This window comes from Bombina bombina, chromosome 3 (assembly GCF_027579735.1).
Source record: "Bombina bombina isolate aBomBom1 chromosome 3, aBomBom1.pri, whole genome shotgun sequence".
Lineage (NCBI taxonomy): Eukaryota > Metazoa > Chordata > Amphibia > Anura > Bombinatoridae > Bombina > Bombina bombina.
In genome coordinates, this window is record NC_069501.1 from 495114420 (window position 1) to 495258598 (window position 144179).

Consider the following 144179-nt stretch of genomic DNA (forward strand, 5'->3'; position numbering starts at 1 on the left):
GGAAAGTCTGCCCCCTACCGGATCGGGGGCCTGCCCTTTATGCTGTCTTGGATTCAACAGCAGGCTTCTTGGACTGCTTTCCCTTAGTCCAAGACTGGTTAGGTCTCCATGCAGGTTTAGATTGTTCCTGCTTAGGAGGAAGAATTTCCTTTGAAGTTTCGAAAGGAACTAAAATTACTCTGTCAACCTTTGTTTCTCTTATCTTGAGGAAGATGACCCTTACCTCCCGTGATATCAGAGATAATATCCGTTAGCCCAGGTGCAAACAAGGTCTTCCAAGTCTAAGCTTCTGGCTATTCCTTACAAGGGGAAGAAACATCCGCATGAATAGAGAAACCTGAAATCTTAGCTCCCAGTTTAATAATTTGAAGGGAAGCATCTGTAATAAAGGCATTGGCAAGCTTCAGAGCCTTTATCCTGTCCTGGATCTCTTCCAAGGAAGTCTCAGTCCTGAGAGACTCAGAGCATGAAACCAATAGGCCACTGCGCTAGTAATGCACGTAGCTGGTTGCCATTGCAGACCCTGGTGAACAAATCTTCTTAAGTAGACCTAACTTATCCATAGGGTCCTCAAAAGCACAACTATCCTCTATGGGAATAGTAGTTCTCTTGGCTAAGGTGGAAACAGCCCCTTCCACCTTAGGAACGGTTTGCCAAGCCTCCTTAAAAGTCAGCTATGGGAAATATCTTCTTGAAAATAGGAGCGGGAGAAAAGGGAATGCCTGGTCTCTCCCATTCCTTAGTAATAATCTCCGAAGCTCTCTTTGGAACTGGAAATACGTCTGAGTAAGAAGGAACCTCAAAGTATCGGTCAAATTTACTAGACTTCTCAGGGATAACCACAACTGTGGAATCAGTCATCCAAAGTAACCAAAACCTCCTTAAGCAATAGGCGGTGTTCTAGTTTAAACCTAAAAGTTATAACCTCTGAATCCGTCAGAAGCAAAACACTTTCTGAATCTGAGATCTCCCTCTCAGATGCTACAGCAGTACCCTCCTCTTCGTGTCCTTGGGAGGGTACCTCCGAAATTGCAACACGTGCATCAGAACTTACTGAATGCCTGATTTTCCTCTTACATTTGCCTTGCAACATTGGAAGAGCAGACAATGCATCAGAAATAGTAGAAGACATGAGGGAAGCTATGTCTTTTAAAGTAACTCCAGCAGCCGCTAGAGCAGAAGTGCAGGGCACTGCTTGAGCGGGCGGTAAATCTTGGGACGCTTGGGGAGAAAGCTGCGGTATTCCCTGAACCACGTCTTTAGACTCTTGGACAGCATCCGCCTTTGAAAAGTTTTGCTCAGAATTTTTTTTTATCTAAATAACTTAAAGTCCTCAATACATGAGGGACAGAAAAGGATTGTGGTTCCACATTTACATCAAAACATAAACAAGTAACACACTGCAAGTCTGCTTGGTCCATAATGAATCAGAATTACATGATTATGCAATAACTAATTAGAGACAAAAAAGTTTAACTGCAAAAAAAACTTTACTGGCCCTTTAAATTTAAAAGTTCAACTTTTTACTGCATGTGTAAAAAAAGTACCCAAAAGCCTTGAACTAAATAAAGACACCTACACCTCAGCAGCTTTGCTGAGGTGCCTACCTGACTGCAAGACCGGAGACCTCTTCCTCTCTCCTGGCAAACAACCCGGACTCGACAGGGGAAAGCCTTGGTTGCCCTCCAGGCCTAGAAACGCCTGATCAGTAAGAAAAAAATGCGTTTCTAGGCAGAGTGAAACATCCAGTCTGCACTGAGTATCCAGATAGAAGCGCAGTGAGAAAAAAGCATGCAATCCCTAAGATCCGCCCATTGTGGGCGTGGCCAATGGTAAATAGTCTTCCGGTCGTTATTTCATGTAAGAAATAATGCCATGATAGAACCACCAGAGCCCTAAAAAAGAAAATGTATGCTTACCTGATAAATGTATTTCTTTTTGGATACGATGAGTCCACGATTTCATCCTTACTTGTGGAATATCGCCTCCTAGTCAGCAGGAGGCGGCAAAGAGCACCACAGCAGAGCTGTATATAGCTCCTCCCTTCCCTCCCACTCCAGTCATTCGACCGAAGTTAGGAAGAGAAAGGAAAAGCCAAGGTGCAGAGGTAACTGAAGTTTTACAAAAATAGACCTTTCTCATCGTATCCAAAAAGAAATAAATTTATCAGGTAAGCATACATTTTCTTTTTTAAGATACAAGTCCACGGATTTCATCCTTGTGGGATACAATACCAAAGCTATAGTACACGGATGAAAAGGGAGGGACAAGACAGGGAACCTAAACGGAAGGCACCACTGCTTGAAGAACTTTCCTCCCAAATTTGGAAAAAGTGTGAAGAGACTACCAAGTTGCAGCTTTGTAAATCTGTTCAACAGAAGCATCATTTTTGAATGCCCATGAGGAAGCCACAGCCCTAGTGGAATGAGCCGTAATTCGTTCAGGAGGCTGCTGTCCAGCAGTCCATATGCAAAACGGATGATACTCCTCAGCCAAAAAGAAAGGTAGCCGTAGCTTTCTGACCCCTACGTTTCCCCGAAAAAACAGACGATTGTCGAAAATCCTTAGTCGCTTGTAAGTAAAACCTTAAAGCACGGACTACGTCCAGATTATGTAACAGACGTTCCTTCTTAGAAGGATTAGGACACAAAGAAGGAACAACAATCTCCTGATTAATATTTCTGTTTGAAACAACCTTAGGAAGATAAAGGAAATTTATGCTTATCTGATAAATTTATTTTTCGATACGATGAGTCCACGGATTTCATCCTTACTTGTGGGATTACGCCTCCTGGTCAGCAGGAGGCGGCAAAGAGCACCACAGCAGAGCTGTATAAATAGCTCCTCCCTCCCAACCCAGTCATTCGACAGAAGTTAGGAAGAGAAAGGAAAAGCCATGGTGCAGAGGTGTCTGAAGTTTAACAAAAATAAAGACCTGTCTCATGAAACAGGACAGACCGTGGACTCATCGTATCCAAAAAGAAATACATTTATCAGGTAAGCATACATTTCCTTTTCTTTTTCAAGATAAGAGTCCACGGATTTCATCCTTACTTGTGGGATACAATACCAAAGCTATAGTACACGGATGAAACAGGAGGGACAAGACAGGGAACCTAAACGGAAAGCAACACTGCTTGAAGAACCTTACTTCCAAGAACAGCCAAAGTAAAGATATCAAATTCGAAAAATTTAGAAAAAGTGTGAAGAGAAGACCAAGTCGTAGTCTCGCAAATCAGCTCAACTGAAGCATCATGGTAGAATGTCCAAGAGGAAAGAGCCCAGGTGGAAGAAACCGAAACCCTTTCAGGAGACTGCTATCAAGTAATCTCAAAAATGGATGATACTCGTCAACCAAATAATGGCAAAATGGATGATACTTGTCAACCAAAAGGAAAGAAGGAGCCGTAGCTTTCTGACCCGTACATACTCTAGAAAATATGTCAAACAGAAAAGACTATTGAGAAAAGTCCGTAGTCGTGGTAAAGAAAATATATATAATTTTATTTATTTTTTAATACACGGAAAACGTCCAAATGTGCAAAAGACTTTCCCTTTCGAGAGAAAGATTAGGACACAAGGAACGAACAACAATATCCTAAGTAATGTTCTCGGTTGAAACAACCTTAGGAAGAACCAAGAATAGCACATATCACCTTACCCAAATGAAAAACAAGGCAAGGCGAACTATATGGAAATGCCAAAAGCCTTGAAACGGTCTTCGAGCAGAAGAAATGGCAACTGAATATCTATGGAAAGCAGGAGGTTCAACAGAACCCCTTGAAGAACCATTAAAATCTAAAATTTAATGCCATGGAGAAAACCCTGGCCTGACTAATCAGATCCTGACAAAAGAATTGAACATCTGGGACATCTGCCAGACAATGTAGTAACAAAATCTTGGAAATCCAAACTCTACTCCATGAGTAACCCTGGGATTCACCCCAATAAGACATTTATGCTTTATCTTAAGGTAAATCATCCCAATTACAGGCTTACAAGCCTGAAATAATGCTTCTAATACCAAATCTAAGACACCTCGCTTGTATAGGATCAAGCGTTCCATCCCCAAGCAATCAGCCTCAGAGAAACTAGACTTGGGTGGAAGAAGGGACCCTGAATAAAAAGGTCCTTCCGCAACAGAAGTGTCCCAGATAGCAGAGATGACAGGATCACCAGATCGGCATACCAAATCCTGCGAAGCCACGCAGAAGCGAGGAGGAGCACTGATGCCTTCTATTTGACTGAACAATCACCCGGCAAGAAGCGCAAGCAGGGGAAATAGACCTGCTAGACTGAAGGACCAAAGAACCGCCAAGGCAGTTATCAGCTCGGACTGGGGGCCCTGAACCTGGACCAGTATCTTAAAAGCCAGGAAGTCTGCAAAATGCCATGAGATCCAACACCGGCCGACCCTTTTAGAAAATCAGGTTGTAGAATACTCCCGGATGGAGTTACCACTCTCCCAGATGAAAAATCTGACTACTCAGAAAATCCGCTTCCCAAGAGACCACCCCTGGGATATGGAACACTGACAGATAGGGAGAAAGAAACTGGGCCAAAGCTAACTAAGGCCAGCCCAGAAGAGTCTCGAAGCTTGCCCTCAGTTGCAGGAAGTCTATAAAAAGAACAGACGCCGCTTGAGTCCACACAGCAAAATCACGTTCCGAGATAGGGGAACCAGAGACAGCCATTAAGAAAAAGTCCCTTGTCTGAGCCAGACATTCAAGGAGACAAGGTTGCAAAATCGCCATTCCAGTGCCTGAGTATGCTTAACCGCATAGTTCTGAGGTGGAACGAACAAACAAATTGAAGTGACACAAGGTGCAGCTCAGATTATCGACCTTATAAGGATGAAAGATTGAGTGGACCTCACCGGGGACTGAACCCGCAGGTTGTTACAGAGCTTAGCCACAGTGCCTTAGCATGCTGAGCCAACTGTCCGGATAATGTCCATTGCAGACACCATCAGCCCGAATACCTCTATGTACTGAGCCACTGAAGGCTAAGAAGTGGACTGAAGGACTAGACCAAAATTGCTTTGATTTTTCTGACTTCAGTCAGAAAAATCTTCAGTGATATGGAATCCAACAAGATTCCCAAAAAGCTACCCTTGTGCATTGGGCTAAGGGACACTTATCCAAAGTCCCCTTCCACCAGTGAGCTCACGGGAAGTATAACACCATATTAGTGTAAATCTTACTTGTTGTAAGGATGACGCTCGGACTAGAGATTAACCAAATGGGGCGCCATTGCAAGGTCCCGTAACTGAAGCACCACCAACAGCGAACCCAGAGTCTCCGAAAGAACTCTGAACTGTGGCAAGACCAAAAGGAAGGACAATGAACAGGAAGTGTATGTCCAAAAAGGCAAACCCCAGAACTCGAGAAAATTCTCGTGAACGGCACATGAAGGCACTTGACCTTCAATCCACCGTTGACATATGTTGACCCCCTAAGATCAAGGGAGAAATGAAACAAATAGTGTCCATCCCGAAGGACAGTACCCTTCATACAAAATTGTCTTAAGATTCCCATCTTTTAGGAACCACAACCTGACCAATAACCCCAGATACAGTACCAGTATTAGAACTGGAACAACCACTCCTGGGTCTGAGAGGACTCCTACGCAGTGTAAGGACTTTTCTCCCTTTGTCTGATCCCCAGACAATCTAGAGAGTAGAAACAACCTCAGAGAGGAAATATTTGAGATAGAAACCAAACCTGAGCGCAAACAGAAAGTCAGTCTCCTACGAGATCCGATCCCGGACCGGAGCATGTTCCCCATGCAATCTCTGATCCAACAACAAGCTGTGTGTTCATCCAAATCTCAACATATCCAAAAAAATAAGGCTCTAAGAGCTGGAACAGAGCTACCTATGCCCCCAGTTTTATTTCTTTATTTCAATTTCTTCCTTTCAAGTTATCAGCCAATTGAAGGCTGTATCCAATCCTGGACTGTATCCAAGGGAACTACCGATTAATAACCTCAGACAACACATCGCACTAATATGCCATCACGCTAGTAACTGAAGCAAAGTACACAGATGGTTGCCATTGTAAACCCTGGTGTGCGTCCCATGACTAAATATTGTCCACCGGACCTTCCACTAAGGGTATAGAAGTTCTCGTGGAGGTTGTTGAAACTACTCCTTCCCCCCCCTAATGAATAACATCCAGCCTCTTAGCTGATATGGCTATGGGAACCAGTCTTGGAAATATAGGAAATGCCCAAGGCATCAACGCCATCAGAAACTGAAATTCTCAGTAACATGGAAGAACCTTAGAAAATAGCAAGTCCTCTAGTAATGTTTTTACCTATGTAAAAACCATAGAATGCACCATAGCCCCGAGTGGAGTGTGAAGGAAACGCAGGGCACTGCATGTGGACCATAAAATTTTGACGGAGACTATAGGAGAAATTTTTGGCCATTGTTAACAGACCCCCTAAACAGCAATCGCTATACAGGGAGTAGGTTCAAAAAGAAAATAAATCTTCACATAGGAAGCGATACTGTTCCTTTAATGAAATACATATGTATGTATGTATTGGGTACTTGTAAAGTGCGGCTAATCACCAGTAAGGGTCTCAAGGTGCTGCTCATGTTATCTCTGAAAAGCATCTATTCTTGAGTGTTTGTGTCATCCTCAAAGGATGAATTAAATAAGCAGTTGAAATAGTTAATAAACTGAACGCAGAACAAAAAGTTACTGTCTTTAAATCTTAAAGTAACTCATAGCGTGTTGTATCATCCTATGTCACAATGGATGAAGAAACAAACGGTCGTAAGTCCTTTAATAAAAGGGTACACAGAAAAAAAAATCTCTTGATTTGTACTGTCACTTTAAATTGACAAAGTAAGACTTATTTCTGTTGTGCAGAAAAAAGTAACTTTATGCTTACCTGATAAATTAATTTCTTCTATGGTTTGATGAGTCCACTGATTCATCCTTTACTTGTGGGATATTATCCTCCTGCTAACAGGAAGTGGCAAAGAGCACCACAGCAGAGCTGTCTATATAGCTCCTCCCTTAGCTCCACCCCCCAGTCATTCGACCGAAGGTATAGGAAGAAAAAGGAGAAACTACAAGGTGCAGAGGTGACTGAAGTTTAAAATAAAAAATATAATCTGTCTTAAAATGACAGGGCGGGCCGTGGACTTGTCGTACCATAGAAGAAATTAATTTCAGGTAAGCATAAATTTACTTTTCTTCTATAAGGTACGACGAGTCCACGGATTCATCCTTTACTTGTGGGATACAATACCAAAGCTACAGGACACGGATTAACTGGAGGGACAAGACAGATGGCTAAACAGAAGGCAGCACTGCTTAAAGAACTTTTCTCCTAAAAATAGCCTCAGAAGAAGCAAAAGTATCAAATTTGTAAAAGGTATGAAGCGAAGACCAAGTCGCAGCCTTACAAATCTGTTCAACAGAAGGATAATTTTTAAAAGCCCATGTGGAAGCCACCGCTCTAGTAGAATGAGCTGCAATTCTTTTAGGAGGCTGCTGTCCAGCAGTCTCGTATGCCAAACGGATGATTCTTTTCAGCCAAAAAGAAAGAGGTAGCATTAGCTTTTTGACCTCTACGTTTTCCAGAATAGACAACAAAGATGCTTGACGGAAATATTTTGTCGCTTGCAAGTAAAACTTCAAAGCACGAACCACGTCCAAGTTGTGCAACAGACGCTCCTTCTTAGAGGAAGGATTAGGACACAGAGAAGGAACAACAATTTCCTGATTAATATTCCTATTAGTAACAATACTAGGAAAGAATCCATGTTTGGTACGCAAAACCACCTTATCAGCATGGAAAACAAGATAAGGGGAGTTGCATTGCAATGCAGATAGTTCAGAAACTCTTCGAGCCGAAGAGATAGCAACTAAAAACAAAACTTTCCAAGATAGAAGCTTAATATCTATGGAATGCATAGGTTCAAACAGAACCCCTTGAAGAACACAGGCTTGATTCTAACTAAAGCCTGACAGAACGACTGAATGTCTGGAACATCTGCCAGACGCTTGTGCAATAAAATTGATAAAGCAGGTATCTGTCCCTTTAAGGAACTAGCCGATAGCCCCTTCTCCAATCCTTCTTGGAGAAAGGTCAAAATCCTAGGAATCCTGATCTTACTCCATGAGTAGCCTTTGGATTCGCACCAATAAAGATATTTACGCCATATCTTATAAATTTTCCTAGTGACAGGCTTTCGAGCCTGAATCAAAGGTATCTATGACCGACTCAGAATTCCCGCTTGGATAAAATCAAGCGTTCAATCTCCAGGCAGTCAGCCGCAGAGAAACTAGATTTGGATGCTGGAACGGACCTTGAATTAGAAGGTCCTGTCTCAGTGGCAGAATCCATGGTGGAAGAGATGACAACATGTCCACCAGGTCTGCATACCAAGTCCTGCATGGCCACGCAGGTGCTATCAAAATCACTGAAGCTCTCTCCGGTTTGATTCTGGCAAGCAAATGAGGAAGGAGGGAATGGTGGAAACACATAAGCCAGGTTGGACGACCAGGGTACTGCTAGAGCATCTATCAGTACTGCCTGAGGATCCCTTGACCTGGACCCGTAACAAGGAAGTTTGGCGTTCTGACGAGACGCCATCAGATTCAATTCTGGTGTGCCCCATTGCTGAATCAATTGTGCAAACACCTCCGGATGGAGTTCCCACTCCCTGGATGAAAAGTCTGACGACTTAGAAAATCCGCTTCCCAGTTCTCCACTCCTGGGATATATATTGCTGATAGACGACAAGAGTGAGTCTCTGCCCATCAAATTATTTTGGTAACCTCTATCATCGCTAGAGAACTCTGTTCCCCCCTGATTGATATATGCTACAGTCGTGATATTGTCCGACTGGAATCTTATGAATCTGGTCGAAGCCAGCTGAGGCCACGCCTGAAGCACGTTGAATATCGCTCAGTTTTAGAATATTTATCGGGAGGAGAGCCTCCTCCTGAGTCCACAAATCCTGTGCTTTCAGGGAATTCCAGACTGCACCCCAGCCCAAAAGGCTGGCGTCAGTCGTCACTATGACCCACGCTGGCCTGCGGAAACACATTCCCTGGGACAGATGATCCTGTGACAACCACCAAAGAAGAGAGTCTCTGGTATCTTTATCCAGATTTATCTGAAGAGATAAATCTGCATAATCCCCATTCCACTGTTTGAGCATGCATAGTTGCAGTGGTCTGAGATGCAAGAGAGCAAACTGAACTACGTCCATTGCCGCTACCATTAGTCAGATTACCTCCATACACTGAGCCACTGACTGCAGAGGAATGGAATGAAGAGCTCGGCATGTGGTTAAAATCTTTGATTTCCTGACCTCTGTCAAAAATTCTCATGTCCACCGACTGAGTTCCCAGGAATGGAACTCTTGTGAGGGATAAGTTAACTCTTTATTTTCACCTTCCACCCATGAGATCTTAGAAAAGCCAACACGATGTCCGTGTGAGACTTTGCTAGTTGGTAAGTTGACGCCTGGATTAAGATATTGTCCAGATAAGGCGCCACTGCTATGCCCCGCGGCCTTAGAACCGCCAGAAGGGACCCTAGCACCTTTGTGAAAATTCTGGGAGCTGTGGCCAACCCGAAGGGAAGAGCCACAAACTGGGAATGCTTGTCCAGAAAGGCAAGCCTCAGGAACTGGTGATCTTTGTGGATAGGGATGTGTAGATACGCATCCTTTAAGTCCACGGTGGTCATATTGACCCTCCTGGATCATTGGTAAAATAGTCTGAATGGTCTCCATCTTGAAGGATGGGACTAAGGAATTTGTTTAGGATCTTGAGATCTAAAATTGGTCTGAAGGTGCACTGCTTTCTGGGAACCACAAACAGATTGGAGTAAACCCCTGCCCTGTTTTCAGAACTGGGCAGATCACTCCCATGGTATATAGGTCTTCTATACAGTGTAAGAACGCCTCTTTGTCTGGTTTACAGACAATTGAGAAAGATGTAATCTCCCCCTTGAGGAGAATCTTTGAAATCTAGAAGATACCCCTGGGTTACGATTTCTAAAGCCCAGGAGTCCTGAACGTCTCTTGCCTGAGCAAAGAGAAAATCTGCCCCCTACTAGATCCGGTCCCGGATCGGGAGCTACCCCTTCATGCCGTCTTGGTAGCAGCGGGCTTCTTGGCCTGTTTACTTTTGTTCCAAGTCTGGTTAGGTCTCCAGACTGACTTGGATTGAGCAAGATTCCCCTCTTGTTTTGCAGCAGGGGAAGAGGTAGAGGGACCACCTTTGAAGTTTCGAAAGGAACGAAAATTATTATTTTTGGTTCTCATCTTATTTGTCTTATCCTGAGGAAGGGCATGGCCTTTTCCTCCAGTGATGTCTGAAATGATCTTTCAGTTCAGGCCCGAATAGGGTCTTACCTTTGAAAGGGATGGCTAAAAGCTTAGATTTTGATGACACATCAGCAGACCAGGACTTAACCCATAACGCGCTAAAATGACAAAACCTGAATTTTGCAGCTAAGTTAGCTAGTTGAAAAGCGGCATCTGTAATGAAAGAATTAGCTAGCTTGAGAGCCCTAATTCTATCCAGAATATCATCTAATGGGGTCTCAACCTGAAGAGCCTCCTCCAGAGCCTCAAACCAAAAAGCAGCTGCAGTAGTTACAGGAACAATGCACGCTATAGGTTGCAGAAGAAAACCCTGATGAACTAATATTTTCTTTAGGAGACCCTCTAATTTTTTATCCATAGGATCTTTGAAAGCACAACTGTCCTCAATAGGTATAGTTGTACGCTTAGCCAGGGTAGAAATAGCTCCCTCCACCTTAGGGACCGTCTGCCATGAATCCCGCATGGTGTCTGATATGGGAAACATTTTCTTAAAAGTAGGAGGGGGAGCGAACGGAATACCTGGTCTATCCCAGTGCAATAATATTCACAATCCTCTTAGAGACTGGAAAAAAACAGTGTAAACAGGAACCTCTAAGTATTTATCCATCTTACACAATTTCTCTGGGACCACTATAGGGTCACAATGATCTAGAGCCGCTAATACCTCCGAGCAATAAGCGGAGGTGTAAAGCTTAAATTTAAAGGCCGTCATATCAGAATCTGTCTGAGGAAGAGTCTTTCCTGAATCAGAAATTTCTCCCTCAGATAACAAATCCCTCACCCCTACCTCAGAGCATTGTGAGGGCATATCAGATACGGCTACTAAAGCGTCAGACTGCTCAGCATTTTTCCTTAACCCAGAGCTGTCCCGCTTTCCTTGTAAACCAGGCAGTCAGGGTAAAACCTCTGTGAGGGTTGTATTCATAACTGTGGCCATGTCTTGTAAAATAAATGAATTTGACGCACTAGAGGTACTTGGCATCACTTGTGCGGGCGTTACTGTTGTGACACTTGGGGAGAGCTAGATGGCAAACCCTCATTTACTTCTGACTGAGAATCATCTATTGCTCTATTTTTAAGTGCTAATATATGTTCTTTATAGTTTATAGACATATCAGTACAATTGGGACACATTCTAAGAGGGGGTACCACAATGGCTTCCAAAGATATTGAACAAGGATTTTCCTTGGTGTCAGACATGTTAAACAGGCTAGTAGTGTAACAAGCAAGCTTGGAAAACACTGTAATCAAAGTAAATAACACTTAGAAATAAAACAGTACTGTGCCTTTAAGAGAAAAAAGCTGCACAAATTCTGCAAAACAGTGTAAAAAAGCAGTAAACATAACGAAATATTTACAGTAGTATATAGCCTTAGTAACTTTGCACAGCTATGCAATTAACCCCTTAATGGCAAAACCAGATTGAAAAAACATCAAAACTGGTAAAAAAGACTTTCAGCACTTTGCCACAGCTCTGCTGTGGCTCCTACCTGCCCTTCAGAACAATTCGTGGGGAAAAAACCTTTAACAGCCCTCAAACACGGCAGGAACCTCTGGAGAAGCAGTTAGAAGTCTCAGAGGAAAAGAAACTGCACAACTGAGGTGTGAAAATAGGCCCCTCCCACCTCACTCAATGTTTTGAGGCCTAACAGACAAACACTAGAGTGTCTCTAAATTAACCATGTGGGTTAGAAAACTCAAACACAAGCCACAATGACCCCTTTAGTCCCTTCAAAAAAACGTTAATTGCATCATTCACTGAATAAACAAACGTTTTTACCAAACAGTGTCACCAGTAACTAATGAGCCCTTCATGCAAGCTGAAATTCCTAGCCAAGTCTCTGAATACAGCTTACCCTTCCCTCATGGGGATATTGCCAGCCTTTTCTAGAAATGACAGTCTAGAAAAAAAATAGACTGAACATACCTTAATGCAGTTTAGCCTGCAAACTGTTCCCCCAACTGAAGTTTCAGCCCTTGTGAGAACAGCAGTGGATCTTAGTTACAAAATGCTAAGATCATCCTCCTTGCAGAAATCTTCATCCCTTTTCTGCCAGAGAGTAAATAGTACACACCGGTACCATTTAAAAACAACAAACTTTTGCTTGAGAAAATAAAAACCTAACATTTGTCACCACACTCCTCTTTGCCCTTCCTAGCAGTTAAGCAGGCAGATAGAATGACTGGGCGTGGAGCTAAGGGGGGAGCTATATAGGCAGCTCTGCTGTGGGTGCTCTCTGCCACTTCCTGTAGAGGAGGAGAATATCCCACAAGTAAGGATGAATCCGTGGACTCTATACATCTTACAAGAGAAAGAGGCAAGACCTTATACAGTAAGCGTACTTAAGACAGGGGATTTTGGTTAGACTAAAGGCATGGGAGACATCGCATCATTCAGTGTTATCTAATCCTCTAATACTCTATGGAGTATTGGTTTATATTATTCCTAATTTTACACAAGCTAATCCATGATAGCCAATTCTTTAGAGAGTACTTCTGACTACCCCTACCCCAGTAGTTCTTTGCCTCGTATCATGGAGGAAGTGGGAGGCATATTTATAGTCTTGTTTGGAGCGTCTTTGCCTCCTTCTGGTAGCCAGGTAGAGTAAATTCCCATAGGTTAAGAAAGTTTACGTGGACTCCAATAGAAGGAAATCAATGTAACACGGTTTGACCAAGAAGGGAGGATAAGTATACTGGAAGGAGACATGGGAACTCTGTTACTAACACCGCTCAGTACATCAGACATGGATGGCTTTGCAAGTGTTCCAGAGACTTCAGTAGTCTAGTTAGATAGGACTAGAAATCAAGACCTGGACTGCTTTCCTCAACACCAGATCACCTCCCTAAAGACATCTGCTTCTAACATGTCTGGGGAAACTGATGTCAACAGTCCATTTGCCAAGAAGAAATTTTTTGTGGAATTGTAAAATAGATTATTCTATTCAGAAATGGTTATGACTGTATGGATCCTGCCTAATTTGGAATACGGCATGTTAATGTGAGAACTAGAGAACAATTAAGGCCCATAAATTCCCTCCCCTTTTGGACATGACCATGTTTTGTAGAGATTCTGGACTTGGAACCTCCATATTGCATCAAGGTTAAATGAATCATTCCAATCTGGAAAATCTACCGTTGGCAACAGTTACTAAGTGGATTAGACTAACTAGTCAATAGTCCTGATGTCATGGAGACAGTTAGAAGCCAGGAAACAAACCACAAAATGATGTGTCTGATTTGGAACATTTCTAATAGAAAAAGCTATAGTTTTACTACAATATTTTATAATCTAGATTTTTGCATGGTAGCTATTTAACAAATTCAGGTATGTGCCCCAAGGGTGATTGGATTATGCTTTAGTTCTCCATTTTATAGTGTTAAAGACAGAGCACATCCAAAGTTAATTGGTTAACTGCTTTTGCTCTGCAACAGTAATGCCCTATTAAAGTTTGGACTACTGAAGTACGATGGGTCTATCATGAATCAAATAGCTGTTAAAGGATGCCCTTTATCTTACTTTAACCAACTTCCACAATTCCTACACAGTTATGCATAATCTTAGTGATTTTACAGATCATACTTCAGAAACTGGAATATCTACTTAGACTTCTATTAAAAAACTGGAATATCTACTTAGACTTCTATTAAAAAATTGTTGTAACATGTAGCTATTAACTTGTATGGAGGCAACTGTAAAGAGATGCATTATTTCAGGACTCACTTTTGTTCTTTATTCCATTTTGAAGAAATTTCAGTTCAGAAAAGTACTATACAATAATTACATGACTACAAGAAAACTGTTTATTGTAAATAGAAATAAGTGAATACACAAAAACAAAAATTGTTGCGCAAACCAATTTGTTCTAAGACAATTCTGGTCCAAGTAAACAGTACACCAGGACTTGAAAAATCATTTAACTTTTGTCAAAGGATATAGTGGGTTGATTTGTTTTACCAGTGACCAATAGGCAGTCAGGATGAACTGCAATTATAACCAGCCATTTCACTATAACTATTTAACTGAGCCCCTCCCCCCACTAAAACAGCAGCTACCATTGCTCTGGCCTCTGCTCCCTCCAAAAAGAAGCTAATTGAAGGAAGTATTGAGACTAGTCACAAAATGTGTAGAGGCACAGGGGTGCAGTGGTCACTGTTCTTCTGAAGAATCTTGAGAACCTGCTTCTTCCTCTTCCTCCTCTTCCTAGGGAAATAAAAAAAATTGGTATTATGCATCTACAAATTTATAAATGTCATGAAATATTAATTTATCAGTTAAGCAAAAACTGTTAGTCCACGGCCATCACATGCAGGAATAATCTTACACTAGGAGGTGGCAAAAAAAAGAAGAAGCTTTAAATGCCTCCCACTTTCCCATAATCCCTCAGCCACACATGGCCAGGAAAGAACAGGGTATGTGAAGTGCAAACCAGTACTGCTGTCAACTGGACTTTTACCATTATGAAAAAAAAAAATCAAAAAAAATCAGGTAATCAAATTCTATCATAAGATGGTGAGCCTACATGCCACCACTTGTGGGGTCCCATATCTAAGCAGTGAAGTTCCCATGTCCACCATGAAATAGGGTACTAAACAGTCAGTGGCCTGCAGATATTTGCTGCCAAAAGCAGCTTCAGACTAGGCAAACTTGTCAAAATATGATTTAGCTTATCCAAAGATACTGCTTTAGAAAGGAAAGTGTTCTCCATGCAGTCTTCTCCGGATTAAAAAACAAAAAACCCAGAAAGCACAGGATAGGACAGAAAGTTTAGAAACTCCTGGCCGAGGAAATAAAGGGAAAAACCTTCCAAGATAACATTTGAATATCAACATGCATAGGATCAAAAAGTTGAGCCTGAAGAACTAAAGACTAGCTACTTCATGGAACCTTAACCTGGTTTTGATAAGCCATCCTGACCAAGGACTACACTGAGTGCTGTTGCCAGACAAAAAGGGAAGCACCAGAAACAAATGCCTGTTTTGAGACTGAAAACAGGCCTGAAAGTCCCTTTATTTGGAGATATGAAAAGTTTGGAATAAAAACCTTGATTCTGTTCTTCTAAAGCAGTGTTTCCCAAACCCAGTCCAAAGGTCCCTTAAAGTTAGAGCCTACACCAGAATTTTTATTGCATAAAAAAATCCCCTTTATTAACCAATTCCAGAGTTTTGCAAAACCAAGTTATATTAATACACTTTTTACCTCTGATTATATTTTATCTAAGCCTCTGCAGACTGCCCCCTTATTTTCAGTTCTGAACGACTTGGATTTTAGCCAATCAGTGCTGACTCCACGGCATGAGCACAATGTTATCTATATGGCACACATGAACCAACACTGAAAATTTTTAAAAAGCATTCGGATGAGAGGTGGCCTTTAAGGGCTAAGAGCCTACCTATGTTTAGCTTTCAACCAATATCAAGAGAACAAAGCAAAATTTATAAAAGTATCTGAATTATGAAAGTTTGTTTTTGACTAGACTGTCCCTTAACAGGCCAGATATTCATTATATAATCAGCTCACCCATCAGCTGATTTTCACCTGTGCTCTTTATAACAGGCTAGATATTCATTATATCTTAAGTGTCCTGAGGACTCGTTTAGGAAACACTGTTCTTAAGCGAGTGAAGTAATCATGTCCATAGCTTCTAGCGCTAGTGATCTTTAGAACCATGAGACAGTAATCCTTGAGGGCGAGACTGAGCTTATTTCCCAGGGGTGCAGCATAATATTTTAATCTGCCCCCTCAGAACTTTGCAGAAACGTGTGACCCCTAAACCAGGCAGATTTGGAGTGGCAGGCTTTTTGGCCTTCGACCAGGAGGAACCAAGCTTCCCCATTGACGTGTGACTTTAAACACAGGTGAATGGAGAATGTTATGAGTGTTCACTCATCTATCAAGACTCATAACAGGCTGCTGCTGAGGACCAGAGCACTTGAATTACAAGCTATGCCAGTATTGTGCACACAAGTGAGAGCTCATGAGGTCTGTCTGGCCTTCCCCAACTATTTACAATCTGGTTGAATTGTCTTTAATTTAAGGACCTTTTGCTGGAGTGAAGGTACTGATGAATGAGAAGCAGACTTGCTCAATCAATGGTGATTCTGCCAACAAGCTAGATGTCATGTCTAAAGAGCTCTTCTCAGATTGTTGTAATCTCCATTCCACTATTGAAGCTGCAAAGAACATAAGTGGAATCTGGCAAAAGGTACAACACCTGAAGCTGCTACCATGAGATCAACTACTTTCATGCATTTAAGCAGTGTAGAAATTAGTTTGAAGAGCAGAGATGCCACAATTTAAGTACAACAATGAGACTCTCAGATGCTCAAAAGTATGATTAAGCCCAGAAAGTCAACTCATGTGGTAGAGAGCTTTTAGGGAGAAAAAAGTTTTCAAACCATGGTACTGAACTGTATTGAGGGATCAAGGTAGCTTAGGAACATACAGACAAGGGCTCAGAATCTAAGAAGATTCTTGGTGCTGCTGTTAGACCAAATGAGTGCAGCACACATTGGTAATGCCTGTATAGAAAAGCAAATCTAAGGAATTTGTATGATCCCTAGGCATGAAAAACAAAAATTTATGCTCAACTGATACATTTCTTTCCGGACAGAAAGTCAACGTCATTCCAGTTACTAGTGGGATATTTAACTCCTGGCCAGCAGGAGGCGGCAAAGAGCACCCCAGCAAAGCTGTTAAATGTAACTTCCCTTACCCATAATAATCCAAACGTGAAATCGGCTACAGGGCTACAAACCTACTGCTCCTTGATAGTAGTCATAAAAAAGGGGTCAGAGCGGTTAAATAAAACGTATACTTTATTGTGTGTCACTAAAAACAAGTGAGCCTAAGCTCTAGACACGGACAAAAAGGGGTAACAGTGCAGCAACAGCAGACATGTTGTGTGGCTCTACCACACTTGTTCACTGCTACTGTCCGTGTCTAGAGCTTAGGCTCACTTTTTTTTAGTGACACACAATAAATTATACGTTTTATTTAACCGCTCTGACCCCTTTTTTATGACTACTATCAAGGAGCAGTAGGTTTGTAGCCCTGTAGCCGATTTCACGTTTGGATTGATTTCTGCTGCGCCCTGGACGGAGGCGCATCGGCTGGGCTCCCTACTTCCGGATTATACACATCAGCTGTTCAGGAGCACGGAGTATACGTCACCCATGCTGAAGCGAAGCTGCTCAGAACACACTGAATGCGGATCCCAGAGGATTGGCAAGCGCCACTCCTGTGTTTTCTTCTTTTCTTACCCATAATACCCAGTCATTCAGCCGAAGTAAAATGGAAAAAGAAACAAGGGTGAAAAAGGTGCCTGAAGTTTACTAAAAAACAGTTATTCTTTATGGGTTGTAGGCTCATGTCGTTTTGTTTTTTCATTTGTTCTTAATTATTGTTCTGTAACAAAATTAGTTATCGTGATAATATGTCTTATAGAATAGATAGTTTAAGAATGCTTTGAAATTCGTAAAGTGCCAAGGATAAATTGGAACTTTTTTGTTTGTGGATAATTTCTTTGGTACTTTGACATGCTATACACAATGCCCTGTGAGGCGCAATGGAATACTGTATGTGTTATGATTTAATATGTTAAAATGTTGGATATTGAATAAAAATAAATGTAAAAAAAATAAACCACCAAAGTATAATGCAAAAGAGGGCGGGGTCATGAACTCTCCATGTCCGGAAAGAAATTAATCAAGTAAGCATACATTTTGTTTTATTTCCTATGGAGAGTCCACAATGTCATGCCAATTACTAGTGGGAACCAATACCCAAGCCAGAGTACACGGAATGAACAGGGAGTGAGAACAAGACATGATGACCTAAACCCGACCTCCTTGCTGCCAGAACCAAAGTCAGAAAATGATCCGGACCCCCATACAGCCGCACCAGAGAAAAAACGCAGAACCACTTCTGAGGAGCTATGCAACATAGCTGCACATCCAGGAACAGGAAACTGCTAAAATGGTGCCAAAAACGTCCTTCCTATCTCAGCTAAGCCTGCCCATTGTGGGCATGGCCTAACAAACCTCCCGGTAGCCATTAATACAAACTGTACACCAAAAGTGAAAACCTAATAAACAGCCAAACATCCCCAGTGCCTGCAAAACTGCCATACAATAAACAGTTAACCTAGAAGGCGGATTGTATATTTAGACAGAATTAAAGGGACATAAAACCCATATTTTTTCTTTCATGGTTTGGAACGTTTAAAATTGCATGCTCTTTCTAATTTCTATTATCTAATTTGCTTAATTCTCTTGATAACCTTTGCTGAAAAGCATATCTAGATAGGCTTGGTAGCTGCCGATTGGCTGATGCAGAGATGTCTTGTGTGATTGGCTCACCCATGTGCATTGCTATTTCTTCAGCAAAGGATATCTAAAGAATGAAGCAAATTAAATAGAAGTAAATTGGAATGTTTAAAATTGCATCCTCTATCTGAATCATGAAAGAAAGTGTATGAGTTTAATGTCCCTTTAACTGTCAAAGTGCCAAATTCTCCCATATCAAAACAGGGAAAGGAATAGGCACTTAACTCAAAAATCTGTCCTGCAGCAGGACAGATCACTTGGTATGTGGGACTTCCTACCTCACATGGACCTGTGGAAAAAAGAAAAGGCTGAGTAAACTTACTCAAACTTTCAACCAAGGGCATGAAATTACTTGGGAGGCCCAGTGGGGATTATACCCCACAAGTTCCCAAATGCTTAAAAGCCACCAATTGCTCTACTGAAGAGACTGACATGACTACGGCTAAAACCCAAAAAAAACCAGCGCAAACTTGCTCACTGCTTAAAAAATAAACTCTTGATTTAATTATCAGACAACTATTTTTACCCCTCCTTGCAACTGATACAAGCAAAGAGAATGACTGGGGATTGTGGGTAGGGGTAGTGGTATTTAACAGCTTTGCCTCTTCCTGCTGGTCAGACATGATATACCCAACAGTAATTAAGACGATCCATGGACTCACCGTGTTAGACAGAAAACAATTTTATAGTATACTGTCCCTTTAAGGGTGCTTACACCACTAAGGAGAAATTAGTGTAATTAAAAATGGCCATTTGTGAGGGAAAGGAGATAGAGCAGATTGGTGGGAAAAAGTTAACCCGAGGTCTGCACAGAAGGAAGTTCAGAAACTTCTGAAAAGGAGCTTTCCAGCTTCAGAAATATTCCTGATAGGAGAGCCTGCTTAGAATGAACCAGAGCGGTTATGTGCTAAAACCTACACCGTATAGTACTTCAGTTTTACTGTAAATGTGTTAAAGTGCCCAAAACTACAAAAAAAACCCAAAAAACTATGGTGTTCTGTTGTATGCAACTAGGTCCCAAAACTATGAATCATGTTTGTTCATACTAGTAGCCAGTGGGCTATGCAAGTACCTACTTGTCAGCACTTTTAACAAGCTGCAATAGACCAGCTTCCAGTAGAAGTATGTACTAACAGGATCTGGAGTAGGCATACAGACAAGGACAGAGGAAGCTGTAGGATAAATCCCAGCAACACTCAAGGCAGGCTAAAGAAACTACCAGAAGGGGATCTACACAGCCAGTTGTACCTCCTGTAACTGTCCTATGCCCAGCTCTGAGGGGGATAATGGGTCTTGCCCTTCTGCTTTTCTTCCCCTTTTAATTGGTGTAGATCAGCACTTCAAGTTTAACCATTACTCCTTCCTCGAGGCCAAAAATTGGCTAAGGAATCATGTGAAAGTGGGATGGTTTAAAGCCATTGTGATGGGTGTTTGGCCTCCTTGTAGGACTGACTTTAAGCACACGTGATTATCCTAGCTTAGTGGGTCCTAAGGAAACTAGATTTTCACAAGATGGTCTAAGAAAGCTTCACATTACATTGAGGTATGTGTCAAAGCAGTTAATCCCATACAAGTCTGGGTGCAAATTTTAGAAAAATATAAAAAAAATTTAACATGTTTGCAAGAGACAAATTGGTTCTGTTCTAAAAACCTTACCTGTTTTTTTGAAGCTCGTCCCCGACTACTTCCTCCAGTTGTTCCTTCAGGTTTCTGAAGACAAAAGAAATAGACATTTGGATCACAACTCAGAACACACAAAAGTTACGCTCAATTGTACTAGCAGATACAGTACATGAAAAACATGGACATCCCATACTCAGCTTGCACTTTCACATCTGTGCAACTGTATTGTCTAGAATTGGGCTTTGTAAAAATCAGATTTGTCTGCCACAGAAATATGTTCTGTCATTTAACAGCCAGATTGAGAATTTGGAAAATATTTGTGCACCACTTGCCACCATTTTGGCGCTAACCCTTCCGAGCACTGCATTGAACAGTACTGAAATATAAAGGTGCTCTATGTTCATGATAAATTGTTCCCCCATTTATGCTACAAAGCAATGGGCCAGATTTATTATTTATGAACTAGCACATGTGAATTCAGATCAGTAGCCATGACTGCTAACCTGCCCTCACCAGTCAACCGATTTCACCTGTGCATATGTTCAGATAATAAAATATGTCTGCACTAGGGACTGAAGATAAACATTGGCCTAGAAAGCATTTTTTTTAAAAAGCAAGAAATGTATGCTTACCTTTCTTTCATAGTGGCAAGAGCCCACAATCCATTACTCCTGGGAATTATTCCTCCTGGCCACTAGAAGGCAAAGATTTCAAACTAGCCTTAGTTATAGCCAAGCAAGAGTGGCAGGGGAAAAAAAAAAACTAAAGCAAGGGGGGAGAAATGCCACCATCAGTCCAATCACCTCCATGCATTGGGCCACAGATGAGCTTAAGACAAACTGGAGAGAAAGGCAAGAATCTTGTCTTTTCTGACATCTGTCAGAAAAATCTTCATAGACAGGGTATCTATTATAGTACCTAGGAAACCCACTTTAGTAGATGAACAAACTTTTTCCCCCAAATTCACCTTTCACCCATGGGAACGTAGAAAAGACAACAGCATCTCTGTATGAGATGACTCCTGAACCTAGATGTCCTCTAGATAAGACGCTACAGCAATACCCTGGGATCTGATCACAGCCAATAGCTCCCCCAGAACCTTTGAATATTCTGGGACCCAAGGCCATACCAAATAGAAGTGCAACAAATTGGAAGTGTTGTCCAGAAAGACAAACCTCAGATACTGACGGTGTTCCGTGTATAAGAATGTGAAGGTATGCATCCTTTAGGTCTATGGTTGTCATAAACTGACCTTCCTGTATTAACCCCTTAAGGACCAGCGACGTACCCTGTATGTCACTGGCCTTTTTTCGGACTTGATTGTTTTATAGTGTGGTCTTGCCACCAGTGTTGAGACTGCTCTATTCCACAAAGCCTGCTGGAGGGAGTGCATTAATAGCGTGTTCTTTCTAGACTTGTGCTATTATGTCCTGAAAAAAAACCTTAATGACCAGTGACATACAGGGTACATTGTGGTCATTAAGGGGCTAAAGGAAGAATAGAACGAATAGTTTCCATCTTAAAGGACCGAACCCTGAGGAATTTGTTTACACACTTGGTCTAAAAATGAGCTGAAAAGTTCCCTCCTTTTTGGGAACTACAAATGATTGTGAGTAGAATCCTAGACCCTGTTCTGCTAGAGGAAAAGGAACAATAACTCCCAGAGAGTATAGCTCTTTTACAGTTTAAGAAGGTTTCCTTCTTTATCTGGTTTGAGGATAGTCTTGACAGGAGAAATCTGCCCCTTGAAGGGCAAGACTTTAATCCCATTCTGTAACCCTGAGATACTATGTCCACCGCCCAAGGTTCTGGGACATCACGTATCCAGGCTTGATGGAAAAGAAAGCCTGCCCCCTACAGGAATCGGGGGCAGTTCTAGGTCAGTTCTTGTCCTGGAGGTAGGAAAGATCTTTCCACCTGTAATATCTGAAATTATCTGCTAGACCAGGTCAAAAAAAAAAAAAAAAAAAAAGTCTCCCTTGTAAGGGAAAGCCAAAAGCTTGGCCTTAGACATCAGCCGACCAAGATTTTAAACCAGAGCCCTGCAAGCTAGAACAGTGAAGCTAGACATCTTAGCTCCCAGACTAATTATCTGCATATTGGCATCAGATAAAAGTATTGGCCAACTTAAGAGCTTTGATCCTATCTTGGATCTCCTCTACAATAAGATCGGATAACACATTGCACCAAAAAAAAAAAAATTATGCTTACCTGAATTTAATTTCCATGGAAAGAGTCCACAGCTGCATTCCTTACTTGTGGGAAATACTGAACCTGGCCACCAGGAGGCAGCAAAGACTCCCCAGCCAAAGGCTTAAATACCTCCCCCCCATAACCCCAGTCATTCTGTCGAGGGAACAAGGAACAGTAGGAGAAATATCAGGGTGAAAGGTGCCAGAAGAACAAATATCAAATTTAAGGCCGTCCATCAGTGAACACGGGCAGGAGCTGTGGACTCTTCCCATACAGATAGAAATGAAATCAGATAAGCATAATTTAATGTTTTCCATCTTAATATGGGAAATCCACAGCTACATTCCTTACTTGTGGGAAACCTACCCAAGCTTTAGCGTACAGAGAATGCTAAAGGGTGGGAGGCAGACCCTAATCTGAGGGCACCAGTGTCTCAAAACTTCTCTCGAAGGCTGCTTCAACAGAAGCAAAAACATCAAACTTGTAAAATTTGGGAAAAAGTATGTAAGGAGAACCAGATAGCTGCCTTACAAATGTGATCCAGGCCTTATTTTTGAAGGCCCAAGAGGAAACCACTGCTCATAGAATGAGCCGTAATCTTCAGAGGAGGCTTATGTCCCGCCGTTTCTATGCTAAACGGATGACACTCCTCAGAAAAAAAAAAGATAAGTTGAAGAGGCCCTCTGACCCCTACCCTACCCAGAAAACAACAAAGAGGTTTGTCTAAATTCCTTCGTGGCTCAAAGATAGAACTTCAAGGCACAAACCACATCCAGAAACAAACATTCCTTCAATGAAAAAGGATTAGGACATAAGGAACCACAATCTCTTGATTGATGTTGCGAATTGACAATCTTAGGAAGAAACCCTAACTTGGTTCATAGAACAGCCTTATTGGCATGTAAAGCCAGATAAGGAGGGACACATTGCAAGGCAGCAATCACAAATACTCTGCGCGCAGAAGCAATAGTAAGTAGAAAAGGAACCTTCCAAGACAATTTAATGTCTACTACATGCATAGGCTCCAACGGAGCCTGTTGCAAAGCCTTAAGGTAAACTGAGGACAAATAAAGAGAAGTGCTCAACCGAGTAACGAATAGCATAATAGCTTGTTCCATGGCCAGTCACCACCCCAGAAGGAGCCTTTCACAGAGAAGAACTTTCCTGTAGCATATCAGTCCAGTACTGAAATACCAGGCAATCCCTCTCTGAACGAGAGAAACAGGTTGAGCGCTTCTCTTTATTTATGCAAATTATGACACTTGGGTTAGTGTCCCTAAGTGTGATGCGGGAATCCAGACGGACCCACTGCTCAGTGTGCCTAGAGGGATATGGATGCACCTCACTAACGAGGCCCACAATAGGCCGAAAAGTACATCTGGGGTTTTGTAGTTTCTCTCGTTCAGAGAGGGATTGCCTAGTATTTTGGGGCTGGACTATACTGTGAAGTCAGGATCAGACTGATATGCTTCAGGAATGTTCTTCTCTGTGAAATACACATATTGAGCAAAAAGAGGCTGCTTCTTGGGTGGTAACTAGCCATTGAACAAGCTATTATGTTATTGTTGGTTCCCAGGTTGAACGTTTCTCTTTATTTAAACTCCAAGGAGCCTTAGGGCTCTGCTGGGATAAGACCTGTGTTTAGATCTAACAAATGGCTGCACATCTGGAAGCACTGCAAACCTCTTGTGTAGTAACAGATGGGGCCGAAAACTTTCAGGGGACTTGCAGAAAAGCCATTCTCCAGTGCATCCAGGAGAAAATAAGTAGGTCCTCTGCACCTTATGATAGATGCGACGAGCAACCAGTTTATGAGCTTGAATGAGTACAAAATAACTCAGAAAACCCTTTTGGCTAGGACTAAGCAAGCATTCAATCTTTACAGTCAGCCTCAGACAGACAATCTAGACATTAATGAACAAAGACCTTGGTCAGCAGATCCCTGCGACAAGGTAACCACAGAGGAGATTAGATTCCCACGAACCATATCCTTTGCAGCCAAGACTGAGCAGTCAGTATCACTGATGCCTGCTTGACTCGAGCCACTACACTAGGAAGTAGTGGTAACAGTCTGAAAAGATAAATTCGATTGAACCTCCAAGGCACTTCTAATGCATCCGTTAGCTCTGCCTGAGGATCCCTGTACCTCGACTCATAACGTCGCAATACCAAGCTACTAAGATAGAAGATCTTACTCTTGCAAATCTCTGCAAACACACTGGATTGAGAGACCATTCTCCCGGATGAAAGGTTTGTCTGCCGAGGAATCTGCTTCCCAGTTGTCCACACCCGGAATGTGGATCGCTAACAGAATCTGAGATCCGTCCCTCAAAACTAGGGAGCTTCTTGTCCCCCCCCCGCCCCCCCCCCGATAGTTGTAAGCCACCAAGGATATATTGCCCGATTGCTGGGTTCATCCCAGAGGCGAAGCCTTCAGAGCATTGTATATTGCCTGAAGATCCAAAATGAGAACAGGAAGGAGCTTTACCTCCCGAGACCAGATGCCCTGTTTCTTCCTGGCACCCCAAAAGGCTCCCCATCCTGACAGACTCCTGACAGACTCGCAACTGTAGTCACAATTAAAGATGCGCAGATACGGATATAAAAATCCAGTATAAAATGGTTTAAAAACTTACTTCGCTTTCAGTTTAGCTCTGTTGAAAAGGTAATTGAAAAGCCCACTGCAAGTGTAAAATAAGACTTCCCCCCTTAGTCACAATTAGAGATGCGCAGATACTGATATAACAATCCAGTATAAAACTATTTAAAAACTTACATAGAAGCTCTGTTGAAAAGGTAGCTGGAAATTCCACTGCAAGTGTGATATGACACCCCCTCCCCCTCTTGCATATGAAAAGACCATTTACACAAACGGGAACAAGCTGGAGAAGGTAGCTGACTGTATTCAAATAAAACTTTGGGGCTTGGTTAGGAGTCTGAAAATCTGAACAGTTAATTAAAAATAAGTAAAATTATACATTTAAAAACAAAATAAAAAAATTTATGGGCTTTATAAATAGATCTACAAAACCTTTATGCAAAGAAAAAGTGTATAATGGCCCTTTAAGGAGATCTGGAGGGCAAGACATTTTGAAGCTAGCTTGCAACGTCTCTGGTCTGGTCTGAAATATTCTCATGTCTATGGAGACTATTATAGTACCCGAGAATTCTACCCTGGTACTTGATACAAGAGAACTCTAGATTTTCTGCCATCCATGGGATCGAAGAAGACTGGGGATATTCTGAATGGTCCATTCTTCGAAAAAAATTTTTAGCTAGACCAAACGGAAAGGCAATAAACTGGAAGTGCTGGTCCAGGAATGCAAACCTTGGGAACTGTAAGTGGTCCATGAGGATTGGTACACAAAGGGAGCATCCTTCAGATCTATCATGGTCATGAACTACCCCTCTTAAACGAGGGGAAGAATGGACCTCGTCTCCATCTTAAACGAGGGGACATTTAAAAACCTGCTTAAGCACCTTAGGTCCAGAATCTGACAGAAAGTTCCCTCCTTAGGGACCACGAAAAAGTTTGAATAGTATCCCAAACCTCACTGCGATAGGCACCAGGACAATAACTCCTAGAGGACAGATCCCGTATACACCCCAGAAAGGCTTCCATCCTTTGTCAGGAAGACAGGAGGAATCTGCCCTTGGGTGGCTGAGACTTAAAACCCATCTTGTAACCCTGAGCTTTTGACCTCCAGGACCCATGGATCCTGCACGTCCCTGAACCAAGAGACATACTGCCCCCTACACGAACCAGAAGAGGACCAGGGACCGCCCATACATGCTGACGTAAACTCGTCAGGCTTCTTGCTCTGCTTTATTCCAGGACTGAGCCAGCTTCCAAGAGCTCTTGGTTTGCTCTGGCTTAGCGGAGGACTGCTGACATGGGCTTTACCAGAACAAAATCACCCGAGATTAGGTCATATACTCTTGCCCCCTGTGACTGTGGAGATAATAGAGTCCAGGTCCAGACAAAATCATTCCCTTAAAGGGAGGAAGAAGTCTAGACTTAGAAGTCATATACGCAGACCATGACTTCAGCCAGAGCCCAACAGGCTTGAACAGAAAAAGCTAAAGCATTAAAGCGAATAAACTGCCTAATAGCAGCACAGATAAATCAACAAACCTCAAGGCCGTAACTCTTTCTGAGTAACGTCGAGGGGATCCTCCACCCCGATCAAATCCTATAAGGAGGAACACCAGAAGGTAGTTTCTCCAGTAACCGTGGCAACAGCCGCCGCCGGTTGAAACAAATATCCTGTATGTTGAAACATCCTTAACAGAGTTTCCATCTTTTATCCATGGGCTCTTCAAACAAAGAACTATCCTCAAGCGGGATAGTAGTAAGTTTAGCAAGGGTGAAGATAACTGAACCTCAACGCCATAGAGTCCAGGACCGGGGACAATTTAAGAATGAATGGGACAAGATTGGATACCCCCCCCTTTAACAATGTTCCCATCTAACAGGAGCAGGGAAGGATAAGGTAACACCCTGTCCTCAAACTATCCAATTTAGAAATTAAAGGTTCAGGCAATTTAGCCTCTGGAACCTCTGAATTCGCCAAAAACTTCCTTTAGGAATGGTTGACCTTAGAGTCAGTGTTCTGTAAAGGTGAACTAGGACAATGTTGGGCATTAGAAGTACGTGAACGTGCAAAATCCCCTAGGCTCCTCAGTCCAGGAAACATTTACAATTTGGGACAAGATCCTAAAGTCACAAATCAATTTCTACTTTACAATCTCCCTTGATACCTCTCCTAAATAATCCCAAATCCCCTCTACAGCTCAAACCAATCGCTCAGAGCAAACAAATACACCAATCCAAACCTTATGTCTTACTACAAAATGGTAAACTCAAAACTAAACAAGAAGTCTCAACTATCTTAGGTCCCCCCTAACAGCTGGCTTCTACATCACCAACTTTCCCATTACCTTTTGACACATCCAGACAAACCTTTCCAGAACACTAATGCCATTTGAATCGATGTGCTATATGCCTCCCTCATATGGGTACCCTCTCTTACAAGTTACTCATTTTACACCAGGCCAGAAACCAGCCAACATATGTTGCGTGATGGGAATCAGAACTAGATGACCATCAACCAGCTAAGGTTTGTGGGCATAATATACCTGCTCTCCCGGTCGCCATTACTATATTAAAGATAGACTGCCGGGAGATGATACACTGAACCTGAGGGCTAACAAACGGCATATACAACTGAAGTGAGCCAGTTGATACAAATACAAAATTAACATCCTAAACGGTTTAGCCCTCACTGCTAAAGGGCATTATCCAAAGGTATCCACTCTGATTAAAAAAACCTCAAGCCACTCTAAGCCCCAGTGCCTCTGCAAACAAGCTGTAAGAAAATCCTCCCATAACTGTAAATAGGAGATCTGTCTCCCATTAAAGTGCTATACTTTCTCTGGGTCTGAAGCACAGAGGATTCAGGACAGAGTAAAAAAAGTTAGCACTTACCTTGAATGCTGTGCGACAGCATGGCAGTCCAGCAGGTTTTCAGAGGTCCTCTCCCTCCCATAGCCCTGTGGAATAAGATAAGCCTGAGTTAAAAGTCCTTAGGCTATCTGGATTAGGGCAGCAACATGTATAGGAGGCGCAGTGAGAATTATGTCCCACCAGTTTCTATTGCTTTAAAGCCACCAATGGCCCTACTGTAGAGACTGATCTGGTCTAGGCTACACCCCAGAACAAAGTAGCACTCACTGGCACTACTCTAAAAATAAACTCTTGATTGAAGAATCTATAACTAACACCTCACTTTGCCTCTTCCTATCACTAACACAGGCAAAGAATGACTAGGGTGGGAGGGAAGGGAGGAGCTATATATATACAGCTCTGCTGTGGTGCTCTTTCCCTCCTCCTGTTGACCAGGAGGCGATATCCCACAAGGATGAAATCCGTGGACTTATCGTATCTTGTAAAAGAAAATATAAATCCACTAAAGTGGAGCACTATAACATTGTATATATTGCAATGTACCATTTGTACTATTTGAACAACGGTTTATGTATATAATGAAGAATTATGCTGACAATTAGGAACAGTTGAGTTGAACTGGGCCTTATTTTTATGTGTTTTCTTATGATAACAAGATCAGAGATGCTAGGACCGCCTCAGCAAGTGCAGGTCCCTAGGCAGAATTACAGTGCGGGCCTCTACCCAGAACAAAAAAAAAAAAATTACAAAAGAAATGGGGCAATGCACTGTATCACACAGACACTTATATACACATACATCCACACAGATAACCCAAACACAGCCCCCCCTCCCAACACACATGTATTTAGCACTGCTATGTCACCATCTGCTGCACAATACTCTCCAGTGTGATGCTCACCACATTTAGCACTGCTATGTCACTATTTAATGCACATTTTACAATACTCTCTCCAGTGTGATGCTCACAACATTTATTTAGTTCTCCCAATATATACAGATCCCAAGGTCCCCTCTCATATAACACGAGAGCTCTCAATGCTAATTCTTCCCATTCACGCCTCTGCTTGATGTTGTGTATATAGAAGTGTATGTAAAAGGCAGCACAGCATCTAGCCAAATCTCCCCAAAAAGTCACTAACACAAGCCCCAGGCACCCCCAAAACTCCCCAAATCTAACAGAATTCAGCTTTTCTGGGTCCCCAGTGGCTTTGGGAGCAGAGATCCTGGGCTTATTAGGAAGTGCGGAGGCAGATTTGGGTAAAGGGGCACAAAATGGTGATTTAATAAAGAGCTGAGCTTGGGGGGGCACTGCTCACATGACCCGATATTAGCCGACACCCTCACTTACAAGTTTATGGCCTTTGTTTCCCCATAAGATCAGTCTTTGTGAAGCCTTTGAATATTCAAATTGAAAGTATTGCACTATCATTGATAGTCAAATCATTGGTTTCTTGGGTTTTTAAATAGATGGCACCAGGGGGAATGCTCCTTCACAGGAGTGCAGCTTTATTAAATGTCCCTCTACACTAAATGGTCCTGTACAGCACTTATGCTGTTAATATATTTATATATCTGTATAAAGTGAATTTATAGCATTGTGTTAATTTGTGATTAGAGGGGGACCTGTGTGCACCATTAAGGGTTAAGTCACTAGATCACTGCTCATGTCAATACAAAACACAGATTTACTGACAAATACATAATGGGACTTTGCACAAAAAGAAAAAAACATTAGAAATGATGATTTAAGTCCCCCTGACCAGTAAAACTGGGCGTATCCGAGTATCCAGTGCAGAGAATAAGCGACCCCTCAACGCTCGTCTGACTCTACAGGCCTCTGAGCCCTGCCTTTGCTCTGACTGACTGTTCTGATTCATCCAGGCTCTGCTGACTGCTCCTCGGTTCCACTCCCCAGAGTCCCAGTCCTCTAGGCTCACAGTCTGAACACTGTCACTCCGTCTCCCAGGCTCCCACACAGGGACCCCACTGATCCACAACAACACAAGTCACAAGAAGTCATAGTCAAGTGTCAGTCCCAGACACCACCACTTACTGACAGACAACTTACTTGTACAGTACAACTCCAAAAATCCGGACCCCAGAAATCCGGACAACCTGAGAATCCGGACTCTGGAGTGATTACAACTTCCGGGTGTTGGTTTGTCACTGCGCATGTGCAAATTGCCATTCAGAGCTGCAACAAGTGACAGCACACGAAGGCAGTGAGAAATCTGAGCTCCACAACTGCGCACTACAGTTTGCCATACATGACCGGTACCTGTGCAGGTATTTACCATCTTTACACTGCACAGGTACCGTTATAGTAGTGTACTGTAACAATGTTTCCTAAAGTGGATAAGGGTTCTAAACAGAAGCAGAGGATAAACACTCTGAAATCACTGGGCACAGCAGAAGCTCCATCCACAAGCGGTTCACCAGGCGCAGCAGATGCTAGTGCTCTGTGAACAAGCAGTTCAGCATGTGCCAAATACCTGTAACGGAAAGGAATGTTCATATGCAGGTGCAGTACTCTATTTTAATAAACAAGGTGATCTGTACAGTATTTATAATAAAAAACATTAGAACGTCTTATTTACAGGTATTTTATCAGCAATGTCCGAGAATCCGGAAAATCCGAAAATACGGACCAGCAAAATCACCAAGCAGTCCGGATTTTCGGAGTTGTACTGTATATAGTAGTAAAGGGCCAAGGCACACTCAGTCTCTCCCTCCGTGACTGACTGTGCACACTGCTACAAGTTGGCTGATGTCTCAAGTGCGACCGAGTCTGCTGTCTGGCTCCACCCTCTGGTGCTCCGCCTCCTCCCCTGACCCTCTCAGCAACGGTCGCCACCGTGCAGCTACTGAATGATTGAATAAAAGTTTATATCCTCCAATCATTCAGATGCCGTCACCTGTGTGCGGCCTCCCCTGCCTGCCTCCTAAAAATGACGCCCAAAAAGTCACATTTTTCTTTTGTTTTAACAGCTGCGGGGGGCCCCCTAACCGCTGTGCCCAAGGTGGCCGCCTTGCCTAAAGGCCAGCCCTGGGTAAATGCGCAATGGTTGATCAAAAAGCTTGAGGGCCTCTTACTGTAGCTAACTTTGTATATAAAAAAAAACCTACAGCCGATTGTGCTCAAGGGCAGGGCACTCTTGTCTATGTCTGTAAATGCAGCATTGTACAAACTCATTTTAAGTTATTATATTGTACCGTGCAGCGTAAAATGTTGGTGCTTGGAAAAACTCTAAAAAAAAAATTGCAAAAGTTTAACAGCCTATATCAATATCAACTAGGATGTTTACCCGATACACTTGTTGAAACCCCTCAAGTAATTTGACTAATAGATAATGTTGTATGGGATACTTAAAGGGACATGAAACCCAATTTTTTTGAATCATGATTCAGATAGAGAATACAATTTTAAACAACTTTCTAATTTACTTCTACTTAATTTGCTTCATTCTCTTGGTATAATTTGCTGAAGGAGCAGCGATGTACTAATGGTTTCTAACTGAACACATGGGTGAGTCAATCAAAAATCCATATATATGCAGCCACCAATCAACAGCTAGAACCTAGGTTCTCTGCTGCAAGTGAGCTGGCCTAGATAAACCTTTCAGCAAATTTTGAGAAGAAAATTAATAGAAGTAAATTGGAAAGTAGTTTAAAATGGTATGTTCAGTCGGAATCATGAAGGAAATTTTGGGTTTCATGTCCCTTTAAGTTATGCAAAGTAGATCTTTCTAGATTCAGAATCTTGATGTTACTCACCTTGCTGTTAGTGGCAGCCTTTGTGCTTTTTTTTGGACGTCCACGGGCACGTTTTGTGGTGGGAGATCCAGTAGAATCCTGTCAGCAAGGATAATTGTGTCACCCATAAATGCTCATTTATCACATATATAGATACATATAGATATATAGAAACCCCTAGATCAGCACTCATTTCTAATGAGCTTTAGATATTTACAGTATTATATATGGAAATGTAAAGCAAGTATGTACTTGTGGATATCACCCAATCTTCTGTCTTACTACTGAAACATTTATCAAATATACTTTCAGGTTGCTAACCGCACCCCCCCCCCAAAAAAAAAAAAAAAAACAACTACAATTCCCAAGTCCTTGGTTGCAACCAATGTTTGCGTTTAAAGCACCACTAAAGTCAAAATTAAACTCATGATTCAGAGAGCACAATTTTAAAATTTTACAGTTTAAGTCCATTATCAAAATAAGAACAATTTTTGCATGTGCAAAATTCAGAATATATGCACATGATGCAGTGGGAAGAAAAATAAACTTAAATTTGTCAGAAAATTATCTAATGTAAAATTCAAAGTATTTGCATAGTAATTTAATTATGCAAATCTGCTGTGTTTAGTGGTCCTTTAAAAAGGACATTAAACACTCTTTTCTTTGCATAAAGGTTTTGTAGATTATATAGCCCATAAAGTAGTTTTTTTTTTTAAATGGATAGTTTTGCTTATTTTTAAACATTGCTCTGATTTTCAGACTCCTAACCAATCCCCAGAGTTTTAGGAGAATACTGATGTATACCTATTCCAGCTTGTTTCTGTTTGTGTAAAGGGTCTTTTCATATGCAAGAGGGGGAGGGGGTGTCATATCCCACTTGCAGTGGAATTTCCAGCTACCTTTTCAACAGCTTCTATGTAAGTTTTTAAATAGTTTTATACTGGATTTTTATATCAGTATCTGTGCACCTTATTTATAGTAGTGTATTACATGAAGTTATATGAAAATTGGTGTATACTGTTCCGTTTAAACACAGCATCACTATTGTTAAAATGAGGTTCTCTGTTTGAGCATGTCATTTGAACACAGTAATGGTCCTTTAATCAACCCTCAGTTTAGCTGTAGTTGCACACCAGCCCATTACAGAATCAACTGATACAATTATTTTTTGCAAGGGCTCAACAGCACATTTTAGATATCTGCTCATTTAAAATGCAGATCCAACTAAGCACCAATAAGTGTCCTGCCTATCATTTTTATTTCAGAAATGCCAGTATCCACAATGCTAAGTATTCATTATTTTCACTCAATTATGAATTTGCCCACATTCTGAAATGTAATTTAGCTAAAACTTTTAAAAGCCACAATATGACCATATTAATACAATCGGATTGTATGCCTCCCCCAATAACATAAAAAGCTTGATGAAAAACATTGCTGCATGACAGTCTAGTGAAGAACATGCATTACCCCATGACTGATCTTTTACCCTTTCTAACTGCAACCCCCACAGTTTATTCACATCTTTGCAGTGGCCTTCATGTATCTGACCAGTATGTGAGATTGTGCAAGGATATGGAATTTCTCATATTGCTAGCCAGTACTTACACTTTTTGGATCAGATGGAGTTTCCTTGTCTGTATTATCTTGGGACAGAGTCTTCTGTAAAAAAAATAAAATATATCAAAACAGTCTATGAAGACGACTACACTGTATGACAGCAAATTCTAAATAATGCAAACACGTTACATAAAGGGTATTAGTGTTTGGTCGAGTAAACTCTGATAATTACGACTGTCAATCACAACATACCTCCGAACTTTTGTGGCTGAGAATGAGGGACACAGGGGGTTAGTAGGAGCCAATCAACATTTTGTGAATGGAGCTGTGTTGGGAGGGGAGGAATCATGGGTGGTGTGGGTTTTCCATAGGTGGGACTAAGGGAAATTCTGTAAAGGACACATGGCCAAGAGACAACTCAGAATTAGGAACCAACATGGGAGGTCTCCATTATAGACAATACACACTTCATGCATATACCATTCATACTACACATACACTCAATACATGCATGTTCTATACACACTTACTACATGCAAAACACATGGATTAAACATAACACGTACTACACACAAACTATTCATACTAGAAACACCAACACATGCTATACAAACATTCACAATACACATAATTACTTGCATATACTAGAAGCATGCACACTATAGACTCACTGTAGATATACTAGAAATGTACACTAAACATTCACTACACAAACTTCATATACCAGAAGTACACAGTATGCTACATGGGATATGGTGACAAATGTCACAGCAACTTTCATATATTCTGTTTTTATAGTAAATACTTTGTGTGAGATCCCACACTTCATTATGCATAGCATTTTCTACAAATTTCTATATTGTATATAGTATGTTAACCCTCTACTGCTGTAAGAAAAGACTGTATATTCATCTTGCTAGTACAGTCAGTAAGTGCAGTGATACACAAGTATCAACTACAATATGTGATCTACATTACTACATATTGCCTGCAACCTACCCATCGTGTAGTGTAATAACTACAGTTAGAGGGCGACGTGAAAAAAACAGAATTTATGTTTACCTGATAAATTTCTTTCTCCAACGGTGTGTCCGGTCCACGGCGTCATCCTTACTTGTGGGATATTCTCTTCCCCAACAGGAAATGGCAAAGAGCCCAGCAAAGCTGGTCACATGATCCCTCCTAGGCTCCGCCTACCCCAGTCATTCGACCGACGTTAAGGAGGAATATTTGCATAGGAGAAACCATATGGTACCGTGGTGACTGTAGTTAAAGAAAATAAAATATCAGACCTGATTAAAAAAACCAGGGCGGGCCGTGGACCGGACACACCGTTGGAGAAAGAAATTTATCAGGTAAACATAAATTCTGTTTTCTCCAACATAGGTGTGTCCGGTCCACGGCGTCATCCTTACTTGTGGGAACCAATACCAAAGCTTTAGGACACGGATGAAGGGAGGGAGCAAATCAGGTCACCTAAATGGAAGGCACCACGGCTTGCAAAACCTTTCTCCCAAAAATAGCCTCAGAAGAAGCAAAAGTATCAAACTTGTAAAATTTGGTAAAAGTGTGCAGTGAAGACCAAGTCGCTGCCCTACATATCTGATCAACAGAAGCCTCGTTCTTGAAGGCCCATGTGGAAGCCACAGCCCTAGTGGAATGAGCTGTGATTCTTTCGGGAGGCTGCCGTCCGGCAGTCTCGTAAGCCAATCTGATGATGCTTTTAATCCAAAAAGAGAGAGAGGTAGAAGTTGCTTTTTGACCTCTCCTTTTACCTGAATAAACAACAAACAAGGAAGATGTTTGTCTAAAATCCTTTGTAGCATCTAAATAGAATTTTAGAGCGCGAACAACATCCAAATTGTGCAACAAACGTTCCTTCTTTGAAACTGGTTTTGGACACAGAGAAGGTACGATAATCTCCTGGTTAATGTTTTTGTTAGAAACAACTTTTGGAAGAAAACCAGGTTTAGTACGTAAAACCACCTTATCTGCATGGAACACCAGATAAGGAGGAGAACACTGCAGAGCAGATAATTCTGAGACTCTTCTAGCAGAAGAAATCGCAACTAAAAACAAAACTTTCCAAGATAATAACTTAATATCAACGGAATGTAAGGGTTCAAACGGAACCCCCTGAAGAACTGAAAGAACTAAATTGAGACTCCAAGGAGGAGTCAAAGGTTTGTAAACAGGCTTGATTCTAACCAGAGCCTGAACAAAGGCTTGAACATCTGGCACAGCTGCCAGCTTTTTGTGAAGTAATACCGACAAGGCAGAAATCTGTCCCTTCAGGGAACTTGCCGATAATCCTTTTTCCAATCCTTCTTGAAGGAAGGATAGAATCCTAGGAATCTTAACCTTGTCCCAAGGGAATCCTTTAGATTCACACCAACAGATATATTTTTTCCAAATTTTGTGGTAAATCTTTCTAGTCACAGGCTTTCTGGCCTGAACAAGAGTATCGATCACAGAATCTGAGAACCCTCGCTTCGATAAAATCAAGCGTTCAATCTCCACGCAGTCAGCTGGAGTGAAACCAGATTCGGATGTTCGAATGGACCCTGAACAAGAAGGTCTCGTCTCAAAGGTAGCTTCCAAGGTGGAGCCGATGACATATTCACCAGATCTGCATACCAAGTCCTGCGTGGCCACGCAGGAGCTATCAAAATCACCGACGCCCTCTCCTGCTTGATCCTGGCTATCAGCCTGGGGATGAGAGGAAATGGCGGGAACACATAAGCTAGTTTGAAGGTCCAAGGTGCTACTAGTGCATCCACTAGAGCCGCCTTGGGATCCCTGGATCTGGCCCCGTAGCAAGGAACTTTGAAGTTCTGACGAGAGGCCATCAGATCCATGTCTGGAATGCCCCACAGGTGAGTGACTTGGGCAAAGATTTCCGGATGGAGTTCCCACTCCCCCGGATGCAATGTCTGACGACTCAGAAAATCCGCTTCCCAATTTTCCACTCCTGGGATGTGGATAGCAGACAGGTGGCAGGAGTGAGACTCCGCCCAAAGAATAATTTTGGTTACTTCTTCCATCGCTAGGGAACTCCTTGTTCCCCCCTGATGGTTGATGTACGCAACAGTCGTCATGTTGTCTGATTGAAACCGAATGAACCTGGTCCTCGCAAGCTGGGGCCAGGCCTGGAGCGCATTGAATATCGCTCTCAGTTCCAGAATATTTATCGGTAGAAGAGATTCTTCCCGAGACCAAAGACCCTGAGCTTTCAGGGATCCCCAGACCGCGCCCCAGCCTATCAGACTGGCGTCGGTCGTGACAATGACCCACTCTGGTCTGTGGAACATCATCCCTTGAGACAGATTGTCCAGGGACAGCCACCAACGGAGTGAGTCTCTGGTCCTCTGATTTACTTGTATCTTCGGAGACAAGTCTGTATAGTCCCCATTCCACTGACTGAGCATGCACAGTTGTAATGGTCTTAGATGAATGCGCGCAAAAGGAACTATGTCCATCGCCGCCACCATCAACCCGATCACTTCCATGCACTGAGCTATGGAAGGAAGAGGAACGGAATGAAGTATCCGACAAGAGTCCAGAAGCTTTGTTTTTCTGGCCTCTGTTAGAAAGATCCTCATTTCTAAGGAGTCTATAATTGTTCCCAAGAAGGGAACCCTTGTTGACGGGGATAGAGAACTCTTTTCCACGTTCACTTTCCAGCCGTGAGATCTGAGAAAGGCCAGGACAATGTCCGTGTGAGCCTTTGCTTGAGGAAGGGACGACGCTTGAATCAGAATGTCGTCCAGGTAAGGTACTACTGCAATGCCCCTTGGTCTTAGCACCGCTAGAAGGGACCCTAGTACCTTTGTGAAAATCCTTGGAGCAGTGGCTAATCCGAAAGGAAGCGCCACGAACTGGTAATGTTTGTCCAGGAATGCAAACCTTAGGAACCGATGATGTTCCTTGTGGATAGGAATATGTAGATACGCATCCTTTAAATCCACCGTGGTCATGAATTGACCTACCTGGATGGAAGGAAGGATAGTTCGAATGGTTTCCATCTTGAACGATGGGACCTTGAGAAATTTGTTTAAGATCTTGAGATCTAGGATTGGTCTGAACGTTCCCTCTTTTTTGGGAACTATGAACAGATTGGAGTAGAACCCCATCCCTTGTTCTCTTAATGGAACAGGATGAATCACTCCCATTTTTAACAGGTCTTCTACACAATGTAAGAACGCCTGTCTTTTTATGTGGTCTGAAGACAACTGCGACCTGTGGAACCTCCCCCTTGGGGGAAGTCCCTTGAATTCCAGAAGATAACCCTGGGAGACTATTTCTAGCGCCCAAGGATCCAGAACATCTCTTGCCCAAGCCTGAGCGAAGAGAGAGAGTCTGCCCCCCACCAGATCCGGTCCCGGATCGGGGGCCAATATTTCATGCTGTCTTGGTAGCAGTGGCAGGTTTCTTGGCCTGCTTTCCCTTGTTCCAGCCTTGCATTGGTCTCCAAGCTGGCTTGGCCTGAGAAGAATTACCCTCTTGCTTAGAGGACGTAGCACCTTGGGCTGGTCCGTTTTTACGAAAGGGACGAAAATTAGGTTTGCTGAGACCCAACCAAACCCAAAGGGGAATACGATACCAAATGACGCCTTCAGAAGTCCTTTATAAGTATCAGAGCTCCTCTCACATGCGACTGCATGCCATGCCTCTCAAAAACAAGTGCGCAACACCGGCGCGAAAATGAGACTCTGCCTATGCTTTGGGAAAGCCCCTAAAGAATAAGGTGTCTAAAACAGTGCCTGCCGATATTATTATATCAAAATACCCAGATAAAATGATTCCTCAAGGCTAAATATGTGTTAATAATCAATCGATTTAGCCCAGAAAAAGTCTACAGTTTAAATAAGCCCTTGTGAAGCCCTTATTTACAATCGTAATAAACATGGCTTACCGGATCCCATAGGGAAAATGACAGCTTCCAGCATTACATCGTCTTGTTAGAATGTGTCATACCTCAAGCAGTAAGAGACTGCACTCTGTTCCCCCAACTGAAGTTAATTGCTCTCAACAGTCCTGTGTGGAACAGCCATGGATTTTAGTTACGGTTGCTAAAATCATTTTCCTCATACAAACAGAATTCTTCATCTCTTTTCTGTTTCTGAGTAAATAGTACGTACCAGCACTATTTGAAAATAACAAACTCTTGATTGAATAATGAAAAACTACAGTTAAACACTAAAAAACTCTAAGCCATCTCCGTGGAGATGTTGCCTGTACAACGGCAAAGAGAATGACTGGGGTAGGCGGAGCCTAGGAGGGATCATGTGACCAGCTTTGCTGGGCTCTTTGCCATTTCCTGTTGGGGAAGAGAATATCCCACAAGTAAGGATGACGCCGTGGACCGGACACACCTATGTTGGAGAAAAAGTCATTACTATGCACTGACAATTACCAACATCCTGTGAGTTCGTGTCAAGCATCAGCAAAGGAGTTTTTGGCCATTTCCCCTTAAGGCTCAGTGACTACTGCACTGTGACACTTGTTTTGTCTTTATTAAATGGCTTTACATGAATTATTAAAGCTCGAAAAGGAAACTTTGTTTATTTACAATATCCCAGCAGATTACAGGGCTGTGGCAGCAGTAAACATCTGCACACACTGATGTGTAACAAGTTACAATTATATTAGCTCATAAGCAAAATGGAAATACATGAATGCACAGATAAAGTATAAAAGCGGTAATTAGAGACCTAAACTGCTGTACTAGAAGCTATTGCATTTTAGACATCACAACTGAGGAAAAGTAGCTAAACTACCTGGGTGTGAGAATAGGAACTTCGTACTGAGATACTGCTTCCTGATTGCCAGCAGTGGCCAGATCCATTAATGAACAGAACTTCTAAGTTCTTAGTGACTGACAGTCAGTTGTCAGGGCGTGACCAGTTGTCCACACCCAGGATGTGGATTGCAGAGAGCGAACAGCTGTGGGTCTCTGCCCACTCCAGGATCCGAGACACCTCCCTCTTTGCCAGGGATCTGGCTACTGCTAGAAGGGCCCCCAGGATCTTTGTTTGACATTTCCAAGGAATCTTCAGTCTCTGGAAAAACCTCCAGTCTTAGAAATGTCCTTGTCCTTAAGGGCCACAGTCAACTGCTGAGAAAAACTTGCCAAAAAGACCAGGGAATTTAGCTTGTAAGGTTACCCTCCCACCCACTGATCCGTACCCGATCCCTCCCAGAAAGCTCCTCTCTACCGCCCCCCCTCCATCTTAGGTAAAGGCAGCCCGTCTTGGCAGTATAGTAGTAGAAAATGTCTTTTAAAACAAAATCTGGTGTAGACTGTCCATTTAAGTTAAATTGCTCCCTTGTCTATTCTAAGCTATACATTTTAAGTCATTAAGCCTCTATTTGTCCTTTTTAAAATAACATTTTATGTCTTTCATGTCTCAGCTGCCAAATCTTACTCTACATACTAAAATTTGCTGTAGTAAACAGCATTTCAAGTTTGCCTGTAATGTAATGGCTAAAGGAAGACAAGCAATTATCTTTAGATGAACAGCAATGTCAAACTTATTAGAGTACAGTCAGTGGCTAATCAATTAGCATGATATTAAAAACTTAAGGGACAATACTCGTATGCGAAAAAAACAAAAAACACACTGAATAGGGAAATAAGACTTGTGCACGAAGGCTCGATCCTTCTGCTGTCCCGGGACAGACATACTGATTTGTAGCTTAGAAGTCCTTTACAATGAGATTGTGGGTACTAAGAAACTTGAGGTAAAATCTTTTTGCATAGATGCTCAGGTGATATTTTCTAGTCAGCTTTTTACAGCTATACTGCATCACTTTCAAGTGTTTAAACTAGGGTTGCACCGATACCATTTTTTATGACTGAGTACAAGTACCGATACTTGTTTTCAAATACTCGCCGATACCAATTACCGATACTTTTTTTTTTAATGTCATGTGACAGTTTACCAAGCACAATACAGACTAATTATTTAAGATTCCTTCTTTATAATTATAAAGGGCTGTAATTCAAAAGACATGAAATAAAAAAGTTCACTGAACATGTTTATAAATAAAAAAATTACAATAAAATATTCCATTTAAAGGGGTGATGCAATTGGGTTGTAGGGCTGTTATATAACATCAATCTGACATTTGTATGGAGGTTCGACTAAGTTGAATAGTCTTTCACTTTCCACACTACTGCATGGGGCAGAAAGATATTTTTGGGCCATTTTAGCCAGAGCTGGAAATCGGTTTATTAACTGCCCAGTACTTCAGGGGTTTGTCTGAACGAGGTACAGTGATCTCTCCTACAATAATACAAATAACAGCAATTTGTATTGGCAGAACAGTAGTAAACAATTTTTAGTTCAGTCTCCACTCAAGTTTAAAATGAAATGGGAACATGCAGTTTGAAAAAACACCACAAGATAGCATATGGGTAGGAAGTGGAAGTATCGGTTTAAGTATCGGTACATTTGCACGAGTACAAGTACTCATGCAAATACTTGGTATCGGTACCGATACCAGTATCTGTGCATCCCTAGTTTAAACATTTGGGTATTATGGCCCTTTAAGGAATCACAAGGTGGATTTGATTTAAAGCAAGTTTATTTACATCACTAGTCAGTAAGACATTTAATTCATGGTTTTCTACAGAAAAGTTTAGAATAACTCAGATTTTCCAGTTAGTGATCTAGTTATATACCATTAGAAATAGAGAGAATTAGGATATTGGGAGGTGAACTATCCAGTTTATTAGGATAATCATATTTAGTCAACTTTTCAGCTGTAGTTTACTGGGTGGAAACTAGTCATTACCTTATTTTAATTGTTTTATTTAAAAAGAAAAAACATAATTTATGTAAGAACTTACCTGATAAATTCATTTCTTTCATATTAGCAAGAGTCCATGAGCTAGTGACATATGGGATATACATGCCTACCAGAAGGGGCAAAGTTTCCCAAACCTCAAAATGCCTACAAATACACCTCTCACCACACCCACAAATCAGTTTAACGAATAGCCAAGAAGTGGGGTGATAAGAAAAAAGTGCGAAGCATAAAAAATAAGGAATTTGAATAATTGTGCTTTATACAAAAAAATCATAACCACCACAAAAAAGGGGTGGGCCTCATGGACTCTTGCTAATATGAAAGAAATGAATTTATCAGGTAAGTTCTTACATAAATTATGTTTTCTTTCATGTAATTAGCAAGAGTCCATGAGCTAGTGACGTATGGGATAATGACTACCCAAGATGTGGATCTTCCACGCAAGAGTCACTAGAGAGGGAGGGATAAAATAAAGACAGCCAATTCCGCTGGAAAAAAAAAAAATCCACACCCAAAAATAAAGTTTAAATCTCATAAAGAAAAAAACTGAAAATATAAGCAGAAGATTCAAACTGGTAGAAAAGTACTTCAGGCAGCTGTTTCAAAGACAGCTTCAGAAGAAGAAAACACATCAAAATGGTAGAATTTAGTAAAAGTATGCAAAGACCAAGTTGCTGCTTTGCAAATCTGATCAACCGAAGCATCATTCCTAAACGCCCAGGAAGTAGAAACTGACCTAGTAGAATGAGCTGTAATCCTTTGAGGCAGAGTTTTACCCGACTCGACATAAGCATGATGAATTAAAGATTTCAACCAAGATGCCAAAGAAATGGCAGAGGCTTCTGACCTTTCCTAGAACCGGAAAAGATAATAGACTAGAAGTCTTTCGGAAATTCTTAGTAGCTTCAACATAATATTTCAAAGCTCTAACTACATCCAAAGAATGCAATGATTTCTCCTTAGAATTCTTAGGATTAGGACATAATGAAGGAACCACAATTTCTCTACTAATGTTAGAATTCACAACCTTAGGTAAAAATTGAAAAGAAGTTCGCAACACTGCCTTATCCTGGTGAAAAATCAGAAAAGGAGACTCACAAGAAAGAGCAGATAATTCAGAAACTTTTCTGGCAGAAGAGATGGCCAAAAGAAACAAAACTTTCCAAGAAAGTAATTTAATGTCCAATGAATGCATAGGTTCAAACGGAGGAGCTTAAAGAGCCCCTAGAACCAAATTCAAACTCCAAGGAGGAGAAATTGACTTAATGACAGGTTTAATACGAACCAAAGCTTGTACAAAACAATGAATATCAGGAAGAATAGCAATGTTTGTGAAAAAGAACAGAAAGCAGAGATTTGTCTTTTCAAGGAACTTGCAGACAAACCTTTATCCAAACCATCCTGAAGAAACTGTAAAATTCTCGGAATTCTAAAAGAATGCCAGGAAAAATGATGAGAAAGACACCAAGAAATGTAAGTCTTCCAGACTCGATAATATATCTCCCTAGATACAGATTTACAAGCCTGTAACATAGTATTAATCACAGAGTCAGAGAAACCTCTTTGACTAAGAATCAAGCGTTCAATCTCCATACCTTTAAATTTAAGGATTTGAGATCCTGATGGAAAAAAGGACCTTGCGACAGAAGGTCTGGTCTTAACGGAAGAGTCCATGGTTGGCAAGAGGCCATCCGGACAAGATCCGCATACCAAAACCTGTGAGGCCATGCTGGAGCTACCAGCAGAACAAACTAGCATTCCTTCAGAATCTTGGAGATTACTCTTGGAAGAAGAACTAGAGGCGGTAAGATATAGGCAGGATGATACTTCCAAGGAAGTGACAATGCATCCACTGCTTCCGCTTGAGGATCCCTTGATCTGGACAGATACCTGGGAAGTTTCTTGTTTAGATGAGAGGCCATCAGATCTATTTCTGGAAGACCCCACATTTGAACAACCTGAAGAAATATCTCTGGGTGAAGAGACCATTCGCCCGGATGTAACGTTTGGCGACTGAGATAATCAGCTTTCCAATAGTCTATACCTGGGATATGAACCGCAGAAACTAGACAGGAGCTGGATTCCGCCCAAACCAGAATTCGAGATACTTCTTTCATGGCCAGAGGACTGAGTCCCTCCTTGATGATTGATGTATGCCACAGTTGTGACATTGTCTGTCTGAAAACAAATGAACAATTCTCTCTTTAGAAGAGGCCAAGACTGAAGAGCTCTGAAAATTGCACTGAGTTCCAAAATATTGATTGGTAATCTCACCTCCTGAGATTCCCAAACCCCTTGTGCTGTCAGAGACCCCCACACAGCTCCCCAACCCGTAAGACTTGCATCTGTTGAAATTACAGTCCAGGTCGGAAGAACAAAAGAAGCCCCCTGAACTAAACAATGGTGATCTGTCCACCACGTCAGAGAGTGTCGTACAATCGGTTTTAAAGATATTAATTGAGATATCTTTGCGTAATCCCTGCACCACTGGTTCAGCATACAGGGCTGAAGAGGTCGCATGTGAAAACGAGCAAAGGGGATCGCGTCCGATGCAGCAGTCATAAGACCTAGAATTTCAATGCATAAGGCTACCGAAGGGAATGATTGTGACTGAAGATTTCGACAAGCTAATATCAATTTTAGACGTCTCTTGTCTGTCAAAGATAGAGTCATGGACACTGAATCTATCTGGAAACCTAAAAAGGTTACCCTTGTCTGAGGAATCAATGAACTTTTTGGTAAATTGATCCTCCAACCATGATCTTGAAGAAACACCACAAGTAGATTCGTATGAGATTCTGCTAAATGTAAAGACTGAGCAAGTACCAAGATATCGTCCAAATAAGGAAATACCACCACAATACCCTGTTCTCTGATTACAGACAGAAGGGCACCGAGAACCTTTGTAAAAATTCTTGGAGCTGTTGCTAGGCCAAACGGCAGAGCCACAAACTGGTAATGCTTGTCTAGGAAAGAGAATCTTAGAAACTGATATTGATCTGGATGAATCGGAATATGCAGATATGCATCCTGTAAATCTATTGTGGACATATAATGCCCTTGCTGAACAAAAGGCAGGATAGTCCTTATAGTTACCATTTTGAATGTTGGTATCCTTACATAACGATTCAATATTTTTAGATCCAAAACTGGTCTGAAGGAATTCTTCTTTGGTACAATGGAGATTTGAATAAAACCCCCGCCCCTGTTCCAGAACTGGAACTGGCATAATTACTCCAGCCAACTCTAGATCTGAAACACATTTCAGAAATGCTTGAGCCTTCGCTGGGTTTACTGGGACACTGGAAAGAAAAAATCTTTGCAGGAGGCCTTATCTTGAAGCCAATTCTGTACCCTTCTGAAACAATGTTCTGAATCCAAAGATTGTGAACGGAATTGATCCAAATTTCTTTGAAAAAACGTAATCTGCCCCCTACCAGCTGAGCTGGAATGAGGGCCGCACCTTCATGTGGACTTAGGAGCTGGCTTTGGTTTTCTAAAAGGCTTGGATTTATTCCAGACTGGAGATGGTTTCCAAACTGCTACCGCTCCTGAGGATGAAGGATCAGGCTTTTGTTCCTTGTGACGAAAGGAACGAAGACGATTAGACCTAAATTTACCTTTAGATTTTTTATCCTGTGGTAAAAAAAAGTTCCTTTCCCTCCAGTAACAGTTGAGATAATAGAATCCAACTGAGAACCAAATAATTTATTACCCTGGAAAGAAAGGGAAAGCAAAGTTGACTTAGAAGACATATCAGCATTCCAAGTTTTAAGCCATAAAGCTCTTCTAGCTAAAAAAAGCTAGAGACATATACCTGACATCAACTCTAATGATATCAAAGATGGCATCACAAATAAAATTATTAGCATGTTGTAGAAGAATAATAATGCTATGAGAATTATGATCTGTTACTTGTTGCGCTAAAGCTTCTAACCAAAAAGTTGAAGCTGCAGCAACATCTGCTAAAGATATAGCAGGTCTAAGAAGATTATCTGAACACAAGTAAGCTTTTCTTAGAAAGGATTCAATTTTCCTATCTAAAGGATCCTTAAAGGAAGTACCATCTGCCGTAGGATTAGTAGTACGCTTAGCAAGAGTAGAGACAGCCCCATCAATCTTAGGGATTTTGTCCCAAAACTCTAATCTGTCAGCTGGCACAGGATATAATTGCTTAAAACGTTTAGAAGGAGTAAATGAATTACCCAAATTATTCCATTCCCTGGAAATTACTTCAGAAATAGCACCAGGGACAGGAAAAACTTCTGGAATAACTACAGGAGATTTAAAAACCTTATCTAAACGTTTAGATTTAGTATCAAGAGGATTAGAATCCTCAATTTCTAATGCAATTAGGACTTCTTTAAGTAAAGAACGAATAAATTCCATTTTAAATAAATATGAAGATTTATCAGCATCAACCTCTGAGACAGAATCCTCTGAACCAGAAGAACCATTATCAGAATGATGATGTTCATTTAAAAATTCATCTGAAAAATGAGAAGTTTTAAAAGACTTTTTACGTTTACTAGAAGGAGGAATAACAGACATAGCCTTCTTAATGGATTTAGAAACAAAATCTCTTAGGTTATCAGGAACACTCTGAGTATTAGATGTTGACGGAACAGCAACAGGTAATGTAACAGTACTAAAGGAAATATTATCTGCATTAACAAGTTTGTCATGACAATCAGTACAAACAGCTGGAGGAACAGATACCATAAGTTTACAGCAGATACACTTAGCTTTGTTAGCTCCAGCACCAGGCAGCGATTTTCCAGAAGTATCTTCTGACTCAGTTTCAACGTGGGACATCTTGCAATATGTAATAGAAAAAACAAAGCAAAATTGATCAAATTCCTTAAATGACAGTTTCAGGAATGGGAAAAAAAATGCCAGCGAACAAACTTCTAGCAACCAGAAGCAATAAATAATGAGACTTAAATAATGTGGAGACAATAGTGACGCCCATATTTTTTTAGCGCCAAAAAAAAAAAAAAAAAAGACGCCCACATTATTTGGCGACTAAATGCTTTTGGCGCCAAAAATGACGCCACATACGGAACGCCGACACTTTTGGCGCAAAAAAAGGTCAAAAAATGACGCAACTTCCGGCGACACGTATGACGCCGGAAACAGAAAAAAAATTTTGCGCCAAAAAAGTCTGCGCCAAGAATGACGCAATAAAATGAAGCATTTTCAGCCCCCGCGAGCCTAACAGCCCACAGGGAAAAAGTCAAATTTTAAGGTAAGAAAAAATGATTGATTCATATGCATTATCCCAAATATGAAACTGACTGTCTGAAATAAGGAATGTTGAACATCCTGAGTCAAGGCAAATAAATGTTTGAATACATATATTTAGAACTTTATAAAAAAGTGCCCAACCATAGCTTAGAGTGTCACAGAAAATAAGACTTACTTACCCCAGGACACTCATCTACATGTTGTAGAAAGCCAAACCAGTACTGAAACGAAAATCAGTAGAGGTAATGGTATATAGGTATAGATAGATTTTTATTTATATATATATATATATATATATATATATATATATATATATATATATATATATATATATATATATATATATATATATATATATATATATATATATATATATATATATATATATATATATATATATATATATAAATAAATAAAAGAGTATAGCGTCGATCTGAAAAGGGAGGTAAGAGATGAATCTCTACAACCGATAACAGAGAACCTATGAAATAGAGTGATGTGAGGAGAGTATTGCCTATTTGAATTCAATTATCTCCTTCTACGGGGTCTGACATTCACTGCACGCTGAGAGGAAAACTGGGCTCCAACCTGCTGCGGAGCGCATATCAACGTAGAATCTAGCACAAATTTACTTCACCACCTCCATAGGAGGAAAAGTTTGTAAAAACTGATTTGTGGGTGTGGTGAGGGGTGTATTTGTAGGCATTTTGAGGTTTGGGAAACTTTGCCCCTCCTGGTAGGAATGTATATCCCATACGTCACTAGCTCATGGACTCTTGCTAATTACATGAAAGAAATTGATCTTTCATGATTCAGATAGAACATGCAATTTTAAATAACCGTCCAATGTAATTCTAACTAGTTTCCTTCATTCTCTTGGGCACCACACATTAATGTACTGATCTACATTTGATACCATCTAAGCTCCATGGACCTTGCACAAAGTATACCAAACACCGTGTGTGGCAGCCACCAAACAGCAGGTCTGAAAGGCTTTATAGTTAAAGCATTTTCTACGGATAAGTGGGTGACAAAGTTTGAATAATTTACTAGTCTAACATTACAAAGACAGGAAAACTACCAATTAATGGTTGCAGGTTCTCTTTGTGGTTTAAGTTGATTGAAAGAAAACTTGATCTTGGGACTACAAATTTTCATGAGCACTAAGGACTCTAATTGTTTAAGCTTAAAGTGATGGTAAGCTCTCCCCTTTACCACTTCAAAAAAATATTTATTTCTGCAAACTAGATGTTTGAACGGTTCTCCAATCAGTGCTATCCCTTTTGCTGTAGCTAGAGTGCCGATTGCACAATTCAATTGAAGTGGGCGGCAAAGCGCAGGGTGCCAAGTCGGACTTACCGCACAACTATAGGCTAAGGTGAAAAGTCACCTCTTAGCAAAACCGCAATCTGCTGTAAGCTGCCTTAGCAACTCAGAGGGGCAATCGCTTGAAACAAAAAGGAAACATTCTTACCTGATAAATTTGTTTTTTACGATACGATGAGTCCACGGATTTCATCCTTACTTGTGGGATATCGCCTCCTGGTCAGCAGGAGGCAAAGAGCACCACAGCAGAGCTGCATATATAGCTCCTCCCTTCCCTCTTCAGTCATTTGACCGAAGTTAGGAAGAGAAAGGAAAAGCCAAGGTGCAGAGGTGACTGAAGTTTAACAAAAATAAGACTGTTACAAAAACCACCTGGTTATGCAAAATAGCCCCAAGCATAGCTCAGTACCAAAATAAAATCACCATGTGGGGAAGTCCCTTACTATTACTGAGACTTAGTCCCCAATACCAACACGGCCGTGGACTCATCGTATCTTGTAAAAGAAAACATACCAAAAAAAAAAAAACACTTTCTGCATGAAGTATGTTATTCTTTATGATAAAAAGTCCCCTTTATTAGTCAATCCTAGTGTTTCACAATGCTAGGGTTGACTTTCACTTTAATATTAAGGCAGATCTGTAGCACTGTGTGGTGGTTGACAGGCAATTTATAAGAGAAGCCCTGGTTTGTGGAAACATTGTCCAATAGCAAAAACAGAAAGGGTCCTTAGATTAGCCTTTATTTAGGTGGACCGTAAAACTTAGCCAAGCTGAAGTTCCCTATTAGCAATGTGCAAGTAAAAGTATTCAGCTTCTAAATAACTAGTTACTTACTGCTGCATTTAAAATCATCTGTCTAGATTTAAACTGCTTGCTAAGTTGCCTTTTTCGGCTTATGTAATAGCTGCTATTTTAAACCATTGCCTAAGGCTCAACATATGTTCAGCAACATTGTAAAATAAAAAAATTATACACATCTATATTTTTAAATATAGAATTCATGCAACTTTAACCCGATGGTGGCTTCTGCACAACTAAAATTAATTTTATAGAACCTTGTTTAGGGCTGTGACAAACACCAACTTAATTTAAAAAGGGCATAATCCTTATTTGCTAAATCACTTCAAAGTGATGCAGCATAACTAAAAAGCTGACGGGAAAATATCACCTGAACCTCCTGAAAAAAAAAAAAAAAAAAAAAAAAAAGTATTTTACCTCAATTTCCTCAGCTCAACAGAATAAGTGCGCTGTAAAAAAAAATGTTACTGCTCAGTTGAAGGTTAAAAAAGAAATAGCAGCCAATCAGCAGTGCTGAGGTCATGAACTATTTTACTGTGATGTGATTTCATAGTAAACTTCCTTAAACTGAAAATGGAAAAAAATGTGCATGAGGCATGCTCCCTTGCAAGCCCTGGGACAGGCATACTGATTTGCAGCTTAAAGTATTTTACAATGGGGTGCAAATACCAAGGACATTTTGAAGTAAAATCTTTTTACATAGAGATGTTCAGGTTATATTTTTTAGTCTTTACAGCTATGCGTCACTTTCAAGCGTTCCAACATTTGGGTATCATGTCCATTTAAGAGGAGTAGGGTTATATGCCTTGGACTTACCCTTCAGCCTCAGACATCTAGGATGTCGCTGTTCTAAATCAATGAATAAGACTCCACCCAGCCTGTTTATACACTCACTTTAAAGATGTGTAAGAAAACAGAATTTATTTTTACCTGATGAATTTCTCTTTCTCCAACGGTGTGTCCGGTCCACGGCGTCATCCTTACTTGTGGGAATATTCTCTTCCCTAACAGGAAATGGCAAAGAGCACAGCAAAAGCTGCCCATATAGCCCCCCCCCCTCTGGCTCCGCCCCCCAGGTCATTCAACCGACTGTTAGGAGAAAAAGGAGAAACTATAGGGTGCCGTGGTGACTGTAGAGTATAAAGAAAGAAATTTTTCAAACCTGATTAAAAACCAGGGCGGAACCTGCTTCCATTGCGGCAGGACGCGTCTTAGTGAAGCTCTGGGTGCTTGACTTAGATTTGATATTTATAGCTGATAAAAGCCTGCTAACTTCTTCTAACCCACATTCCTGATAGCAATTTTCTAGGCAGAATATTTAAAGATCCCTGGAGTGGAGAAACGGACTGCGATCTCGCCTATGCTCTTTGGAACAGCTACGCGGTAACTACCACACAGATCTAGAAGCCATCTTGTGCTCAGCTGTGATCTAACTACATTGCGGCTTTGAAAAGTGGACCCTGTGTGTAATGTTCAGCGTAGGTTTGGGGCTGCTGCACAATAACCCCCCCCAGTTCATGGGGTTATGCAATCCTGTTTTCGGATTGATTTACTCTACAGATGACAAAAAGATGGCAATAAATGGCCACGTGCTGCTGCACGCAATAGAGAACATGCTTCATGATTGTTATGAACGGATCTGTATACACCTAGAAACAGAATGGAGAGGAGTACTCAATATCAGCTCATCCCAAGGTGAACCTCAACAATCTACGGAAAGAGCCCCTGCTCAACTGGCTTCCAATAATGAGGAGAATACTGATGAGACCAGTTTGCTTATGCAGGCCCTTACGGAGGACGCTAGTCAAAATAGGGTGCTAGCAATGCCTAATATATTTGGTCAACCAGAATTTTCTGTTCCGGAGAAGGAGGTAGTTTGCCATGGAGAGATATTTGGTGGAGGAAGGAGTGCTTTAGTTTCAACTAGCCCTATACAGGCAATACATAACCTACAAGTCTGCAGGGAAAATACAATGTGTGGGCTTAGCAGTGATCCGAGAATTGCAGCACATAGGGACGCTGCACGAAATCACATGACTTGGTTACCCAGGGTGTCAATGAATCAGGAGGCTCTAAAGTCGGCAGATTTGGTGATCGCAGCTAGCTCTCCTTTGCCGGATGTAGAGGATAACCTACAGTCAGTGCGATCCTTGATGAGCCATGGGACCGCTCCTCCCAGTCAGTGTCCAGTCATCTGGTTTGTGTCTACCTCACAGCCGCTATCTGCAGCAATCAATAGGACTGCTTACCGACAACCACTTCTGTACCCTGCTCATCCCTGCTATGCCTCTACTTCTCCACAGCATAAGAAAGTGGGAGTCGGTTGAACGGACTGAGTACTCACCTACCCCTTGAACACGGGCCTGCTGCAGGCTGGTGTTTCTAGATGTCTATGTTTACTGTTCTCTCCAGTTTTACATAACAGTGACCCTAGTTGTAGGCATTGCAGGTTTCAACATGGGTCTCCTTATTAACACATTGCATAGTAGCATATCTAGTCCATTGTAATACACCTGGTTTTAACCTTCATAAAAAAACAAAAAACCAGGGCGGGCCATGGACCGGACACAGCGTTGGAGAAAGAAATTTATCAGGTAAACATAAATTCTGTTTTCTCCAACATTGGTGTGTCCGGTCCACGGCGTCATCCTTACTTGTGGGAACCAATACCAAAGCTTTAGGACATGGATGAAGGGAGGGAGCAAATCAGGTTACTTAAACGGAAGGAACCACGGCTTGCAAAACCTCTCTCCCAAAAATAGCCTCCGAAGAAGCAAAAGTATCGAATTTGTAAAATTTGGCAAAGTGTGCAGAAGACCAAGTCGCTGCCTTACATATCTGATCAACAGAAGCCTCGTTCTTGAAGGCCCATGTGGAAGCCACAGCTCTAGTAGATTGAGCTGTAATTCGTTCAGGAGGCTGCCGTCCGGCAGTCTCATAAGCCAATCGGATGATGCTTTTTAGCCAAAAAGAAAGATGTAGCAGTAGCTTTCTGTCCTCTCCTCTTACCAGAATAAACGACAAACAAAGATGAAGTCTGTCTGAAATCCTTTGTTGCGTCCAAATAGAATTTTAAAGCACAGACCACATCTAAATTGTGTAACAAACGTTCCTTTGAAACTGGATTCGGACACAAAGAAGGAACCACTATTTCCTGGTTAATATTCTTGTTGGAAACCACTTTTGGAAGAAAACCAGGTTTGGTACGCAAAACAACCTTATCTGCATGGAATACCAGATAGGGTGGATCACACTGCAAAGCAGACAATTCAGAAACTCTTCTAGCAGAAGAAATAGCAACCAAAAACAGAACTTTCCAAGATAGTAACTTAATATCTATGGAATGTAAAGGTTCAAACTGAACCCCTTGAAGAACTGAAAGAACTAAATTTAGACTCCAAGGAGGAGTCAAGGGTCTGTAAACAGGCTTGATTCTGACTAAGGCCTGTACAAAAGCTTGTACATCTGGCACTGCTGCTAGGCGTCTAACAAAAACAGACAAAGCAGATATCTCCTTTTAGAGAACTCTGATAACCCTTTATCCAAACCCTCTTGAAGGAAAGTATCTTAAGAATTTTAATTTTACTCCAGGAGAATCCCTTGGAGTCACACCAACAGATATTTTTTCCATATTTTATGGTAAATCTTTCTAGTCACAGGTTTTCTGGCTTGGACCAGAGTATCTATAACTGAATCTGAAAACCCACGCTTAGATAAAATCAAGCGTTCAATTTCCAAGCAGTCAGCTGTAGAGAGACTAGATTTGGATGTTCGAATGAACCTTGTACTAGAAGATCCTGTCTCAAAGGTAGCTTCCATGGTGGAGCCGATGACATATTCACCAGGTCTGCATACCAAGTCCTGCGTGGCCACGCGGGAGCTATCAGAATCACAGAGGCCTTCTCCTGTTTGATCCTGGCTACAAGCCTGGGAAGGAGAGGAAATGGTGGAAACACATAAGCTAGGTTGAACGACCAAGGCGCCACTAATGCATCAACTAGAGTCGCCTTGGGATCCCTGGATCTGGACCCGTAGCAAGGAACCTTGAAGTTCTGACGAGACGCCATCAGATCCATGTCTGGAATGCCCCATAATTGAGTTAACTGGGCATAGACCTCCAGGTGGAGTTCCCACTCCCCCGGATGGAAAGTCTGACGACTCAAATAATCCGCCTCCCAGTTGTCTACTCCTGGGATGTGAATTGCAGATAGATGGCAGGAGTGATCCTCCGCCCATTTGATGATCTTGGATACCTCTCTCATCGCCAAGGAACTCTTTGTTCCTCCCTGATGGTTGATGTAAGCTACAGTCGTCATGTTGTCCGACTGAAATCTTATGAATCCGGCCTTCGCTAGTTGAGGCCAAGCCCGGAGCGCATTGAATATCGCTCTCAGTTCCAGGATGTTTATCGGGAGAAGAGACTCTTCCCGAGACCATAGACCCTGAGCTTTCAGGGAGTCCCAGACCGCGCCCCAGCCTAAGAGACTGGCATCGGTCGTGACAATGACCCACTCTGGTCTGCGGAAACTCATTCCCTGAGACAGGTGATCCTGAGTCAACCACCAACAGAGTGAGTCTGGTTAACTGGTCTACTTGAATCTGGGGAGACAAGTCTGCATAATCCCCATTCCACTGTCTGAGCATGCACAGTTGCAATGGTCTTAGATGAATTCGAGCAAAAGGAACCACGTCCATTGCTGCAACCATTAGACCTATTACTTCCATGCATTGAGCTATGGAAGGTTGAGGAATAGATTGAACTTGACAAGCCTTTAGAAGCTGTAATTTTCTGACCTCTGTCAGAAAAATCTTCATTTCTACAGAATCTATTGTTCCCAGAAAGGGAACTCTTGTAGACGGGGACAGGGAACTCTTTTCCACGTTCACCTTCCACCCGTGAGACCTGAGAAAAGCTAATACAATGTCTGTATGAGCCCTTGATCTGGAAAGGGACGACGCTTGGATTAGGATGTCTAGGTAAGGTGCCACTGCAATGCCCCTCGGCCTTAGAACCGCTAGAAGGGACCCTAGCACCTTTGTGAAAATTCTGGGAGCAGTGGCTAGACCGAACGGAAGAGCCACGAACTGGTAATGTTTGTCCAGAAAGGCAAACCTTAGGAACTGATGATGATCTTTGTGGATAGGAATATGTAGGTACACATCCTTTAAATCCACGGTAGTCATATTGACCCTCCTGGATTGTTGGTAAAATCGTTCGAATGGTTTCCATTTTTAACGATGGAACTCTGAGGAATTTGTTTAGAATTTTTAAATCCAGAATTGGTCTGAAAGTTCCTTCTTTTTTGGGAACTACAAACAGGTTTGAGTAAAACCCCTGACCTTGTTCCACTGTTGGAACTGGGTGTATCACTCCCATCTTTAACAGATCTCCTACGCAATGTAAGAATGCCTGTCTCTATCTGGTCTGAAGATAAGCGAGACATGTGGAACCTTCCCCTTGGAGGGAGTTCCTTGAATTCTAGAAGATAACCCCGAGAGACTATTTCTAGTGCCCAGGGATCCTGAACATCTCTTGCCCAAGCCTGAGCAAAGAGAGAAAGTCTGCCCCCTACTAGATCCGGTCCCGGATCGGGGGCTACCCCTTCATACTGTCTTGGTAGCAGCAGCAGGCTTCTTGGCCTGTTTACCCTTGTTCCAGCCTTGCATTGGTTACCATGCTGGCTTGGCCTGGGAAGCGTTACCCTCTTGTCTAGAGGCCGCAGAGTTAGGAGACTGTCTGTTCCTGAAGTTGCGAAAGGAACGAAAATTAGATTTATTCTTAGCCTTAAAAGGCCTATCCTGTGGGAGGGCATGGCCCTTTCCCCCAGTGATGTCTGAAATAATTTCTTTCAATTCTGGCCCAAAAAGGGTCTTACCTTTGAAAGGAATATTAAGCAATTTTGTCTTGGAAGACACATCCGCCGACCAAGACTTCAGCCAAGAGCGCTCTGCGCGCCACAATTGCAAAACCTGAATTTTTCGCCGCTAACTTCGCCAATTGCAAAGCGGCATCTAAAATAAAGGAATTAGCTAACTTAAGTGCATGAATTCTGTCCATGACCTCCTCATATGGAGTCTCCTTATTGAGCGAATTTTCTAGTTCTTCAAACCAAAAACACGCAGCCGTTGTGACAGGAATAATGCACGAAATTGGTTGGAGGAGGAAACCTTGCTGAACAAATATCTTTTTAAGCAAACCCTCCAATTTTTTATCCATAGGATCTTTGAAAGCACAACTGTCCTCAATGGGAATAGTCGTGCGTTTGGCCAATGTAGAAACTGCCCCCTCAACCTTAGGGACTGTTTGCCATGCATCCCTCCTTGGGTCTACAATGGGGAACATTTTCTTAAATATAGGAGGTGGGACAAAAGGTATGCCTGGTTTCTCCCACTCCTTGGTCACTATGTCCGCCACCCTTTTGGGTATCGGAAAGGCATCAGGGTGCACAGGGACCTCTAGGAATTTGTCCATTTTGCACAATTTTTCTGGAATGACCAAAGAGTCACAATCATCCAGAGTAGTTAGTACCTCCTTAAGCAGGGCGCGGAGATGTTCTAACTTAAATTCTAACGTCACAACATCAGGTTCTGCCTGTTGAGAAACTTTTCCTGAATCAGAAATTTCTCCCTCCGACAGACCCTCCCTCACTGCCAATTCTGACTGGTGTGAGGGTATGACAGATAAATTATCGTCAGCGCACTCTTGCTCATCCGCTGTATTTAAAACTGAGCAATCACGCTTTCTTTGATATGCTGGCATTTTGGATAAAATATTAGCTATAGAATTATCCATTACTGCCGTTAATTCTTGCATAGTAACAAGCATTGGCGCGCTATATGTACTAGGTGTCGCCTGCGCAGGCATAACTGGTGTTGACACAGAAGGAGAGGATGATGAACTATCCCCACTACCTTCACTTGAGGAATCATCTTGGGCAACCTTATTAAATGTGACAGTACTGTCCTTACTCTGTTTGGACGCCATGGCACAATTATCACATACATTTAAAGGGGGGACCACCTTGGCCTCCATACATACAGAACATGTTCTATCTGAAGGTACAGACATATTAGACAGGCTATTAATGCAATAAAACAGTTTTTAAACAAAACCGTTACTGTCTCTTTAAATGTTAAACAGAGCACACTTTATTTCTGAATGTGTGAAAAACTATGAAGGAAATATCCGATCCTTACCAAATTTGCACCCTAGTGTATTAATGCTTTGAAAGTATTGCACACCGAATTTCAAGTTTGTAACCCCTTAACCGGAGCAGTTTGATCAATTTACCAGCTTAAACCCACTACAGTCCCAGCCACAGCCTTTGCTGCGGCCTCACTTTTCCTTAGGGGATATTCGCCACAGAAATAAGCCCTCCAGAAATGTTTTTTATGGCCACCTGACCTCACATGAAGCTGCATGCACTGCTTCCAGAAGTAACTGCGCAATCAAGGCGCGAAAATTAGGCCTCCTCCCTCTGCATACTAGAGTGAAAGGCCCTTCCTGACTAGAAAAGGTGTCCAAACGACTGCCAGGCGATTAAAAAACATTCCCCAAAGTGTTTTCAAGTTCCAAAACACTCCAAAAGACATAAATATTGAATAAAATCAATTTAGCCCACAATAGTGTCAACCAGTATATAGCCCATTAATAAGCCTTCATTCTGTTATGAGTCTAAGAAAATGGCTTACCGATCCCAAAAAGGGAAAATGACAGTCTTCTAGCATTACTATGTCTTGTTAGAAAAAGGACTAGTCATACCTTGAGCAGAAAAGTCTGCAAACTGTTCCCCCCAACTGAAGTTCTCTGGGCTCAACAGTCCTGTGTGGGAACAGCAATTGATTTTAGTTACTGCTGCTAAAATCATCCTCTTTAAACAGAACTCTTCATCTTTTTTCTGTTTTAGAGTAAATAGTACAAACCGGCACTATTTTAAAATAACAAACTCTTGATAGAAGATTAAAAAACTACAACTAACACCACATACTCTTTACCATCCCTGTGGAGATGCTACTTGTTCAGAGCGGCAAAGAGAATGACTGGGGGGCGGAGCCAGAGGGGGTCTATATGGGCAGCTTTTGCTGTGCTCTTTGCCATTTCCTGTTAGGGAAGAGAATATTTCCACAAGTAAGGATGACGCCGTGGACCGGACACCAATGTTGGAGAAATCAGGTATTTGTCCAGCACTCTTCCATTACGCATATATAGCAAAACAGCAACACAGGTGGCAAATTACAATAAGATTGCACATTTAATATCCCCCTATACAACATAACCAGAGGGTTACAATATCTACTAAGCAGTACATTTCTGTTCCCGTTGGTATTTAATTCAAGGATGAATTATTATGGAGAAACAAATGTCCCTTTGTGACATGTACACAAGAACTTACCTGATAAATTAATATCATTGTGGCAAGAGTCCACAAGCTCGTTACTGATGAGATATACATTCCTACCAGGAGGCAGCAAAGTTTCCCAAACTTCAAAAGCCTATAAATACCCCACTCACTCATACAAGTTTAATGTATAGCCAAGATGTGAGGTGTTTGAGTAAAAGCAGAAAAAAAAAAGTGCTTTTTAAAAATGTAACCCAAAAATAAAGGAAAAATTGTGTGGATCTCAAGGACTCGTCACTATGAAATTAATCAGTTAAGTTCTAGGTTTTTATATAGATGGCGAGAGTCAACAAGCTTGTTACTGATGGCATATAATACCCAAGATGTGGAAGTCCACGAGTAACAAAAAAATTAAAAAATTTATGCTTACCTGATAAATTTCTTTCCGGATATGAAGTCCACGTTGTCAATTACTAGAGGGAATATCACTCCTGACCAGCAGGAGGCGGCAAAAAGAGCACCACAGCAAAGCTGTTAGTCATTTGACTGAAGGGAAATGGGGAAAAAGGAATAAGGTGTAGAGGGTGCCTGAGGTTTAGTCAAAAATAACTTAAATTTAAGAGTGGGGTCGTGGACTCTCCATATCCGGAAAGAAGAAATTTATCAGTTAAGCATACATTTTTTTTCTTTCCTAGGAGAGTCAGATGACTAGGGAAGGAAGAAAAAAAACAAAAAAAAACAGGCAGACCTAAACAGAAGGCACCACCGCTTGAAGAACTTTTCTCCCAAAAGAAACTCAGCCGAGGCAAAAGTATCAAATTTGGAAAAAGAATGCAGAGACGACCAAGTTGCAGCACTGCAAATCTGTTCCACAGAAGCTTCCCTTTTGAAAACCCAAAAAAAGGAGACAGCCCTCGTGGAATGAGCTGTAATTCTCTCAAGAGGCTGCTGACCAGCAGTCTCAAAACAAATACTTCTCAACCAGAGAGAAAGTAGCTATAGCGTTCTGACCTTTGTTTTCCAGAGAAAAAGGGCAGAAGACTGGTGAAAACCCTTAGTCGCCTGTAGATAATTTTAAAGCACGCACAACATCCAAGTTGTGCAACAAACGTTCCTTATGAGGAAAAACAATTTCCTGATAAACATTTTTATCTGAAACCACTTTAGGAAGAAAACTCAACTTAGTACGAAGAATCGCCTTATGCGAATAACACTGCAAAGCAAAGAGTTACAAGACACTGAGCAGAAGAGATAGCAATAAGAAAAAACCTTCCAAGATAATAGCCTATATATGCAATGGCTCAAACAGAGCCTGCTGCAAAACCTAAGGTTAAGGCTCCAAGGAGGACCAACAGGTTTAAAACAGGCCTGATTCTGACCAGGGCCCGACAAAGATTGCACATCTGGCACATCTGCCAGACGCTTGAACAACAAACTAAATAATGCAGAAATCTGACCCTTCAGAGTACTAACTGACAATCCCTTCTACATACCTTCCTGGAGAAAAGAAAATCCTAGAAATCATGACCCTACTCCAAGAGTAGCAATTGGATTCTTATCAATAAAGGTATTTACGCTATACCTAAATCCTCCTAGTAAGTAGTAACAGGCTTGCGTGCCTGAATCATGGTCTTAATGACAGTCTCAGAAAAACCATGTTTGGACAGAACTAAACGTTCAATCTCCAAAAACAGTCAGCTTCAGAGAAACTAGATTTGGATGAAGGAATGGACCCAGAGTTAGAAGGTCCTTCCTCAGAGGCAACCTCCAAGGTGGAAGAAAACACATCTTCATTAGATCTGCATCCTTAGAGGCTGCGCAGGAGCTTTTAGAATAACCGATTCTCCTTTTTGATACGACCAATGACTCGTGGAAGGAGAGCAAACATGCCAGATTGAAATCCCAAGGGACTGCCAGATCAATCGGGGCAGCCTGCTGATCTTTCGACCTCTAATCGTACCTTGGAAGCTTGGTGTTCTGCTGAGACGCCATCAGATTCAACTCCAGCATCCCCCATTTGAGGGTTAACCTAGAGAAAACCTCAGGATGGAGAGCCCACTCCCTGGGATGAAAATGTCTGCCTGCTCAGGAAGTCTGCTTCTCAGTTGTCCACTCCTGGAATGTGGATAGCAGATACAGTAATTGTGATCTTCTGCGCACTGAACAATCCAGGCCACCTTCATGGCTAAGGAACTCAGTGTTCCTCCCTGGTGGTTGATGTAAGCCACTGAGAAATTGTCCAACTGAAACCTGAAAAACCAGGCTAAGAACTGAGGCCAAGCCATCAGAGCATTGTAAATTGCTCAATTCCAAGATGTTTATGGGGAGAGCAGACTACTCCCGAGTCCATAGTCCCTGCGCCTATAACGAGTCCCAGACTGCTCCCCAGTCATAATCACCCAGGAATGTCTCCTGAAGCATGTGCCCTGAGAAAGCCACCACAGGAGAGAGTCACTTGTCGACTGAACTAGATCTTTCCTCTGAGACCAATCCGATCTCTGTTCCATTGCCTGAGCATGCAAAACTGCAGAGCTCAATGGAAACTAGTATAAAGAATGATGTCTAAGGAAACTACCATCTGACCAATTACCTTCAAACAGAGCCACTGATGGCCGAACAGACTGTAGAGAGGCAAGAGGATAGAATCTTGGATTTTCTGACCACTTATCAGAAATAAGTACATAGCTAGGGAATCTATTATGGTCCCTAAGACAACTTCCCTTGTAGACAGAACAAAGGAACTCTTCCCAGATCACTGCCAAGAGAGCCCCCAGAACCACAAACTAAAAGTTTTTATCCATAAGGGCAAATCACAGGCACATGATATGTATCCCTCAAGTGCATGGTCGACATGAACTGACCCTCTTAGATAAAAAAAAAATGTAACTAATGATTTCCATTTAGAGCAACTAGTGCGTCACTTAATCTAGACTGATTCTAAAAAATGCCCTCTTTTGGAAACACAAGGCCCTGTTCCCTTATCGGAATCGCAACTAGCACTCTGAAAAGAAGTCCTGAACATTGTTCAAGAAGGTCTCTTATTCAGACTGCAAATCAACATGAGGTGGAATCTGTGCCATGGAGGGAAAAAATAAAACAAAAAACAAGATTCAATTCAGAAACCCTAAGATACCAAGTCCACACAGACCAATGATCTGGGACACAGAGTATCCAAAATTGAAATGAGTTCCAAGAAGACTGCCTGTTGAAGATAAGAAAGGAACTAAAAATACTCAGATGTCCTGGAGGTCTGGTCTCCTTGTCTAGTAGTAGAAATTACCCTTTTCCACCCTAAAAGCAGATTTTCTGCCAGACCAGGCCCAAACAAGGTCTTACCTTCGTAAGGAAGCACCAGAAGCTTGGACTAGGAACTAACATCCGCTGACCAAGATTTTAGCCACAATGCCCTTGAAGCCAGATATCTTTGCTCCCAGTTTAATAACTTGCATGGTAGCATCAGAAATAAGGAATTGGCTACTTTGAGAGCCTTAATCTCCCCTAAAAAGAAGTCTGTACCAAAATTAAGACCGACAAGGCGTCACACCCATAAGATACCGCACTTTATACAGTGGCAATACAAACTGCAGGATTGTCATGGACCTTGATGAACATACATCCTATACAAATAAACCTCCAGCTTTTTGACCATGGTATCCTTAAATGTGCAGTAATCTTCTATAGGAATCTTAGTTCTTAGCCAGAATAGAAAAGGCCCCTTCTACCTTAGGCACCGGGCGCCATGAAACCTGAATGAAGTCAGCGACAGGAAACATCTTTAAAAAGACAGGAGACAGAAAGGTATACCTGACTTCTCCCATTCCTGTGAAATAACCTACATTGCACGGTCTGGAAGAGGATACACAGCTACAGAGGGAGGAACATCATATTTTTTAAGTTTCATAGTTTCATTAGAATTGACAGGAATATCGAAGTCGTCCAAAGTAGCCAAAACCTTATTTAACAATACACAAGGTATTGTATCTTAAAAATGAAGGACTTCAGCATCAGATGAAGGAATTAAACGGTCGAAATCTGAGATTTTACCCTCAGAGGTTACCGATGTATCCTCAGACTAGGGCAACCTGTGTAGTAGCATGTGGAACAGAAACTTTACTATCTGAATTTCAAAATTTCCTTAAACACAGGAAAAGCAGATAAAGCCGCAGAAGCCATCTGCAGTAAATCTACAGGCAACTATACGCATCCAGGAGGCTGAGAGGAACCGTAGGGAACTGTATGGGATGCCAATTAGGCTTTGGACGTTTGAGGAGAAAGCTGTGGCATTGCCTGGACAGCATCATCTTGAGACATTGGGCTCAGTGTCTCAGGGCATAAGAGTCCTATGTCATAGAACATACTTTCAATAACATCCTTATTTAAAAAGTAAACAATTTAATATATGAAAATTAATTTGTACTGTCACTTTAAAAATCCGTGCAGCAGGAATACCTGAAAAAGTTTAGCGCTACAATCATGGAAAACTTTCCAGCTTAAGAAAATATTACACAAAACCCCAGTTTAGAGTGAAAACGTAACTGCCTTTTAATAAAAACAAACGGCAGAGAGCTTCCCTGAGAGAAGAAAGGGGGTTACATGACTAGCCAAAGAAACTGCGCTGCACAGACTCTGGAAATCTTGCATTGTCCTCACTGCCATTAAAAACTAAGATGGCGGACGACAGTTAAACCCCATAAAATATATTCTCCTAGTGGGCATGGTGGTTGAAAAAAACAGAATTTATGTTTACCTGATAAATTACTTTCTCCAACGGTGTGTCCGGTCCACGGCGTCATCCTTACTTGTGGGATATTCTCTTCCCCAACAGGAAATGGCAAAGAGCCCAGCAAAGCTGGTCACATGATCCCTCCTAGGCTCCGCCTACCCCAGTCATTCGACCGACGTTAAGGAGGAATATTTGCATAGGAGAAACCATATGTTACCGTGGTGACTGTAGTTAAAGAAAATAAAATATCAGACCTGATTAAAAAAACCAGGGCGGGCCGTGGACCGGACACACCGTTGGAGAAAGTAATTTATCAGGTAAACATAAATTCTGTTTTCTCCAACATAGGTGTGTCCGGTCCACGGCGTCATCCTTACTTGTGGGAACCAATACCAAAGCTTTAGGACACGGATGAAGGGAGGGAGCAAATCAGGTCACCTAAATGGAAGGCACCACGGCTTGCAAAACCTTTCTCCCAAAAATAGCCTCAGAAGAAGCAAAAGTATCAAAATTGTAAAATTTAGAAAAAGTGTGCAGTGAAGACCAAGTCGCTGCCTTACATATCTGATCAACAGAAGCCTCGTTCTTGAAGGCCCATGTGGAAGCCACAGCCCTAGTGGAGTGAGCTGTGATTCTTTCAGGAGGCTGCCGTCCGGCAGTCTCATAAGCCAATCGGATAATGCTTTTAATCCAGAAGGAGAGAGAGGTAGAAGTTGCTTTTTGACCTCTCCGTTTACCAGAATAAACAACAAACAAAGACAAAGTTTGTCTGAAATCCGTAGTAGCTGCTAAGTAAAATTTGAGAGCACGAACTACATCCAAGTTGTGCAACAAACGTTCCTTCTTTGAAACTGGATTAGGACACAAAGAAGGCACAACTATCTCCTGATTAATGTTTTTGTTAGAAACAACTTTTGGAAGAAAACCAGGTTTAGTACGCAAAACCACCTTATCTGCATGGAACTCCAGATAAGGAGAAGAACACTGCAGAGCAGATAATTCTGAAACTCTTCTAGCAGAAGAAATTGCAACCAAAAACAAAACTTTCCAAGATAATAACTTAATATCAACGGAATGTAAGGGTTCAAACGGAACCCCCTGAAGAACTGAAAGAACTAGGTTGAGACTCCAAGGAGGAGTCAAAATTTTGTAAACAGGCTTGATTCTAACCAGAGCCTGAACAAAGGCTAGAACATCTGGCACAGCTGCCAGCTTTTTGTGAAGTAACACAGACAAGGCAGAAATCTGTCCCATCAAGGAACTTGCAGATAATCCTTTTTCCAATCCTTCTCGAAGGAAGGATAGACTCTTAGGAATCTTAACCTTGTCCCAAGGGAATCCTGCAGATTCACATCAACAGATATACCAAATTATGTGGTAATTTTTCTGAGACCTGTGGAACCTCCCCCTTGGAGGAAGCCCCTTGAACTCCAGAGAATAACCTTGGGAGACTATTTCTAGCGCCCAAGGATCCAGAACATCTCTTGCCCCAGCCTGAGCGAAGAGAGAGAGTCTGCCCCCCACCAGATCCGGTCCCGGATCGGGGGCCCGCATTTCATGCTGTCTTGGTAGCAGTGGCAGGTTTCCTGGCCTGCTTTCCTTTGTTCCAGCCTTGCATAGGTCTCCAGGCTGGATTGGCTTGAGAAGTATTACCTTCCTGCTTAGAGGACGTAGCCCTTGGGGCTGATCCGTTTCTGCGAAAGGGACGAAACTTAGGTTTATTTTTGGTCTTGAAAAGACCTATCCTGAGGAAGGGCGTGGCCCTTGCCCCCAGTGATATCAGAGATAATCTCTTTCAAGTCAGGGCCAAAGAGTGTTTTCCCCTTGAAAGGAATGTCAAGCAATTTGTTCTTGGAAGACGCATCCGCTGCCCAAGATTTTAACCAAAGCGCTCTGCGCCACAATAGCAAACCCAGAATTTTTTCGCCGCTAACCTAGCCAATTGCAAGGTGGCGTCTAGGGTGAAAGAATTAGCCAATTTAAGAGCACGAATCCTGTCCATAATCTCCTCATAAGAAGAAGAATTACTAATAATCGCCTTTCCTAGCTCATCAAACTAGAAACACGCGGCTGCAGTGACAAGGACAATGCATGCAATTGGTTGTAGAAGGGAACCTTGCTGAACAAACATCTTTAGCAGACCTTCTAATTTTTTATCCATAGGATCTTGGAAAGCACAACTATCTTCTATGGGTATAGTGGCGCGCTTGTGTAGAGTAGAAACCGCCCCCTCGACCTTGGGGACTGTCTGCCATCAGTCCTTTCTGGGGTCGACTATAGGAAAACAATTTTATAAATATGGGGGGAGGTACTAAAGGTATACCGGGCCTGTCCCATTCTTTACTAACAATGTACGCCACCCGCTTGGATATAGGAAAAGCTTCGGGGGGCCCCGGGGCCTCTAAGAACCTTTCCATTTTACATAGTGGTTCTGGAATGACCAGATAATCACAATCATCCAAATTGGATAACACCTCCTTAAGCAGAGCGCGGAGATGTTCCAACTTAAATTTAAAATTAATCACATCAGGTTCAGCTTGTTGAGAAATGTTTCCTGAATCTGAAATTTCTCCCTCAGACAAAACCTCCCTGGCCCCCTCAGACAGGTGTAGGGGCCCTTCAGAAACCATATCATCAGCGTTCTCATGCTCTACAGAATTTTCTAAAACAGAGCAGTCGCGCTTTAAACACTAAAAAACTCTAAGCCATCTCCGTGGAGATGTTGCCTGTACAACGGCAAAGAGAATGACTGGGGTAGGCGGAGCCTAGGAGGGATCATGTGACCAGCTTTGCTGGGCTCTTTGCCATTTCCTGTTGGGGAAGAGAATATCCCACAAGTAAGGATGACGCCGTGGACCGGACACACCTATGTTGGAGAAAAAGAAGCTAGAATTCAGGCTATAAATCAGAAGCCTGTCTGAGTTAATTACATTAAAGAACATCAACCGTGTTATCTGATCTTACAAAGTAAACGCAAAAACTGTCAGAGCGAAACTAGTCTACAGCCAAAACTGTGCAGCCAACGTTTCCTACTTACAATGAAACAATATCATGTTACACAAGCAAACACGAAATGAGACAATCAGCAGCTTGCTTAGCTGAAATACTAATAGCCCACAATAAGGTAAAAAAGGGAATATACTTCAAGGGACACTGAACCCAATTTTTTTCTTCTGTGATTCAGATAGAGCATGCAATTTTAAACAACGTTTTAATTTACTCCTATTATCAATTTCTTTGTTCTCTTGCTTTCTTTTTTTGAAAAAGGCTAAGCTATTTTTTGTTCAGAACCATGGAAAGCACTATTTTATTGGTAGGTGAATTTACCCACCAATCAGCAAGAACAGTGTTCACCAAAAATGGGCCGGCATCTAAACTTACATTCTTGCATTTCAAATAAAGATACCAAGAGAATGAAGAAAATTTAATAGGAGTAAATTAGAAAGTTGCTTAAAATTGCATGCTCTGAATCACAATAGAAAAATATGGGTTCAGTGTCCCTTTAAGACAATAAAAGTAATAAACCCCAGTCTCTAGTCACAAATCAGTGCCTGCTCCCTGCAAATATAGAAAGGATACACACGTCCCTTAAAGGGACATTACTCATTTTTTTCTTTGCATAAATGTTTTGCAGACTATATAGGCCATGATGTTTTTAAAAAATGTATAATTTTGCTTATTTTTAAACGTTGCTCTGATTTTCAGACTCCTAACCAAGCTTCAAAGTTTTAGGAGAACAGTCAAATACCTACTCCAGCTTGCTCCTGTTTGTGTAAAGTGTCTTCATATGCAAAAGGGGGGATGGTGAGTCTTATTTCCCACTTGCAGTGGGCTTTCCAACTAAGCTAAACTAAGAGCTTCTAAGTTTTTAAACAGTTTTATAGTGGAATTTTATATCTATTTTTTTTATAGTAGTTTATTGCATGCAGTTATATGAAAACTGGTGTATACTGTCCCTTTAACATTGCAGTGCAATCTTCTTAAGTGCCCATCTCCATACCTAGAAGACAAAAGCACTTACTTGCAATCTAGCAGTCAGGCAGGACAACAACTTACAAGGCGAGAAAGGACACTCCAGAGACCTGTAGAAAAAAATGCTTAGAGACTGTTTCCAACAGTTTAGATATCAGTTTGAGCCTACCTAGGCTTAGCTTCTGAAAAATACCAAGGAAAAAGCAAATTTAATAAAAGTCAATTGGAAAGTTAAAAATGTCATGCCCTATCCTAATCATGAAAGGATAATTTTGACTATACCGTCCCTTTACCAGCTTTGCTGTGGCACTCTGCCTCCTACTGGCCAGGAGTGATATTCCATTAGTAATTGTCATGGACTCCATATCTTAGAAAAGAAAACATTTCCACTGAGAAATTAAAGCCAGAAGTAATGTATTTTTAATTGTAGGCGCTAGAAACAGAGCTGCCTTAAAGGGACAGAATTTTTATTGTTTTTAAAGATAGATAATCTTTATTACCCATTCCCCAGTTTTACATAACCAAGTTATATTAATATACTTTTAACCTCTGATTATCTTGCATCTAAGCCTCTGCAAACTGCCTCTTTAATTCAGTTCTTTTGACAGACTTGCAGTTTAGCCAATCAGTGCCTGCTCCCAGATAACACTGCTCGTGCACGTGAAGTCATCTATATGAAACACGTGAACACCCTCTAGTGGTGAAAAACTTAAAATGCATTCTGAAGAGGTGGCCTTCAAGGTCTAAGAAATTAGCATATGAACCTCCTAGGTTAAGCTTTCAACTAATACCAAAACAAAGCAAAATTGGTGATAAAAGTAAATTGGAAAATAGTTTAAAATAACATGCTTTATCTGAATCATGAAAGTTTATTTTGGACTAGACTGTCCCTTTAAGAATGTGTTTATCTTTTTTGCTTCTTCTGAAGCAGCTTTTGGTAAATTATAGAATTTAGTAAAGGTATGCAAGGAAGGCCAAGTGGCTGCTTAGCAAATTTGATCAACTGAAGTTTCATTCTTGAAAGCCCAAAGATGTGGCAACTAATTCTGAGGCAGATACTGGCCTGCTTCCAAATTAGCATCTTTGTTAAAACTTAATTCACAAAGTTTAAGAAATGGCAGAGGCTTTGACCTTTTCTAGAACCAGAAAAAACAGACTAGAAGTCTAAAAGACTATGTAGATGCTACAAATGATTTTAAAGCTCTTACTACATCCAATGAGTGTAAAGATCTTCCAAGAGTAGATTTAAAATTAGGACACAAGGAACAATACCTTAAAAACATAATTTATGCTTACCTGATAAATTTATTTCTCTTGTAGTGTATCCAGTCCACGGATCATCCATTACTTGTGGGATATTCTTCCCAACAGGAAGTTGCAAGAGGATCACCCACAGCAGAACTGCTATATAGCTCCTCCCCTCACTGCCATATCCAGTCATTCGACCGAAACAAACCGAGAAAGGAGAAACCATAGGGTGCAGTGGTAACTAGTTTAATTAAAAATTTAGACCTACCTGAAAAGGACAGGGCGGGCCGTGGACTGGATACACTACAAGAGAAATAAATTTATCAGGTAAGCATAAATTATGTTTTCTCTTGTTAAGTGTATCCAGTCCACGGATCATCCATTACTTGTGGGATACCAATACCAAAGCTAAAGTACACGGATGATGGGAGGGACAAGGAAGGAACCACTGCCTGTAGAACCTGTCTCCCAAAAACAGCCTCCGAAGAAGCAAAAGTATCAAATTTGTAAAATTTGGAAAAAAGTATGAAGCGAAGACAAGGTTGCAGCCTTGCAAATCTGTTCAGAGGCCTCATTTTTAAAGGCCCAGGTGGAAGCCACAGCTCTAGTAGAATGAGCTGTAATCCTTTCAGGAGGCTGCTGTCCAGCAGTCTCATAGGCTAAACAGATTATACTCAGAAGCCAAAAAGAAAGAGGTTGCCGAGGCCTTCTGACCTCTCCTCTGCCCAGAGTAAACAAAAAACAGGTTAGATGTTTGGCGAAAATCTTTAGTAGCCTGTAAGTAAAACCTCAAGGCACGGACTACGTCTAGATTATGCAAAAGACGTTCCTTCTTTGAAGAAGGATTAGGACATGATGGAACAACAATCTCTTGATTGATATTCTTGTTAGAAACCACCTTAGGTAAAACCCCAGGTTTTGTACGCAGAGCAACTTCATCTGAATGAAAGATCAGATAAGGAGAATCACAATGTAAGGCAGATAACTCCGAGACTCTTCGAACCGAGGAAATAGCCATCAGAAAAACATAATTTATGTAAGAACTTACCTGATAAATTCATTTCTTTCATATTAGCAAGAGTCCATGAGCTAGTGACGTATGGGATATACATTCCTACCAGGAGGGGCAAAGTTACCCAAACCTTAAAATGCCTATAAATACACCCCTCACCACACCCACAATTCAGTTTAACGAATAGCCAAGAAGTGGGGTGATAAGAAAAAAGTGCGAAAGCATATAAAATAAGGAATTGGAATAATTGTGCTTTATATAAAAAAATCATAACCACCACAAAAAAGGGCGGGCCTCATGGACTCTTGCTAATATGAAAGGAATGAATTTATCAGGTAAGTTTACATAAATTATGTTTTCTTTCATGTAATTAGCAAGAGTCCATGAGCTAGTGACGTATGGGATAATGACTACCCAAGATGTGGATCTTCCACGCAAGAGTCACTAGAGAGGGAGGGATAAAATAAAGACAGCCAATTCCTGCTGAAAATAATCCACACCCAAAATAAAGTTTAATGAAAAACATAAGCAGAAGATTCAAACTGAAACCACTGCCTGAAGTACTTTTCTACCAAAAACTGCTTCAGAAGAAAACACAACAAAATGGTAGAATTTAGAAAAAGTATGCAAAGAGGACCAAGTTGCTGCTTTGCAAATCTGATCAATCGAAGCTTCATTCCTAAATGCCCAGGAAGTAGAAACTTACCTAGTAGAATGAACTGTAATCCTTCGAGGCGGAATTTTACCCGACTCGACATAGGCATGATGAAATAAAGATTTCAATCAAGATGCCAAAGAAATGGCAGAAGCTTTCTGGCCTTTTCTAGAACCGGAAAAGATGACAAATAGACTAGAAGTCTTTCGGAAAGACTTAGTAGCTTAAACATAATAATACAAAGCTCTAACAGCATCCAAAGAATGCAATGATTTCTCCAAAGAAATCATAGGATTAGGACATAATGAAGGAACCACAATTTCTCTACTAAGGTTGTTAGAATTCACAACCTTAGGTAAAAAATTCAAAAGAAGTTCGCAGCACCGCCCTATCCTGATGAAAAATCAGAAAAGGAGACTCACAAGAAAGAGCAGATAATTCAGAGACTTCTGGCAGAAGAGATGGCCAAAAGAAACAAAACTTTCCAAGAAAGTAATATAACGACCAAAGAATGCATGGGTTCAAAAGGAGGAGCTTGAAAAGCCCCCAGAACCAAATTTAAACTCCAAAGAGGAGAAATTGACTTAATGACAGGTTTTATACGAACCAAAGCTTGTACAAAACAATGAAATATCAGGAAGATTAGCAATCCTGTGAAAAAACAGAAAGAGCAGAGATTTGTCCTTTCAAGGAACTTGCGGACAAACCTTTATCTAAACCATCCTGAAGAAACTGAAAAATTCTCGGTATTCAAAAAGAATGCCAATAAAAAATGATGAGAAAGACACTAAGAAATATAAGTCTTCCAGACTCTATAATATATCTCTCTAGATACAGATTTACGAGCCAGTCACATAGTATTAATCACAGAGTCAGAGAAACCTTCTTTGACCAAGAATCAAGCGTTCAAACTCCATACCTTAAAATTTAAGGATTTGAGATCCTGATGGAAAAAAGGACCTTGCGACAGAAAGTCTGGTCTTAACGGAAGAGTCCACAGCTGGCAAGAGGCCATCTGGACAAGATCTGCATACCAAAACCTGTGAGGCCATGCTGGAGCTACCAGCAGGACAAACGAGCATTCCTTAGAATCTTGGAGAATACTCTTGGAAGAAGAACTAGAGGCGGAAAGATATAGGCAGGATGATACTTCCAAGGAAGTGATAATGTATCCACTGCTTCCGCCCGAGGATCCCGGGATCTGGACAGATAACAGGGAAGTTTCTTGTTTAGATGAGAAGCCATCAGATCTATTTCTGGGAGTTCCCACATTTGAACAATCTGAAGAAATACCTCTGGGTGAAGAGACCATTCGCCCGGATGCAACGTTTGGCGACTGAGATAATCCGCTTCCCAATTGTCTATACCTGGGATATGAACCGCAGAGATTAGACAGGAGCTGGATTCCGCCCAAACCAAAATTCGAGATACTTCTTTCATAGCCAGAGGACTGTGAGTCCCTCCTTGATGATTGATATATGCCACAGCTGTGACATTGTCTATCTGAAAACAAATGAACAACTCTCTTCAGAAGAGGCCAAGACTGAAGAGCTCTGAAAATTGCACGGAGTTCAAAATATTGATCGGTAATCTCACCTCCTGAGATTCCCAAACCCCTTGTGCCGTCAGAGACCCCCACACAGCTCCCCAACCTGTAAGACTTGCATCTGTTGAGATTATAGGCCAGGTCGGAAGAACAAAGAAGCCCCCTGAACTAAACGATGGTGAACAGATGGTGTCAGAGAGTGTCGTATAATCGGTTTAAAGATATTAATTGAGATATCTTTGTGTAATCCCTGCACCACTGGTTCAGCATACAGAGCTGAAGAGGTCGCATGTGAAAACGAGCAAAGGAGATCGCATCCGATGCGGCAGTCCTAAGACCTAAAATTTCCATGCATAAGGCTACCAAAGGGAATGATTGTGACTGAAGGTTTTGACAAGCTGATATCAATGTTAAACTTCTCTTATCTGACAAGGACAGAGTCATAGACACTGAATCTATCTGGAAACCTAAAAAGGTTACCCTTGTCTGAGGAAACAATGAACTGAATGGTAAACTGATCCTCCAACCATGATCTTGAAGAAACAACACAAGTTGATTCGTATGAGATTCTGCGAAAATGTGAAGACTGAGCAAGTACCAAGATATCGTCCAAATAAGGAAATACCAAAACCCTGTTCTCTGATTACAGACAGAAGGGCACCGAGAACCTTTGAAAAAAATTCTTGGAGCTGACGCTAGGCCAAACGGTAGAGCCACAAAACTGTTAATGCTTGTCTAAAAAGAGAATATCAGAAACTAAAAGTGATCTGGATGAATTGGAATATGCAGATATACATCCTGTAAATCTATTGTAGACATAATGCCCTTGCTAAACAAAAGGCAGGATAGTCCTACAGTTACCATCTTGAATGTTGGTATCCTTACATAACGATTCAATATAGATAGATCCGGAACTGGTCTGAAGGAATTGACCTTCTTTGGTACAATGAAGAGATAGAATAAAACCCCAGCCCCTGTTCCAGAACTGGAACTGGCATAATTACTCCAGCCAACTCTAGATCTGAAACACATTTCAGAAATGCTGAGCCTTTGCTGTGTTTACTGGGACACGGGAAAGAAAAAATCTCTCTGCAGGAGGCCTTAACTTGAAGCCAATTCTGTACCTTTCTGAAACAATGTTCTGAAACCAGAGATTGTGAACGGAATTGATCCAAATTTCCTTGAAGAAAACGTAAACTGCCCCATACCAGCTGAGCTGGAATGAGGGCCGCACCTTCATGGGTATTTAGGAGCTGGCTATAGGTTTCTATAAGGCTTGGATATATTCCAAACTGGGAATGGTTTCCAAACTGATACCGCTCCTGAGGATGAAGGATCAGGCTTTTGTTCCTTGTGTGAGGAAAGGAACGAAAATGATTAGACCTAAATTTACCTTAGATTTTTTATCCTTTGGTAAAAAAGTTCCCTTCCCTCCAGTAACAGTTGAGATAATAGAATCCAACTGAAAATCGAATTTATTACCCTGGAAAGAAAGGGAAAGCAAAGTTGACTTAGAAGACATATCAGCATTCCAAGTTTTAAGCCATAAAGCTTTTCTAGCTAAAATAGCTAGAGACATACCTGACATCTATAATATCAAAAGATGGTATCACAAATAAAATTATTAGCATGTTATAGAAGAATAATAATGCTATAAAATTATGATATGTTACTTGTTGCGCTAAAGCTTCTAACCAAAAAGTTGAAGCTGCAGCAACATCCGCTAAGGAATAGTAGTACGTTTAGCAGGAGTAGAGACAGCCCCATTAACCTTAGAGATTGTCCCAAAACTCTAATCTGTCAGATGGCACAGGATATAATTGCTTAAACGTTTAGAAGGAGTAAATGAATTACCCAAATTATGCCATTCCCTGGAAATTACTTCAGAAATAAAATCAGGGAGAGAAAATTCTGGAATAACTACAGGAGATTTAAAAACCTTATTTAAATGTTTAGATTTAGTATCAAGAGGACCAGAATCCTCTATTTCTAATGCAATTAATACTTCTTTAAATAAAGAACGAATAAATTCCATCTTGAACAAATACAAAGATTTATCAGCATCAACCTCTGAGACAGAAACCTCTGAACCAGAAGAACCATTATCAGAATGATGATGTTCATTTAAAAATTCATCTGAAAAAAAGAAGTTTTAAAAGACTTATGCATACTAGAAGGAGAAATACCAGACATAGCCTACTTAATGGATTTAAAAAATAAAATCTCTTATGTTATCAGGAACACTCTGAAAATTAGATGTTGACGGAACAGCAACAGGTAATGTAACAGTACTAAAGGAAATTTTATCTGCATTAGTAAGTTTGTCATGACATGCAATACAAACAGCTGGAGAAACAGATACCAAAAGTTTATAGCAGATACACTTAGCTTGGTAGCTCCAGCACTGGGCAGCGATTTTCCTGAAGTATCTTCTGACTCAGTTGCAACGTGGAACATCTTGCAATATGTAAAAGAAAAAACAAAGCAAAATTGATCAAATTCCTTAAATGACAGTTTCAGGAATGGGAAAAAAATGCCAGTGAACAAGCTTCTAGCAACCAGAAGCAATAAATAATGAGACTTAAATGTGGAGACAAAAATGACGCCCATATTTTTTAGCGCCAAAAAAGACGCCCACATTATTTGGCGCCTAAATGCTTTTGGCGCCAAAAATGACACCACATCCGGAACGCTGACACTTTTGACGCAAAAAAACGTCAAAAAAATGACGCAACTTCCGGCAACACGTATGACGCCGGAAACAGAAAAAAATTTTTGCGCCAAAAAAGTCCGCGCCAAGAATGACGCAATAAAATGAAGCATTTTCAGCCCCCGCGAGCCTAACAGCCCACAGGGAAAAAGTCAAATTTTTTAAGGTAAGAAAAAATGATTGAAACAAATGCATTTATCCCAAGTATGAAACTGACTGTCTGAAAATAAGGAATGTTGAACATCCTGAGTCAAGGCAAATAAATGTTTGAATACATATATTTAGAACTTTTTTATAAAGTGCCTAACCATAGCTTAGAGTGTCACAGAAAATAAGCTCAGGACACTCATCTACATGTTGTAGAAAGCCAAACCAGTACTGAAACGAAAATCAGCAGAGGTAATGGTATATATATATATATATGAGTATATCGTCAATCTGAAAAGGGAGGTAAGAGATGAATCTCTACGACCGATAACAGAGAACCTATGAAATAGACCCCGTAGAAGGAGATCATTGCATTCAAATAGGCAATACTCCTCACATCCCTCTGACATTCACTGCACGCTGAGAGGAAAACCGGGCTCCAACCTGCTGCGGAGCGCATATAAACGTAGAATCTAGCACAAACTTACTTCACCACCTCCATAGGAGGCAAAGTTTGTAAAACTGAATTGTGGGTGTGGTGAGGGGTGTATTTATAGGCATTTTAAGGTTTGGGAAACTTTGCCCCTCCTGGTAGGAATGTATATCCCATACGTCACTAGCTCATGGACTCTTGCTAATTACATGAAAGAAAAGAACTTTCCATGAAAGAAGTTTGGTATCAATAGAATGAAGGGGTTCAAACGGAACCCCTTGAAGAACTTTAAGAACCAAGTTTAAGCTCCATGGAGGAGCAACAGGTTTAAACACAGGCTTAATTCTAACTAAAGAATGACAAAATGCCTGAACGTCTGGAACTTCTGCCAGATGCTTGTGTAAAAGAATAGACAGAGCAGAAATATGTCCCTTTAAAGAACTAGCTGATAATCCTTTGGCCAAACCCTCTTGGAGGAAGGACAATATCCTAGGAATACTAACCCTACTCCATGAGTAATTCTTTGATTCACACCAATGAAGATATTTACGCCATATCTTGTGGTAAATTTTCCTGGTGACAGGCTTTCGTGCCTGTATTAAGGTATCAATTACTGACTCTGAGAAGCCACGCTTTGATAGGATCAAGCGTTCAATCTCAGAGAAATTAGATTCGGATGATTGAAAGGACCTTGTATTAGAAGGTCTTGTCTCAGAGGCAGAGTCCATGGTGGAAAGGATGACATGTCCACTAACTGGGTTTTGTTTAGAGGATATCAGGAAAAAACTAAAAAATATTAAGGTAAATAAAACTCCAGGCCCAGATGGAATACACCCAAGGGTGTTAAGTGAACTTAGCACTGTTATAGACAAACCTTTACTCTTAATTTTTCAAGACTCATTATCCTCAGGCATGGTACCCCAGGATTGGCGTAAAGCTGATGTGGTGCCACTCTTCAAAAAGGGAAGCAGGGATGATCCAGGAAGCTATAGACCAGTTAGTCTGACATCAATAGTGGGGAAGATATTTGAAGGGATTATAAGGGATTATATTGATGAGCATATTTGTGTAAACAAGATTATGAGTTCTAATCAGCATGGCTTTAGGAGAAATAGATCATGTCAAACTAATCTAATTAGATTCTACGAGGAAGTAAAAATATAGATAAAGGGGAATCAGTTGATGTGATATACTTAGATTTTGCAAAGGCATTTGATACAGTGCCACATGAGAGATTAATGCACAAAATTAAGGGACTGGGAATAGCTGAAAATGTTAGCTCATGGATAAATAACTGGATAAAAGATAGGGAGCAACGAGTAGCAGTAAATGGATCATACTCAGATTGGACAAACGTAATCAGTGGCGTCCCCCAGGGATCAGTACTGGGCCCTGTTCTTTTTAATTTTATAAATGACTTGGAGCAAGGATTAAATAGCGACATCTCTATTTTTGCAGATGATACTAAGTTAAGTAAGGTCATTAGGTCAGAGCAGGATGAACTCTTTGCAAAGGGATTTGCTAAAATTAGAACTATGGGCAAGTGAATGGAAAAACAGAATTTATGTTTACCTGATAAATTACTTTCTCCAACGGTGTGTCCGGTCCACGGCGTCATCCTTACTTGTGGGATATTCTCTTCCCCAACAGGAAATGGCAAAGAGCCCAGCAAAGCTGGTCACATGATCCCTCCTAGGCTCCGCCTACCCCAGTCATTCGACCGACGTTAAGGAGGAATATTTGCATAGGAGAAACCATATGGTACCGTGGTGACTGTAGTTAAAGAAAATAAATTATCAGACCTGATTAAAAAAACCAGGGCGGGCCGTGGACCGGACACACCCATGGAGAAAGTAATTTATCAGGTAAACAAATTCTGTTTTCTCCAACATAGGTGTGTCCGGTCCACGGCGTCATCCTTACTTGTGGGAACCAATACCAAAGCTTTAGGACACGGATGAAGGGAGGGAGCAAATCAGGTCACCTAAATGGAAGGCACCACGGTTTGCAAAACCTTTCTCCCAAAAATAGCCTCAGAAGAAGCAAAAGTATCAAACTTGTAAAATTTGGTAAAAGTGTGCAGTGAAGACCAAGTCGCTGCCCTACATATCTGATCAACAGAAGCCTCGTTCTTGAAGGCCCATGTGGAAGCCACAGCCCTAGTGGAATGAGCTGTGATTCTTTCGGGAGGCTGCCGTCCGGCAGTCTCGTAAGCCAATCTGATGATGCTTTTAATCCAAAAAGAGAGAGAGGTAGAAGTTGCTTTTTGACCTCTCCTTTTACCGGAATAAACAACAAACAAGGAAGATGTTTGTCTAAAATCCTTTGTAGCATCTAAATAGAATTTTAGAGCGCGAACAACATCCAAATTGTGCAACAAACGTTCCTTCTTTGAAACTGGTTTCGGACACAGAGAAGGTACGATAATCTCCTGGTTAATGTTTTTGTTAGAAACAACTTTTGGAAGAAACCCAGGTTTAGTACGTAAAGCCACCTTATCTGCATGGAACACCAGATAAGGAGGAGAACACTGCAGAGCAGATAATTCTGAAACTCTTCTAGCAGAAGAAATTGCAACTAAAAACAAAACTTTCCAAGATAATAACTTAATATCAACGGAATGTAAGGGTTCAAACGGAACCCCCTGAAGAACTGAAAGAACTAAATTGAGACTCCAAGGAGGAGTCAAAGGTTTGTAAACAGGCTTAATTCTAACCAGAGCCTGAACAAAGGCTTGAACATCTGGCACAGCTGCCAGCTTTTTGTGAAGTAACACAGACAAGGCAGAAATCTGTCCCTTCAGGGAACTTGCAGATAATCCTTTTTCCAATCCTTCTTGAAGGAAGGATAGAATCTTAGGAATCTTAACCTTGTCCCAAGGGAATCCTTTAGATTCACACCAACAGATATATTTTTTCCAAATTTTGTGGTAAATCTTTCTAGTTACAGGCTTTCTGGCCTGAACAAGAGTATCGATAACAGAATCTGAGAACCCTCGCTTCGATAAGATCAAGCGTTCAATCTCCAAGCAGTCAGCTGGAGTGAAACCAGGTTCGGATGTTCGAACGGACCCTGAACAAGAAGGTCTCGTCTCAAAGGTAGCTTCCAAGGTGGAGCCGATGACATATTCACCAGATCTGCATACCAAGTCCTGCGTGGCCACGCAGGAGCTATCAAGATCACCGACGCCCTCTCCTGATTGATCCTGGCTACCAGCCTGGGGATGAGAGGAAACGGCGGGAACACATAAGCTAGTTTGAAGGTCCAAGGTGCTACTAGTGCATCCACTAGAGCCGCCTTGGGATCCCTGGATCTGGATCCGTAGCAAGGAACTTTGAAGTTCTGACGAGAGGCCATCAGATCCATGTCTGGAATGCCCCACAGCTGAGTGACTTGGGCAAAGATTTCCGGATGGAGTTCCCACTCCCCCGGATGCAATGTCTGACGACTCAGAAAATCCGCTTCCCAATTTTCCACTCCTGGGATGTGGATAGCGGACAGGTGGCAGGAGTGAGACTCCGCCCATAGAATGATTTTGGTCACTTCTTCCATCGCTAGGGAACTCCTTGTTCCCCCCTGATGGTTGATGTACGCAACAGTTGTCATGTTGTCTGATTGAAACCGTATGAACTTGGCCCTCGCTAGCTGAGGCCAAGCCTTGAGAGCATTGAATATCGCTCTCAGTTCCAGAATATTTATCGGTAGAAGAGATTCTTCCCGAGACCAAAGACCCTGAGCTTTCAGGGATCCCCAGACCGCGCCCCAGCCCATCAGACTGGCGTCGGTCGTGACAATGACCCACTCTGGTCTGCGGAATGTCATCCCTTGTGACAGGTTGTCCAGGGACAGCCACCAACGGAGTGAGTCTCTGGTCCTCTGATTTACTTGTATCTTCGGAGACAAGTCTGTATAATCCCCATTCCACTGACTGAGCATGCACAGTTGTAATGGTCTTAGATGAATGCGCGCAAAAGGAACTATGTCCATTGCCGCTACCATCAACCCGATCACTTCCATGCACTGAGCTATGGAAGGAAGAGGAACGGAATGAAGTATCCGACAAGAGTCTAGAAGCTTTGTTTTTCTGGCCTCTGTCAGAAATATCCTCATTTCTAAGGAGTCTATTATTGTTCCCAAGAAGGGAACCCTTGTTGACGGAGATAGAGAACTCTTTTCCACGTTCACTTTCCATCCGTGAGATCTGAGAAAGGCCAGGACTATGTCCGTGTGAGCCTTTGCTTGAGGAAGGGACGACGCATGAATCAGAATGTCGTCCAAGTAAGGTACTACAGCAATGCCCCTTGGTCTTAGCACAGCTAGAAGGGACCCTAGTACCTTTGTGAAAATCCTTGGAGCAGTGGCTAATCCGAAAGGAAGCGCCACAAACTGGTAATGCTTGTCCAGGAATGCGAACCTTAGGAACCGATGATGTTCCTTGTGGATAGGAATATGTAGATACGCATCCTTTAAATCCACCGTGGTCATGAATTGACCTTCCTGGATGGAAGAATAGTTCGAATGGTTTCCATCTTGAACGATGGAACCTTGAGAAACTTGTTTAAGATCTTGAGATCTAAGATTGGTCTGAACGTTCCCTCTTTTTTGGGAACTATGAACAGATTGGAGTAGAACCCCATCCCTTGTTCTCTTAATGGAACAGGACGAATCACTCCCATTTTTAACAGGTCTTCTACACAATGTAAGAATGCCTGTCTTTTTATGTGGTCTGAAGACAACTGAGACCTGTGGAACCTCCCCCTTGGGGGAAGCCCCTTGAATTCCAGAAGATAACCTTGGGAGACTATTTCTAGCGCCCAAGGATCCAGAACATCTCTTGCCCAAGCCTGAGCGAAGAGAGAGAGTCTGCCCCCCACCAGATCCGGTCCCGGATCGGGGGCCAACATTTCATGCTGTCTTGGTAGCAGTGGCAGGTTTCTTGGCCTGCTTTCCCTTGTTCCAGCCTTGCATTGGTCTCCAAGCTGGCTTGGCTTGAGAAGTATTACCCTCTTGCTTAGAGGACGTAGCACTTTGGGCTGGTCCGTTTCTACGAAAGGGACGAAAATTAGGTTTATTTTTTGCCTTGAAAGGCCGATCCTGAGGAAGGGCGTGGCCCTTACCCCCAGTGATATCAGAGATAATCTCTTTCAAGTCAGGGCCAAACAGCGTTTTCCCCTTGAAAGGAATGTTAAGTAGCTTGTTCTTGGAAGACGCATCAGCCGACCAAGATTTCAACCAAAGCGCTCTGCGCGCCACAATAGCAAACCCAGAATTCTTAGCTAATTTGAGAGCATTGATTCTGTCCATAATCTCCTCATAAGGAGGAGAATCACTATCGACCACCTTTATCAGCTCATCGAACCAGAAACATGCGGCTGTAGCGACAGGGACAACGCATGAAATTGGTTGTAGAAGGTAACCCTGCTGAACAAACATCTTTTTAAGAAAACCTTCTAATTTTTTATCCATAGGATCTTTGAAAGCACAACTATCCTCTATGGGTATAGTGGTGCGTTTGTTTAAAGTGGAAACCGCTCCCTCGACCTTGGGGACTGTCTGCCATAAGTCCTTTCTGGGGTCGACCATAGGAAACAATTTTTTAAATATGGGGGGAGGGACGAAAGGAATACCGGGCCTTTCCCATTCTTTATTAACAATGTCCGCCACCCGCTTGGGTATAGGAAAAGCTTCTGGGAGCCCCGGCACCTCTAGGAACTTGTCCATTTTACATAGTTTCTCTGGGATGACCAACTTGTCACAATCATCCAGAGTGGATAATACCTCCTTAAGCAGAATGCGGAGATGTTCCAACTTAAATTTAAATGTAATCACATCAGGTTCAGCTTGTTGAGAAATGTTCCCTGAATCAGTAATTTCTCCCTCAGACAAAACCTCCCTGGCCCCATCAGACTGGGTTAGGGGCCCTTCAGAAACATTATCAGCGTCGTCATGCTCTTCAGTATCTAAAACAGAGCAGTCGCGCTTACGCTGATAAGTGTTCATTTTGGCTAAAATGTTTTTGACAGAATTATCCATTACAGCCGTTAATTGTTGCATAGTAAGGAGTATTGGCGCGCTAGATGTACTAGGGGCCTCCTGAGTGGGCAAGACTCGTGTAGACGAAGGAGGGAATGATGCAGTACCATGCTTACTCCCCTCACTTGAGGAATCATCTTGGGCATCATTGTCATTGTCACATAAATCACATTTATTTAAATGAATAGGAATTCTGGCTTCCCCACATTCAGAACACAGTCTATCTGGTAGTTCAGACATGTTAAACAGGCATAAACTTGATAACAAAGTACAAAAAACGTTTTAAAATAAAACCGTTACTGTCACTTTAAATTTTAAACTGAACACACTTTATTACTGCAATTGCGAAAAAACATGAAGGAATTGTTCAAAATTCACCAAATTTTCACCACAGTGTCTTAAAGCCTTAAAAGTATTGCACACCAAATTTGGAAGCTTTAACCCTTAAAATAACGGAACCGGAGCCGTTTTGAACTTTAACCCATTTACAGTCCCTGGTATCTGCTTTGCTGAGACCCAACCAAGCCCAAAGGGGAATACGATACCAAATGACGCCTTCAGAAAGTCTTTTCTAAGTATCAGAGCTCCTCTCACATGCGACTGCATGCCATGCCTCTCAAAAACAAGTGCGCAACACCGGCGCGAAAATGAGGCTCTGCCTATGCTTTGGGAAAGCCCCTAAAGAATAAGGTGTCTAAAACAGTGCCTGCCGATATTATTATATCAAAATACCCAAATAAAATGATTCCTCAAGGCTAAATATGTGTTAATAATGAATCGATTTAGCCCAGAAAAAGTCTACAGTCTTAATAAGCCCTTGTGAAGCCCTTATTTACGATCGTAAAAAACATGGCTTACCGGATCCCATAGGGAAAATGACAGCTTCCAGCATTACATCGTCTTGTTAGAATGTGTCATACCTCAAGCAGCAAGAGACTGCTCACTGTTCCCCCAACTGAAGTTAATTGCTCTCAACAGTCCTGTGTGGAACAGCCATGGATTTTAGTGACGGTTGCTAAAATCATTTTCCTCATACAAACAGAAATCTTCATCTCTTTTCTGTTTCTGAGTAAATAGTACATACCAGCACTATTTCAAAATAACAAACTCTTGATTGAATAATAAAAACTACAGTTAAACACTAAAAAACTCTAAGCCATCTCCGTGGAGATGTTGCCTGTACAACGGCAAAGAGAATGACTGGGGTAGGCGGAGCCTAGGAGGGATCATGTGACCAGCTTTGCTGGGCTCTTTGCCATTTCCTGTTGGGGAAGAGAATATCCCACAAGTAAGGATGACGCCGTGGACCGGACACACCTATGTTGGAGAAATGAGATTTAATACGGAAAAATGTAAGGTTCTACATTTTGGAAGTAAAAATAAGCAGGCTATGTATTTTTTAAATGGGACAAGACTTAGCCAAACACAGGAGGAAAGGGATTTGGGAGTAGTAATAGATAACAAGCTAAAGATGAGTGCACAATGCAGGGCAGCGGCTTCAAAGGCTAATAAGATACTAGCATGTATTAAAAGAGGCATTGATTCAAGGGAGGAAAGCATAATTCTGTCATTATATAAAGCCCTGGTAAGACCTCACCTTGAGTTTGGAGTGCAGTTCTGGGGACCAATTGCTAAAAAAGATATTGCAGAACTAGAAAAAGTTCAGAGAAGGGCCACAAAGCTAATAAGGGGATTGGAGAAATTAACCTATGAGGAGAGGCTAGCCAAACTGGGTCTGTTCTCTTTAGAAAAAAGGCGCTTGAGAGGTGACATGATTACTTTATATAAATATATTCAAGGCCCATATACAGAGATGGCAGAAGCTCTTTTTATGCCAAGAAAATTGGTTCTGACAAGAGGTCATAGTTTAAGGTTGGAGGAAAGGAGATTTAATCTCCTGCAACGGAAACGTTTTTTCACTGTAAGAGCAATAAAATTGTGGAACTCATTACCAAAGGAGGTAGTGAATGCCAATACCATAGATACATTTAAAAATAGTCTGGATAAATTTCTGTATATAAACAAAATTCATGGATATGATTGCTAGTATTAAATGGGTCACATTTTAATGGGGTTATTTAAGCTTAACTGGAGCTTTTTGTAAGTATTTTAGATTTGTATAGGTTGAACTCGATGGACTTCAGTCTTTTTTCAACCTTATCTACTATGTAGGTCTGCATACCAGGTCCTGCGTGGCCACGCAGGCGCTATCAATATCACCGATGCTCTTTCCTGTTTGATTTTGGCAATCAGACGAGGGAGCAGAGGAAACGGTGGAAACACATAAGCCAGGTGTAAGAACCAAGGCGCTGCTAGAGCATCTATCAGTGCCGCTTCTGGGTCCCTGGACCTGGATCCGTAACAAGTAAGCTTGGCGTTCTGGCGAGACGCCATGAGATCCAATTCTGATTTGCCCCAACGGAGAACCAATTGAGCAAACACCTCCGGATGGAGTTCCCATTCCCCCGGATGAAAAGTCTGAAGACTTAGAAAATCCGCCTCCCAGTTCTCTACACCTGGGATATGGATCGCTGACAGGTGGCAAGAGTGAGTCTCTGCCCAGCGAATTATCTTGGAGACTTCTGACATCGCTAGGGAACTCCTGGTTCCCCCTTGATGGTTGATGTAAGCCACAGTCGTGATGTTGTCCGACTGAAATCTGATGAACCTCAGTGTTGCTAGCTGAGGCCAAGCCAGAAGAGCATTGAATATTGCTCTTAACTCCAGAATATTTATTGGGAGGAGTTTCTCCTCCTGAGTCCATGAACCCTGAGCCTTCAGGGAGTTCCAGACTGCACCCCAACCTAGAAGGCTGGCATCTGTTACAATTATCCAATCTGGTCTGCCAAAGGTCATACCCTTGGACAGATGGGCCCGAGATAACCACCAGAGAAGAGAATCTCTGGTTTCCTGATCCAGATTTAGTAGAGGGGACAAATCTGTAATCCCCATTCCACTGTCTGAGCATGCATAATTGCAGCGGTCTGAGATGCAGGCGCGCGAATGGCACTATGTCCATCGCCACTACCATTAAGCCGATTACTTCCATGCACTGAGCCACCGTGGGGCGCAGAATGGAGTGAACACGGCAAGCATTTAGAAGTTTTGATAACCTGGACTCCGTCAGGTAAATTCATTTCTAAAGAATCTATTAGAGTCCCTAGGAAGTAAACCCTTGAGAGGAGATAGAGATCTCTTTTCTTCATTCACTTTCCACCCATGCGACCTCAGGAATGCCAGAACCATCTCTGTATGAGATTTGGCAATTTGAAAGCTTGACGCCTGTATCAGGATGTCGTCCAGGTAATGAGCCACCGCTATGCCTCGCGGTCTTAGGACTGCCAGAAGTGAGCCCAGAACCTTTGTAAAAATTCTTGGGGCTGTAGCCAACCCGACAGGAAGAGCTACAAATTGGTAATGCCTGTCTAGAAAGGCAAACCTCAGGAACTGATGATTCTTGTGAATCGGACTGTGAAGGTAGGCATCCTTTTAGTCCACTGTGGTCATGTACTGACCCTCTTGGATTATGGGTAAAATGGTTCAAATAGTTTCCATCTTGAATGACGGAACTGAGGAATTTGTTTAGGATCTTTAAATCCAAAATTGGTCTGAAGGTTCCCTCTTTTTTGGGAACCACAAACAGATTTGAATAAAATCCGTCCATGTTCCGTCCGCGGAACTGGATGGATCACTCCCATTACAAGGAGATCTTGTACGCAGCTTAGGAATGCCTCTTTCTTTATCTGGTTTGCAGATAATCTTGAAAGGTGAAATCTCCCTTGTGGAGAAGCTTTGAAGTCCAGAAGATATCCCTGAGATATGATCTCCAACGCCCAGGGATCCTGAACATCTCTTGCCCACGCCTGGGCGAAGAGAGAGAGAGTCTGCCCCCTACTAGATCCGTTGTCGGATAGGGGACGCTCCTTCATGCTGTCTTAGAGGCAGCAGCAGGCTTTCTGGCCTGCTTGCCCTTGTTCCAGGACTGCTTGGATTGAGCAAAAGTTCCCTCTTGTTTTGAAGCAGAGGAAGTTGATGCTGCACCTGCCTTGAAATTTTGAAAGGCACGAAAATTAGACTGTTTGGCCCTTGACTTGGCCCTGTCCTGAGGCAGGGTATGACCCTTACCTCCAGTAATGTCAGCAATAATTTCTTTCAAACCAGGCCTGAATAAGGTCTGCCCCTTGAAAGGAATGTTGAGTAATTTAGACTTTGAAGTCACATCAGCTGACCAGGATTTGAGCAATAGCGCCGTACGTGCCTGGATGGCGAATCCGGAATTCTTAGCCGTTCGTTTAGTCAAATGAACAATGGCATCAGAAACAAATGAGTTAGCTAGCTTAAGAGGTCTAAGCTTGTCAACTATTTCAGTCAATGGAGCTGTATGGATGGCCTCAAACCAGAATTCCGCCGCAGCAGTGACAGGCGCAATGCATGCAAGGGGCTGTAAAATAAAACCTTGTTGAATAAACATTTTCTTAAGGTAACCCTCCAATTTTTTATCCATTGGATCTGAAAAAGCACAACTGTCCTCAACCGGGATAGTGGTACGCTTTGCTAAAGTAGAAACTGCTCCCTCCACCTTAGGGACAGTCTGCCATAAGTCCCGTGTAGTGGCATCTATTGGAAACATTGTTCTAAATATAGGAGGTGGGGAAAAGGGCACACCGGGCCTATCCCACTCCTTACTAATAATTTCTGTAAGCCTTTTAGGTATTGGAAAAACATCAGTACTCACCGGCACTGCATAGTATTTATCCAGCCTACACAATTTCTCTGGCACTGCATTTGTGTCAGTCATTCAGAGCAGCTAATACCTCCCCAAGCAATACACGGAGGATCTCAAGCTTAAATTTAAAATTAGAAATCTCTGAATCAGGTCTCCCCGATTCAGAGACGTTACCCACAGACTGAAGCTCTCCGTCCTCAGGTTCTGCATATTGTGACGCAGTATCAGACATGGCTCTTACAGCATCTACGCGCTCTGTATCTCGTCTAACCCCAGAGCTATCGCGCTTGCCTCTCAATTCAGGCAATCTGGATAATACCTCTGACAGGGTATTCTTCATCATTGCAGCCATGTCCTGCAAAGTAATCACTATGGGCGTCCCTGATGTACTTGGCGCCATATTAGCGTGCATCCCTTGAGCGGGAGGTGAAGGGTCTGACACATGGGGAGAGTTAGTCGGCATAACTTCCCCATCGACAGACCCCTCTGGTGACAATTCTTTTATAGATAAAGACTGATCTTTACTGTTTAAGGTGAAATCAATACATTTAGTACATTCTCCTATGGGGCTCCACCATGGCTTTTAAACATAATGAACAAGTATCCTCTGTTTCAGACATGTTTGTACAGACTAGCAATGAGACTAGCAAGCTTGGAAAACACTTTAAAGCAAGTTACCAAGCAATATAAAAAACACGTTACTGTGCCTTTAAGAGAAACAAATTTTGACATTTTTACAATTTTTACAGTGTATGTAACAAGTCAGCAGAGCATTGCACCCACTTGCAAATGGATGATTAACCCCTTAAAAAAAAATAATAAATGACAAACTTTTTTAAACAGTCACAACAACTGCCGGTTTTTTACCCTCCTCAAACACGACTTTGAAGCCTTTTGCTATCACTTCATTTAAGGCTTAACTTGCATTAATCCGGTATCAGCAGCATTTTTCTAGCAAATTCCATCCCTAGAAATATGTTAACTGCACATACCTTATTGCAGGAAAACCTGCACGCCATTCCCCCTCAGAAGTTACCTCACTCCTCAGAATATGTGAGAACGGCAGTGGATCTTAGTTACTTCTGCTAAGATCATAGAAATCACAGGCAGATTCTTCTTCTAATGCTGCCTGAGATGAAACAGTACACTCCGGTACCATTTAAAAATAACAAACTTTTGATTGAAGTTAAGAAACTAACTATAATACACCACTCTCTTCTTACTACATCCATCTTTGTTGAGTTGCAAGAGAATGACTTGATATGGCAGTGAGGGGAGGAGCTATATAGCAGCTCTGCTGTGGGTGATCCTCTTGCAACTTCCTATTGGGAAGGAGAATATCCCACAAGTAATGGATGATCCGTGGACTGGATACACTTAAGAGAAAAATAATTTCCCTATGGGGGCGGAGCCAACTCTCAAGGGAACCAGACGTCCATGCATAGAGCTCTCGGCTCTAATACGATTAAAATCTTGCTTATTTACCCTTGGGACCCAATTTTTTCACACAACTGGAGTATCCCTTGTCCTCTACTAATCCTACGAGTCCCTATAAGCTATTCAGTGACTATTGCCGGATAACAGAGGCTCTATAACACCATGGCCAGGATAGAGGCCCTGAACTTTTGGGTGGAAGATGTGGCGCAGCTCATATCTGAGCACTTCACCAGAATGGAAGCAACACTCTAGATGCTGCAGTCCAGCTAACGCCCCTGAGCAGGTTACCTTAAGCCTAACTAACCCCATCACAATTTTGGATCAGAGTGCCGCCAGGGGTAAACTAATCCATGGGACCTTGTTCCGCACGCTTGACCCAGCCCAACATGGCGACTCGCTTAACCACCATCCTCACATAACCTCCCATCAAACCCGGCAGCCCGTCTCAACTGAATATATCCTAAGCGTTCAAGACAGGGATAGTGCTGTGAAGCCGCGGCGCTTACTACCTACCACACTTCTATGGAGGGTCGAGATGTGAGCACATCTGTAATAGTATGTTCACTATTAATACCTGGCAACAAAGCAGACCACACCAGGAAAACAAGCACTCCCTAGGCATATCCGTGGACCAGTCTGTCACTGAAGCTGAGGTAACACCGCAAGATACAAAGCCAGTTCAGCAAAGTCTTGTGCAAGTGAGGAGAGCAGTGACCCGACAGGACTTATATCTCTATCCTTCTCCTGAGCCGTTCTCTGCTTGTGACTTACCGGATAAAAATACTGCCCACCGCAGGAGTAAAAGTGTTAATCTACTATGCTGGTTTGTGCGACCCTCTCTCCCCCTGATGCGCCAAAAAGACGGTATCGGTTAAAAATATGTAACTCTGGACACTTAGTATGGGCGCTATGTTCCTTTATTTCTCAATAGTGTGCCCGGTTAAGCAAGGCCTCCTGGACTGGCTGATATTAGCTAATTTTTTCAGTTTGACACGTATGTTATTCAAAAGTTCAAATTTGTTTTATGTTGAGATTGTAATAACATAACTCTGTGAACGAATGACAATCAGATTGGTTGATGTTAAATGTATTACTGTGTGTATTACTATTATCTGTATTCAGCTACGTGTGAGATTTCTGCTTAAACTATTAATGACCTAGGATGTCTTGTATTACAGCCTACAGGTTGGGAGGCACTGTTGACTTATTTGCCATGTTTGGTTTGTCTATGCTTTACCATTTGTTTTCTTACAGGTTATTAGTACGCGTGCTTGTTGCCCTTTTTAAATTATTCTTTTTTCACAGGATTTAAGTACTATATGACAGTAATGTTTGTTCCAAGAGAGGATGTTAAGTAAAATGGATAGGAACGGAACCTTAGAGTATGTTTACTAGATTAGCTTGCATTTTATGGCAACTTATCACCTAGTGAAACTAATGAACCCTTAAGCTTAGATCATCCTTTCAACATAAAGGGTATTAAAATTATTATTTCCCAGCTTTAACTATTGATATAGCTTGGCATAGCTACACTCTAAATCTTCTTAATATTGTTTGTTGCTGTTTGTAATAGCAGTCATCCCTATTAGTATAATTCCTGCTCAATGTACCAGAATATGAGCAGGGTGTGCTGCTACGATAGTCAGTAGGTAACAAAGCTTGCCATCAATGGCCTTTTGCTGACTCTTACCCCTGGAGTTGGACATAGCTTTTAACTAGGGTGCAGTGCTGCCTGCGGCCGGGGCAGCGTGGCGCCTTAAATATACAAGTGTATGGCTATGCAGAAGAGTTCTGGTTCTTGCTCTAAGCCGTGATAACAATTATTCTGTGTTAGAGATGCTTCTATTTTATAAAAGGGTCCCAGGTATATTGTTAAAAAAATTTTAAAAGCAGACACAGTGAGTATGTATAGTATGTCTCCTTTTCCAACTCACACCATATCTAACGAGCTTTCATCTAATCAGCTCCCATTTATGAGCATTTAAACTGTTTGTCTCCTCAAGGTTTATTTACAAATTTCTATTAAAATTGATTCTCTCCCCCACCATGATGTACATATCCATATCATAGCCCACTCTAGCTGACGCCAAATGACTTAATTTTTTTTAAGTCTCCTTACACGATGAGTCTTATTCTTATCACTATTTCTCATCATCAGCTACTCTACGCCCATGGCTTGTGGTCAATACTATCTGCCACATCTGAATGACCACCTCCCCCCTCCCCCACTCATATATAATGTACCTACCCGTTTGGTAGGGCTACCTAAGCGGTTTATCTTGCATGTACCGCAACCTTAATTAAAACTAGCACTATGACATTCCTCAACTTCATACACGCTGTAATAGTCATATATCTATGGAATGTTCCAAAACATAAGTTTGAAGATGTTAGATTTCTTTTATTTCCTCTAAAACAGAACTTATTTTGAAAATTTGAGGTATTTACACTATATTTTAGGCAAAGTTTCCCAAACCTCAAAATGCCTATAAATACACCCCTCACCACACCCACAATTCAGTTTAACGAATAGCCAAGCAGTGGGGTGATAAAGAAAGGAGTAGAAAGCATCAAAGGAAATTTGGAAATAATTGTGCTTTATACAAGAAATCATAACCACCAAAAAAAGGGTAGGCCTCATGGACTCTTGCCAATATGAAAGAAATGAATCAGTAAGTTCTTACATAAATTATGTTTTTTCATGTAATTGGCAAGAGTCCATGAGCTAGTGACATATGGGATATCAATACCCAAGATGTGGATCTCCACTCAAGAGTCACTAGAGGGAGGGAATAAAAATAAAAATGGCCATATTCCACTGAAAAAAAATTAATCCACAACTTATAACAAAAATAAGTTTCTCATCTTTGAAAGAAAAAAAAACTTAAATCAAAAGCAGAAGAATCAAACTGAAACAGCTGTCTGAAGAACTTTTCTACCAAAAACTGCTTCCGAAGAAGCAAATACATCAAAACGGTAGAATTTAGTAAATGTATGCAAAGAGGACCAAGTCGCCGCTTTGCAAATCTGATCAACTGAAGCTTCATTCTTAAAAGCCCACAAAGTGGAAACTATCTAGTAGAACGAGCTGTAATTCTCTGAGGCGGGGCCTGACCCGACTCCAAATAAGCTTGATGAATCAAAAGTTTCAACCAAGAAGCCAAGGAACTAGCAGAAGCCTTCTGACCTTTCCTAGGACCAGAAAATAAAACAAATAGACTAGAAGTCTTCCTGAAATCTTTAGTAGCTTACACATAATATTTCAAAGCTCTTGCCACATCCAAAGAATGTAAGGATCTCTCCAAAGAATTCTTAGGATTAGGACATAAGGAAGGACAACAGTTTCTCGACTAATGTTAGAATTCACAACCTTAAGTAAAAATTGAAAAGAAGTCAGCAAAACTGCATTATCCTGATGAAAAATCAGAAAAGGACTCACAAGAAAGAGCAGATAGCCAAAAGAAACACTTTCCAAGAAAGTTTAATGTCCAAAGAATGCATAGGCTCAAATGGAGGAGCCTGTAACGCCTTCAGAACCAAATTAAGACTCCGAGGAGAAATTGATTTAATGACAGGCCTAATACGAACTAAAGCCTGTACAAAACAGTGAATATCAGGAAGTATAGCAATCTTTCTGTGAAAAGAAACAGCAGAGATTTGTCCTTTCAAGGAACTTGCAGAGCCCTGAGAATTGCACAGAGTTCTAAAATATTTATTGGTAATCTCGCCTCTTGAGATTTCCAAACCCCTTGTGCTGTCAGAGATCCCCAAACAGCTCCCCAACCTGAAAGACTCGCATCTGTTGTGATCAGTCCAGGTTGGCCGAACAAAAGAGGCCCCTCGAACCAAACAATGGTGATCTATCCACCATGTCAGAGAGTGTCGTACATTGGGATTCAAGGATATTAATTGTGATCTCTTTGTATAATCCCTGCACAATTGATTCAGCATGCAAAGCTGTAGAGGTCTCATGTGAAAACGAGCAAAGGGGTCGCGTCCAATGCTGCAGTCATGAGACCTAAAACTTCCATGCACATAGCCACTGAAGGGAATGACTGAGACTGAAGGTGCCGGCATGCTGCGACCAATTTTAAACGTCTCTTGTCTGTTAGAGACAGAGTCATGGACACTGAATCTATCTGGAAGCCTAAAAAGGTGACCCTTGTCTGAGGAATCAAGGAACTTTTTGGTAAATTGATCCTCCAACCATGTTTCCGAAGAAACACTAGTTGATTTGTGTGAGATTCTGCACTATGTAAAGACTGAGCTAGTACCAAGATATCGTCCAAATAAGGAAACACAGCAATACCCTGTTCTGATTACAGATAGTAGGGCACCCAGAACCTTTGAAAAGATTCTTTGAGCTGTTGCTAGGCCAAATGGAAGAACAACAAATTGGTAATGCTTGTCTAGAAAAGAGAATCTCAGAAACTGATAGTGTTCTGGATGAATCGGAATATGAAGGAATGCATCCTGCAAGTCTATTGTGGACATATAATGTCCTTGCTGAACAAAAGGCAGAATAGTCCTTATAGTCACCATCTTGAAAGTTGGTACTCTTACATAACAATTCAAAATGATCAGATCCAGAACTGGTCTGAACAAATTTTCTCTTTGGTACAATGAATAGGTTTGAATAAAACCCCAAACCTTGTTCCTGAGGAGGAACTGGCATGATTACCCCTGAAGACTCCAGGTCTGAAACACTTCAGAAAAGTCTGAGCTTTTACTGGATTTACAGGGATGCGTGAGAAAAAAAAATCTTTTCACAGGAGGTCTTACTTTGAATCCTATTCGATACCCGAGAGACAATGCTCTGAATCCAATGATTTTGGACAGATTTTATCCAAAAATCCTTGAAAAACCTTAATCTGCCCCCTACCAGCTGAGCTGGAATGAGGGCCGCACCTTCATACTGACTTAGGGGCTGACTGGTTTCTTAAATGGCATGGATTTATTCCAATTAGAGGAAGGCTTCCAACAGGAAGCAGATTCCTTTGGAGGATTGAGTTTGTTCCTTATTCTGACGAAAGGAACGAAAACGGTTAGAAGCCTTAGATTTACCCTTTCTTTTTTTTGCCTCAGGATAAAAAAAAAAAACCTAACTCCTTTTCCTCCAGTAATAGTTGAAAAAGAATTCAACTGAGAACCAAATAAATTACCTTGGAAAGAAAGATAGTTATCTAGTTTTAGATGTCATATCAGCATTCCAAGATTTAAGCCACAAAGCTCTTCTAGCTAATAAAGCTAAAGACATGGATCTAACATCAATTTTAATATAAAAAATGGCATCACAAATAAAATTAGCATGTTGCATTAAGCGAGCAATGCTAGATATGTCAGGATCCAATTCTTGTTACGCTAAATTCTCCAACCAAAAAGCTGAGGCAGCCGCAACATCAGCCAAAGAAATAGCAGGTCTGAGAAGATGACCTGAATATAAATAGGCCTTCCTTAGATAAGATTCAAGCTTCCTATCTAAAGGATCCTTAAAGGAAGCACTATCTTCCATAGGAATAGGGGTACGTTTAGAAAGAGTAGAAATAGCCACATCAACTTTGGGGATCTTTTCCCAAAAATCTATAGATTTTGCTGGTAAAGCATACAATTTTTTTAAACCTTGAAGGAATAAAAGTACCTGGCTTATTCCATTCCCTAGAAATCATATCAGAAATAGCAGGAATAGGAAAACCCCCTGGGGAAACCACAAGAGGTTTAAAAACAGCATTTAAACGTTTATTAGACTGAACGTCAATAGGACTGGTTACCTCAATATCCAAAGTATTTAACACTTCTTTTAATAAAGAACGCATATACTCATTTTAAATAAATAAGTAGATTTGTCAGTGTCAATGTCTGAGGAAGGATCTTCTGAATCAGATAGATCCTCATCAGGATAAATTATTATGTTGCTGGTCATTTGAAATTTCATCAGCCAAATGAGAAGTTTTAAAAGACCTTTTAAGTTTATTAGAAGGTGGAAATGCAGACAAAGCCTTCAGAATAGAATCAGAAACAAATTCTTTAAAATTTACAGGTATATCATGTACATTAGAAGTTGAAGGAACTGCAACTGGCAATGTACTATTACTGATGGAAACACTATCTGCATGTAAAAGTTTATCATGACAACTATTACAAATGACATTTGGTGGAATAATTTCTACACTTTTACAACAAATGCACTTAGCTTTGGTAGAACAGATGTCAGGCAGCAATGTTCCAGCAGAAACTTCTGAGGCAGGATCAGATTGGGACATCTTGCTCAATGTAAGAGAAAAAAAAAATTATAAATCAAAATGATCTATTTCCTTATATGACAGTTTCAGGAATGGGAAAAAATGCAAAAGCATAGGCCTCTGATAGAGAAAAAAGCAAGAGGCAAACATCAATGGGGTATTGAAATAATGAAAAGAATTTGGCGCCAAGTATGACGCACAACGTAACGTAAACTTTTTTGGCGCAAAAAATTACCGGAAATGACACTCGCGTCACTAATGATGCTGCCACGTGAAACGTCATAAACGCAATATAGTTTAGCATTTGACGCACCCGCGGGCCTAATTTCCGCAATAGCAAGAAGTAGTCAATTGAAAAAAAAAAAAAACTAACCCCAGGTAAGAAATAAATTTCTTAAAATGTTTAAATTAACCAAATATGAAACTGACAGTCTGCTGAAGGAAACACATGAACCTGACTCATGGCAAATATAAGTACAATACATATATTTACAACTTTATATAAATGCATAAAGTGCCAAACCATAGCTGAGGTGTCTTAAGTAATAAAAAACATACTTACCAAAAGACACCCATCCACATATAGCAGATAGCCAAACCAGTACTAAAACAGTTATTAGTAGAGGTAATGGTATATTGAGAGTATATCGTCGATCTGAAAAGGGAGGTAGGAGATGAATCTCTACGACCGATAACAGAGAACCTATGAAATAGACCCCCGAAAGGGAACTCATCGTATTCAAATAAGTGATACTCCCTTCACGTCCCTCTGACATTCGCTGTACTCAGAGGAATCGGGCTTCAACAATGCTGAAGTGCATAACGTAGAAATATTAGCACAAACTTACTTCACCACCTCTATAGGAGGCAAAGTTTGTAAAACTGAATTGTGGGTGTGGTGAGGGGTGTATTTATAGGCATTTTGAGGTTTGGGAAACTTTGCCCCTCCTGGTAGGATTGTATATCCCATATGTCACTAGTTTATGGACTCTTGCCAATTACATGAAACAGCACATATATACTAAAAAAACAAACAAACCACCACAAGTCTGACAGCCAGCTCGGTCAGGAATGGGACATTAAAGTGAGACTACTCCTGGTCACGTAGTGCACAAGGGAGGACCGTCCCTATGAGAAAGTGTGCCAAGCTACGCAGCGTTCAAAGTGAAAGTAAAAACCTGTGCGATCCAGCCACAAACCAGTCTATGAGCCCAATGAACTCAAAACATCAAAACACATTTGATTAATCCCCACTGTTTAATAATCCCCCTCAGGAGATATTAACCCATGATTCTATTAAGATAAAAGTAGCCACAATGACCCTGTCCTAGTGTTTTCAACATACCTAAAAATTGAAACGCTCTTACCAGAATCCATGCTGTGGAACAAACAAAGACTCTCAAGTGTGACAGTCTTGTAGCATCGCTTCTGACATGGACTTGAGTGAAGACGAGCAGGAAGTGAAACTTGTCAACAATGATTGCTTAAGGAGCCGTTAGGCAGTCTGGATTCGCAGAAAGAATCTCCCAACAACTCCAGACTAACTTGTCAATTCTCACTGAGGCTGACAAGATTACTTAAAACTCCAGTCCCATATCGAAGGGCAAATACCCCCTCCTAAATCTGACACTTCTCTGCCATCCTCCTGTGAGGAAAGGCAAAGAATGACTGGGGGATGGGGAAGGGTTATTTAAAGGGACACTTAACATTTTTCATGATTCAGCTAGAACATGCAATTTTAAGCAACTTTCTAAATTACTTGTATTAATTTTTTTGTTCTCTTGCTATCTTTATTTGAAAAAGGCATCTAAGCTTTTAAAAAAAACCTGTGAATGCAGAGGAAAAAAAAAAGGCCTAAAGGTAAGCATTAATATAGTACACTAAATCTTAGTAACTAGCCGCCAAACACTTTAAGCAATGTTTCACATACTGATGCTGTATCCATGACCCTTAAGGAGAAATAAACAAATTGTCTCATGGCCAAAATATATTGATAAACATTTATAACTTTACAAATAAAGTGCCTTCCATAGCGGAGTAAAAAAAAGAAAAAAAAAAAAAAGTATATCTATATCACATAAAACACCCTTCAACAGCCAAACCAGTCTTGAAACATATTAAGAGGTAATGGAAGAGGAGTAAGTCTACCTGTAAAGTGGGGCATCAGATGAATCCCTGCAACCGATTTTACAGGGAGCCTTATGAATAGATTTCCCATAGGTGAAAACATGGTGTCTGAGTTATGTGAAGGGAGTATTGCCTAACACTACTTAGAGGAACTTGGCTTCAATATGCTTAGAACTTGGCTTCAATATGCTCACTGAAGAATCAAGCATATCATGCTTCAACACCTCCTTAGGAGGCAAAGTTTTTAAACTGAGGCATGAGTGAGAAGGGCAGGGTATTTATAGGCTTTTGAGGTTTGGGAAACTTTGCTTCCTCCTGGTAGGAATGTATATCCCATCAGTAACAAGCTAGTGGACTCTCCCCTCCTATATGAAAAATACATGAATAAAAATGTATTTGATCAATTGTGCGATAAAATGGATTATTAATATTGGCTAGTTTTAGCTTAAAGGGATGGCAGTAGTTAAAGAAAGTTAACACAGTATATACAATTAGTCTGCATTGCAGACTGCAAAACAGGGGAACTTTAATTCATTACTTTTCTATGATGCGTTATTTACCATTTTGTGAAGGTAAACATACCGCTGTTCCTCTGCCCGCATCTCATCCTTCATCTAGCTGAAGTATGACTAATCCAGCTTGATCCAATTATGTGCACCCATGAGCTGGAGTCCATGTGGGGCACACAACCGATTGGATGTAGCCAGATTAGTCATCACTCAGATGGATGAGATGCGGGTGAAGGAACAGCAGTATGTTCACCTTCACAAAATGGTAAATATTTTACCAATAACTAGTCTAAAAAAAATATAAAAAATTAACAAATGAAAGTATCCCTGTTTAGCAGACCCTTTGTATATACTGTCAATTGCTTTAATATTTGCTAAAATGTTAACCAGTCAGAAAACTCAGCCGGGTGGTGGACCAGCTAAAAAGGTCTTGGGGAGAATACTGCTTTAAGGTATAGTCTCCATTGCAGCTGTAAATGTATAAATCAATACGTATTAATGTCTACTGCTAAGTTTTACGCTACCACCAGTTTACATCAATGTTAACTGGGCCCAAGTATAATACTGTAAAAAAAGTCCATGAGATTAAAATAGTTGTTCCCACCTTTGGCTTTTTCGGTGGACGACCCCTACCGCGCTTTTCAGGCTCCTTTCCATCAGATGCATCCTTAGATGCAGATTTAGCTTTGGAGTCACTCATGTCTCTTCTTCTAGAAAAGAGATAAAGAAAATATTTAGGTTTCTAGTGAGACAAGGTCAGGAAGATACTCAGATGTATAGAGTTAAGAGCCTGTAATGCACATGATGGTATATAGGTGCAAAGTCAATAAGTCACCCAAGAACCATTTAGTATTTCAGTTCAGATTCATCCCTAAAAATCTAAATTTACATATTGAGACAGCCTATTTGTTAGATAAGGGCTACTTTCTCGTGAAGTTTGTAAGCAATTTTGATCATTTAACAGGGACTAAATCTTGCACTGAATCACTAAAACTGATGTATACAAGATTAGAGAAGCAGCAAAGGGTATGAACATACAAGTTTCTAAAATGGCATAAATAGCAAGAATTAATGATATACAACACGTAGAATGCAGCCATCTAATATTTCTTATTACAATTGACAAACATTAAAAGGGACATGAAACTCATGCCATGATTTGGAGTATATATTTAAAACTTTCTAATTTGGTTAGTTCTCTTGTTATCATTTGTTGATAATCATACCAAGGTAGGCTTAGGAGCTAGATGATTGTTAATGGCAGCACAAATATGCCTCTGGCTATTTGCTTACTGATATGTTCAGCTAGCTCCCAAAATATGCTAATAGAATTAAGCAAAATTGATAATAGTACATTGGAAAATAGTTTTAAAATGTATGAGGAAAGATTTAAAAAAAAAAATTAATTTCCCTTTGATAAGACCAAACTTTCCCAACATTACCTGTCCAGCAGATGGAGGCATCCATCAAAACCAGGAATAGTTAGTGGACTATCACCAAAAATCTTGATCATAATCTGTAATTTATCTTGTTCAAGAGTGATAAACCTGACAGTATCTGTATAGAACACTATTCATATACATTCTGCTTTTCTTAGAGTATTTATCCCTTTGTTTAAAGAAAACAGTATATGTATGAATGAAAGTTGCAACACACAACTGAGAAAAATGTTAGTCTTGTGATCGATTGGTCGGCACTTCATGACATTACTGGTAGATTCTTTTGGACACAACTTTTTTCATGAAAAATAAATGCAGTTCTATTTAGCGTAATTAGGATTGTGCCAAATGACAAACTTCTGAACATATCAGGTTGAAATTTTCCAAACAAGTTAGGAAGATTATATACATTTATAGCAACAAACTAGAAATTAAGTCCAAAATGTGTGCTATTAGCTAGGTTCTAACCAAAGATGGTGAAATCTGCATTAGAGGGGAAATGGACAGAATGGACTTACCCCATTACCACCTTCAAGGTGGCTCCTCTTACACATACCTTTGCTCTTAGTAAATCTTAACAGTAAAAGTATGGAAGGGATTCTGGTGAGCTATTTAACTAGGGATAGGAGCCAAGATGCACACATTTCTGAATTTCTCATTTAATTTTCAATTGTCTTGGCTTACTCTAGCTAACACTCAGTTAGAGGAGTGCTAAGCACTGTTAAACTGGAAAAAATAGAGATGTGCTTCAAAATAAACCTTGAGTAACAAAAGCAAAAATTAGTATATGTCATGCTTTGCTGATGAAGCTCATTTGACATACAACTTTAAGTGAGAAAAATGTGCACGGTCTTCCAAACTTCTGCCTGACAAAGGTGGTGCATCTGCTTACACTATCCAGGAAGTGGAGTATAGAATGAGCAGGGAGCCCTCTTTGGATTGATAATGTTTAAGACTATATGCCTTAAAAATGGCAGTCTTTTTAGACGACCTTATCAGTGTCCCTGGGCACTATTAGCAATCCCCAGGGCAGAACATAGTGATCTGAGATGCCATCGCAGAAAATGCAGCATGTCTGCAGAAACAGAACCCATGCAAGTATTGTTAGTGCTTTAACTTTGCAGCTCTGCTCCACATTACAGTTGTCTTCAAACAGAGTTGTGCTCTGGTTGCACTAAGTTTTCCTTTACACAGTGCACCCAGAGCAAAGTGCCGTTTGAAGTTAAGTCATATGCAGTAGCGCTGCAAGCAACAGTGCATTGATTTACTTTCAATTTTTTTTTTTCAAACCCTCCCCTAGACTTTCCCAGTGTTATGTTATGAGCATTGCACCTTTTTTATTACTACATTTCTATGTTAGACAGAGAAAAGGAAACCAATTTATGCGAGACATTTTACAGTTTCATTTTTTGTCTGCAGGTAATTTGCAATGCAATTTTCAACTACTGCACTATATTATAACACATTAAAATTGTTTTATTCTTAAGTTAACCAACACATTGCAATTGAACTGGTGCTTTAGTGCAACTTCCTAACGTGAAATTGAATTTTACTTAAAATGACCTGCAGAGAAAAACTCAATGAAAAAAAAATCTCATTGTAGAAAGTGAAAAAAATTCTGCCTCTGGGTTGGCAATACATTTTTACAACAAAGTTTTAACTAACTAGATCCCTTCGTCCCACATATTGCTTTGACATGTTGCTCCACAACCCAATTTGTTGAACCGTTTATCTGGGACCAAAAGTAGTCTAAGGGAAGGCCTTTGGTAACTGAAGTCAAACTCAGAAAACTAGATGTTGCTCGATATTAGGAAAGGGAATCATTTGGTAAAGACTTAACCAGTTCAGGAAGGACTGCTGCAATGGAAACTTCCACACTTTTATCCATCAAACTACATCTAAATTTGATGTAAAGTTTACCCAAAATCCCCAAATTGTCTAGGCCCTGGCCATGAAAATGTGCTGACCAGACAGATATGAACACTCCATATTGAATGTAAAAGTAAAAAAAAAAAAGTGTGCAGAGATCAGATATAGGACTGGCCCCAAAATTTAATCTCTTATCAGGAGGAGAAAAAAAATAATATACCTTTCTGACAAATTAGAAATTTAAGTCCCCTTTTCTTGATCTATTGGGAGTGGCGAGTGTGGAAGCAGAAGCATATTTCTGAATTCTAGTTGATAACCAAAAAGATAAAACATGCTAACCTGCGATTAGATTTTTTAAATGAAATTATCTGCAAGTTATTTTTAAATTAAATTTAAATTGGGTAGTTACACTAAAGCACCAGTTCAGCAGCAATGTGTTGATTAACTGGAGAATAAAGCAATAGTTTAATATATTGCAGCAGTTGAAAATTGGATTGCAAATTAGCTGCAGACAAAGAAATTGTAAAATGTCTGTTGAATAAATTATTCCTTTTCTCTTGGTCTAACAGAAATGTAGAAAAAAAAAAGGTGCATTGCTCATAAGCTTTGCTGACTCGGAAACGCTAGGGGTGGGTTTGAAAATAACCTGAGAGCCAGTACACAATCAATGCACTGTTGCTTTGCAGCACTACTGCATATTGCCAGTTCCCTTCAAACAGCACTTTGCTGTTGATGCACTTAGACAAGGAAAACAGTGCAGCCAAAGCAAAGCAAAGTTAAATAACTAACAGTTCCTGCACGAGTCCTGTTCTTTATGCAGACATGATGCATTTCCTGCAACAACATCTCAGATCACTGAATGTTCTGCCTTGGGGCATGCTACTAAAAATGTGTGCATTCACATCACCAACTGTAACCTCTACCTTATGACTAACCTTGTAAACATTTTTTTAGGTGGTGGCTCTTAAAGGGATATGAAACCCAAATTCTCTCATGATTCAGATAGTGTGCTATTTTAAGCAACTTTCTAATTTATTCCTAGTACCAATTTTTCTTCTCTTGGTATCTTTATTTAAAAAACACACCTTAAAGTTATTGTAAACTTAAGGATTGTGCTGCATAGTATATACAAATATATCACTCAAAACAGGGGTAACTAGTTCATGAAACTTTTTAAATGACACTCAAATATTTACCATACAGTGATGGTAAACATGCCGTTCCTCAGCCAGCATTTTACACTTTAGCTTAATGACGAATCAGCATGCACCACTTGGCATCTAGCTTGTCATCTATCATGTAAATAGAGTAAAATGTGAGCGGAGGAACGGCACAATGTTTATCATAACTGTATGGTAAATATTTGACATAAAGCGTCATTTAAGAAGTTTCATGGATTAAAGTTACCCCTGTTTTGAGTAATTTTTATATACTGTGCAGCACAATCATTAAATTTACAATCACTTTAAGGACGGAGGGAACTGTCCCAAGTTCTGAACATACATAACTTAAAATCTAGGTTTTTTTAATGATAAATTACATTTCACATTAAGTGCACTACACAATTATATAGATTTTTTTTATAGGACAATTAAGACTTTCTTTTTACAACTATTTATATGAACAAAATCCAAGTGTGAGAAATTAAGAAATTGTATTTGTTCCACATTAGTAATTGTTTAATTCATAATTCTGACAGGTTTTACAGCAAAGTCCCACAAGTACAGGTTTAATGGTGTTTTGGGAAGTTACAGGGTCAAATATGGGACCTGCCCATTTCAGTCTTCATACATGGAAATTTGACACATTGATCTAAACAGCACTGAAATAGTGTTTATTTAAATCCTACCCAACACTATTTCCTTCAACCCGCCTACTAAGGCTGGGCGATAAGGGCAAAAAAAAAAAAAAAAAAAAAAAGGGGAATTGCGATTTTCTTATAAATGACCAACACCATTTTGCATTCTAAAGTTTAACACTCCAGAATCTTAAAGGGCCATAATACCCAAATGTTTAACCCCTTAATGACCACAGCACTTTTCCATTTTCTGTCCGTTTGGGACCAAGGCTATTTTTACATTTCTGCGGTGTTTGTGTTTAGCCGTAATTTTCCTCTTACTCATTTACTGTACCCACACATATTATATACCGTTTTTCTCGCCATTAAATGGACTTTCTAAAGATTCCATTATTTTCATCATATCTTATCATTTACTATAAAAAAAAATATATAAAATATGAGGAAAAAATTGAAAAAAACCACACTTTTTCTAACTATGACCCCCAAAATCTGTTACACATCTACAACTACCAAAAAACACCCATGCTAAATAGTTTCTAAATTTTGTCCTGAGTTTAGAAATACCCAATGTTTACATGTTCTTTGCTTTTTTTGTAAGTTATAGGGCCATAAATACAATTAGCACTTTGCTATTTCCAAACCATTATTTTTCAAAATTAGCGCTAGTTACATTAGAACACTAATATCTTTCAGGAATCTCTGAATATCCATTGACATGTATATATTTTTTTTTAGTAGACATCCCAAAGTATTCATCTAGGCCCATTTTGGTATATTTCATGCCACCATTTCACCGCCAAATGCGATTAAATACAAAAAATAGTTCACTTTTTTACTAATTTTTTCACAAACTTTTGGTTTCTCACTGAAATTATTTTCAAACAGCTTGTGTAATTATGGCTTAAATGGTTGTAAATTCTTCTCTGGGATCCCCTTTGTTCAGAAATAGCAGACATATATGGCTTTGGCGTTGCTTTTTAGTAATTAGAAGGCTGCTAAATGCCACTGCGCACTACATGTGTATTATGCCCAGCAGTGAAGGGGTTAATTATGGAGCATGTAGGGAGCCTTTAGGGATAATTTTAGCTTTAGTGTAGTAGACAACCCCTAGTATTGATCTAGGCCAATTTTGGTATATTTCATGCCACCATTTCACCGCCAAATGCGATCAAATTAAAAAAAACGTTAAATTTTTCACAATTTTAGGTTTCTCACTGAAATCATTTACAAACAGCTTGTGCAATTATGGCACAAATGGTTGTAAATGCTTCTCTGGGATCCCCTTTGTTCAGAAATAGCAGACATATATGGCTTTGGCGTTGCTTTTTGGTAATTAGAAGGCCGCCAAATGCTGCTGCATTTCACACGTGTATTATGGCTAGCAGTGAAGGGGTTAATTATGTAGCTTGTAGGGAGCTTGCAGGGTTAATTTTAGCTTTAGTGTAGAGCTCAGCCTCCCACCTGAAACATGAGACCCCCTGATCCCTCCCAAACAGCTCTCTTCCCTCCCCCACCCCACAATTGTCCCCGCCATCTTAAGTACTGGCAGAAACTCTGCCAGTACTAAAATAAAAGCTATATTTGGGCTTTTTTTGTGTTTTTTTTGCATATTTACATATGCTGCTGTGTAGGATCCCCCCTTAGCTCCCAGCCTCACTGATCCCCCACCAAACAGCTCTCTAACCCTCCCCCTCTGCCTTAATGGGCACCATCTTGGGTACTGGCAGCTGTCTGCCAGTACCCAGTGTAGTAAAAAAAAATGTGCCTTTTTATTTTTTTAAATGATCTTTTCTGTAGTGTAGCTTCCCCCCCCCCCCCCCCCCCCAAGATCAACCCCCCACCCCTTCCAGGTCCCTTAGCTGTTTATTTACAGCTTTAAAAACTTTATTTGGTTTTACTTTTCCCAGTTTATTTTCTGTAGTGCAGCGGTTCCCTCCCGCTCCGTGCACGCGCCCCCCCGTGCACGCGCGCTCCCGCCCCCCTCCACTCGGCACATCGATGGCCGACCACCCGCCTCCCAGACTTGCTCCCACCCACCAACGATACCGGCCACCGATGTCCGGTGCAGAGAGGGCCACAGAGTGGCTCTCTCTGCATCGGATGGCCAAGGGGGGTTATTGCAGGATGCCTCGATGTCGAGGCATCACTGCAATAACCGGAAAGCAGCTGGAAGCGTGCAGGATCGCTTCCAGCTGCTTTCCAGACCAAGGACGTACGCCACACGTCCTCGGTCATTAACTGTCTTTTTTTTTGAGGACGTGTGGCGTACGTCCTTGGTCATTAAGGGGTTAAACACTTGAAAGTGATGCAGCATAGCTGTAAAAAGCCGATTAGAAAATATCACCTGAACATCTCTATGTAAAAAAGAAAGATATTTTACCTCAAAAGTTCCTCAATAGCCACCTCCCATTGTAAAGGATTTCTAAGCAGCATTTTAGTGTGTTTGTCCTGGGACATCTGAAGGGACTAGCATCGTGCACTCATATTTCACCAATCAGGTAAAGGAAGCTTACTATGAAATCTCATGAGAGTTAAGTCAAATCTCATGAGATCACAGTAAGAGTTCATGACCTCAGCACTGCTGATGCCGATTGGCTGCTGTTCATTTCTTCATTTTTTTAAATTTGTTTACCTGCAGCTGGAAGCAGCCGAGTATAACTTTTTACACAGAACTTACTCTGCTGAGCTGAGGAAATTGTGAGGTAAAATATCTCTTTTTTACATAGAGATGCTCAGGTGATAATTTCCTGTCAGCTTTTTACAGTTATACTGCATCAGTTTCAAGTGATTTAGCATATGAGTATTATGTCCCTTTAATGTACATGTTTCTCAATGTCCAATACACTGAGCACAAAAATACAAACCACAAAATAGTTAATAAAATTTGCTGCCTGTGATGTGATTAAATAGTAACCACTAGCCAGTTATTAGGTCTTATGACACAACATTGTCATGTTTTCTTGGACAGTCATTCTAACAGTGGTATGATTAACAAATGACAGTTAACCCAGTAGCAGAGGGGACTGCAGTTTTAGCCTTTTTGGGAGCTGTGGGATTAACTGCATCTGCTATGTATTTGAGCAGTTTATCAGAGGAGCAGGAGATTGTGTGAGAGGTTCCATAATGTTTACATGCCCTAAGTTTCAGACTACAGACGTCCCTAGGGGGAAATATATAAGTGGCTTTTTCTCCTGTTCATTCCTGCATGTGCTCTGCTTTTAGACTTCTAGATTGATCGGCTGCTTATGAGAACAGAAAGTGAAAGTTAAAAACAGCCATTTTACAAATGTGTGCTAAAAGCAACCACTAGATGGAGCTGGTTTGCAAGAAATCACAAAAAAATCATTACAGCCAGGTCTGAGGATTTTTTTTATTTAGCAAAAAATTGTGAACTCGCAGTTTTAAAAACGCAGCGATTAATCACGGTTTTAAAACGCATATGCGATTAAAGTGAAGGTAAAGTTCACTGTATGTCATTATGTAGTTTTGAGTTTTAACCTAAATGAATGGTAATTTAAAAAAAAATAAAAATGAATTAAAGTATAAACTGAGATTTATATCGTTACTTACATTTGGGCTATCCATAAAATCAACCCGATTTTTCTTTTTTTAATTCCCATGTCACATTTTTTTTATTATCCAATTGAAATTCTGGCCGGAAATCAATGTCATTCGCCTCCTGTATCCTCTGCGCATGTGTTTAGTATCTCTATGTTATACTTTTAGGAAAAGTGTGCCCGTTTCGTGCATGCGCATTGCAAAACATTTTGTATTATTGTTGGAGACTGCCGCAAGTGCTCTGAAGAAAAAAAGTTGATTACTGCATGCGCATTGCAATCAGTAGGCGCTATGCGCATGCGTTCCTTGTCTGCTCGTGAACACGCTTTGTATATACGTATAGAGCGGGTGGGACCGCTCTATAAGTCACTCATTATGAAATAAGGAAATGGCTGATGGGAGTAGTGAGGAACGGCACAGTAGGGTAATTTGAAACATCTTTATCATATAAATATATATTCGTTTTCAGAAAAGTTGGCGATTATGTTTTAACCGACTAAATTGATGGTGTATAGAGATAGTTGAAACTTTACCTTCACTTTAATCGTGCAGCCCTACCGCCTACCAATTCTTTCTTCCACATTAGTAAGAACGTGGTTAAGGCAGTGTTCAGTAAGGCATGGAACTTCCTAATGTCGTTAATAGGTTAAAAATCACATTGCCCCCACTGGCAATTTTCTGTGGAGAACTTTGCCTTTCAATAGTTAAACACATTTTGTAAATATAAGTTTGCAGAAATTAATTGTTTCCAGCTTTGCTGCTTACCACCCTAACCATGTATCGACAGAAGAAAATTGAACATTACTAAGCGACAACTTAGCATTTCTTCTAAAGACGCACAAATTGAAAAATTGCTTTGAATTGTAATGTATTGTGAAGTTCAAACATTTATTCGCACTAAACCCTTTCAGAAACAGGCAGTATTAAAGCCTATATATAGGTTAAGTGTTTGAAAAGATCAGTAATACACTTTAACTGGAAAGTTTTTCACTATGTCAGGGCAAAGTTGAACACACAAATGGAATAATGGGTGCTGAACACAATGTTACCCATAACGGACATTTATCTTTGCCTGGCCCGGCACAGAACTACAGGCTGAGGGCAATGTTTACACATGTTGCTCTGCTTAAAGGGACACAAACCTCATTTTTTTTTCCCTTTCACAATTCAGAAAGCGCATGAAATTTTAAATAACTCATTCTCCTATTTTTCTCTTCTCTTGGTATCTTTATTTGATAAAGCAAGAATGCAAGCATAGGAACCAGCCTATTTTTGGTTCAGCACCTGCTGATTGGTTGCTAAATGTAGCCAATCAACAAGCGCTACCCAGGTGCTGAATCAAAATTGGGCTGGCTCCTATGCTTACATTCCTGCTTTTTCAAATAAAGATACCAAGAGAAAAAAAAATAGGAGTAAATTAGAAAGTTTCCTAAAATTGCATGCTCTAACTGAATCATGAAAAAAGGTTGTGTCCCTTTAAGGGACGCAGCATGTATGCAAAAAGGTGATCACATGATCAGTTCTTAGAAGAAAAAAGTATTCTCAATTTTCCCAGTGACCACAATCCTTTGTAAAAGTACATGTAGCAAGTCAGATACACATAACTGAAGTTATATGAGATCATGGCAAAGTCCCACAAGATCACAACAGAACCATTAAATCCACAAAGAAACTGACCGGCATTATTCACCATGCAGATATAAGTATGAAGAGGATCTAAATGTTGACTGCTCACAGAACATACTCTAATTGTTTAGAAAGCATTACAGTAGGCAATTTTAATTTATGTTTGAAGTTGCAGTTCCACAAGAAGCTACATATATATTTATTAAAAGGGATATTAAACACAAAAAAAATCTATTTTGTGATTCAGAGAGCGCATACCATAAAGTTTCCCAATTTACTTCTATTATCCAACTTGCTTTGTTCCCATGATGTGTTGAATAGACACCTAGGCTGGCATATTGACCACTACATCAATAAACAGTGCTGCCATCTAATGCTCTGGCAAATGGATAACATTCTCGCAAAACTGTTGCCATATATTGCTCCACAAGTGGGCTGGCTACTAAGCTGACGTCCTTGTTTGTCAACAATTTTTTTTTTTTTTTAAAGTAATTAGATTTTTTTTAAATTGCATGGTCTCTGAATCAAGATTTTTTTTTTAGGTTCTTTAACCCTTTAAAATACATAAATATGTAAAATTAAAGGGACAGTAAACACAACATGATTCCATAATTTTAAAACCCAAACGAAGATCCGCCTGCACCGCCTCCCTTCTATATTACCTCTATCCATCAAGTAATCCTTCACAATATGCTCAAAATATGGCCACCTAACTCCCCCCCACATTATGTATCTCCCTTCTCTTTCAAGCCATCCACCAATCATAATTCAATCCTGGGTCAGAAGCTTTAAAGGGACACTATACCCAAACATTTTCTTTCATGATTAAGGTAGAGAATACAATTTTAAACATTCCAATTTACTTCTATTACCTAATTTGCTTCATTCTTTAGATATACTTTAATGAAGAAATAGCAATGCACACGGTGAACCAATCACAAGAGGCATCTATGTGCAGCTACCAATCAGCAGCTACTAAGCATATCTAGATATGCTTTTCAGCAAAGAATATAAAATGAATGAAGCAAATTAGATAATAGAAGTAAATTAGAAAGTTGTTTATAATTGTATGCTCTTTCTAAATCATGAAAGAAAAAATTTGGGTTTCATGTTCCTTTAAGCTCGTTCAGCTTGGCGCATGCAATAGGAACCAAAATAATAGAGCTTTATTCTGCACACTTGTTGCAGACAGCAAACACATGAAATAGCCGCTGAAAGTCCGATTTTGGAGTACAATCTGAATTTACAAATGCGCAATGACGTATGAAGTTTCATCAATACCTACATGGACGAGCCTGAAATGGCATAGAGATGGGGGAGGATGGGGAGTTTGGCGGCTGTATTTAGCATAGATTAAACATATTGTGAATGATTTCTATCACCAGGATATAGGTAATACAGAAGGGAGGCAGATCTTCATTTGGGTTTTAAAAATATGGAATCATGTTGTACTGGGTGTTGACTGTCCCTTTAAATATGGAAAATTTGTGTTAAAAGCATAATCATCTTGACATTGCTATTGGAATCATTACATATGGAATTTTAAGGAGTTTACAGGGATAACAATAGACAGGGTCAAGGGCAATGTTTGAGACCTTGGTCCTGCTACGATCTCTCAACCCTTTCATACAGTTTTAATCCATCATACAAATATAAAGATATGTTGCTAAGATTGACTATGTAGCAGCCAAATGCCCTGCACCTTTGGTCATTTTGTCCAGGAAGGCAGATTACACTTTTATAATGGGCAACCTATTTTAAAAAAAAAAAAACATACTGAAGAGCTGCATTTCAGCTTAATAGCAGCCCCGTAAAATGAATGTTTTATAAGCATCCTCTACCAAGGTTGTGCAAAGCTCATTTTCAATCAGATATTAAGCATGGAGGAGGGGTGGAAAAAAAAAAAAACATTCTGCACAATTTATAGCAGCTTTCCTCCATATCTAATATAGATAGGCCAGGTGGCAAACCAAAACAATGCAGCAGGCCCAAGGGAGACAGGGAGATATTGTAAGAGATTTAATTTCCATTTGCTTATATTTTAACATGCTTTGGATATATGCTCAATTATGTAAAGCTATATATACTTCCTCCATTTGTGTTATCCATTAACATTAATGGCTACTAAGAAAAAATTAAAATCCCTCCCATATATATATATATATATATATATATTAAAAAAAATATATAAAATAGTATGGGTTTGCATTGTACAAGCATTGGTTATTTTTTTTATTAAAAAAATATATTAAAAAATTAAATATATATATAAAACGTATTTCTTTATAAAAAAAATAACCAATGCTTGTACAATGAAACCTATACTATTGTTTTTAGCTTTTTTTCCTAGGGGAAGGATTTTAAATTTTAGCCATTATTTCAATAAATATATAATTTATATCCCACAGACCATTTACATCTCTTCCAGATCTTTCTAGAATTTACATTCTTCTGCATACCCTGCACATCTATTTTATTAAATGATGCACACTTCAACAAAAATCCTTCTCTTGTGCATTTTAAATTGCCTCAATATAAATGCAGCCATGTAAAAGCACCATGCAGTCTGCTAGCATCTTCTCCGCTGCCTACACCCTTGTGCCTCTCTCTGGGTAGCTCCGTACTGCTGAGATAGAAGACGGTTTTAAATTAATTATTGCCACAGCATGAGACCTCCAGACCCGAAAATAAAATCAGGTGCAATCGCTCGAACTGATACGCAGAATACACACAAATCACCGCTTCCACACAAAGACCGATACTTACTCTTTATCCTGGACAGGAAAGGCCAAATGCCCCCTACTCTAATCCTATATTTATACCAACCGCGCATCACATTAATCGGCTTGAGAGGGGGTGTGTGCATCCCTGTGACGTCACTGGGTGGATAAGATATGCAAACGAGGGGCGGGGCCATGTATGTATTCTTTTAACTCCTCCCCTACAGGTAAACTACTATGCGTATTATCAAGCTATCTGCTACTGTATTTACCTCATACAATACACGTGCGTGTAGTGGCGACAACTGAAATTGTGAGTCAGCTACGGCTGTGTACGGTGAATTGTGTATAAACGAAGGAAATATTCGGGGTCGCGACAATTTTTTTTAAAATTAATAAAGAAGGTAATTTTTTTCTTTCTGTCATCTTATCTATTTTTTGCTTTGACGTCTGGGGGTAACTATAGTTTTTTGTGTGGTTATAAAGTGTATTATTTTATAAACAATTGAGATACACGTGGTTAGATAATTTTTAGGATACAGCTTATTAGCCTAACCTTTTTTGAGGTAAACCCCCTCCCCCAGTTTATTATATTTTTGTTCTTTTTTAGAGACATCATAGAAAGTGCAACATTTAGCACAACGCATTGTTTTATTTCACAATTTATATCTGAATGCCCAGTCCTTTCACGAGGAGTCATATTGTTTTATTTGTTTTGGAGGTCAAATATGCACGTTTTAGATACACAGGTACTCCTACAATTATATACAACCGATTTATCTGTATCTAGGTAGGTGCCCAGTCTTTTCATGAGTTTTTTTGTTCTGTTGGAAGGCCAGGGCAAGATTACATATGCGGTGTTGCCAGCAAAAGCCGTTTTTTACGAGGTTTTGGTTTCACATATACGGCGTAGCATACAAGTTACGCACGTATATTTTACCCGCCGTCCGCATTTTTACTCCCATAAACTAACCTAGAACTGGCGTCGCCAATCAGTATTACATATTCAGCGCAAGGACTTACGTGCGCAGAATTGAGAAAATCGACTCAATTTTCATGTCGCCGCACATAGGCAGGCGCAGCAACCCTTGCACTGACTAAAAAAGTAACGTAATTACCTGCAAGCCTTAAAGGGACAGTCAACCCAAAATGGCTTTTAAATCATACACACAGCGTTTAAAATAATTATTATTTTTCAATGTAGAACAATTTTCAACAATATTGCTTTAGCATGATAAAGACTTACTATGTTCGTTTCTGTAGTTCAAAACTGTCCGCCTGCCCCTTCCCCTATTTCGTCACAAGTGTCTTCTCACATTCACTTTTCTATTGTATACGCTCCCGGGGTTTGTGCGTGCGCAATGCGCCTATTTTCGGCAAGGGGGACTTCAACCGGAACAGAAAGTAACCGCTCAGTACACAACGGTTTCATATGTGAGACGTATGATTGTGCTTTGCTTGATCAGGACTCGGTCATACTCATTCACAGACATAGATGTTCCCAGATTGGACTATAAACATATATTTTACCCGTCGCCCGCATTTTTTACTCCCATAAACTAACCTAGAACTGGCGTCACCATTCGGTATTACATATTCAGCGCAAGGACTTACTCGCGCAGAATTGAGAAAATCTCCATTTTCATCTCGCCGCACATAAGCAGACGCAGCAACCCTTGCACTGACTAAAAAAGCAACGTAACTCCCTGGAAGCCTTAAAGGGACAGTCAACACAAAACGGCTTTTAAATCATACATATAGAGTTTAAAACGATTATTATTTTTAAATGTAGTCCAATTTTCAACAATATTGCTTTAGCATGTAAAAAGACTTACTATGTTCGTTTCTGTAGTTCAAAAATGTCCACCTGCCACTTTTCTATTGTACACGCTCCTGGCATTTGCGCATGTGCAATGCGCCTATTTTCGTCAAGGGGGGACTTCAACCGGAACAGAAGGTAACCGCTCAGTACACAGCGGTTTCATGTGTAAGACGTACGATTGGGCTTTGCTTGATCAGGACTCGGTCATACTTATTCACAGACAGAGATGTTCCCAGATTGGACTATAAACACCAATTATATGGTATGTTAATTGTCCAAAAGACTAAGTCCCCCCTTGACGAAAATAGGCGCCAATGCGCAAACGCTGGGAGCGTGTACAATAGAAAAGTGAATGTGAGAAGACACTTATGACGAAATAGGGGAGGGGGCAGGCGGACATTTTTGAACTACAGAAACGAACATAGTAAGTCTTTTTACATGCTAAAGCAATATTGTTGAAAATTGGGCTACATTTAAAAATAATAATCGTTTTAAACTCTATATATATGATTTAAAAGCCTTTTTGGGTTGACTGTCCCTTTAACAAACATACATTTAAGCAGCATCTCAAATAGTTAAAGGGACAGTATACTATAAAGTTGTTTTTCTCTTTCCAATTACTTTTTTTACTAGCTGTAGAGTATAAAATGTATGATATTTGCTTTTTTTAAGGTTTATTTGTGTATATGAAATAGCTAATTTTGTGTTTTGAAGTCACAACCTAATAAAATGGGTTGAGCTTGTAGGTATAAGCAGATCTCATTACTTTATCACAGTGTGTTCATATACTTCTTTATTTTTTATCTGTTCATAAACCAGTCACCAATACTTGGAGAGAACAATGGAAAATTAACATTTTATTACCTTATCTCTTCTAGAACCCACTGGGAGTGTAATTTATTCTACTGGCTGTGTTAACACAGCTTGGCCTTGAGGCCACAATATTTAAGGATGGGTGGGGATACCACAGGCTAAATAAAATATTTCAAATGGGTAAAGGAAATACTTGTAAACAATTTAATACATTCCAGCAGGTAAAGTGGATCATTGGGAACAAATGAAAGAGAAGAACATTTTTGAGTAAACTGTCCCTTTAAACCATGCTGCCCACTTCATTTTTAATATCAATGTTCCTCCTCTGCAATTGTGTCAAACCAATCACAAACAGCTCAACCTCTCACCTGCAGCCTTAAAACACTTGACAATGCACAAATTATATATACCCATTTGCCAATTTATATTGGTTTTTAGATACATTGATTTACCTCTTATAAGTGAATATTACTATATGTACCCTTCATACACAACTACGTGGATGTGAGTTATAGTACAAGAATATGTCATAAACATGATATTACCTGTTTTTTATTGACATTTCAACACAGGTCATATATGTTTTGTTTTTTTTTAAACATTTTTATTCATTTTCAAACTTTTGGAAGTAACAATGAGGGACACGCAGGTCCCAAACGCAAACATTAATAGCATACATAGATATACGGTTGTGAATCGGACCAGGGGTCCCAAGGTAAATAAATAATACAATAATAATAAGATTAGATGGCCTCCCCTAATGGAGAGATGGCATCTCACATCAATTTGAATACAAGTGGGAGACCATGAATGTAACCTATACAACACATCACATGTCCTGAAACTAGAGCATAATCCAGGGGGGGTAGGAGGGGAAATGGAGGGGGAGGGGAAACATGAAAGATGAGAGGGATAAAAGGGGTAAACAGTAGACAGATCGAAGAGTGACAGACAGTAGGCTTTAGGATGTGGCAGGAGGGCACCAGGAAGTATCAAACTTATCCTTCCAATCGGCCCAGGCAACTTCGAATAAGTCCAGTTTGTTTAAGTCATAATATATAGTCTTTTCCATGGTGTAAAGGAAGGCCTTGGTTTTCCCTATCTCGTTCCATGAAGGGGGTGATTCTTTTTTCCAGAACCTAGCCAAATTAGTCTTAATAGAGGCTAGTAAGTAGGTACAGAAGATGCTTTAGTGCTTGGGTAGATCTTATAAGCCTAGGTGTAGCAATGCAGTAGTCGGGCCAGGCGGAATTCTAATTCCGAAATCTGTAAGGGCGCGAAATCCTTGAGACCATAGGTGTTGAATTTTAGGGCATTCCCACCAGATGTGGAGCATAGTACCCTGTAAACCGCAATTCCTCCAGCAGAGGGGTGAAACTCCTGGGTACATCCTTGACTGCCGTGTGGGGACCAGGTACCAATGAGAAATCACCTTGTAGTAGGTCTCAAACATTGTGATACAATGGAGGGTTTTCTTTGTCAGAAGGATAGCCCTTTGCCAGGAGTCTACCGAGATTTGGGAGTGCAACAGTGCGTCCCAAATCGGCAAATGCGGGGTGATTTTGGGTGGAACAGTACCGTCGAGTATCCCATAGTGGAATGATAATGGCCGGACAAGTCTGCGACCCGCCTTCCAAATGGACTCCCACGGGGTGGGCTGTCGAGAGGTGGTGGGGAGAAAACCCCAGCTTCTCAGAAGACTTTTAATCCTGATGCTCTCAAAAAGAAGGAGCGAAGGGACATCCACGGGGGTGCCCAAGAGAGTTAGGTCTATGAAACCATCAGGCTGTGAAGCTGGCCAGAAGTCCGAGACCTGCCAAATCCCTAGTCTGGCCCATATATTCGGGTGGGTATCTGCCAGCCCAGTAAGAAGACCAGCCACCGAAGTGATAGGGGAGGGATGAGGGGCAATTATTTGGCGGTGCCGGATCTTATCCCAAACCTGAAGGCATTCTGTGATAACCAGGTTGGTGATACCTAGACTTCTGCGGCTGTGCGAAGGAGTCCAAATAATATCCTTAAGCAGGATATTGTGGGGCATGGAGGCCTGTTTGATCTCGCGCCATTTGTCACGAGACTGAAGTACACCCCACTGGGAGATGTGGGTAAGCATGGCACCCTCGTAGTATTTAACCACAGAGGGAGAAGCCAGGCCTCCTAGGTGGATAGGGAATTTCAGTTTTTTTTTAGCTATTCGGGGGGGTCTTCCCCCTCCAATTAAACTTTGTTATCTCACTCTGAAACTGTAGTAAATGTTGCATGGGGACTCTAATGGGGAGGCACCTAAACAAGTAGGTGAGCTTACCAAGAAAGGACATTTTAATAGAGGCTATACTCCCCATCCATGAAATGGACTTATGATTCCAGGTGTTTTTTAAAGACCTCAACTCTAACAGCAGGGGGACATAATTATCCTTAATCATTTGTGAAGCATTATTGGATATCCTAACTCCCAGATGAGTGACCTGCTCCTGTGACCATTTAAAACTATAGCTTTTCTTTAAACTGTTAATGTAATTGTGAGGGTATCCCCACCAATATATCTCTGTCTTTTGAGCGTTCAGTTTATAAAATGAGAGGTCACCAAAGGTCTTCAGGACATCCAATAGTCGGGGGATGGCTCTACCTGGATCTACAGTGAAAATTGTGATGTCATCCGCAAATAATGCTATTTTTGCAAGGTGCCTGAAAGCATTATCCCTGGAATGGACGCGTCGTCGCGAATGTGGGCAGCCAAGCGCTCAACTGCCAGGGCAAACAACAGCGGAGACAGGGGGCACCCCTGCCTGGTGCCATTGGAAATACTGAAAGGGTCAGACGGAAAGCCAAGGCCCCTAACAGCAGCCAACAGGGCAGAGTATAGCGCCTGAATAGCTCTGCATGTTGATTGGGGGAAGTTAAAAGTTCTGAGGGTTTCCCACAAGTAGGACCAGCGGACTCGATCGAAAGCCTTCTTGGCATCCAAAGAGATAACCGAGAAAGGCTTCTGCATTCTGGTAGACTCACACACAATATTAACAAGACGCCTTGTATTGTCCGGCCCCTCGCGCCTATGAATAAACCCTACCTGGTCAGGGCCTATAAGTTGCGGGAGAAGTTTCCTGATACGGTTAGCAAGAAGTTTAGAGTATATTTTCACGTCTACGTTGATCAAGGAAATTGGCCTATAGCTTGCGCAGGAAGAAGGGTCTTTTTCGGGTTCTCTCAAGGAGCCTTCTTTACTTGCTAAGGCAAAAAACCTAAGGCAAATAAGGGGATAGTTCATTAACAAACACCTTTATAAAACTGGGCAGAGAAACCATCAGGTCCCGGGGCCTTAAAGGGTTTTAGGTTTTTTATCGTTTGTTTAATCTCTACCAAAGATAGAGGGGCTGTAAGTGAGTCTTGTTGCTCGGTTGTAAGTTTTGGAAGGTTAGCTGAGGATAAAAAATTCCTGATATCTTGACTAGTAGTGGGGGTAGGAGTCTCGGAATTTTCAATATTGTATAGTTTGGAATAAAAGTCAGCAAAGCATTCACCAATTTGAGAGGGTTTCTTATACAATTTACCATTATAGTTAATCTGGGAAATGCGGGAATTGCTATACTTATGCCTGAGTCTGTTTGCAAGCATAGTATCGGGTCTATTACCTTTGTAGTAGTATAATTGTTTTAATTTGCTGAGGTTATTTTGTGTGCGGCGTAGCTCTAGGTGGTTAATATGCTCCTTAACTGTAGCGATCTGCGCTGCTACTTCTAAACTGATGGAAGCGCGATTGAGGGATTCTAGGGATCTGAGTTTTGCGTGTGCCTGTGCAAGGGTAAGCTAGCTTTCTTAGATCACCCTGTTTGCGAATAATAAGGCCCCTAATTGTTGCCTTGATCGCGCCCCAGAGAATATCATCCGAGGTCTGGCCGTTGTCGTTACAGACCAACAATTCAACCAGGTCCCGTCTCAATTCCTCCCATAATGGGATATCAGCCAATATGTGTCTAGGAAGGCACCAATTGGATTTAGATGGTACTTTATCCGAGGGGAATAGATCTGCCATTACTAGGTCATGGTCTGACCAGGAGCTGAGTGGGATGCTGGAACGGGAGACTGAATCCAAGGACCCGGCCTGACAGAAAATATAGTCCAATCGGGAGTAAGTTTTGTGGGGGTGAGAGTAATGAGTAAAGTCCGTCATTAGGATGTAGACTTCTCCAAATGTCGAAATACCCGTATTGTGTCATTACTGACCTGAATTGGGTAGAGGTGTATGTCTCTTGTGAAAGTTTACTACCAGCGTTAAGTTGTTTGCGGTCGAGTTTTGGTTCCCATTTCATGTTGAAGTCACTTGCAATCAAGACCCTCCCTTGCTTAATCGTATTGAGTGTCTGTAAAATAGTACGAAGACACGCAGGCTGTCGGGAATTGGGAAGATATATAGAGACCAATGTATGAAGAACATGGTCCAGTTTGCAAACCAGAATTGTATATCTGGCTTGGGGGTACGTGAATTTGCTCGTAAGCGATCCTGTTATGGAGTAGAATGGCCGTGCCTCTAGCCTTCTTGTAGAAGGGTGAGTGTTCCAGGACTTTGTAGGAACGAGAGTGAAAATATTGAGGGGTGCCTGACTGCCAGTGAGTCTCCTGCAGGAAAACTTTGTCTGGATTGGGGAATCTGAGTTCACGGGACAAAAGACTCCTCTTAAAAGGGGAATTAAGCCCCCTTACATTATGTGTGAGCACTTTTAAACAGTGCGCCATCTCACGAACCAGGCCTGGGGATAGGGGACGGGATGGAAGATGGAGAAAAGAGGTTAGGGGAAAGGGTTAGGACAGGAAATCAGCTCTAAGGTATTGTGTTAGGAAATGAGGTGAAAATAGTTAACCTAATTGGAACCCTGGCATGGGCTACCTATGTGGGGGGGAGCTAGGAAAAAGTACAGAGAGAGAGCCGAAGCCATTGGCCCCCCTCTATGCACAGAGGAAGAAAAACATATAAATCTATAAACAAATATTAAACCTGTGAGAACATTGGTGGATATGTGCGGACAGCAACAACAAACCTAAGTAAACTGCAAAACATCTATTCTAGATAAACATATAAGCAATCATAACTTATTGTGGCAAAACAATGCATGTACTATCTAGAGAGTGAAGGTGATGTCATGCCCACCCATTTAGAGACAAATGACCTGTGCTGGGTTAACCACATAAAATATTAGAAAGCATGTATAGGCTCTGACAATGCAAATATAAACATACGTTGCAATAGAGAAGGATGGTAACATTGACTTTAATATTAGACCAAACGGGGGCCACAAAGGGTCCAACACAGGCTAAGTACCTCCTTAACTGTGGGGCCATCCTTAAGGGGCGGACCCTACGTTAAGACATGATAACTGATTAGTGTTGATACTGACCAATGGTGCCTTGCTTTCAGGAAGAGGGAACTTGAAGACCCTGAGAGTCCTGTGTCTGCTGCGTTTTTTGCCTCTTGGAGCGCTGGTCCTTAGCGGTCCATTCATGGGCCGTGGCTCTCAGTTTCACCTTAATGGGAGCGGGTTCTGTCGTATCACCTTTAGTAAGACCCCACTGTGCCAGCAATGCAGTGCCCTGGGCCAGTGAGGAGATTGTATGGGTTTGATTGTCCCTTGTAATCAGCAGCCTGGACGGGTATCCCCATCTGTACCGTATGCCAGCGTTTCTGAGGGCCATTGTAACTGGCTGGTATTGCCTTCTGAATTGCAAGGTGTGGGCCGACAAATCGGGAAGAAGTTGAATGGCTTGAAATTTTTCTGGTAGCTGGAGCTTGCGGAAGGCGGCCTGCATCAGCTTGTCTTTAAAGAGGAAACTGTGGAAACAAGCTATAATGTCTCTTGGTTTTTCTTGTGAAACAGACATTGGGCGTAGTGCTCTGTGCGCTCTTTCAATAGTAGTGGTTAGGTCTTCCATAGTACCTAACAGGCTGCCAAAGAGCTCCTGGAGGAAACCTTGCAGGTCTGCTGGTGTAATATCCTCCGGTATGCCCCGAAATCTGATGTTGTTTCTACGGGCCCGATCTTCGACATCCGCCAGCTTAAACTCAAGCTGACTCAGCTGATCAGCCAGAGATTCAGAGTAAGTCAAAAGGTTTGATTGGTCTGTAACGATATCATCTTGCCGCCTTTCCAAGGAGTCCACCCGTTCTCCAATTTCCGAAATATCTTTTTTGAGCTCAGCATGTTTTTTTTTAATTTCTTTAGTGATGAAGCGAGTCTGGTTAGCAAGCATCTTCTGGAGGGTGTCCTCAGTAATGAAGTGCTGAGACCTGGGGTTTAACATAGCTTCATGCTGAGAGCCATCTCCTAGAGATTCTGACCCACTCAGACCATCATGGGAGTCATCTTCCAGTTCCTTACGCGGTAGGGAGAAGTGATCTAGCACCGTTTTCTTCATCGATCCCTGTTTTTGTGTTTCGTCTGGCCGTGTGAGGCATTTTAAACTAGTGGCAAAAAGAAAGTCAATGGAACAAGTGCGGACACAGGACAGGTCAGGCGATGGAGGCACCAGAGGTTGGGTTCACAGGTGGTTACAAAAATAAGAACATGAGCGAGAAATTAAACCGCACACAGAGAGGGGCCTAGAAGGCCTCCCCGACCCCTACCCCTCCATGACAGCCACCTTGCTAAGGATTAAGTGACCTCAGGCCCAGTTTATAGAAGGAGAAGCCGCCACCGGGGGGGCGAGGGCCAGCGAGACCCCCCCAGAAACAGGTCAAAGGCAAATTCACTCCAAGCCGCAGATCAAGGGCTAAGATTAAGTTTGAGGAAAGTCCCCTTCTGCCGAGGGAACAGGGGATACGACCTTTCAGAAGCAAAAAGGGGAGGGGGAAGTGACCAGCCCAGACGAGCAGGGCCGGAAAGGGGGGGGGGCAGCTGGGGGTCACCCACTTAAAATATTCAATCAGAATCCCTGCCTAGGCAGGGTAGGATGGTACACCACCTGCAGCGACAGGGCAAGCCCACCTTGGTATGCGAAATAGTTTACTAGTTTCTATACTTACAGGCCCCCTATCACAATAACTCAATTAACTGAGCTGGGTATACAGTAAAGACCAATACAGTACAATAGTGGCCTGAGTGAATATCAGTAATTATGCCCTTAGAGTGTACAGACTTCAGAGGAGAAGCTTAAGTTAGCAATGCATGTACAGGCAGGCAAAGAGTGGGGAGAGTTTAGTAGATCCAGCCTAAATAAGTAGAGATATTAGGAGGTGTGTTAGGCTGTTGTAATGTAAGCTTTGTATGTTAGTACCTGTAAGTGAAAATGCGAAATAACGCCAGGTGTGGTATTGAGGCGTGGGAGTGCTTGTGGCCTGTTAGCAAAAGGGAGAAAGTGTGGTGCAATGTTATTTGAAAAGGGGCTTAGGACAGCTTAGTGGTGGAAGTGGAAAGTGAGGGATATATATACTGTCTAGGCTGGGCAGGCAGAGCAGGATAATTATAACCAGGACTAGTAATATATAGACAACAGAGAATGGTGCCTGTAAAAGAGAGAATGGGTTAAGACACGACACTACACTCTAAACACAGAGTTCAGAGACACCTGAGCTTGCGCAGCAGCTTTGTCATAGGGCTATGTATCCTTGAGGCCTATATTAGGCTAACCTGGGAGAGGAAAAACACCCCCAATGAGACCTTGCGAACTTAAAATATATAGGGCTGTCAAGTACACAGATAAATGGCAGGCGTTTAGCCTATACAAAACATAAAAGGTATCACTGTTAACTGTGCTCCCTCTAGCCTTACACAACTGCCTCTCAGCTCGGGGAAGGGGGATGCGACCAAAAGGAAGGGGAAAGGGAAAGTGGAGATGACCAGCACAGATTAACCAGGCCGGAAAGGGAGAGCTTTGAGGAGTTGGTATTAAAGGGCACACTTGCCTAAATTTCAACTGAATCAATTACTGTAGGGAGGGCCTGTAGGAAGCAAAAATGGTTAACAAAGCAGTAAAATAGAACAACACTCCACTTTGGGCTAGGAACCCAAAGGTACATAAGCTGTTGCAGCAGCTAGAAGCTATGTAGTATCAGTCAAATTAGGAGTGGTCAGATAGGTTGTAAATGTACATAGGGGGTTGCATATAGTTTATGCCCTTGTAAGTCGGAAGTAAAGACAAGATCCTCAAGGAACTTTGTATTTTTAGGAGCCCTTGTAATGTAAGTGAGTTCTCTTGGAGTGTTAGTTGGAACACAGAGTCTTAAATTGCTTAGCAAATCATTATTTGGAGGCAGGGGATGATACTAGTACTCAAACTGGACTTTTTATTTATATTTATATTTTCCCTCTGGACACACTATTATAGAACCGTAGGGGTGGACTCCTGACAGTCACTAATTGTTTGGCAATACCAGTGGGACTCCTTCAATGTTTGCGCTGTCTGGGACAGAGCCGAACTAGCAGGGAGACTATGGCCCAAGATGGCGGGGATTCGCGCCTTTTCAATGTACCTGCGCAACAAGTAGGCCCAGCCACTAACCGCATGGGCTCCGTCTGTCTTAGCCGGTTCTCACCTTCAGCAGATGGCTTTGATGGTCGCCACCCGGTACCAACCCCACAAAGACACTTGCCTCAGAAGATCGCTGGATCCAGGTCGCCCTTCCTCCTTGTAACAGGTAACCAGGCCGCTGGGTATATGCTCCGGAGCGGATCCCCGACCCTCCGGAGCGGTGCGGCAAGAAGTGAGCTGAAGACTGGCCTCAGGGGGAGGAAACAAGCAGCATCCTTCAGGTACAGCCGAGTAGGGCACCCAGTCACACGATTTCTCTCCTCTAGATGTCCGGTCCTCTGGATGATTGCTCCGGAGCAGATCCCCAGCCCCCGGAGCAACGAGGCAGGAGGCAAGCTGGCGGTTAGAATAAGCAGAGGAGAGCAGTGATAGAATCCCCGGAGCGGAGCCCCGACCCTCTGGGGACAGGGGAAACCCGGCTTCTGCTGTGAGTGATAAAAAAGTCCTGAGGTGGTTCCCTACTCCTCCAGAGCAGTGTAGATAGATGGCACCGCAGGCCCAATGCCAGAGCAATTTACCGTAGACAAAGATGGTTCTGTAGTCTCGATATGGCTACCAAAAGTTGAGAAATGTTGGTCAGTCTCTAGGGTGAGGTGATATATTGTAAATATCCACACTTTATTCTGAAAGTATAACGAAATATTTAGTTTATGAGCCAAATATATACTTTATAGCACAGGAGCTCAGTGTACACACGTCCAAGCTGTGCAGTGGCTAGCTCCACCCCCATCATATATGTTTTAACAATATTAGTGTAATAGAACACACCTCACATGGATGTGTATGACAATTACATGGTAAATAACAGAGGGCAAGGTTTATGGTGAACTATAATAATATATATATATATATTTGGCTTCTTGGATGAGGGACCTGAGGTGCCTGTAATGGATTGCCTTGTTCTCCTTGTTCTAGCAGATTCTGGTGTTTCTGCTAATGTTCTGGCCACAGATGATAGGCTGAAGGCAGTGTCCTAATGGTGTGTAAAGTGCTAAACCAACACACCCAAAAGTTGATTTTGCGCTCTCCATCTATTGTCCATCTGCATATCAGACAGAATTCGCATAATCTGTGACTGGTTTTGAACACTTGCATTTAACGATGCTGCAATGTACCTCTGCAGCTCTATGCTACGTTTGTGTAACCTCTCTTCGCCTCGTTGTATGCTCTCAGTGCTTGTGATGAGTCTCCTCTGGAGTGTATTCCTCACCCAGGGGAGAATACAATGCATCCACAGTCTCTTGAGCAACAGGGCTGGCCTTTGCTTGAGGGCCACAATGTTGGAGAAAAGGTGATGCTTGTGGATGTGCTCCTGTTGCTTGAGGGGAAGCTGTAATTTCTGGTGCTTGAGGGGCAGTTTTAGTTTCTGCTGCTTGAGGGGCAGCTGTAGTTTCTGGTGCTTGAGGGGCAGCTATAGTTTCTGGTGCTTGATGGGGCAGCTGTAGTTTCTGGTGCTTGAGGGGCAGCTGTAGTTTCTGGTGCTTGATGGGGCAGCTGTAGTTTCTGGTGCTTGATGGGGCAGCTGTAGTTTCTGGTGCTTGAGGGGCAGCTGTAGTTTCTTGTGTTTGAGGGGCAGCTGTAGTTTCTTGTGCTTGAGGGGCAGCTGTAGTTTCTGGTGCTTGAGGGGCAGCTGTAGTTTCTGGTGCTTGAGGGGCAGTTGTAGTTTCTTGTGCTTGAGAGGCTCATCCCAGGGAAGAGTATGGTGGAGCTTGTCCCAGGGAAGAGAATGGTGGAGCTCGTCCCAGTGAATAAGATGGTGGAGCTCTCATAGATGATTGGTATTCCCACTGATGACCAGTGTTTGACCACTCAGTCTCTACAATAGGCACATCCTGTGACATAGTCTGTGGGTAATATCCATGAGTGACATGAGTCTGTGATTGTGTTGTGGGGGGTGTAATACACGGACCCTTTGTGCCTGTCTCGGCTCCCCCTCAAAACCAAAGGGAGGATATTCCTCTGGCCAGGAATGTTGCCAGGGGTCATATGGCAATGTCGGTGGCATCATTCCCGGGTCCTCAATTGAAGCCATTCAACCATGCTCATGCCTGGGAGCACATTGTTCCTGCAGTTGCCTGAAGACTGGTGGTGGTGGCGGCATGGCTGTTTCTATCCTTGTGATAGGAGGTTCTGTGGAGGAGTTAAAGGATGAGAGGGATTAGTACAGTCAGATATATGTCGATGTGGGCATACAATGTACATTGATACATGCTAGGGCCTATACTGATTCACATGTCAAACTCTAAAACATGCATGTGCGCATTGTGAGTTGGTTTATTAGGGATTTCAATATGAGCAGTATACAGGGATGTGTTTCATACAATAGTTATGTGTACATGTTAATGATGAAATAATGTGTTCTTTAAGTGACACTATGGTCACACAATTTACTTTAGCTTGATCTATTGAGTTAAATGTATTGGGATCGCTAAAGTGTCCATTTAATGAAAACTCTACATGTGACTTGTGGCCTGTGTTAGTCTGAGAAATGTTAGTATTGCACTATTTCACCTCACATCATGAATTACATTGTGTTATGTAGCAGTAATGTCAAGTATAATTGTAAATGTTTTTGTTAGTACTCCAAATACCATGCTCCTCATCATGTACCTGAATGTGTGATCTTAAAGGATGTTGTATTGCAATTACATATAATACAGGTGTGTGGGATGTTACTCACTAGCATGATGTGCTGTGGTTGCAACCCCTGAGTCACGAGCCCCTGGAAGTCCACGGACTGCTGTGATAATCAGAGATCTGCATATCATCTCCTTCCACGTGTTGTTCTCCATTTCCAGGGATGGCCCACCGCCTGTTCCCTTCTGGTGGACAGCTTCCTGCCCCATCTTCTCTTTGACCCGCCTCTTACAATCATTCCACCTCTTTTTCAGGTCCTCTACAGTCCTCTGCGGGGCCACGTTGTTGACGGCATCCTCTACCGCCATCTATGCAGTCCTTTTTTTGGTACGGCCCAGTAGAGGCCTCCATTTTTCCATGATTTTTACTAAAAAAAGAATCACTTTGTTAAGCCAACATAATGCTATATAATAATGAGATAGAGGGGCCGTTCACTCTAACAATAGCGATACGGGCTCTAATATCGGACCATGCAGCTATCTCACCACCGTTCCATTTTTTAGTCTTTATGAAATGCTGAACTTGAAGAAAGGCAAAGAAGTTATTACTAGGCAAATCAAACTGATGCCTTAAATTGTCAAACCAAGCTAAATGACCAGATTCCATAAAAAATTGAAAAAAACGCTTTTAAGACCTTTACGATCCCAAGACCTGAAAACTTCCTGATTATTACCTGGAGGGAATTCTGGATTGCCTATTATTGGTAAATATTCAGAAAGAGCATAATCTATTCCATTTAAACTACACAATTTTTGCCAAGAGGAGATTATATTCTTAAACGAAATTAAATTTTGGATATTACTCGGGATATTTTTGGGCGCAATATGTAACAGGGCTTTAAGAGAAAAAGGGCAAACGCAATGCTTTTCAAGTTCCTCAGTGGCAAACCAACTCGTCTCTGCTAACCAGTCTAACTCAATTTTACTTAAAGCTGCTAAATTATAAATCTTAATATTGGGCAGAGCTAATCCGACGCATTCACTGGGTTGCATTAATTTTTCTAATGCAATGTGTGGTTTTTTCATTCCATGCCAAATAAAGTGAGAAAAACTAGAATTTAGTCTTTTCAGGTCTGCATTGCTTGAAATTAATGGTAAATTCTTTAGAGGAAAAAGTAGCCGCGGGAATATAATCATTTTGATGAGACTAACCTTCACCGATATTGACAGGGGAAGTGCTATCCAAAGTTTCAGATCTGCATATATTTTCTGAAATAAAACGTGGAAATTTAATTCATACCATTTTGATGGATTCCTATGTAAGTAAATCCCCAAGTATCTAAGAGAATCTACTTCCTTAAAACCAGAATTAAGTTTGTTACACTGAGTTTTATGTAGCCACAATAATTCTCTTTTGTTCTGATTCACTTTATACCCAGCAAACGAACCGAAAAAGTTCAAACATTCCATCAAAGCTGGAATATCTTTAGAAGTGTTATACAAACAAATTAAAAGATTGTCTGCGTATAATAACGTTTTAAAGACTACTTGGCCCACCGTGATTCCCTCTAATACATCTCTCAGCCAAATCTCTCTCTACTCTTACTAATCCTCCACTCCTGGGCCGTGTGTTGTAGCTCAACGAACTCAAACACACGCAAGAAAATGGCAGTTGTGTTGGGGTTTATATAGGGATTTTGAATAGCGTAATTACGTGTCGCTTTTTTAGTTTAATTCCGGTTTCGTTTTTACGTGCGATATCCTCATTTGCATAAAACTACTCTTTATTGACGCCTTATGCGGACATAATACTGGCGTAAGTTACTTGTGATGACAGAAATGTGTATTTGTGCACATTTCTGAAGATCGCCAGTTTGTCCTACATACGCCAGTCTAGCATCTGACGGCGCCATATATGTGCGAGGTGAATTTAAGGGTGCCGTGGGTTTCAGAAGTTACGATGAAGCCTGCACCGAATATGTAATCTTGCCCCCAGTGAACAAATGTTATATATACTTCTAATTAAAGCAATATTTTAATTCTTACATAAAATAACCACTTTAGACAAGTGACAATATATGATAGCAAAGTGGTACTATGGAGTACCTGCTGTACTGTACTGATGTAGATATACAAACAAACAGACTATGTTATAAATCGCTGTCGGCATTAAATGATGTCGGGCGGACATGATCGCTACAGTGGATCATGTCGGTCTGACTCTTAATAAATAGGCTCCATTGTGTGAATGAACATCTATCACTAGAACAACAAATAATGCTATTTAGTTCAAAATTGTAATGTTTTAAAATGCTTACAAAAAATACTTTACCTTTATTTTGTCATTTGAAATAACCATTGAAACTGCAATCTATACTGAAAATTTTAATACTGCAGTATTCTCTATAGAAAAGCTATATTAACAAAAGCCAGTAGAAGACATTGAGAGGCGTTATTGAAAGTCCAGCACATTTAAAGCTAGATTACGAGTGGAGCGCTAACAGTTACGTGAGAGCGGAAATTATAAAGGCTCAAAGATATGAGGTCTCAGGTGTTAGAAAAAAAAGTCAGACAAAGTGCTTTAACATAGAGATACATACATATACATGCCTTAGGGAAAGGGCACTGTGACAGACTCCGGATACCCCGACTGGGTATCTCCACCAAAAGAGACCTTCTCCAACAATGGAACCTGTAGCTTTAGAGCTGGAAGTGATTTTAGCAAGTAGCCCACCCTAAAAACCAGACAAAACTAGTATTAAGGTGAAACAAGAACTGCTTTATTCACACAAAACTCTCAGTATTAATACACAATTGCCATCTGATAAGAGCCTAATCCCATTAGAGAACAGCCCCGCTGGTGTCTTCATACAGGCCATAGGCACATGGAGATCCCCACAATGGATAGGTCATCTTTTCGGGGTGATCCCAGGGTGTCATTGGAGAGCTCATGGTCCCCAGATGTCACAGTCCAAAAAGCGACATGATCCCTTACTGGAGGCTGGAGCAGCAGCCTGGTAAAGGTACTCAGGAACAGTCTGAGGTGGGGGGTGTCAAAAACCACAGGTTCCTGAGGGAGCTCCCTGTGAGTATTCACCCCATGCCCATGTATGTTAAGCCCTCAAAAAAGCTCTGGGGCAAGGGGCTTTCTGAGCTACCTAGGTTAAAGTCCAGTGGGAATCTCTGGCGAACCCAGCTGGCGAATTAATTCCATAAGATTCGGGCTAGGACCCGGCCAGGAGGAACGGGTGTAAATCGGGGTAGCGATCAGCTCCTTCAGGGCAATGTTCAATTACTGCAACAAAGAAGGGAAACTAGTGGAAAACATATTAATCCAACTGGTGAAGTGTTCATCCTTTGAGCCTGGTATCCATAACCGTCACGACCCCTGATGGCAGGGCAGAGGGGTATGGGAAGGACCGGCGGCACAGCTTGCCCAGAGTTAGACCACTGGATCAACCCTCTATGCTGGTATAGGCCGCTGGTCAATGACAGGCACTCTCACTTGATAAATAGTCAATAGTCCTTAGGGAAATACAGTCCAAGAAAATCCACAATAGCAAGGCAATAAGTGGGAAGCAACAAATTCCCAGACCGGCTCAATTCGAAGTGATAAAAAATGGGGGTTCTTTATTGAAGAAAAATTAAAAAACGCTAAATATTCAAAATCACATGCAAGTAAGCATTATCATTGGGAATAATTATTTTATCCTTATCAGTCCAAGTTACTATCATATATATATATATATATATTTATATTTATATAATTTACTGGGTATCTAGAGACAAAGGGTTACTTGAGATATTGTCAAGATTTAACTTATTATTAAAGGGACACTGAACCCAATTTTTTTCTTTTGTGATTCAGATAGAGCATGCAATTTTAAGCAAGTTTCTAATTTACTCCTATTAGCAAATCTTCATTCTCTTGGTATCTTTATTTGAAAAGCAAGAATGTAAGTTTAGATGCCGGCCCATTTTTGGTGAACAACCTGGGTTGTTCTTGCTGATTGGTGGATAAATTCCCCCACCAATAAACAAGTGCTGTCCAAGGTTCTGGACTTTCATTTTTAAATAAAGATAGCTAGAGAATGAAGAAAAATTGATAATAGTAAATTATAAAGTTGCTTAAAATTGCATGCTCTATCTGAATCTCGAAAGAAAAAATGTGGGTTCAGTATATCCCTTTAATAACTAGATAGTATTGAGGTGTTTTGGAAGTACTAACCAATACTGTTAAGCATCATGTGTCTTTATGGAGATTAACATAATGATGTTAATTAAACGGATTTTTTTATGTAGAGTTAGTTACTCTGAAGGGTTTATTTAAGTCCCTTAACCCTTTGAGTGCTAAGCACTTTCCCTCCTGGGTGTTAAGCTTTTTTTTATTTTTTATTTAAAAAAAAAATTAACTCTTCCCCCCCCATATCCCCAAGACTTACACTGTTGGAAAGGTTAGGTGATTACCTTTCCAACAGTGGGTCTTGGGGGTCTGTAGCTGCTTAGATGCCTGAGATACAGGCTTCTAAGCAGCATGCCCCCTGCTCCTATACTTAACATTCAGCTAGATTACGAGTTTTGAGCGCTATAGGGAAATTAACGACCGCCACAAAAGCGGCGGTATTTAACCTCCCTATAGCGCTGCTATTACAGGTTTTGTAAATCCCGGCTTGTGCGGGCGATATGTTTGCGTTGAGCTCCATACCTCACCCAAATACAAGCAGTGTTTTGATGTGCTCGTGCACGATTTCCACATAGACATCAATGGGGATAGTTGGCTAAAAAAAAGCCTAACACCTGCGATTGCAGAAACAAAAGCTCCGTAACGCAGCCCCATTGATGTCTATGGGGAAAGAAAAACACCCTAACATAAAAAACACGTCTAAACACCACTAATCTGCTGCCCCTAACATCGCCACCACCTACATTACAGTTATTAACCCCCCAATCTGCCGCCCCCAATATCGCCGTCACCTACATACAGTTATTAACCCCTAATCTGCTGCCCCTAACATCGCCGCAACATACATAATGTTATTAACCCCTAATCTGCTGCCCCTAATATCACAGCCACCTAAATAAAACTATTAACCCCTAATCTGCCGCTCCCGATATCGCCGCCACCTACATTAGTTATTAACCCTAATCTGCCGCCCCCAATGTCGCCGCTACTATACTAAACTTATTAACCCCTAAACCTCTGGCCTCCCACATCACTAACACTAAATAAATATATTAACCCCTAAACCTAACCCTAACGTACCCTAACCCTAACGTAAGCCTAAGTCTAACCCTAACCCCCCTAACTTAAATATAATTAAAATAAATCTAAATTAAACTTACAATTATTACCTAAATAATTCCTATTTAAAATTAAATACCTGTAAAAAAAAAAAACTAAGCTAGCTACAATATAACTAATCTTAGGTTTTATTTTTATTTCACAAGTTTGTATTTATTTTAACTAGGTAGACTAGTTAGTAAATAGTTAACTATTTACTAACTACCTAGTTAAAATAAATATAAATTTACCTGTAAAATAAAACCTTACCTGCCTTACACTAAAACCTAACATTAAAATAAAATAAAATAAATTCAACTAATAAAATACAATTATCTAAATTACAAAAAAAATAAACACTAAATTACACAAAATAAAAAACAAAATGATCAAAAATAAAAACAAAATACTCCTAATCTAATAGCCCTATCAAAATAAAAAAAGGTCACCCAGGGGGGCGGAGCCAACTGCCAAGCTGTCTGGACACATTCTGCAAGAGCTCTGGCTCTTAATTATATTTTAGGGGGGTTATTGATAATTATGAGTATGTCCTAAACCTCCTAACAAAGACCCTTACAAGCTCATCTCATAAGCTATGACATAAATCCAGAATTAGCAGCCGGAGAGAGGAATTAAACCTCAAACTACGCACACCAAAGCTGCCACGAGGACACAGTATTCAGCCGCAACCTCTACTATGCTTAGGAACAGCCTGGCGGTTTGAATATCTATACATCCAGTTGCCCATAGAATGACTGCACATATAAAAATGGCACTGGCACCCACGGAGGACTTCCATAACATGGTGCAGTCCCTGTTAGAAAACTTTGCATGGAAGATGGAAGAGAATTTTAAGGACCTCTCGGCACTTCTGAAGTCAGCTCATCATGAGCCAATTGACCTACAACTGCCACTTGGTGAGAACCTATATGAGTCTACCGCCAAGAGACAACCATCATCCCACCCAACATGGGAGCTACCCACAGAGACCGCAACCTGAACGGATTCCAACAGCATGAGGCGGAACCCACTGAACCTGTAAGACCTCGAGGATCCCTAAACTCGCAGCTTCAGCCCAAAAGGCGCGCAACCACCTCTCACGCTAGGGTAAACATCCTATTCCCTGCTAAGCAGCCTAATCCTCCAATCTTAGTTTCTAAATCTGACCCGGCCAGAAGATTCACCATTCTGCTCAGAGAGGTGTTGTTCACTGAGACACAGATATTACCGAAGATGGCCGGCGCAGATGAGATGACTCTGCCGCTTGCTTATACACAACCTTTCCCTTTTATGCAACTGAGCGGCTGGGGTCACGATTATGCTACAATTGCATACCCGAGTCTGTGGCAGAGAACCCAATGGCTTATTTCCATGATACCTACTAGATGGCTGAGGAGCCCCTTTGACCCAGGTGGCTAAACTCTGCATTACCTATTTTTTTCTTCTTTGTTTTACTTTCTCCTCTCATCTACAGACTGCATTTCGGAGACACTAATATAGCGGTTTGTATGACCATTGCTCTATCACACTTAGCCATGCAGCCATTAGCACTAATTTATAGAAAACTTTCACCCATCTACAGTAGATCTGATTGACAATATGTTAAAAGATGGCTCAACAGAGAACATTAAACAGTGGACTGCAAGCTGCATCAAATTCCCAAACTCCTAGGCTGTTTGCATATACAACTGCTAAGTTAATAATACTCTATTAGGGACACACAGATAACAGTTGTTTATATGATTGAACAGGTTATGTTACTTATTAAGGTCTCTCTGTCCAAATCTAATGTATATTATCTGCCTATTACACCTCCTCAGCTTTATGTTTGGTCTGTACTCCTTCTCTTGTTGTCTGCTGTGAGCATGGGGTAGTTTTCCTAACCAGTTGCTGAGGGTATTGGCTCCCCTTTGAAATTTGCCTTTATATCCCAGAAGGATACATGATAAAATGTAGCATATGAGACCAGAGTCTAAGTTTACCTAATATAAACTGTTTAGATCCATATTTGCTCTGTTTTTTTTTTATGATGTTCAAAAGAAGTCCAAATAATTATACTTGTTAAGAGGGGTAGAGATATGGAGTTAATATGCTATCTGTATAGATCAGCTCCTGCTTATCTTATCTCATAAAAATTCCCACTGCAGGATCACTGCAACATTTACATATATTTTACTATTACATGGTGCTCGTGGCAAAACGCGGTACTATGTGTTGACCTTATAGTGAAAAGGATATATTAAGATCAGCGCCAAGTATTTTATCTTAAAGCTCCCTCACAAGTAATCTTCCCTATGATTAACCAAATGAATATATGTGAATAATAACAAGAAATATAGTTTGGGAGCGCTAAAAAGCTAAATAAGATAGTCTGGAGACTGATATACAATTTAACAGAAATACAATTTATTTAAAACAGATCGTGGGACGTCTCCCTTGGAAGATATATAAAATAGACAATTTGTTAAAATATATATACTCTAATATAATCTAATATAAATTCCACCTTAAAATAAATTCCACCTTATCGACAATCTTGCAGCAAGAACGTGAAAGTTAAACACTTATCAATATTTCAGCTTAATTTCTTAATAATAGACTTGGTTTTAGCTGTATTGCTATGTGTTACCAAAATGAAAGAATGTCTGTTTTAGTTATATAATCCGACACAATGTTGTCTTTGACTGACGTTGGTTACTTCTATTAAATGGATACAGTCTTATAGCAATCTGGTCTCTTAATATATTGTATGCTGGAATGATACCAGTGATTGCAAGAGTTCGGTATGTAGTTTAATTTAGAAGGGCTTACCGGGTCTTCTGACACTTCTGTGTCTAACTGTATTTCGGTTTCTCTTACCGGTAGTGTGTTGAGCCTCTCCTCTACCCTACGGACTTGTACGATACAAGTATCGCCGAGATAGGAAACCTAGACCACGCTCCTGCGTGTGTGGGTTTTTTTCTCCTTTCTCTCGGCTTGAAGTAGCTTTGAACCCTGTTTTCTGGATATTACTTTCCCGGGCAGCTTCTTGAGGCAAATGATTGCAATGCACACTCCAGCGTGTATATAGGAACTTGGACTCCGAAGTACAAACGGCCGTTTGTTAGCTCTCTATTCCCCACTGCTCATCTATATCTGTGGTTAGGCGGGGGATATTAGAGTTGTTGTCCAGTTCTTAGATGTCAGCAACGTCTATGCGTTTCGCCAGCAGGCTTTATCAAGACGGATAATGTTTGGTGTTGGCCCGGCATTTAAAAAGCCCTCCTTGCTTTCTGATTGGTCCGTGAGTATTTCTTTCTGATAGGTGATATACTTAAGGTGGATTTCGTTGGTAGTATAAGGTGGAATATCGGAGTCTTACTGCTCACTTTAAAAACCACATATATCAGTTAAAATAACTTATAGTTACAGCTTGAATGCAACATATACATATTATATTGAAAATGTAAGGTGGAATCTCAAATCATTTAACTTATTTAAGTATTTAATATATGATAACGTAACACTTTTAAACATAAATAAAATATAAGAAAAATATGTAGGAGAAAATTAGGAATTTGTTAGAACTAAAAATTGTTATTCGCGGGGAGGAATTCAACATCTATACGCCTAGATTTAGAGTTCTGCGGCCAAAGGGTTTGCGTTAGCTACGCGTGCTTTTTTTCTCCCGCACCTTTTAAATACCGCTGGTATTTAGAGTTCACAGAATGGCTGGGTTTTCAGTGTGTTAGGCTCCAAAAAGGGAGCGTAGAGCATAATTTAACGCCACTGCAACTCTAGATACCAGCGGTGCTTACGGAAGCGGCCAGCTTCAAAAACGTGCTCGTGCACGATTCCCCCATAGGAAACAATGGGGCCATTTGAGCTGAAAAAAAAACCTAACACCTGCAAAAAAGCTTCGTTCAGCTCCTAACGCAGCCCCATTGTTTTCTATGGGGAAACACTTCCTACGTCTGCACCTAACACTCTTAACATGTACCCCGAGTCTAAACACCCCTAACCTTACACTTATTAACCCCTAATCTGCCGCCCCCGCTATCGCTGACCCCTGCATATTATTTTTAACCCCTAATCTGCCGCTCCGTAAACTGCCGCTACTTACATTATCCCTATGTACCCCTAATCTGCTGCCCCTAACACCGCCAACCCCTATATTATATTAATTAACCCCTAATCTGCCCCCCACAACGTTGCCTCCACCTGCCTACACTTATTAACCCCTAATCTGCCGTCCGCACGCCGCCGCCAGCTACATTATAGCTATGTACCCCTAATCTGCTGCCCCTAACACCGCCGACCCCTATATTATATCTATTAACCCCTAATCTGCCCCCCACAATGTCGCCTCCACCTGCCTACACTTATTAACCCCTAATCTGCCGAGCGGACCGCACCGCTATTATAATAAAGTTATTAACCCCTAATCCGCCTCACTCCCGCCTCAATAACCCTATAATAAATAGTATTAACCCCTAATCTGCCCTCCCTAACATCGCCGACACCTAACTTCAAGTATTAACCCCTAATCTGCCGATCGGAGCTCACCGCTACTCTAATAAATTTTTTAACCCCTAAAGCTAATTTTAACCCTAACCTTAACACCCCCCTAAGTTAAATATAATTTCTTCTGTTAAGTGTGATCAGTCCACGGGTCATCATTACTTCTGGGATATTACTCCTCCCCAACAGGAAGTGCAAGAGGATTCACCCAGCAGAGCTGCATATAGCTCCTCCCCTCTACGTCACTCCCAGTCATTCTCTTGCACCCAACGACTAGATAGGATGTGTGAGAGGACTATGGTGATTATACTTAGTTTTATATCTTCAATCAAAAGTTTGTTATTTTAAAATAGCACCGGAGTGTGTTATTACCTCTCTGGCAGAGTTTGAAGAAGAATCTACCAGAGTTTTGCTATGATTTTAGCCGGAGTAGTTAAGATCATATTGCTGTTCTCGGCCATCTGAGGAGTGAGGTAAACTTCAGATCAGGGGACAGCGGGCAGATGAATCTGCATAGAGGTATGTAGCAGTTTTTATTTTCTGACAATGGAATTGATGAGAAAATCCTGCCATACCGATATAATGTCATGTATGTATACTTTACACTTCAGTATTCTGGGGAATGGTACTTCACTAGAATTACACTGTAAGAAATACATAAAGCTGTTTAATAACTAGAGATTATGTTTAACGTTTTTGCTGGAATGTAAAATCGTTTTCATTTGCTGAGGTACTGTGTGAATAAATGTTTGGGCACTATTTTTCCACTTGGCAGTTGCTTAATCTGTTTTTCTGACAGTTTCTGTTCTCCCTCACTGCTGTGTGTGAGGGGGAGGGGCCGTTTTTTGGCGCTTTTTCTATGCATCAAATATTTCAGTCAGCAACTCATTGTATTCCCTGCATGATCCGGTTCATCTCTACAGAGCTCAGGGGTCTTCAAAACTTATTTTGAGGGAGGTAATTTAATTTCTCTCAGCAGAGCTGTGAGAATTATAGTTTGACTGAGATAAAAAACGTTTATTCTGTAATTTGTTTCCTGCTTTCAGAATTTGTTATCTTTGCTAATGGGATTAAACCTTTGCTAAAGTTGTGTTGTTTACAAGGATTGAGGCTATAACTGTTTCAATTTATTAATTTTCAACTGTCATAGATCTTCTGTGCTTCTTAAAGGCACAGTACATTTTAATATTATTCTAATTGAATTGTATTTCCAAGTTGCAAGTTTATTTGCTAGTGTGTTAAACATGTCTGATTCAGAGGATGATACCTGTGTCATTTGTTGCAATGCCAAAGTGGAGCCCAATAGAAATTTATGTACTAACTGTATTGATGCTACTTTAAATAAAAGTCAATCTGTACAAATTGAACAAATTTCACCAAACAACGAGGGGAGAGTTATGCCGACTAACTCGCCTCACGTGTCAGTACCTACATCTCCCGCTCAGAGGGAGGTGCGTGATATTGTAGCGCCGAGTACATCTGGGCGGCCATTACAAATCACATTACAGGATATGGCTACTGTTATGACTGAGGTTTTGGCTAAATTACCAGAACTAAGAGGTAAGCGTGATCACTCTGGGGTGAGAACAGAGTGTGCTGATAATATTAGGGCCATGTCAGACACTGCGTCACAGGTGGCAGAACATGAGGACGGAGAACTTCATTCTGTGGGTGACGGTTCTGATCCAAACAGACTGGATTCAGATATTTCAAATTTTAAATTTAAACTGGAAAACCTCCGTGTATTACTAGGGGAGGTGTTAGCGGCTCTGAATGATTGTAACACAGTTGCAATACCAGAGAAAATGTGTAGGTTGGATAAATATTTTGCGGGTACCGACGAGTACTGAGGTTTTTCCTATACCTAAGAGACTTACTGAAATTGTTACTAAGGAGTGGGATAGACCCGGTGTGCCGTTCTCACCCCCTCCGATATTTAGAAAAATGTTTCCAATAGACGCCACCACAAGGGACTTATGGCAAACGGTCCCTAAGGTGGAGGGAGCAGTTTCTACCTTAGCTAAGCGTACCACTATCCCGGTGGAGGATAGCTGTGCTTTTTCAGATCCAATGGATAAAAAGTTAGAGGGTTACCTTAAGAAAATGTTTGTTCAACAAGGTTTTATATTGCAACCCCTTGCATGCATTGCGCCGATCACGGCTGCAGCGGCATTCTGGATTGAGTCTCTGGAAGAAAACATTGGTTCAGCTACTCTGGACGACATTACGGACAGGCTTAGAGTCCTTAAACTAGCTAATTCATTCATTTCGGAGGCCGTAGTACATCTTACTAAACTTACGGCAAAGAATTCAGGATTCGCCATTCAGGCACGCAGGGCGCTGTGGCTAAAATCCTGGTCAGCTGATGTTACTTCTAAGTCTAAATTGCTTAATATACCTTTCAAAGGGCAGACCTTATTCGGGCCCGGGTTGAAAGAGATTATCGCTGACATTACAGGAGGTAAAGGCCATGCCCTGCCTCAGGACAAAGCCAAAGCCAAGACTAGACAGTCTAATTTTCGTTCCTTTCGTAATTTCAAAGCAGGAGCAGCATCAACTTCCTCTGCACCAAAACAGGAAGGAGCTGTTGCTCGCTACAGACAAGGCTGGAAACCTAACCAGTCCTGGAACAAGGGCAAGCAGACTAGGAAACCTGCTGCTGCCCCTAAAACAGCATGAATTGAGGGCCCCCGATCCGGGATCGGATCTAGTGGGGGGCAGACTTTCTCTCTTCGCCCAGGCTTGGGCAAGAGATGTTCAGGATCCCTGGGCGCTAGAGATAATATCTCAGGGATACCTTCTGGACTTCAAATACTCTCCTCCAAGAGAGAGATTTCATCTGTCAAGATTGTCAACAATCCAGACAAAGAAAGAGGCGTTTCTACGCTGCGTACAAGAGCTCTTGTTAATGGGAGTAATCCATCCAGTTCCACGATCGGAACAGGGACAGGGGTTTTACTCAAATCTGTTTGTGGTTCCCAAAAAAGAGGGAACTTTCAGACCAATCCTGGACTTAAAGATCCTAAACAAATTCCTAAGAGTTCCATCGTTCAAGATGGAGACTATTCGGACAATTTTACCTATGATCCAAGAGGGTCAATACATGACCACTGTAGATTTAAAAGATGCTTACCTTCACATACCGATTCACAAAGATCATTATCGGTACCTAAGGTTTGCCTTCCTAGACAGGCATTACCAGTTTGTGGCTCTTCCATTCGGATTGGCTACAGCTCCAAGAATCTTCACAAAGGTTCTGGGTGCTCTTCTGGCGGTACTAAGACCGCAGGGAATCTCGGTAGCTCCATACCTAGACGACATTCTGATACAAGCTTCAAGCTTTCAAACTGCCAAGTCTCATACAGAGTTAGTGCTGGCATTTCTAAGGTCACATGGATGGAAGGTGAACGAAAAGAAAAGTTCACTCGTTCCACTCACAAGAGTTCCCTTCCTGGGGACTCTTATAGATTCTGTAGAAATGAAGATTTACCTGACAGAGGACAGGCTAACAAGACTTCAAAGTGCTTGCCGCACCCTTCATTCCATTCAACACCCGTCAGTGGCTCAATGCATGGAGGTAATCGGCTTAATGGTAGCGGCAATGGACATAGTACCCTTTGCACGCTTACACCTCAGACCACTGCAACTGTGCATGCTAAGTCAGTGGAATGGGGATTACTCAGACTTATCCCCTTCTCTGAATCTGGATCAAGAGACCAGAAATTCTCTTCTATGGTGGCTTTCTCTGCCACATCTGTCCAGGGGGATGCCATTCAGCAGACCAGACTGGACAATTGTAACAACAGACGCCAGCCTTCTAGGTTGGGGTGCCGTCTGGAATTCTCTGAAGGCTCAGGGACAATGGAGTCAGGAGGAGAGTCTCCTGCCAATAAACATTCTGGAATTGAGAGCAGTTCTCAATGCCCTCCTGGCTTGGCCCCAGTTGACAACTCGGGGGTTCATCAGGTTTCAGTCGGACAACATCACGACTGTAGCTTACATCAACCATCAGGGAGGGACAAGAAGCTCCCTAGCTATGATGGAAGTATCAAAGATAATTTGCTGGGCAGAGTCTCACTCTTGCCACCTGTCAGCAATCCACATCCCGGGAGTGGAGAACTGGGAGGCGGATTTCTTAAGTCGTCAGACTTTTCATCCGGGGGAGTGGGAACTTCATCCGGAGGTCTTTGCCCAAATACTTCGACGTTGGGGCAAACCAGAGATAGATCTCATGGCGTCTCGACAGAACGCCAAGCTTCCTCGTTACGGGTCCAGATCCAGGGATCCAGGAGCAGTCCTGATAGATGCTCTGACAGCACCTTGGGACTTCAGGATGGCTTACGTGTTTCCACCCTTCCCGTTGCTTCCTCGATTGATTGCCAGAATCAAACAAGAGAGAGCATCAGTGATTCTAATAGCACCTGCGTGGCCACGCAGGACTTGGTATGCAGACCTGGTGGACATGTCATCCTGTTCACCTTGGTCTCTACCTCTGAAACAGGACCTTCTGATACAGGGTCCCTTCAAACATCAAAATCTAACTTCTCTGAAGCTGACTGCTTGGAAATTGAACGCTTGATTTTATCAAGACGTGGATTTTCTGAGTCAGTTATTGATACCTTAATACAGGCTAGGAAACCTGTTACCAGAAAGATTTACCATAAGATATGGCTTAAATACCTATATTGGTGTGAATCCAAAGGTTACTCTTGGAGTAAGGTTAGGATTCCTAGGATATTGTCTTTTCTACAAGAAGGTTTAGAAAAGGGTTTATCTGCTAGTTCATTAAAGGGACAGATCTCAGCTCTGTCCATTCTGTTACACAAACGTCTGTCAGAAGTTCCTGACGTCCAGGCTTTTTGTCAGGCTTTGGCCAGAATTAAGCCTGTGTTTAAAACTGTTGCTCCACCATGGAGTTTAAACCTTGTTCTTAATGTTTTACAGGGCGTTCCGTTTGAACCCCTTCATTCCATTGATATAAAGTTGTTATCTTGGAAAGTTCTATTTTTAATGGCTATTTCCTCGGCTCGAAGAGTCTCTGAATTATCAGCCTTACATTGTGATTCTCCTTATTTGATTTTTCATTCGGATAAGGTAGTCCTGCGTACTAAACCTGGGTTCTTACCTAAGGTAGTTACTAACAGGAATATCAATCAAGAGATTGTTGTTCCTTCTTTATGCCCAAATCCTTCTTCAAAGAAGGAACGTCTACTGCACAACCTGGATGTAGTCCGTGCTCTAAAATTTTACTTACAGGCAACTAAGGAATTTCGACAAACGTCTTCTCTGTTTGTCATTTACTCTGGGCAGAGGAGAGGTCAAAAAGCTTCCGCTACCTCTCTTTCTTTTTGGCTTCGTAGCATAATTCGTTTAGCTTATGAGACTGCTGGACAGCAGCCTCCTGAAAGAATTACAGCTCATTCTACTAGAGCTGTGGCTTCCACTTGGGCCTTCAAGAATGAGGCCTCTGTTGAACAGATTTGCAAGGCTGCAACTTGGTCTTCGCTTCATACTTTTTCCAAATTTTACAAATTTGACACTTTTGCTTCATCGGAGGCTATTTTTGGGAGAAAGGTTCTTCAGGCAGTGGTTCCTTCTGTATAAAGAGCCTGCCTATCCCTCCCGTCATCCGTGTACTTTTGCTTTGGTATTGGTATCCCAGAAGTAATGATGACCCGTGGACTGATCACACTTAACAGAAGAAAACATAATTTATGCTTACCTGATAAATTCCTTTCTTCTGTAGTGTGATCAGTCCACGGCCCGCCCTGTTTTTAAGGCAGGTAAATATTTTTTAATTTATACTCCAGTCACCACTTCACCCTTGGCTTTTCCTTTCTCGTTGGTCCTTGGTCGAATGACTGGGAGTGACATAGAGGGGAGGAGCTATATGCAGCTCTGCTGGGTGAATCCTCTTGCACTTCCTGTTGGGGAGGAGTAATATCCCAGAAGTAATGATGACCCGTGGACTGATCACACTACAGAAGAAAGGAATTTATCAGGTAAGCATAAATTATGTTTTTATTCTAACGAAATAAATTAACTCTTATTAAATAAATTATTCCTATTTAAATCTAAATACTTACCTGTAAAATAAACCCTAATATAGCTAAAATATAAATTATAATTATATTATAGCTATTTTAGGATTAATATTTATTTTACAGGCAACTTTGTATTTATTTTAACCAGGTACAATAGCTATTAAATAGTTAAGAACTATTTAATAGCTAAAATAGTTAAAATAATTACAAAATTACCTGTAAAATAAATCCTAACCTAAGTTACAATTAAACCTAACACTACACTATCAATAAATTATTTAAATACAATATCTACAATTATCTACAATTAAACCTAACACTACACTATCAATAAATTATTTAAATAAAATATCTACAAATAAATACAATGAAATAAACTAACTAAAGTACAAAAAATAAAAAAGAACTAAGTTACAAAAAATAAAAAAATATTTACAAACATTAGAAAAATATTACAACAATTTTAAACTAATTACACCTACTCTAAGCCCCCTAATAAAATATCAAAGCCCCCCAAAATAAAAAAATGCCCTACCCTATTCTAAATTAAAAAAGTTCAAAGCTCTTTTACCTTACCAGCCCTGAACAGGGCCCTTTGCGGGGCATGCCCCAAAGAATTCAGCTCTTTTGCCTGTAAAAAATACACATACAATACCCCCCAACATTACAACCCACCACCCACATACCCCTAATCTAACCCAAACCCCCCTTAAATAAACCTAACACTAAGCCCCTGAAGATCTTCCTACCTTATCTTCACCATACCAGGTTCACCGATCGGTCCTCGGAAGTCTTTATCCAAGCCTCGGAAGTGTTGATCCAAGCCCAAGCGGGGAGCTGAAGAGTGACGTCCAGCCTCTGGCTGAAGTCTGGATCCAAGCGGCGGCTGAAGAAATCCATCATCGGGCTGAAGTCGGAAGTCCATCATCGGGATGAAATCTTCTATCAAGCCGCATCTTCAATCTTCTTTCTTCTGGAGCGGAGCCATCTTCTTCCAAGCCGACGCGGAACATCCTCTTCAACCGACGCCTACTCGCCGAATGATGGTTCCTTTAAATGACGTCATCCAAGATGGCGTCCCTCGAATTCCGATTGGCTGATAGGATTCTATCAGCCAATCGGAATTAAGGTAGGAATATTCTGATTGGCTGATTCCATCAGCCAATCAGAATCAAGTTCAATCCGATTGGCTGATCCAATCAGCCAATCAGATTGAGCTTGCATTCTATTGGCTGATCGGAACAGCCAATAGAATGCGAGCTCAATCTGATTGGCTGATTGGATCAGCCAATCGGATTGAACTTGATTCTGATTGGCTGATTCCATCAGCCAATCAGAATATTCCTACCTTAATTCCGATTGGCTGATAGAATCCTATCAGCCAATCGGAATTCAAGGGACGCCATCTTGGATGACGTCATTTAAAGGAACCGTCATTCGGCGAGTAGGCGTCGGTTGAAGAGGATGTTCCGCGTCGGCTTGGAAGAAGATGGCTCCGCTCCGCTCCAGAAGAAAGAAGATTGAAGATGCGGCTTGATAGAAGACTTCATCCCGATGATGGACTTCCGACTTCAGCCCGATGATGGATTTCTTCAGCCGCCGCTTGGATCCAGACTTCAGCCCGAGGATGGACGTCACTCTTCAGCCCCCCGCTTGTGCTTGGATCAACACTTCCGAGGCTTGGATCAAGACTTCCGAGGACCGATCGGTGAACCTGGTATGGTGAAGATAAGGTAGGAAGATCTTCAGGGGCTTAGTGTTAGGTTTATTTAAGGGGGGTTTGGGTTAGATTAGGGGTATGTGGGTTGTAATGTTGGGGGGGTATAGTATGTGTTTTTTTTCAGGCAAAAGAGATGAATTCTTTGGGGCATGCCCCGCAAAGGGCCCTGTTCAGGGCTGGTAAGGTAAAAGAGCTTTGAACTTTTTTAATTTAGAATAGGGTAGGGCATTTTTTTATTTTGGGGGGCTTTGTTATTTTATTAGGGCGCTTAGAGTAGGTGTAATTAGTTTAAAATTGTTGTAATATTTTTCTAATGTTTGTAAATATTTTTTTTATTTTTTGTAACTTAGTTATTTTTTATTTTTTGTACTTTAGTTAGTTTTTTTCATTGTATTTATTTGTAGATATTTTATTTAAATAATTTATTGATAGTGTAGTGTTAGGTTTAATTGTAGATAATTGTAGATATTGTATTTAAATAATTTATTGATAGTGTAGTGTTAGGTTTAATTGTAGATAATTGTAGATATTGTATTTAATTAATTTATTGATAGTGTAGTGTTAGGTTTAATTATAACTTAGGTTAGGATTTATTTTACAGGTAATTTTGTAATTATTTTTACTATTTTAGCTATTAAATAGTTCTTAACTATTTAATAGCTATTGTACCTGGTTAAAATAAATACAAAGTTGCCTGTAAAATAAATATTAATCCTAAAATAGCTATAATATAATTATAATTTATATTGTAGCTATATTAGGGTTTATTTTACAGGTAAGTATTTAGATTTAAATAGGAATAATTTATTTAATAAGAGTTAATTTATTTCGTTAGAATAAAATTATATTTAACCTAGGGGGGTGTTAGGGTTAGGGTTAAAAAATTTATTAGAGTAGCGGTGAGCTCCGATCGGCAGATTAGGGGTTAATACTTGAAGTTAGGTGTCGGCGGCGTGCGGACGGCGGATTAGGGGTTAATAAGTGTAGGCAGGTGGAGGCATCGTTGTGGGGGGCAGATTAGGGGTTAATAAATATAATATAGGGGTCGGCAGTGTTAGGGGCAGCAGATTAGGGGTACATAGGGATAACGTAGATGGCGGCAGTGTACGGAGCGGAAGATTAGGGGTTAAAAAATTTGTATAGAGTGGCGGCGATGTTGGGGGGCCTCAGTTTAGGGGTACATAGGTAGTTTATGGGTGTTAGTGTACTTTAGAGCACAGTAGTTAAGAGCTTTATAAACCGGCGTTAGCCCAGAAAGCTCTTAACTACTGACTTTTTCCTGCGGCTGGAGTTTTGTCGTTAGATTTCTAACGCTCACTTCAGCCACGACTCTAAATACCGGAGTTAGAAAGATCCCATTGAAAAGATAGGATACGCAATTGACGTAAGGGGATCTGCGGTATGGAAAAGTCGCGGCTGCAAAGTGAGCATTAGACCCTTTCCTGACTGACTCCAAATACCGGCGGTAGCCTAAAACCAGCGTTAGGAGCCTCTAACGCTGGTTTTGACGGCTACCGCCCAACTCTAAATCTAGGCCATAATTTCTACAGTATATAAAGCTAATTAACTCTTATGTCTTTTTATTATTTGTATTGGTAGTCGTTTAGTATATTATTCTCTGATATAAATAAACAGGGATAAATTGAAAAACTTAACTATTTATATATTTCTCAACTAATTGCCATAATACATTATATTTATTCAACAAGTCTATTTGCTGATCTAATCCTGAATAACATGGCTGAATATCGATAGTAGTAATGATTATATATGGAAAACGTCTATGATCCATTAGGGATTATATTGAGTCTGTCCTGCTCTTTTTTATATATAAATTCTCTGTTTTGGTCTAACTTATTTTCAAGGTTCTTGTTAGTTCTTATATTAAAAGTTATTCTATCTTATATATAGGGTCTGAAGGTGTTACTATAGATGTTGTCAATTATGTTCTTTCTCACTATAGTAAAAGATTTTTGGTGTTATTTTTTGTATTTTATGTCTTTTATAATATGAGAAAGGGGGAAAGGTCTAGTTCTGAGTTCAATCCTGAAGGATAAAGGGTTTGCATATTATAAATTAGCTCTGCTTCTTTTCTTAGGAGCTTTTCTTCAAAGTTCCCCCCTCTCCATTCGGGTTTTAACTTTTTTATGCCCCAAAAAGTGAAATCTTTTAGATTATTTTTGTGTATTTCCCTAAAATGGGTATATAAGTGTGTTTCTAGGTTACCTCTATCTATGCATGATAAATGTTCGCGTATGCGCTCCCTTAGGGTCCTGGTGGTCTCTCCTATGTATTGTAATTGACATGTACATTGTATAATGTAGATAACACCTTTATCTTGGCATCTTATAGTTTCTTTTATATGATGTGTTAGATCATTTTTGCTTGATTTAATTTTCTTACATTTGCTACTAAATTTGCAGGACCTACATCCAAAAACAGGGAAAAAAAACGCTAGTTTGTTTCCTAATAAGTCTTTTTCCAATGTAGAATTCGTTAGAGTTTGTTTAAACTCACTGGGAGCTAGTATTTTTTTTAAGTTTTTGGCTTTTTTATAAATGATTTTTGGATTTTCTGTCATTTTTTCTCCTATAAGAGGATCTGTTTGGACCAGATGCAAATGTTTTTTGATTATTTTTTGTAAGATATAATGGTCACAATTATAGTCAGTAATCAGTGCAACATTAAATTTTCCTTCATTCTCTTCTCTATTGTCCATGGTGTTGGAGTTTTTATTTTTATATGTGAGCAGACTGCTTCTCTCTTTTTGATCTACCTGTTCTTTTGCTTTCCTTATTGTCTCTAGGTCATATCCTCTGTCAATAAACTTCCTCTCAAGTATCTCAATTTGTTCTAGATAATCTGAGGTTTTTGTACAGTTACGTTTTATCCTAAGGTACTGACCTTTAGGGATATTTTCCTTTAGGGATATCACAATCTGTTTTAATTTTTTAATAAATTGTATTTCTGTTAAATTGTATATCAGTCTCCAGACTGTCTTATTTAGCTTTTTAGCTCTCCCAAACTATACTTCTTGTTGTTATTCACATATATTCATTTGACCTTATAGTGCCCAAATACTAGACACCACCTAATAATTTATATAGCATTTAATGTTTCATTTAAACTAATTCTTTGCAGATTAGTTTCTTTTACATATATACTATTTTCCTAAGTAAAGTCAGTAGTTAAGAGCTTTCTGGGCTAACGCCGGTTTATAAAGCTCTTAACTACTGTGCTCTAAAGTACACTAACACCCATAAACTACCTATGTACCCCTAAACCGAGGTCCCCCCACATCGCCGCCACTCTATTAAATTTTTTTAACCCCTAATCTGCCGACCGCCACCTACGTTATACTTATGTACCCCTAATCTGCTGCCCCTAACACCGCCGACCCCTATATTATATTTATTAACCCCTAACCTGCCCCCCACAACGTCGCCGCCAGCTACCTACAATAATTAACCCCTAATCTGCTGACCGCAAAGCGCCGCTACCTACGTTATCCTTATGTACCCCTAATCTGCTGCCCCTAACACCGCCGACCCCTATATTATATTTATTAACCCCTAATCTGCCCCCCTCAACGTCGCCTCCACCTGCCTACACTTATTAACCCCTAATCTGCCGAGCAGACCGCACCGCTACTATAATAAAGTTATTAACCCCTAATCCGCCTCACTCCCGCCTCACTAACCCTATAATAAATAGTATTAACCCCTAATCTGCCCTCCCTAACATCGCTGACACCTAACTTCAAGTATTAACCCCTAATCTGCCGATCGGAGCTCAACGCTACTCTAATAAATTTTTTAACCCCTAAAGCTAATTTTAACCCTAACCCTAACACCCCCCTAAGTTAAATATAATTTTATTCTAACAAAATAAATTAACTCTTATTAAATAAATTATTCCTATTTAAAGCTAAATACTTACCTGTAAAATAAACCCTAATATAGCTACAACATAAATTATAATTATATTATAGCTATTTTAGGATTAATATTTATTTTACAGGCAACTTTGTATTTATTTTAACCAGGTACAATAGCTATTAAATAGTTAAGAACTATTTAATAGCTAAAATAGTTAAAATAATTACAAAATTACCTGTAAAATAAATCCTAACCTAAGTTACAATTAAAGATAGTGTAGGTTTCTCCAGCGCCAAAAAGTAATGCTACTCCAGCTTCTAAGTGCAAGATCTCTTGACCAGACCTTTGGAATATCGAAAAAACAAAGAGCTATAGGAGCGCTTGAGATACCTGTATAGGAATCTTAGCTGAGTAGGGTCAAAGGTATTTGAGCCAAATCAAATGGTTAAAATTGGTTTTAAAATACGTATTTATTACACAATGTTAAAAAACAGTATCATAAAATAAATATAAAATCAGTATACAAATGGTATATGTAATTATACCATAATTTAGATATAGTATAGAGTGTGAGCCCTATCTAAACATAAATCTCTATCTGACAATATGAATATGGAATCGCTTCGCAAATGGTTTAATTTATGGTTCAAAGTATGTGGTTGAGACCTTAAGAATCTTGTTAGGCCATAAGATAAAAAACACATAAGATACAAATCACATAAAAATGCCAATACAAGTAATAGCGTGGTTTGATTAAGGTTAACCTTAAAGTGAAAAATGTGTAAAAAAATGTAAAAAATTCAAAAAATCAAAAATAGAAGCCGGTGTACACCTTTAAAAGCTTAATTTAAATGTCCTTGCAAAGTTAGTGCAAATAGTGATGAAATCTTGAAAAAGTGTATAATTGTTAAAAAGTCTTATTCCAATCTAATATTCTTTATGTGACAGTTTATATCCAATATGTGTTGATGTCGATGTTCTTGTAAATGATGTTTGAATCCCAATGTTCCTTTAGTCCAAATATTGATGTTCACAGATTCTTCTATGTCCTAAATAGAAGAAAATAGACAAACATAGTGCAATATGCCAATCCAAATGTGGCTTAATAGGTATAGAACTCACCGATTGGGGACCTGAGCCTTCGATATCAGTTCACAATCTACGCGTTTCGATCCTGCCGGATCTTTCTCAAGACTGATATGGCTCTATACGGTCTTACCTTAAATAGGCTATTTGGGCCCAAAAACCGCCAAAAAATGGCGCCACAATCGCTCATGTTCCGGGATTCTTTTACCCGGATATACTTCTTCTATATGTTTTAGCCCTCTCAGTGTGTTGCCTCCAATTGTCCCACACTAAGACGTCACACCGGATGTAACACGTGGGCGAGATTGAAAGCGAAACTGGAAGTGACGCTATACGTATGACGTCATTTCCGGATTATCGCTTTTGACTCCATATTTGTTATGGGATATTCCCTTTTATTGTCTCAGATCCCCTTGTGGGAGTTCCATTACCTTACATTTCTTGGCCACATTGGGTACTTTAATACAATAGTTGAGTAATCTTAAGCATACATATATATAACCAATGACGATATGTAATTGCGATAATAATAAAACATAATATTAAAAAAGGATAATACTAAAAACGGATAATACTAAAAAATATATATATGATAAA

General features: G+C 40.9%; 1 protein-coding gene across 1 annotated transcript; it reads right to left on the minus strand.

Annotated features, from left to right (window-relative positions):
- Positions 1-14144: 14144 nt before the first annotated feature.
- HMGA1 (high mobility group AT-hook 1) lies at positions 14145-107486 on the minus strand. Its single transcript, XM_053704731.1, has 6 exons — positions 107392-107486; positions 94937-95042; positions 33339-33392; positions 31752-31829; positions 20348-20401; positions 14145-14567 (listed from the first exon to the last, which is right to left on the minus strand). The coding sequence occupies exons 2-6, from the start codon at positions 95030-95032 to the stop codon at positions 14514-14516; spliced, it is 336 nt and encodes a 111-aa protein (XP_053560706.1). The 5' UTR covers positions 95033-95042; positions 107392-107486; the 3' UTR covers positions 14145-14513.
- Between the last annotated feature and the right edge of the window lie 36693 nt (positions 107487-144179).

Bases quoted from the DNA above. Each gene is read 5' to 3' on its own strand.
- HMGA1 (XM_053704731.1), bottom strand. From the start codon at position 95,032: ATGAGTGACTCCAAAGCTAAATCTGCATCTAAGGATGCATCTGATGGA. The intron at 31,830-33,338 runs GTAAGTACTGGC...CCTTGCTGACAG, and splicing joins CTCCATCTGATCCAAAAAGT to GATTCTACTGGATCTCCCAC. The intron at 14,568-20,347 runs GTAAGGTTTTTA...TTATTTCCCTAG, and splicing joins GACGAGCTTCAAAAAAACAG to GAAGAGGAGGAAGAGGAAGA.